The sequence below is a fragment of the Ptychodera flava genome, unplaced genomic scaffold (assembly GCF_041260155.1).
Source record: "Ptychodera flava strain L36383 unplaced genomic scaffold, AS_Pfla_20210202 Scaffold_31__1_contigs__length_3010019_pilon, whole genome shotgun sequence".
Lineage (NCBI taxonomy): Eukaryota > Metazoa > Hemichordata > Enteropneusta > Ptychoderidae > Ptychodera > Ptychodera flava.
In genome coordinates, this window is record NW_027248353.1 from 2,369,584 (window position 1) to 2,487,091 (window position 117,508).

General features: G+C 39.0%; 4 protein-coding genes across 4 annotated transcripts; 3 read left to right on the plus strand and 1 right to left on the minus strand.

Annotated features, from left to right (window-relative positions):
• Positions 1-7,144: 7,144 nt before the first annotated feature.
• On the minus strand, positions 7,145-15,839 carry LOC139127360 (dimethylaniline monooxygenase [N-oxide-forming] 2-like). Its single transcript, XM_070693276.1, has 8 exons — positions 15,719-15,839; positions 14,229-14,262; positions 13,296-13,624; positions 12,692-12,747; positions 11,323-11,499; positions 10,182-10,401; positions 9,467-9,702; positions 7,145-7,468 (listed from the first exon to the last, which is right to left on the minus strand). Exons 1-8 carry the CDS (start codon positions 15,837-15,839, stop codon positions 7,235-7,237), a joined length of 1,407 nt encoding a protein of 468 aa, XP_070549377.1. The 3' UTR covers positions 7,145-7,234.
• A 33,831-nt stretch (positions 15,840-49,670) lies between these two features.
• On the plus strand, positions 49,671-58,543 carry LOC139127361 (uncharacterized). Its single transcript, XM_070693277.1, has 5 exons — positions 49,671-50,041; positions 53,856-54,134; positions 54,595-54,726; positions 55,142-55,275; positions 58,319-58,543. Exons 1-5 carry the CDS (start codon positions 49,912-49,914, stop codon positions 58,541-58,543), a joined length of 900 nt encoding a protein of 299 aa, XP_070549378.1. The 5' UTR covers positions 49,671-49,911.
• Positions 58,544-59,434: 891 nt separating this feature from the next.
• On the plus strand, positions 59,435-65,043 carry LOC139127365 (uncharacterized). The gene is made up of 6 exons (XM_070693280.1): positions 59,435-61,009; positions 61,602-61,727; positions 62,135-62,293; positions 62,560-62,844; positions 63,336-63,470; positions 64,136-65,043. The coding sequence occupies exons 1-6, from the start codon at positions 59,503-59,505 to the stop codon at positions 64,165-64,167; spliced, it is 2,244 nt and encodes a 747-aa protein (XP_070549381.1). The 5' UTR covers positions 59,435-59,502; the 3' UTR covers positions 64,168-65,043.
• A 6,255-nt stretch (positions 65,044-71,298) lies between these two features.
• LOC139127412 (neuronal acetylcholine receptor subunit alpha-3-like) lies at positions 71,299-111,833 on the plus strand. Its single transcript, XM_070693330.1, has 6 exons — positions 71,299-72,226; positions 99,691-99,830; positions 104,710-104,754; positions 106,757-106,866; positions 107,250-108,288; positions 109,634-111,833. The coding sequence occupies exons 1-6, from the start codon at positions 72,139-72,141 to the stop codon at positions 109,919-109,921; spliced, it is 1,710 nt and encodes a 569-aa protein (XP_070549431.1). The 5' UTR covers positions 71,299-72,138; the 3' UTR covers positions 109,922-111,833.
• The last annotated feature ends 5,675 nt before the right edge of the window (positions 111,834-117,508 follow it).

A 117,508-nucleotide genomic window follows, 5' to 3' on the forward strand; every position in this document is an offset into this window, starting at 1 on the left:
AAAGTTGAGTTGCTTTTACGCGCAGCCAACACATGCCGGTGCGGTGACAGACAGTTCACTATGAATGCCTAGCTCTGCATGGCAGGGCTGTGTGTTACCGGCGTTAAACGGCCTCCCACCACAGCCCTGCAGACTGATATAGAAAAAAAACCGCTGGTGCAGTGGTGGCTCCTCAGAAATACGGCGGGCAGTTTCTCCGCCGAAAATTTTGCATTCATCTTCGTTTTCGAGCACATCCACCTCGCCTAGGTACACGATGTGCCCAGCCGGGCTTGTAAACTTACGCAAATCCTACTTTTCTCTCTTTATGCGAGGGAAGCGTTGGTAGCCGCCGCCATTGTTAATCTCATTCAACCCATGAGCACTCGGGCGAAAACCACGCCGCCCTGGAAGAAAACCAGCGTGACAGTATAGCGCCACGTACGGCGAGTATTTAGAGAAAAATAAAAAGCAAAAAGCAACAAAAAACAAAGCGAAAGAACGCTAGAATTATCAATAGCTGAACGCAATTTGATATTTGTGCAATGCAAAATAAAAATAAATAAATAAACAAACAAGAAATGCCCGTAAAACCCGTCCGACCTGAGCGATGACGTCATAAGCGTGTCGCAATTTATTCTGGGTAAAGAAGGTAAAATTTGTATATAGCATCTTCTATGGTAGTAATACGAGAGAAAGAAAGAAAGAAAGAAAGAAAGAAAGAAAGAAAGAAAGAAAGAAAGAAAGAAAGAAAAGAAAGAAAGAAAGAAAGAAAAAAGGGAAAGTGAGCAAAAACTAAAAGTTCCAGAGCTGGTCTCTGGAACTAATAAGCAATATGTGTGCTGTGTTACATCCACGCTCTCCATAAGCCAAAGTACAGTTTCAAACAAACAATTATTAATTCGTTCTACGGCAGGAAGTTCCCGCGAAACTTTACTCGTCGTGACTACATAGAACTCTCGCAAATTCACTAAATGTCGACTTGTAAATACTACTATGAAAAACACGATTGGAAGTAATTTGATAGGATATTGTAGTAATATATTTATTTATCAGCACATCGAAGCTTATCTACTTTCGTTTTCACCTTTTTTGGTTATGTTTGCAATGCACTTGATGTTATGGGTAATTTATAACATTGCAACTTCAATGCAAATAGGGCACATAAAACTTGTTATAAATTAAATGATCCTACTCTCCCAAAGTCGTTCCAATTGTGTCCAAAGTGAATTGTTATCGCCCCTTGCAAATACAAAGACAAATACCGAATCATTATTCTCTTTTATGACGTATTGATTACTATAGCAATACGTGAATTAATGAAATTGAAAGTATTTAATATCGTTTAGTCAATGCCAATGCATATACCGTTTATTACAATATAGGAAAGTCATATCAATCCAACCAGCATGATCACTTCATTCAAAGAGCATGTATACAGGGGATGTCCGATATGGTTTCAGTGTGCAAATTTCAATACATGATAAACTCACACAGAAATTCTTCATTGAAATTTAAATAACAAAGAGCTGGCGAATAGCTTTACAATCGACAGGATTTAAAGGTGAATAGCTTTATGTCATATGACTTCATTTATAAGACATAAGAATTACAGGATTCAAATAAACGAGAACAATACACAATTCTTCAATGACTTAGCTATGAGGTATTTTACTAGAACTGAAAAAAATATCTAGAATAATTACGCTCTCCTTATAGGTAATTAATCACAATACAAATATTTCATTGAATAAAGATAGAGAAGTCAATTACAAAAAAAAGCACAAACACGGTAAAACGTTTAGCGCATCAACGGGGACCGTCGGGGTTTAGGGCATTTCACACTGTATTGTGAGAGGGATATAGTCTATTTATTCATAAAAAATATAGAAAAAGATGAAACTCGATATGCCCCATGTGTGAAGATAAGGAGTAAAATTTGAAATGTTAAAGGGAAGCGGTCGTCGGAACTGCGCATGTGCGACTTTCTTATTTAAAAACAATGTACTTCATGCACTTTATATAGATGCATCATGTCAACATAGCTGCAAAATAAAAAATTAACGCTGTACATTATGACAACCATGTCTTAACTTCAATTTCATCAATCGACAACGTACGTAGGATACAATGTTTGCATCGGTCGTAAGGGCCTCAAGGGACCTTTGAACGCAGTCCCGATGACTGCCTCCCTTTAATGTTACTTGAAGACGTAATATATAAAATATATATATCAAAGAAATTGATATCGCCCGTAAGTGTGCATGGTACTATCATGCAATTGCTATTTGTTACAAAATAATTAAAGGAACATATAGTGCAAAACGTCAATTCTGTTACGTCGCCACATTAAATTAATTCAAATTCAGCCATAGGGCTATACTTGAGGTAGTATGCGCCTCGAACGTGAGGACTTTAACTTTTGCTCAAATTTTCCTCAAGGAATCTTCCAACCGTTTGATTTCAAAATCAAGAATAAAATCGGGGGTCACCGTGCAAATGTTTGTACGAGAGAAACCTAGATTTATCGATATTTGGAATTCAAATGTCGCCATATCTGTGTTAATTGTATGGAAAAAAATGACAATTTCAAAATATTAAAACTGTAAAAGCTTTTCTTAGTCAGACGTAATTTACGCATTTTAGCAAGAACACCTTATATTTATTAGCTCCATAATTTGTCCTGTAATGCAAAATTGTCATAATAAAAGTCAGCAATCGTCAGCAACGCTTTTGATACTTCCAAGGTAATGAACGACAAGTACTAAATACACACTTTTATTCTGTGTAGTGTAATAAACTGTTCTTAAGGTGAAGTACTACGAATTACGTCAAAATTAAGTTGTGGTGTCATTTTCTTGAAACTTTGCACAAATATTCTTGGAAGTTGTGCAAGTGCAAAAATGAAATAAAAAATGGGGGTCACCACGCTTGTTTCCATGGAAACGGACGTTAAAATGGCGTCGTTAGAAATGAATAAAAATGATATAATTCACTTAAACTAAAGAAAGCAATCATAAAACGCTTAGCAAATGAGTTAATTTTAATAAATACCAAGACTTAAGATCCATATCTATCGAATGTATAGTTTTCATGATGTTTGTGAAGAAATTTTAACATAAATATCGATTACAAAATGACGATATCGAAATTATATCACTACATAATTTTCGAACTTTCTTCCTGTCGCTTTGAATGGTGTCATTTTGACCAAACTTGGCGAATAAACTCCTGACATAATACCATTTAGTTTACACTTTTAATAAAAGGGTGTCACCACGCTACTTTTTACAATATCTCCAGGTGAATGGATAATTTACGCCATATAAATGGGAGAGAAATGTTAATTTTTCGCTCATATTGAATAAAAACCAGCTTCCTAGGGGGTCAAAATATGACAAGGTTATAGGTCACATGTATTTCTAAGACACTGGGTCAAAAAATTAGGTAAAAGCGCAATTTCAACAATGACAGGTGATGTTAAATACATGCGCTACGAAATAACCCATTTGCGGCAGGCTGGAGTTAAATCTGCGCAGAAACGTTCTAAAGCGTGTGCGCGTCCGAATTCGTTGCCCTTTACCTTAAGATACCGGACAAAGAGATAGATACATTGTACATATAGAAAGATAATGTTTCAACAATAGCACGTTCAAGTGAATAAGATAGTTAGGGACGATTCAGAATTTACTTCCAGGGGGGTGGAGGATTTTCAGGGGGGCCACCCATTTTTCCCAAGAAAATTTAGGGGGGGCAGACAAAAATACCACAATCTTTTAGGGGGGGCCAAGGAAAAAAAACATCAATTCAATATTTGCCTAGAATTTCTGATCTCTACAAAAGAGAACCATAGACGCTACCTGGGTGACAGATAAACTCAACATGTTTAGTTAAACTCCTTTAGCTGCCATATTCGGTAATATTCACAGTGGTTGTTCTATGCATCTAAAGCAGTATCTTGTTCTCCTCCCTGAAGCGTTATGAAATGTCCAGTATTTAGCATGTCAATACAAACCATACAGTGAACAGTCAGGGTTGTTTTTGTTGAAAAGAGATCTCAGATCAAGTCCAGACTAGAATTCATTTATCAACAATAACAATGTTCATTTATGTTCACACTGGTATGTTGCTAAATACAGCATTGGGTGTTCTATGTAGTGATAGAATAACAAACAAATGCTGATACACAGAGATAAACGTTGAACAAATGCTAAAAATTACAGCAAATGTCTTGTTAAGGTTGGGTTTACCTTGTAGCTTGTAAAGCAGTTGAAAGTTGCATGATAAAGAAGTGTTAATTTATGCAAATGTATGCAAATCACCCGATTTCTTGGCTTCTTTTGCCTCCCAATTTCAAAATTTCCAAAGAATTTAACTCCACTCCGGCTGGGTCAAATTTTCTGAAATTTCACATTATGTTTTTTAAATGCTATATAACACAACAACTATCAATTGGTTTTGTTTGGCAATAAAGCTCTTACATTTTTAATAAGAGGCATTTTAATTTTGCTGATCATGATTTTAATCAATTATTAGAGTGTCAGTCTTTAAACCCCTACAATTTTAAAATGAGGATGGATAATGCCAAATAAAATAGTTGCTTTTTTCTACATGAATACTCTCCTTTCAAGTGAAATATTACATTTCAGAAAATACTGTCTAGATTTTGACTTAAATAAATTTTTATCATTAATACAAAAATTGAGGTTTTTTACCCCAAATATACACCCACTTCATCCTTTGAGTAAACTACTGCTACTGCTACTCTTCTTTTCTGCTCCTTTTTTCTATGTTTCATTCTCATCAATTTTACCCTTTCTAATTTTTTTAAATGTTCTACATAACTTTTTACAGTGCTTACATCTACTCTAAACTTTTTGAAATAAATTTATGGCCGTTTCATCTTCAAGGTGCTTTTCAGCGAATAGTTTTTTAATGTTGAAATAAAAATATTATGTATTACTGTCAAAATATATGGTGAAAAATTTACAAAAGGGTTGATTTTCCAATAATCCTGTATGTGCATCCAGAAGATCATGTGGCACTGCGCCAATGCTATGGTGTCGGATTGTTGAAATATTGTGTACACAAGAAATTTGCTGTAGTCCAAGAAGTGATCTCAGTGTGTATGAGGCTAGGAGAAATGTGGATAGGCTTACACATTGTGTATTGATGCTAATACTTATGTGTCCCATTCATTCTGATATGTATAATCAAAGATTTCACCGTGGCGGCTGGCAGAAAAGGCAAAAAAAACCAAATTAACATTTATTGTTTCGTGTCATCTGAAAACATGCGCATCATGACTATTTTAAAATTAAAGTTTGTTAAAAAAATTTGAAATATGCATGCTCTGTCAATTTTGAAAAATACTGCTGACAAAATGTGAATTTTGACTTGCACAGGGTTGTCTGCATTTTAATATGAACATTGGATTGTGAATGGAATGAGCAGAATAAAATGTGAATTCATGTTTTGGATAAGGTGTTTTGTCCAATTCGGATAGTTTTCAATCGGATTCGAACCCACAACATACGGCATCAGTCGCCTAGCTGAGAGGCCACAGACAGAACCACTCGGCTAAATCTCCACTCCCAAAAAAGAGTGGTTCACTAGCCGGCTAAGTTGTTACATTTTTCTGACTGAGACCGCTCAACGCGTTGAAGAGTTCGTGAAGCACTCACGCACGCATGCTCACCATCACACATCGCACATACACGCTTTATCGAAGCGAAGAAACTAATTTCATCGCTTTAACTGGGCGAACGATAACCTCGGGGACAATTCTGTCCACCAGCAGTGTTACCAACCCAGGGTAGAAAAATCGGATAGTTTTCAATCGGATTCGAACCCACAACATACGGCATCAGTCGCCTAGCTGAGAGGCCACAGACAGAACCACTCGGCTAAATCTCCACTCCCAAAAAAGAGTGGTTCAATAGCCGGCTAAGTTGTTACATTTTTCTGACTGAGACCGCTCAACACGTTGTAGAGTTCGTGAAGCACTCACGCATGCATGCTCACCATCACACATCTCACATACACGCTTTATCGAAGCGAAGAAACGAATTTCATCGCTTTAACTGGGCGAACGATAACCTCAGGGAACAATTCTGTCCACCAGCAGTGTTACCAACCCAGGGTAGAAAATTCGGATAGTTTTCAATCGGATTCGAACCCACAACATACGGCATCAGTCGCCTAGCTGAGAGGCCACAGACAGAACCACTCGGCTAAATCTCCACTCCCAAAAAAGAGTGGTTCAATAGCCGGCTAAGTTGTTACATTTTTCTGACTGAGACCGCTCAACACGTTGTAGAGTTCGTGAAGCACTCACGCACGCATGCTCACCATCACACATCGCACATACACGCTTTATCGAAGCAAAGAAACGAATTTCATCGCTTTAACTGGGCGAACGATTACCTCGGGGACAATTCTGTCCACCAGCAGTGTTACCAACCCAGGGTAGAAAATGTCCTAAAATATTCCTCAGCATTTTTGCTTTCAGTGGCAGCTACTTGGTTTTATGATAACCAAATTAGAAAAAAAAAAGAGAAAATTAAAAACAAGTTGGCTTTCACCAATTTTAATTCCTAATGTTTAAGACTTTCACCGTGAGTCTGCAAATATTCAGCATCATCAAATGAAAATGTATGCTGAACGTGTGCATGTACATGTACATCTCACTTTCCAGAAATATCTGGATATCTGCAAATGATGTACCATTAAACTTCAAGATATATATCACTTTGCCAATTATCTGCTCCCTGATTTTCTGTTCACCATTTCTAACTGACATCTTTGCTTGTCTTTGTGTGCATCATATGTATCAGTGAGACATAACGAAAAAAGTATTCATATTTAGTAATTAACTTTTCTTTAGAAATTTACAACCAGATATGTTTATTGCTACCCTTTCCAAAAGTGTGCCACTTGCAGTCCCTGCAAATCATTCTTTTTATAGTCACATAACCCTGAAATGATTTGTTATATCATCGATTAATGTCCACTAGGCCCTACAGTTCCTGCAACTTGTTAGACTGGATATGTCTATAATGTACCGTATAAGCATGCATGTATATATAAGGGGGGCCATGGAAAAAAACAGGAAAGATGGGGGGGGCCATAGATTTTTTCTATAATTTACTAGTGGGGGCCATGGAAAAAAATCACCGAGAAAATAGAAAATCCTCCACCCTCCCCCTGGAAGTAAATTCTGAATCGTCCCTTAACGTGCATAAAATTATATATTTTATTCAATAGAAGGATACCCCTTCAAGCAAAATGAGGTGTTCTCAACGGCATTCAATATTCTCTCCCTGGCACCAGGCCATGCACCTGGTCCCTGCAATCGATACCAGTATGGAACCATAGGACCATACTCGTACGCCATGGCCAGTTTTGGATCCGACAGGAGAAGACGCCAGAATGAAGGTTTCACACCGAGCACCTCGGCTATGTCATCAACAGTTGGTGGGCCTGGAATCTGTATTGGAGAAAAAATTTAGAATACATTATTGCCTTAACAATGTATTACTTTCCCACAGTACGGTCCAGCTTGAAGTAAGTGTTAAATTGATTTGCATTGGGACAGTTTTTCGGACTCGAGTATTTTAACAATACCTTTATTCTCATATACTGCTTACATCGACTTGCTTTGAACCCCACTGGAATATAAGGTCTTAGAGGGCAAGGCAGGCAGGGCCGTCTTGAATTGTGTTCGGTCGAAGTAATTATGTGTGTTCGCTCGAATTAATTATGTGTTTGAGCGAATTAATTATATGTGTTCGCTCGAATTAATTATATGTGTTTGCTCGAATTAATTATGTGTTTGCTCGAATTATTTTCGGCCGATCCCACTGTCCTTTGCGCACGCTTTCTTAAATCAATATGGCGGCTTCCGACCGGAGTGGTATTATTCAGGTGCTCGAACCGTGATCTGTGAATAAACTGATCACACAAACTTTTGTAGTGTCTTGATTACTGTCAAATGTCTCTAATTACAAATATAGCATTCGGCAGTTTCACCTCTATCTATATATATGTGGTATTATTCAGGTGCTCGAACCGTGATCTGTGAATAAACTGATCACACAAACTTTTGTAGTGTCTTGATTACTGTCAAATGTCCCTAATTACAAATATAGCATTCGGCAGTTTCACCTCTATCTATCTATATATATATATATATATATATATATATATATATATATATATATATATATATATATATATATATATATATATATATATATATATATACAGATAGACACAGGCGATTAAACTGTGGCTACGGGAAGCCGGCCCAACGGTATACCGGAGGAGAAAACAGGCCGGCTTCGCGTCATTGATGTGAAAAAAAACACAAAAACATTTAGCTGTGCTCCCTAAAGAGTGTCAACACAAAAGCTTCCTACTAGTATCTTGCGAATAAATTTTTTATCGACTGCCGAGTAAACATAATTGGGAGGTCGGGCTGCAGGCCAGCTGTGCATACCACAAGGCAGTATGGGAAAGGGCGAACAAAATGTAACAACCAACAAAAGTCTGTTAATAGTTTCGAATGGTATCAGCACCGAGTACGCTGCGTACACCATGCCCTGGATGTACGCATTCATAACTATATCATAGGTAAAGTTATGGACTCCATACTTATACCATTCTGTCGTGATCATACATGGTGCGACGTCGACAGGGGAGATGGCTGATAGTCCGTGATCGATGAATGCTGTTCCGCTAAAAACCCAAATTTATTTGTTCATTGTATTTCTTGGCGCTTGGCTTATTTATTCGGTATTGATTTATTTCAATTGGTCCATGCAAAGCCGCGATGACGGACTTCTTTCTCGAACCCGACTGCTTAAGGCCTGCTCTAATATGCCCCCATACACTCATTAAGGGAAATTATCATCAACCCATGCATTCTAGTCATGCTCTCAATATTCGTAGCTACTGACACACCGTCTTATACAGACAACTGGAAGCAATTATGACGGAGAATTGTCGCTATACTTCTCGCTTACAACATCCATCATCTGGTCCATGGGGACTCAGTGGCGGGCTCAATCTCTCACCAGCTCTGCCGAAAACTGCACGCGCACTGAAATGACAGGCACTCTTTGCACCTCTCTGTCAACATCCATTCACCGGCCTATCACTCACAATATTCTGCATTACCTGGCTTTGAGATAAACTTCCTGCTGTGAATAATCACAGCAACACTGTTATGGCTCACGATCACCACTGCACTGAACACTTCAGGACAGGAACAGTCGGGCGGAAGACTATGCTGTACCCTGTGTGTGGTATGTATCGGTCTGTGCCCGGTGGTAAAACAGACAAGGGCTTTTCTTTTCGACAGGCCAAACCAAAGAATATTCTTACTCTAAAGTACCCTCTACCAACCACAATGCATTGTGGGTAATAAAATGACGTCAATATACCGACAAAGAAAGGAATATCCTTTTGAACTAATAACACTTACATACAAAGACTTGTTTTTCTCATGTTTTATCTTCTGATCGATGTCTCTCTTCATGGTAGCTTTTTCTGGCAGTACAATATTCCCAGCAAAGACTCGGCTTGCTAGCCGAGCCTGTATTTCCCCTAATGGCCAATGAGGTCCGTATGGACTGCATATACTGATCAAGGCCAACCTCTCAGGATGCTCTAGGCGCACAGGGAAGAGGTACTTGTACATCTGAGCTTTGCCTGTTTCGTCTATTAAAGAAGAAAAATTGAGACATTTGCAACCGTTCTATGTTTTCTGGTTATCCATGTTCTGCAATCGAATGAAATTCGAATCAGTTCTACGAAAAACAATGGAAACAAAGAAAAGGGAACGGAGAAAAAAGTAAGGGACAAATATTGGAAATGTCTTATGAATAATATTAGCCAGTTCCTGACAATATATGAAACGTTAACAATGATTACTCCAATTTTCGTCACCGTGATTGTTGAGTTGCCAGCCACAGTTCCTGTGCAAATCATCATCGGTCCTCTCTCGCTCTCTCTCTCTCTCTCTCTCTCTCTCTCTCTCTCTCTCTCTCTCTCTCTCTCTCTCACAGTATACTGAAGTTCCGGTTGGCCGTTCCATTGCCTAATGTCCAAACAAAATATTACAAACAAACAATATCAACTGAGGTAAAACTCTTAGAACCAAGTACCAATCGAGTATACTCATGACTTACAGTACTTACCATAAAGCCACGAATCATTTACAATCGGAACGCCGAATCCATAACCTGTGGTAAAGATGACAGCATCTATATCCTCCAGAGTTGTGCCGTCTTGAAAGATGACGTCATTTTTCTGAAACCCTTTGATGTCAACCATTGGTTTGATTTGACCTTGGACCAGCCTGTCTTGTATGTCGTCACAGATCATAACAGCTTTGAAAATTGAGTATATATCCTTGCCCTATGTATAGAAAATATGTATGTATAAAGGGCTTTGTAGACATTGGGAAGTCTTGTGTTTTAATGCAAAACCCTTGATTTTCATGCCAGAAAAGACTGTTATCTTAAGACATGCAAGTACTCTGGGTCCACTCTGATTACTATATTCATACTAGACTAGTACATTCTCTGCTCACTTTGTTGGGTTTCTAACATTGCATAGACCACCTCTTTATAGGAAATGACACTTTCAATTGGTATAATTGGAAAAGTCTTTCATTTCATATTTAAAAGACCACTGGACGTTTTTAGATCTCACAGATACAGAGAAGAAAAGGGAAGTCCATTCATTAGGTGCAGTGCCACCTATGACAAGTATATCTTTGTAACTGTTGGATATATAACTATTCGAGTGACACGCATGTTGGTAACATGGCGGCAAGTATGCCGTTTTTCAAAATTACAAACTTGTTCAAAATACCGCTACACGACTATTAATTGTAACACCTGAGTAGTGACTGAAACATTATATAGAAAATTCAAAATAACTGATTTATACAAGGAAACATTTGCATATTTTTCTGTTTAAGAGACTGTATTTATGATTTTTTAACCTTTGATCATGCAATCAGCAAATTCAGTTTTGAGCATATCAAAGTTTTCGTATCGACAAACATCATCGCTCTATCGACATTAAAGAGGGATCGATTAACGTATGACATAATACATGTAGAAAAACTGAACAGATAATAAAGAGAAAACTATTGTGATACCAAACAGTAAAAGTTTGGTTTACCTTCGATTAAGTACTTTAAGTATACTATTTTGAACTTAAGAATACTAAAAGAACAATATGTCCTTTCTTTCTATTCACGTGGGTGTAATGCTTCGCGAGGTATCGTTGGTGCAGTTGAAACATATTTCGATGGCGACTACGTATTACCTGTAGACCAAATTTCTGATGATCTCTCATTCTTGTCTTACACACTTTCTCAATTTCTTCTTTCAGCTTTGACTGCGATTTAAACAATGTCCGACGAAATAGGGCGATGTCAAAGGGGAGACCATCCTGGCACATACGGGGGATAATCCACACGCCATGACGCATGCTAATATATACCTGTTGATCAAAATGAAAACAGAGGATGGGGTAAGCCGACGCTTTTGAAACTTCTCCATAAACCCAATATATTCACGCACATTACAAGCGACGTGATTGGAATATAGTACAAATCCCTTGACATCTGAAAATGGGAAAGGTCTACTTGCTGGCTGATCGTCTACGTTATTAATCATAAAGATGAGCCCTTGTATTATTGCCCTGCTGACAACTAACCACCCTGTTATATTCTACAATTATTCTACAAAAAGAGACCAAATTTAACTCCCCGTCTTAGGAAACACGCTTCAAGAATTTCTTCTGAGATTTTGATCATCCCAAAATGTACATAAATAGGCTCACCCGTTATAATCACACAGATACAAACTTAATCTCAATGTGGCATGGCAGAGATGGTACGGTTTTACTGTATTGTGATATTTCTATGATTTTAATATGTATTGACGAACTGGATTGATATGTAAGCAACCTACTGTCTTCAAGGTAGAATTCGGGGATATATTTGCAGGGTGCATGCAGGCGATATATTCGGTGTATTTCTTGCAGTAGCTCATTTTGATTGTTATTGAGCAAATGAAAACAAAGCATCTTTTTGTTCGTCAGGAAATATTTGGTAATTTGTTTCTGTGCCAGTTTTGCATGTTACCCCCCATTTTCATTCTCACACTTGAAATGAACATTTAGAGTCCTCTTAGGGGAATTTTGAGAGAACAGGGTTTTTTTCGATTTTGAGGCCTGCATCACCTTAAAAAGTGCTGGCAAGGGTTTATACCTCACCCTATGTGTTTTCCTCGTCTTTTTTGCCCTGAAAATAGTCCGTCTTCTTCTCTACTATGACAATATTTATGTTTTAACCCGTGCACCAATCTCTGTCAGCATTTCATATGAAAGTACGTCACCCGTAGAATCAGTCACATTTTCGTTCATATTCGCGTCCTTGACTAATGGTATCGCATAAAAAACAAAATGAAATACGACATAAGGGATTGGGCTTAGTGCTTTTTTTCTCTTGTTCCCATCTTCTGCTTTTGGAGCTTTTCTTGTGATGCACTATGCCTTCCATCGCACTATCAGAGACAATCACACACAGTGTCATATTCACTGGCAAACATTTCTCCTCACCGACCCAACAATGCTTAGTTATTTCTGCAAACACAGAAAACGAAGGCGCAATAATCATCTCAAGAATTACCTCGGCCCCACTTCTAGCCAGTTCAGACGAAATGTCACCGGCAGACTGGGATCCGCCTTCAAAAAATAAAATGAAGAAGGAAATTTTAGTTATACAGTCATACTCAAAATGATCGTCATTGAGAGTGTATATGTATGATTATTGTTCGTAGAAGACAAAATTAGTGATTTGCTAAATAAACAAAACAGATATTTCTATATTTTGGCCACCGTTTTGGCAAGTGATATGTTTTAATATGAACAATCACATGTCGGTGGGTGGATGAATGGATGGAAGGAGGGATGTGTAAATCGATGTGTTTGATAGATGGATGGATGGATGGATGGATGGATGGATGGATGGGTGGGTGGGTGGGTGAGTGGGTGGATTGGTGGGTTTTGGATTATTAGGTGGGTGGGTGGTTAGATCATGGATGAAATGATGGACGGACGCATGGGCAGATGGATTGATTGATTGATTGATTGATTGATTGATTGATTGATTGATTGATTGATTGATTGATTGATTGATTGATTGATTGATTGATTGATTGATTGATTGATTGATTGATTGATTGATTGATTGATTGATTGATTGATTGATTGGAATTAAAAACCTGACTCACCAACGACTATAACCTTCTTTCCCTTGAATATACTGGCCTCGCGATACTCGTTGGCGTGGATTTTGGTACCAGAGAAGTTTTCCAACCCAGGGTACGAAGGAAGAATTGCCTTGTTGTAAACGCTGGTGCAAATCATGACATAATCAAACTTTTCAGTGGAAAGCTTGTCATCCTTGTCCTTGATCTGTAACTTCCAATACTTGCCATCGTTGTTGCGCTGTACGTCGATTACGTCTGTGTTGAACCGAATGTGCTTCTCGAGATCGAAATGTGTTGCATAGTTCTGGATATGGCGAAGACCAATCCGTGACCCATAAATGGCGGATATTCTTTGGGAAAGGGGAAATCTGAGAATGACAACATCTCTTTGCTGTTGTTGGATACAACAGAGTCATACATGGCACTTCCCTGCCCAGGACGTAATGTAGGCTCATAATTCCACACACCGCCTGATAGAAATAAACAAAAGACGATTCTCAGATCTTGTGTTCTGCATTATCCCTTTGATTGCTGCAATTTTCCCACCAAAAGTTTAATGCAACAGTTTACCAATTTGTATGAATCTGTCTGCACATTTTTGATAATTTTTGAGCAGGTAGACATCACGTTTCCTTGAGTACAGTTTTTTTCTCAAAACTTTGGCAAAAATCTGAAAACATTGACTGGGATATATTTTGTAAAGGTGACAAACATTGACTTTGGCGCTCAAAGGGTTAATAGAAATACATGAGAACTAACACGTTACAGAATTCGAGATTACCTCAATGAATTCTAATTTCTGAAAGAGTACATCTGTGGTCAATCTCGGATAAATTATTTACAATTTACAATGCGTCTCGTTGTAGACATTCATGCTGCGTACGACGATTGGCCGGGGCGCTGTTCCCTCATCGTATCTACAGTAGCCTAATTTTAGGTGCGTCGGACACTCACCTTCGTCTCATGTCTGATGCAAATGACGCCCATGCTGATATGACACATGAAAAGGCAATATTGGGGATTGCAGCATACTGGTATGATATACCGCAGTACCTGATATTTCCTTTTGTCACTTGTGCTGCGTCAGACACTAAACTTCATTTCGTTTCTGACACAGCACAAATGACACTCACGCTTATATGACGAACGAAAAGGCAATATTAGGTAGGTATTACATTATATCATACCAGTATATTTATGGCACAAATACCGCGATCTGCGTGGTCAAGAGACATGATAATAACCATGCAACATTCGCGATATAGCACGGGTTGGACTGACACGAGCTCCCTGTTAGACATAAATTCCCTTTTTGACCCTTCTCACTCCAGAATTTCGATTTAATGTTACAATATAATATCGATAAACCACACCAGCAAATGGTTATCGCTCGTGCACAGATGTCGTGAACTGGTTAAAATCTCGTGGTATACAGTCGCTGGGAATGGTTTGCTGCTCAAATAACCTATATAATACGTTTTTCAAAAACGTTCATAACGGCAAAGTTTTCTTACAATTTTATACTAGATGATCAAGGATTACATTTTGACGTCATATTCAAAATACTTTTCTATGTCACCTTTATTGCAAGTAAGAAGCAAGGTTTCAAAAAGAGGGACAGGAACATCGCTTCACATTAGGCCAATTTGTCTTAAAAGTACTAAGGGGAGTCAATCTCACCATTATTGGTAACGGGGTGCAAGCAGTTGCTTGAACATTGGAAAACCGCTCCATTTATATCAAAATCTTTTTTCCCAAAACTAGGTTTTATTAAACAATTTGTAAATTATGAAAAGCTCATGCATGAAATTTCAAGAAATTCCTCGTGATTTCAAAACTTGTCCATACGCGTTCTGTTATCTCAGTGTAATCTTACACGGCAGCTAAGCGAATCGAAGTAGGTCAGAGCGACGAGACCTTGGCTTCATTTATCGTGAACCATAGTCATTCATTTCACCCCAGTTGACCGTTTTTATGCCTTTGTTATTTTGAACCGAAGTATATACGACTGTTTCGGACAAGTCCGTGACTACGTACACAGCAGTGCATGTGATTACAGAGGAAGGAAAGAGACAGACAGACAGACAGACAGACAGACAGACAGACAGACAGACAGACAGACAGAAAGACAGAACAGACAGACAGACAGACAGACAGACAGACAGACAGACAAACAGCCGAAGAAGAAAAGACAGGAAGGTTTGAAGTTTCAAATAAAACATAACAACTACCTTGCTGCTAACGGAATTCTCCAATTCTCCCTATGCTAAAAATAGGTTGTCAATGTTATCATGATTGTAGATCTTTTCTTTCACAGCATTCAAGAGAGAGAGAGAGAGAGAGAGAGAGAGAGAGAGAGAGAGAGAGAGAGCGTGTGTGTGACTTTTATACAAACACCCTCAGGTCTTTTGTCCATACTGAACACACAGTTGATGCTAACTTACCTAGTTTGCTGTGTCTCTCGAAACAAACTGGTTCAAGTCCATCTTCTTCAAGACAGCTTTTGATTGACATCAAACCCGCTACTCCAGCCCCAACGATTGCCACGCGGTTTTTCGCAGCCATGCCAAAATGTTTTTACTGACTTTAGCATATACCCCAGCTGTGCCAATGTACAACTTCAGTGGCGCACTCAAACCAAACTTAAGTCTGATTTACCATTTAGAGGAATACAGTGACGTCACATGGATCGCCCTGCCCACCATGATTATGAATATTACAGTACTTACATCAGAGATATGCAAATTGGTGAGATGATAAAACTCAATTCCCACCTTAATACGTTCGTTTATATTTTTAAGGTAGAACGCGCCTCGAGGAAAGATATTCGGATTTCACACTTCTCAGTATTTTTTCTGATTTTATGTATTTGTGGGCTCATTTTCACGCTCTTTAAGTTTTTTTTGATCTCAGTTTCGTAAACTTAATTCTTCCCCGTGGAGTTAGTACAGTTATTACAGCCAGTCTTTCAATTATTGATCTCTGTAAATGTTGCGCAAATTGTATCTTTATTACCAATTTTGCGTCGTGGCCCCTTATTTGTTTTCTTGATTTGCTAAAAGCACGGTCGAAAGTTTCGTCAGGGGGTGTTTGAAAAAAAAGCTTGTCTCTCAATCCATTTCATGTAGTGCCGAAGTATTTTCAATATAGGGTATTATTTAGCTCTGTACTCCTGCTTACTATTTGCTTGAATTCTAATACCCCCACGCCGTAAAAATAAGGGTCTCGGGAATACGTGCTACATTTTTAAAAAGGTGGGAACAAAATAAAACTGTTTTAAAATGGTGTTTTTAAAGAAATCAATGTATCAGTGTTTTATATCCATAAATATAAATGAAAAATATCGGAAGCATTCGTCACAGTGTGACGACGTATTACTGTACAATAATCTGTTATTTAAGGATAAAATTTTTTATTGACTTTTTGTGCTGTAAATAATTTTGATTGATTGATTGGATGAATAAGCCTGAAGTTTTGCGTTTTTAAGCCTGTAAAATTTGATAAAATATGTGGATCACTGTTATGATAGTCAATTGATCGATGTACCGGACTCACAGTAAAAGCTTGACACGACATTCTGTCACAACGCCCTGACACGCTACAACGACAAATAGCTACCTTATATAATAAAGTAATTTGCATGATTCGGTAGAGAGCGTTGACTAGGACACGCGGGTCACCCTTGAAAGCTTCAGACAAAACAGCCATGGTACAGACATACTAAATTTGCATATTTTTTTTGAGGAGATTTCGTCAAGGTGTTTTTGAAAACTGCATGCTGAAATAGTCAGAGCATATTATGCTGCAATCGACAAAAGTCAATTTATCATTGCAACGAAAAAGCTCCTAACAATTGTCGGCGATTGAGTAATTACGAACATGCACGAACGCGAGAAACAGAGATCAAGGACTGACACCAATACATGCACAATGTAGGTCGGGTCGCGACCTAAAATACTCTTGTCTCGTGCACTGTACACTGGATGATTAAAATATGCTTGAAAGTGTGACCTTAGTCTACAATGTGCAATGAAATAGCGACACAGTTCTTTCTGTGGAAACTTCACTTCAACGTGCCACACTTCAAGCAGGTAGAGGAGTGGTTTACAGAAATTTAGAGGTTTAAATATCATACAAAACTAGGTAGACGGAAAAAAGATCTAGTTAAGAACAGGAGGTACAACTCCAGAAGGACGTCAGGGTCATGTCTTTTGACTTCAAAAATCAGGGAAAATCAGGGAAAAGAGCAGATTATCATAAGCAATGGCCTTTACCTGATTCAAAATCAAATTTGGTGACTTGGGTGTGATTTTGCAAATGCCGAATCTGGATCATAATTCACAGGTAGATATAATTGTACTGCATGTTCTGTCATGAAACAGCCACAGCAGTACACACTGACCTTACCTCAGTGACGTTGTCCACTACTTAATAAACAGATTGAAGTATTTGTTTACCACTCCCTGTCTTGCGACAGTTTACAAACCTCTTATCATCAAAGTTCAATAAAAGAATACATCTCCTTAACCCAAGGAAGAAAAATCACGAGAGATATGTATCGGCTTCCTATAATAACATTGTGAGTCTGACTCAAGAAACTGTAATTTATTGTATAACCAAAATGGGAAGCTGTTTCTCTCTTTCGATCAGGCGGTATAAGGAACTATGAACCTAAGTTCCGTCTTTTCAGGTAGCGCCCTCTCAGATTCTCTTGTAACCAACACCAGCAAGGATTTATTGCCATTTTCAAAGTCCCTTTCCCCAAAGAACATCCACCATTTATCTGTCACAGATTGCCTACGTAAGCTACATTCAGACCAATGGCCAATTGCGACCTGGACGACCAAAGTCGCATATGTGAAGTTGTTCTCTAAGATATTATAAGGAAATAAGACAAAGGCCTATTCTTAAATGTTTTTCAGTGGTGGTTCTTTGACCGCGGTGAAGTTGCATCTGAACTCGCGAGAATTTGGGCGGAAGTAATTATTTAGGCTCGGATAGGCCAACTCGTAAACGATAATCAAGTTGTGCATATATATGCCAAAAGTTTATTTTGGGCCACCTTTCCCCAATTTCGGGCAAAAATGTGAAAAAAAACTTGTTTTCTAACAGAAATCATACTAACCATATTTGTAACAAAAGTTAACCCTATTTGTAACACTCACCAAATTTGTAACAAAAGCTTCTTGTCAAAAATACTTGGCCGTATTTGTTTAGATTTGTAAGAAATATGCATATTTGTATGTTTTTGGTGATTTTCTTGTTTTTTCCTTGTCGAAACACGTTTTCCTGAAACTGCTCGTCAGATTCAATTTCCTTGTGCAGGTTTCTAGAGATAAATGGCCTATTTGTAAATTTTGATGAAATACACATATTTGTATTTTTGGGAGCGATTTTCTTGTTTTTCCTTGTCGAAACTACGTTTTTTTTTCGGAAACTGCTGGTCACATTAACTTTCGTTGTACAGGCTCTAGGGATAATAGACATGCTAGTTAAGGATAATCAAAATGTGCAGATACATGCCAAAAGTTGATTTTGTGGGAATTTCACCAATTTTGGTCAAAAATGTCAAAAACTCTTGTTTTTTGTCAGAAATCATACTAACCCTATTTGTAACAAAAGTTAAACCTATTTGTGACACTAATCCAATTTGTAACAAAAGTAACCCTATTTGTAACAAAACCTGATTTTCAAAAACTCTTGGCCGTATTTGTTTAAATTTTGATGAAATATTCATGTTTGTATTGTTGGGAGCGATGTACTTTGCTTTCCTTGTCAAAACTAATTTTTCCGAAAACTGCTGGTCACATGAGCTGTGGTTGTGCATGTTCCTAGGGGGTAATAGGCATACTAGTAAGAGATAATTACGTTTTGCAGATATATGCCAAAAGTTGAATTTGGGGAAAATTTCACGAATTTCGGTCAAAATGTAAAAAAAAAATTCTGAGAGAAATTACTCTAACGCTATTTGTAACAAAAAATAAATTATCAAAAAAACTTGGCCGTCTTTGTTAAGATTTGTTAGAAGTATGCATATGTGTTTATTTTTCGGGGGGGGTTTCTTGTTTTTTCCTTGTCGAAACTCGTTTTTCTGAAACTGCTCGTCAGATTCACTTTCCTTGTGCAGGTTCCTAGGGATATTCATGTTGTGCAGAAACTTGCCAAAAGTTTATTTTAGGGTAACTTTCACCTATTTCGGTCAAAAATGTGAAAAAATGTTGTTTTCTGACAGAAGTCATCCTACCTTTTTTTGTAACAAAAGTTAATCCTATTCGTAACACTAATCCAATTTGTAACAAAAGTTATTATTATAACCATATTTGTAACAAAGCCTAATTTTCAAAAAAACTTGGCCGTATTTGTTAAATTTGATGAAATATACATATTTGTATTTTTGGATGCGATTTTCTTGGTTTTCCTTGTCGACATTTATTTTTTCGGAAACTGCTGGTCACATTAATTTTCGTTGTGCAGGTTCCTAGGGATAATAGGCATACTAGTAAAAGATAATTAGTTTCGACGAGGAAAAACAAGCATTTCGCTTGTTTGTTTCGCATACGTATGTTTCGCAAATGTGATCACGGCAAGGTCGTTGTTGTCTGCTGTAAATCGGAAACGGACTTTCGAACAAATTCTTGAGTAAACTACCAACATTTTTCTCGATGTAAAACATACTCCACTCGAGTTCAATTTGCCAAACTTGCGGCTGGGCCGTGGTTTGAAGTCCGGCAGATAAATATCCATATTGGCTATGCGAGCTTATACGTGGAATACATTCACTCAATGAGTGAATGCGAAAGTTGAGGAATTTCAAAAGCCTTGCACTGTCGAAGACAGTCATGTCTGAAACCGGACTGTACAGTTTGCTGTCAAAAGAATTATGATTCAGCCGCGTCAGTTTCTATGACATTCAAACAAAAACATACACGTCAACCAGTAATCCAATCTGATGATAGTATTGTTGGCAGCTGCAGGCTTTGAACCCCTGAAAAATGCGTGTTTTAAAAATAATAATATTTTGAAAAAAACCTACCGACCTTTCTAACCCAAGTTTGAAAACCATGTTATCGGAACAGCACAATTTATTTTGTTTAGCCTAATGTAGATAGAAATAACATAATCACACACGTTCACTCACAAAGAACCATAAGGCAACGTGTAGAGGATATTTTTCTTTTACATATTCCAAAATATAATTTTACGACATAAATTTGTCATAACAACAATACTAGCTGACAGTGTTTCCAAATTAAACTTTAAATCTCTGTTTAAGGTAGTGTGCGTCTCGTAAGTGAAAGCTTTAAACTTTTGCTCAATATTTCCTAAATAAAACTTTCAGCCATTCTCTTACGAAATCAAGAATGTAAATTGGGGTCACCGTGCATAGTTTAGAAATAGCGAAACAAATTTTCCAACTTTTTACGATATTTGAATTTCAAAATTCATGACATGGCCGCTATCACTGTGTTAACTTTATGGGGAAACTAAATTTTAGACTGAATTATCATGGGGAGAGCTGGTGTGATTTGGGTTAGTAACCATTTTTCATGCAACAGTTCAAGGGAGGATCATTTTGTTTTGTGTACGAATCGGCTGGTTTTACGATATTTGTGCACGGGGTATGGCACGAACTAACTACATTTTAAAACACTGCCTTTGAACGATTATGCATTAACATATAACTTTACTGTTTACTTTGTAATTTTGAATTACGAGTATTTATCTGCAGGGCAGTGCTATTTAGACTGTAATCATACTATCAAATTCATCCACTAATTTAATCTAATTATTCGACGATATATTTTATAAGGCTTGGGTAGATGTACCTCTGAACAGATATTTGAGCTCCCACACTTTTATGATTCTATTCTGATCTACCACCAGTCGAGGCTCATTTCTTCATACAGGAAAAGAGAGCATATATTGTATGCGACACATAAACTTGAAAGACAGTGGGTGTTAGGGAGGCAACTCATTTCACCAAAAATGTTTCATAGCCCTTTGTAAAAGTTAACAAAACAGATACATTCAATTCGACGTTCGTAAAGGAAATCATTATGTAGTTTATTTTATGATGGCAATTCGGAATTGATATAGACAGATGACATAGGGTTTGAATTGTATTCGAATATATTGTACGTTGTCCTATTCTGTTCTATTTCATGTAATAACTCTGTTATATAACTCGCATACATCAAGCGGTCGGAGTTATTTGTAAATGATTAATGTATTGTCATGCCATTAAAGATGATGACACGGTGTGTTGATAAGATCACATGTTATATAGAGATAACATAAAAACCAAACATAATACCTTTTCCGCAGATAGAGCCGCAGACTTCGAAAAGGTGATTTGAAATTATGTGCAACCGAAGCTGGACCTCCGTCGTAAAAATGAGTGATTTTAAACAAACACCTTTTACGTACAATGATATTCACCTATTCTTTCAAAGCAAACCCATTGTTCTTAACATACATGTGTATTGCTTCCTGATAATTGTTTGAATATGTAAATCTTGTGTCATTTGTTCGCTATCGATAGCGACTTATTTTTATACCAGGGATCGGTCGCTCTATTATTTCAAGAAGAGAATTTGTTCTCGCTCTCTATGGTACCACAGCCATGAATTCTCCAATGGAATTAACTTGGCTCTTCAAAGATGACAGTGGCAACCAATCAAGCGAACAAGAGGCCTCTTCAACATGTGGAAACGCTTGCCTGAAACGGTTTCGAAACCAGTTAGGAGTTACCCTTGCATTACTCTTCGGACCACTCTCCGCGGTGACATCTCTCCTTGCAGGACTTGCCCATGCAGTGCCACCTGTTCAGCAGGCATTTCTGACCAGCGTGACATTTCTAATTCCCATCATTGCCGCTGCCACTTATCAAAGACCACAAGTGATTTACAAGGAGGGCAAGGTAATGACCCTTCTCGCAGCAAACGGAGTATTTGCCACTGTCACTACGATTGCTCGGTTTCAGGCCTTAAAACACATTAATCTTGGCAGTTATACTGCAGTATCGAAAGCTTTTATGTTGCTAACTGCAACCATTGGAGGCGCTATACTTCTTGGAGAATCCTGCAGAGTTGTTGACATACTTGCTGTCTTGACAAATATTTCAGGTGTTGCTCTCATTACACGTCCGGCATTTCTGTTCGGAAGCGATATTCAGAATGAGATCCATGTCAACGAAACTTTGTCAATAACGACACCCGAGGACACATTGGTCGGATATATTTGGACAATAACAACTGGCGTTTCGATATCTTCTTGTATGTTGGCCGTTCGGGCTTTGGGTGAATCTGTGCCACTAACTGTCAAACAGCTCTATTCGGGCGTGATTGTACTAGTAGTTTGTCTCATAGTTATGTTTTGCACAGAGATACCAGTGTGGAAGATGTCTTCTAGAGATGCCTGGTTAACTGTTGGTATGTGCCTTTTCTCCACGCTGGTAACATATTCGCTAAATGGAAGCTCTCATTTGGAGCGTGTGGGTGTGGCATCTCTACTAAGTGTTCTAGACGTCGTATTTTCATTTATATTACAAGCACTGATAGTTGGAGTGAAGCCACATCGCTTTGACTTTATAGGAGCCGCCTTGATTATATTCGGTAGCGCTATTGTGTCTTTGAAAACAATTTGGGATAATCGTAGGACGGCCAATGATAGGACAAACGAATGACAAAAATACTTTTTGTGCCTAGCAGATGAAGTCAGAAAATAGGTGATGGTTTTCAACAGAGCCTCGACGTACATCTTTGGACATCTTATGTTATAGTTGTATTTTATTGGACCACAAGTCTGGAACTGACCTTTGGGACAAGCATCATATAGCCAGGGACTTCAGACGACAGTGATCTGATAACCTCGCACAGAGAAATTCTGAAGTAAACTCATGTGTATGCAATCTCATTAACACATTGTGACAAGGTTTTTGGACAAGTTATTCATGTGCAAATGTCTCTGTATCTTACATAAAAGTTTTAGACCTTTATTCTTCGCATACTTATACTTATACATACTTATTATATATATATATATATATATATATATATATATATATATATATATATATATATATATATATATATATATATATACATATATATACATATATACATACAAACACACACACATATATATATATATATATATATATATATATATATATATATATATATATATATAATATATATATATATATATATATATATATATATTCCTTTTCAAAAAATGTGTTTTAAACATGTTACCAAATGGGAGTGCCTCTTTAAGGTTCAGGTACCTTAGACCGTGATCCGGCCGCTCAGCTTATCTGTTCGGAGTAAAGATTATGGAATTAAAACTGGCTTAAAGTTTACATGTGCAGATTCTTTGATGATTCCATGTGCCTCTGACGAAGTGTCAAAAAGCGACCATATTACCTCTGACAAAAATGACGTGAATATCTATTAAGATACTTCTGCTTAAGCAACATTTGTTCGATATACTGATATACTGATACTGATATTTAGCAACCAAACGTTAAAGTGTGAGGCCTGCACAAACACTATAAACGGAACTTTCACATCAAATTGTTCGATGTACAGAATAAATTTGTGACATTGTATACATGGAGAGTGTCTACACAAATCTTTTTCACAAAGTGTTGGTATTTCAGTCGACGATCTTTTGTGAGAATAAGTTTTGTATTCTTATGAAAATATAAATAGATTAATTGGCATTGTTCGTTTTTTTCTAAATAACGGCTCACCGGAAATTCCAAGGCAACAATGCCAGTCAGTATTACTGAATGTCAAGTATTCAAAATTATGATTTATCAATTTCTTTCTTATCTTCATGAGAGATGACAAAAACAGTAAAACAGCGTGAAAGTGCAAGATGGGCATGGATTACATTTTCGTTTGAAATCACTCGTGTAATGTGGAGTTAGTTTCAAACGAAATATCTTTTTGTACAAGACAAATGAAGGATATATTGTTTGTTCAAGACAATAGAAGAACATTTTGGCACATGGTTCATATTTGCACATGACTCCCATTATTAAAATGTTACGGTTAATTTGCACGCCTGACAAATAATGAGATATTATATTTTTTACCGAGGAGTCAAAATTTGAGTAGGTAATTAATTTCCTACCACATGGTTATTCCTTTGAATACTTTCGGCAAAGTCTTATTTTGAATGTACTATATTGCCAACAAGGCCGTCCTTGTTTGACGTGGTTAGACGTCAAATTAATTTGTAGCCTTGGCTACCTAGTGATTGCAGTAATATTATTACTTGGCGTCAGTAAATCTATGATTCATGTTCATCTCAACGCTTCAAATATCTAGTTGAGAGCATCTTGGCGCTGTGGATGTAAATGTTTTTCATTGTTCCTTTAACTTCTTACTTCTCCAGACTCTGAATATCATAACTCTTTCAGGAATTCAATTTTGCTTTTTGGTGATTCTTGGGGATTCTGCTATAAAACCTATACATTACATTTTCACTGCATCGCTGATGATTTAAGGATAAGGATGTCCTTTTCCCATTTCTCTGCTACGCTAGGAGTAGATATGGATGTGTTGCCACATTATAATATTGCGCATGCAAAATGTATTTTCGTTTGACACATTCCTATTGTTCATTCGCTGTCCCCGCAACAAATGCATAAGTATTACTTGGCGAATAGGAGCTCTGAGACTTGTTCTTTGAAACCGAGACTACAGCGTCGGCAGACGACACACTTCGACGTGAATGGGATTTGTGTACTCAGTCGACGACAACATAACTACATGTATGACTTACGAATAACTCCCTTTACAAGTTAGTTGCTCCGTTTTCTTTCAAAAAGATGACTGAGAGAGCGTTCACCAATTGTAGACCTTGGCTTTGGTATTCTATTCCCGACTTACTGGAAATCTCGGCAACTTTGAGCAACTCTACAATTTGAAAGGATATTGAACAGTTGTAAGAAAATTTGAAACCTTTTACACTGTCAATGATTTTAACATAACTCTTTGGAGTGACTGTGATATAACTTTGGATTTAATCAGTTGAATTTCTTTAGCGCTTTAGAATATACATAAAAGGTGCTTTCAAAGTTGGTTAAAAGAGAGGACAAAAACGTTTGCACTACTGTGAATACAGGGACTATGGTTTGCACATATGAGTCAGCGGAAACTATTGTGCCGTTTTAGTCACATAATACAAATCACAATTATCTAGTACCACACAGCCTTGGTTGTAACAGATCATGAAATGCCAGCAAGTAGACAAGTCAGGGCGTTGCTCTGACGGGTGATCAAAGCTATTGTCAGCTTCCGCCATCTATTGTTTGAAAACCCAGTGTTCTTAATTCAGTGAAGGACATTGCTGCTTATTGTGTCAAATGTAAATCGTGTGGCGACTATTGTTCTCTCTCGTTGACGAATTTTCAAGTATAAGGAAACAGTCGCTCCATAATTTCAAGTGCAGCTCTCTCTCTCTCTCTCTCTCTCTCTCTCTCTCTCTCTCCTCTCTCTCTCTCTCTCTCTCTCTCTCTCTCTCTCTGCTGGTACCACTCTACACGGTGTTATTTCTTTATGCCACAATTCAAGTTGCACATTTTAAGTACAGCCGGTGCAGCAGACAGTTTTGTTGGTGGCGCTATTCTCATGTCCCATAGCTATTATTACCATCAAAGACCTTAAGTGATTTACAGGAACTGGAAGAAAATGTTACCTATCACTATAGTAGAACTATTGTAGGTATTGCTAAATGTAAAGCTTTGAAAATGATCAATATTGGCAATTTTACTGCATTGTCGAGTGGTTTTGTGCTTACAGCAACCACTATGACAGGAGGCGCTATACTTCTTGGAGAACCCTGCAAAGTTGTTGGCACGTTGTTGCCGTCTTGGCTAATTTCTCTGATGTTGTGCTGATTTGAGGTCTGTTTTCGATAGCAATATTGGAGGAGAAATCCAATGCAATAAAACTTTTTCGACTAATGATGCATTCGTAGTTTTGGTAACACTAGTTGGGGTACAAGTTTGGATAGTAAGGCTATCGGTAACTGGAGCTGCCGTTCCAAGTCTCCAATTCTCCTTATCGTACATCATTTCTTTATAAATTATATACTTTTTAATACGGTGTTACTAATCGTTTTTTGAAGGGGAGAAATTTTATCTCGCGTTATACAGCTCAAACAGGTGAAATTATGAACCGTGGACAATAGCGTACATCCAAGGACACTTATGTAACAACTGAAATTCTACAATACATCAAACTAGAACACTTACAAAGAAAACTAAAAATGAATACTGCTGAAAGAGTGATGCCTGCTGAAAATGGTCAAAATGAAATGAAGAAAGAGCTGTAAAATCTGCTTACACATCTAGAATTTTTGTGGCGTCTCTCTGTTCAAACCCTGAGGATACATAGTGTTGGTCGATGAGTTGAAATAACCACTTGGACTCTGTGAAATCTCTGGAGAATTTGTTATCTTTGTGTACTTTTTCAAGAATTACAACTTTCATATTTTTGACGGAGTGGTTAGATGAATTAAAATGTTGGCTCACGAACATTGCAGGGTTATTAGGGTCAGACTTATTAGATTTATCATACTCCTGTGTCCAGCCATTCTATATCTAATTTTATTTTTGGTTTGACCAACATATTTACACATGCATTTATCACAGTAGATACAGTATATAACATTCTCAGTGTTACAATTATAATTCACTTTTATTTGAAATATTTTTTTGATTATGGATATTAGTCATTTTGTCCGTTTTTACCATATGTGAACACATTATTTTACATTTACTATCTCCACATGGTCCTGAACCGTAATTTATATTATTGTCACTACGTTTCAATGTTAATTTATGTCTAACAATGAGTTGGCCAAAGTTTGCGCACACTCTTTGTGAAATAAGAGGTGGGTGGGGCACGACTTCACGCATTCTTTTGGAAATTTTTAATATATCTTGGTGTTTTTTGGCCATTTCTTTTATATTTGGGCGCAGAGGATGAAAGTCACTGACCCATGCTACTCTCTTTGTTGTCTTAGGTTTGTTACATTGAAGAAAATGTGTCCTAGGTTTATTACGAACATTCTCTATGATTTTTATTATATCCTGATTTAACCAATTTATCTTGTAACGCTTCTATTCGCTGATCAAACCATTTGTCTAGGGAACAAATGCGTCTCAATCTGATGGTACCACTGTAGATAATGCTGTTGTGTGTATATATATATATATATATATATATAATATATATATATATATATATATATATATATATATATATATATAATAAGCATCTTGAAGAAAGGAAATTTAGGAAATATAGTCTAGTATGAAACTAAAACTGTCGACGGATGCGTTAATTATAGTCTTTAGATTATATTTTTTATGCTAACTTTTCTTTCAATCAAAAGCTCATGATCAAACATTACCATTTTATGAACTACAATCAAGGATATGTACTTGTAGGACCGTCAAGAAATGAGCCTTGTTGATATTTACGACTTTACGAATCATTTTCTTCGAACATCTCATATGCAGTTTATAGCCTATACTCGGACAATATACTATACAGACCAAAGTCACTACAGCCAGACAAACAAAAATTCGAGCTAAAATGATATCGATCACATGGAGACATTAAGGTTAAGGTACCGGTCCGCTCATTTTATCTGTTCGGAATTAAAGATTATGGGATTGAAACTGGCTTAAGGTTTACGTGTGCAGATACGTGACGGAAATGTTTGGACTGCTATTGAAAGGAGAATTGTCTGGAGGACCTTTTGTGTGAATCAGATTCCCGCACGAACTGGAAGAGGCTACTCAAGGAATTCATAACCGTAGCAACAGGATCAACGTGGACTCTGACTCTGAACAATTCTGGACAGTGTCTGTCAATACAACACGTGTAAATGATATGAACTTGGATAGAGGCGTGTCTAGAGTTTCTGTTCTGTTTAAACACTATTGCCGGCTAATCATTGTAAACTTTTAGGAATCATTATTAGTGTGTAAGGAAATAAACCTGAACATAAACTGCAACGCATATTGTACGATACTCATTCTTTCCTTTTGTTTGTTAATTGGATAATACGAACCAGGGTCAAGGTAATGTCGGCTGGCTAATTAACTGACAAGCGAACTTCGAGTTACAATTATACAAATTCACTCACAAAGAACCGTAAGACAAAGCAGATGAACAGGATTATTTTGCTGTTGCTAATTCCAAAATATTCTACGACATTAATTTGTCATAAGAACAATTCTAGCCGACAGTGTTTCCATATTACACTTTAAATTTCTGTTTTAGGTAGTGTGCGTCTCGAAAGTGAAAGCTTAAAATTTTGCTCAAAATTTCCTAAATAAAATTTTGAGCCATTCTCTTACAAAATCAAGAATTATAAATCGGGGTCACCGTGCATAGTTTAGAAATAGCGATACACATTTTCCAACATTTTACAATATATGAAATTAAAATATCATGAAGTGGCCACTATCTCTGTGTTACCTTTACGGGGAACTAATTTTCGAAAAACTAAGAGCGTGAAAGTTTTTTCTTTCTCCATGAGCTTTAAAATGAGCCCCAACAAATTATGGATCAGAAAAGAATTGTAGAAATTTGACTCCGAACGTCTGTCCCTGAAGCGCGTTCGACTTCAAGGATGTACGATCGGAAAAAGTAAAAGTAATGTCATTTTTTTCAAATGGGCTTTTTTTGAATACCTACATATGAGAGTAGTCCAAAACTGGGGAAAAGATGGAGTCACCGCGCTTGTTTATTTTACAAAATGACATTAAAAATTCACGGTTTTTCACAAAATCACTGAAAAATCAATAAAAGAGGTCATCATTTCCATATTTATATCAGGATTGTATTTTTCACGTTTACACTGTAAAAGAACAAACAAATTATAAATTTCAGCTACTTTGAAGATTTTACTTACATTAAAATTGATTTAAAAAGTCACGATATTTATTTTTTAACCAACATTGCAACAAATATGCCCCAAATTTTAGGATTTGGAGAGGGTAGTTTATTAATTATTGATAGTTTCTACTAATGCCATTTTTTTCAAACTTTGCTAAATATAGCTCTGTTTGTGAATTTTTCAAAACCACATTTTGTTTAGTAGGTCACCGAGCTCGATTTTTCACAATTTTGTAAAATGTAACTAGGATTTATAGGTTCTGGCGATAAACGATGCTCTCCAGGATTCGTCGCACGAGGGCGCTGTTCAAATGCTGCTGACCTGCAGTGGCCTTGTCCACTGGGCCTGGTCATGATTCAAGCCTACCTCTAGACTTTTATGATTGGCCTTGACAGAATTAACATGGGTGAGGGCTGGTGTGATTTAGTTAGTAACCATTTTTCATGCAACAGTTTAAGGGAGGGTCATTTTGCTTTGTGTACGAATTGGTTGGTTTTTCGATTTTTTGTGCATGGGGTATGCCACGGACCAACTGGAGTTTAAAACACTGCCCTTGAACGATTATGCATAAACGTATAACTTGAGTGTTTATTGTGTAATAATGAGTTACGAGTATTTATCTGGAGGGCACTGCTATTTAGACTGTAATCATACTATCAAATTCATCCACTCTACAATAGAACAATAGATCAATATTCAGATGAGTTTTAAAGCATAGGACAATTTTAAATGACGCATTATCTAACTTTTACAGAATTATCAAATATCATGATAACTTAAACAACCCACTTATGCATTTTTGGTTTCACTAACTTAGTTTTTGCGTAGTCCTCACTGTCAAAATTCGATGATTAGTGGAAGAGAATAAGGATATATAGCAGTGATCAGCATATGTTAGACAACGAAAACAGATACAGCAACACTGTGCGTGTCTCCTCCACACTAAGAAACCCGTGAATGTTGTTTAAAGTTTCAATGACCATATACTCTACGAACTGTAATTGCCAACCGTGTTGCTTTGATCGCAACAATGAGTGATCTAGCATCAATTTGTAATTGAGTTTAATGTGCTATGACTATGAAGGTTTTTATGAGCTGAAATTGACTTTAATCTCATTATTCAATGATATATTTAATAGGGCTTGAGGAAGATGTACCTCGGGAACAGATATGTGGACTCCCATACTTTTATGATTCTATTCTGATCTACTACCAGTGGAGACTCATTTTAAAGCTCTAGGAGTAGGGAAACTTTCCGTCCTCTTACTTTTTCGAAAATCGAAAATTTTATTTCCCGTTTAGAGGTAAAACAGGGATTGCGGCCATTTGAATTTCATACATCAGTAAATATTAGGTACTTTGTTTCTTTAGCATCAAACTTTGCACGGTGACCTTTGATATTTATTCTTGATTTGTTAAGAGAATGATCGAAAGTTTCATTGAGGAAAGTTTGAGCAAAAGTTTAAGTCTTTTACTTTCGAGACGAAAACTACCCTAATGACGTGAAAGGTATGACAAAATATTAAGGAGCGTTTTGCAAGTTGTGATTGGAAGATTGGCCACATGACAGAATTCTTTCTTTCTATTTCAATGGGAACGTATTATCGATAAGTTATTAGTTTAATTATTCATGTTAGACCACTCTTCACTGTTTAGAGAGCTTCTGACCTCTCTGTCATTTTATAAACTAGCTGAAGATTTGTTTTGAACATTGCTCACAAACCAGACAATGATAAATCACCTTCTGTAGACGTACTTTGAATTATGTAACCTTCCAATTGAATTAATGTGAGCGTCATTGATACAAACCGTTTTCAGCGACTAATTTTGATGTAAATATAATTATTATGCGGAATTGCTTTCGAGTTTGGTCATGTTTCAGTAGATCATAGATCGTCTTTATAAACAATACTTGCAAAACAAGAATAATGGCCCGGCGCACATTTACGAGTTTGAATTCAGAGGTTAAGAAAAATTCTGTGTATCCCGACTAGTCTGCTTGACGTGACTGTACATGCACTGTACATGCACTGTACATGCACTATACATGCACTGTACATGCACTGTCGGACTTTAACTTCCTGTGGCAGTGACTGTTTCTGTAGATTTGTTGGTTTCGAAGAGGCGGTTTTGATTTGTTGAAATGATCGACGCAACAGACCATCGGCATTGAAGGCGTGAGTTTCTTCAAACAGGAAAAGAGAGCGTATATTGTATGCGGCACCTATAACTTGAAAGACGGTGGGTGGGGCAACTCATTCCTCCAAGACTTTTTCAGAGCCCTATGTAAAAGTTAACAAAACAGATACATTGAATTAGAGTTCGTAAAGACAATCATTAGGTAGACGGTGGTAATTCGGAACTGATATAGACAGGTGACATAAGGTTTGAATATATTTGAATATATTCTAAGTTGTCCTATTCTGTTCAATTTCATAGTAGAACTTTGTTATATAACTCGCATATTTTCATTGGTCGGAGTTATTTCCAAATGATTAGTGCATTATCATGCCTGAAAAGATGATGACCCGGTGTTTTTATAAGATCGCGAAGAGCTGTATTGCTAGTTGTGATGTATTCCTTTACATTCAATCTATACTTTTATGATAGCTTAAGTCACACGTAAAGCTCAAACTCATATAATGTAAAAGAGTGATGAGATCCACAACATCACAGCATGCGGAAATACGAAAAAGACAGGGACAAGAAGTAGCCAATTATTTGACTTTAGCGTCTGCCACTTTTCCTGCATAGAAGTAAACACCATGCACTTGCTACATAATTATGGTAATCTATTTTGAAGCTTTTTTGTGTTATGCATGAGGTCTCCACCACGATCTCGATAGTTTTGGACGTGCAAAAGTAGAATTATTGCGTACTTACTTTTTTCAGAGCTGTGACTACATAATTTCAAGTTCACATAAAATGATAATGAAGGAGATAATTTGTTTTGAAGGGGAATTTTACTTAGAAAGGTATTGTAACAAAGGGCCTTGTTGTGAAGCGAGCCTTGCTGTATTCAGGAGAAACCTACACTTTTTATGTTGGCCTCTCATTGCCATCTTTACAGTTGAAACATTTTGGGGTACCGCAATGGAACATGAGTGAACAGGTAAAAAATGTACATGTTATATAGACATGACATAAAAACCAAATATTACACCTTTTCCGAAGATAGAGCCAGCAGACTTCAAAAAGGTGATTTCCAATTATGTGCAACTGAAGCTGGACCTCCGTCGTAAAAATGAGTGATTTAACAAACACCTTTTACGTACAATGATATTCACCTATTCTTTCAAAGCAAACCCAGTGTTCTTAACTTACATGTGTATTGCTTTCTGATTATTATTTGAATATGTAAATCTTGTGACAATTGTTCGCTATCGACAGTGATTTATTTTTATACCAGGGATCGGTCGCTCTATTATTTCAAGTAGAGAATTTGTTCTCGCTCTCTATGGTACCACAGCCATGAATTCTCAAATGGAATTAACTTGGCTCTTCAAAGATGACAGTGGCAACCAATCAAGCGAACAAGAGGGCTCTTCAACATGTGGAAACGCTTGCCTGAAACGGTTTCGAAACCAGTTAGGAGTTACCCTTGCATTACTCTTTGGACCATTCTCCGCGGTGGCATCTCTCCTTGCAGGACTTGCCCATGCAGTGCCACCTGTTCAGCAGGCATTTCTGACCAGCGTGGCATTTGTTATTCCCGTCATTGCCACTGCCACTTATCAAAGACCACAAGTGTTTTATAAGGACGGTAAGATAATGATACTTCTCGCAGCAAACGGAGTATTTCAAACTGTCGCTACGATTGCTCGGTATCAGGCCTTAAAACACACCAATCTTGGCAGTTTTACTGCAGTATCGAAAGCATTTTCGATGCTAACTGCAACCATTGGAGGCGCTCTACTTCTTGGAGAATCCTGCAGAGTTGTTGACATACTTACTGTCTTGACAAATATTTCAGGTGTTGCTCTCATTACACGCCCGCCATTTTTGTTCGGAAGCGATATTCAGAATGAGATCCATGTCAACGAAACTTTGTCAATAACGACACCCGAGGACACATTGGTCGGATATATTTGGACAATAACAACTGGCGTTTCGATATCTTCTTGTATGTTGGTCATTCGGGCTTTGGGTGAATCTGTGCCACTAACTGTCAAACAGCTCTATTCGGGCGTGACTGTACCAGTAGTTTGTCTCATACTTACGTTTTGCACAGAGATACCAGTGTGGAAGATGTCTTCTAGAGATGCCTGGTTAACTGTTGGTTTGTGCCTTTTCTCCACGCTGTTTACATATTCGCTGAATGGAAGCTCTTATTTGGAGCGTGTGGGTGTGGCATCTCTACTAAGTGTACTAGACGTCGTATTTTCATTTATATTGCAAGCACTGATAGTTGGAGTGAAGCCACATCGCTTTGACTTTATAGGAGCCGCCTTAATTATATTCGGTAGCGCTATTGTGTCTTTGAAAACAATTTGGGATAATCGTAAGACAGCCAATGATAGGACAAACGAATGACAAAAATACTTTTTGTGCCTAGCAGATGAAGTGAGAAAATAGCTGTTAGTTTTCAGCAAAGCCTTGACGTACATCTTTGGACATCTTATGCTATCGTTGTATTTTATTGGACCACAAGTCTGGAACTGGTCTTTGGGACAAGCATCATATAGCCAGGGACTTCAGACGACAGTGATCTGATAACCTCGCAGAGAGAAATTCCAAAGTAAACTCATGTTTATGCAATCTCATAAACAAATTGTGACAGGGTTAGGCCTAGTTGTTCACGTGCAAATTTCTCTGTATCTTACATAAAAGTTTTAGACCTTTGACTAAATTAGTTGTCACCAACATTTCCAGTGATGGTCACAAATATTCTTCGCATACTTCTTGTTCAATGAAAGTACTTCTACTGCATTGCAACAACATACAATGAACAGAATGTGTACTTCATTTTAAATACCCAATCTTTTAAACTGACATTATCCACATGGGAAACACAAATGGTTAATACGTTCAAAATAAGATTACATGGCCACATGTCTTCTTTGTCAGGAGTCGAATTGACTGTATGTTCCATGTTCATATTGTTCTTTTTTAAGCTTCCAGGAAGACCACCATAGTAAGGATGGACAAGGGAGTGTTATTTGTAATGTTCAAACATATATATAAATATAAGAAGTTACAAAAGTAAGGAATTTTATCTCCTGCAAACGTTCATACAGCGCCGCCTGTGGCGGGGGTCAAGAGGTCATCGTGTGGGCTTGTACCATCCTCTTTTGCCCTGAGACGTCCTCCAGGCAAGACTGCCATTTCGGCAGCTGGACCTCATCTGAACTTTAACAACGGTAACGGTATTTATAACATTCCTTTGTCCACAAGAAACCATGCCCCTATCCATGTAGTACTTTTGGGGCATTCTTTCATACGCCGTCGAGGAAAATACACGCGCCGGAACTCACTCATTTTTTTCTGTTTGTTCGAAGCGTGTTTGTGAAGGGTACCAGCGGAGGTAACTTTCTCGGAGGACATCGTACGTGAGAGACGTTTCGCCAGATTTTGTTTTTTCGACATCGGTACAAACGATCTCTGCAGTGTGCATGGTTCACAAGAGGCTATTGCTGATAGGTTTAATTTATTCATGCAGAATTTCCATCGGCATTTCAACGTTCGGTTATTATCATTAGTTGTAAGCTAAGTTTTGCATCGTGCCCGGGGCCCGTGTACAGAAACATCCGGGACTTCAATGCACGTGTAGACGCCCTGTACAACAACTTGAGGGAGGCGTTGGCGGGAAATCCCTTTGTGTTTTCTGGTCACATGTCGGGTTATGGCGGTCATCGCTACAAGTATTCTACAGTGACGGGGTACACTTCATACGCCGTCTAGGGGAATATACGCGCAGAACTCGCTCAGTATTTTCTGTTTGTCCGGAGTGCGTGTCTTTGTGAGGGGTATCAGCGGAGGTACCTTACGTTCTCTGAGTATGTCGTACGTGAGAGACGTGTCGCCGGATATAGTATTTTTAGACATCGGTACAAACGATCTCTGCAGTGTGTATAGTTCACCCGAGGCTATTGCTCAGAGGATTAATTTTTTCGTGCAGAATCTCCATCGGCATTTCAGCGTTCGAGTTGTAATTTTAGCCAGGTTTTGCATCGTGCCCGGTGTCCGGAAAACATCCGGGACGCGCTGAACGAACAATTGAGGGAGTCTTTGGCGGGAAATCCCTTTGTGTTTTTCTGGTCACATGTCGGGTTATGGCGGTCATCGCTACCAGTATTCCACAGGGATGGGGTACACCTTAACGAGCTGGGCATTCGCCGGTACTATCGTAGTGTACGAGTTGCTCTACTTCGCGCTTGTCGTGCATTGGCATAGTACGTCGCCATGCCTTCGATCATTATATTTTTTTTGTAGTATAGCTGTGGTCGGAATGTAGACATCTGGAGTGGCATCAGACCAGGGCTTGGGAATCGTGTGTGAATCTTGTTACATACCACTCCCCACGCGGCTTGTTTTACTGCGGTGCTTACAGCCCATGACAGGTCCCCATGTCGGGTGTTGCTGTTTTTACAGCTTGTTTATTTTTCCACTTCGGTGGAATGTCAGCTGCTCTGGTAGCGCTGTTTTATTTTTCCACATTGTTGGATTCAGCTGTGTTTTCCCGTTCATTGTTGGGATCGGCTGGGCACGCAACTTTGACTTTTTGGCTGCGGAAGGGGTGTATGTATTTTATTTTCAGGGCAGCGTCCCTGAGCGGATTCTCCATGCCGTGGATCTTGCTGCCACTCAACCACAGTTTTTCTTTGCCTCATTACATGCAGTTGTGCATATGTCCAATTGAGGGAACGGGCAATTTCAGCTTTTTGCCTTAGTTTTGCAATAGCTTCACATGTGACCAGCTGTCAAAAGTTTTGAACTATGGGTATTATAACCCCTTAAGTGGAACTCAGACAATTTCCTTTTTCTGCCTAGTTTTCATTTTCTTAGCTCATAGGCATGGCTCGAGGCGAAAAGATAACCCAGAAGAAGGCAGCTGGCTCCAGTACCACATCACTCCATGTAGGTAACAATTACCTTATCCACAAAAGGGGCTAAAAGCATGGCTCATAGAAAAAGAACTGTACAAAAAGAAGGCAGCTAACCTCATTGCCACTCAGCATATTCAAATCCTGCATCTGACACTAGGGCTACAAGGCAACAAGCAACAACAACAACTTTACAAAATGGACATTTTTAGTGTTTTCAGTTATTCTTTAGGATATATACGTTTATCCTCTCTAGATCAATATGAAGCTGTATTATTGTACATAAGACTTCAAAGTTATAGTAATGGCTCATCTATCTTGCTATGTGTTGCACATATATTTACAAAGGCAAGCCTTCCAATAACCAATCAGAGGTTTCAGATGTTTGGAATCTACTTGCCAGTTGAAGACCCAGTTTTAGTACAGCAACTGTGCGCCGTGCGCGGTACAGAGTCAAATGTTGTAAGCCAGCTTCCCCTTTCAAGTAGAGTCAATTTAACGAGAAATCAGCTGTGTTTTCTGGTTTGCCAGTGTGACAATTTTTTAACCTTCCTTTATCAATATGAGTGCATTACTGCTACTTTAAAAACAGGCTCTCCAGCAATCATCCAGAGGTATGAAGTCTATTTGCCTAAATGGTCGTTGGGTACAATCAGTTAAGTTGTGAAACAAGTATATATATAGGTCATCAGTTTAAGGCCAAGTTTAGCATAGTAACTGTTCGCAGGGGCTGCAGTAAGTTGTGCCATTCTGGCTTATTATCTGATGTCCCGAAAAATGTTCAAGTGACAACGTATAAGGAGCAAGTATGCTTTATAGGGTGGGGAGGAAGCTGGTTAGAAATATGTTTATTAAGTTCAGGAAGTTTTTAGGTTCACACTATGCACTTCCTCCAGACTAGCAGATTCCATTTCACATTGCTAACAATTATTTTTGCTATCTTTGCATTCCACGCATTATGATTCCATATGATTGACTAGGCTTTTTCAGAGAGAATTTTTCCCTCCAAAAGGGTTTTTTAATCTCTGTTTTTTAGAGCAAGTCTCTCTTTGGTTTGTGTTTAGCCACAGTAGGAAAAACAGTTACTCAATTCGAGTTTTGTTCCTTGTTTCCCAAGGTAGTAATACAAAGAAGGGGGTCAACAAGACTCGTTTGTAGATGAAGTACAAAACGTAGTTTACAGACTTTACAATTGTTACGGGTTTACCTCTATTGCTGCAATAAAACAGAGGGTAGTAGCATAGCCAAGCACAGTATATAAGTAGGATGGCTAAGTTATTGCTAGTTAGACACTGGTGCTGTGCCAGTATAAATTTTGCATACATCTGTGAAACATGCATGAGTCACAGTCCAGTTGCCAGTTTCTCAACACGGCACGGGTCAACGTAGCAATCAAGACAAGTCACTGTTCGCAGGGGCTGCAGTGACGTGGACTTTCTTCTTGTGGGGCCGACACAAGGTGTGTCTTGTGGCGTGTTTGGGCCCCACAAGATTGGGGCAAGATTAAATGAGTTACCTATGTAGGGGAATTCTTTGTTAGACTGTTAATTGGTCACCCATTTTGTGGCCCACTTTATGTATTTCACAGTTAGCAGCATGTTAATCATTGTAAGGAAATTTGTTTGTGTGTCAGTTTATTGGTCACCAATTTTGTGGCCTAAGTGATGTATCTCATCTTTGCAACTTTAATTTTATCACAAGTGTAAGTAGGTTAGTTATTGTAAGGTCACATGTTTTGTATTATGTTTGCGTGTCATCAATTAGTGGCCTGTTTGATGTATTTTACAGTTACAGTTTCTCATTAAATGGTCACCCATTGGTGGCCCATTTCTCCCACAAAGACATGAGTTGGGTATTCCTTAATTTTGCTGGTGTTGTAGCTGGCCGGGCACAGCATCACTACCAGTGATTTGGGGCCTTGTCCAGCATTGACAGCGTTTGCGGGGATAAATATATATATATATATATAATATATATATATATATATATATATATATATATATATATATATATATATATATATATATATATATATATATATATATATATACACAACTGAGTTGATCAGGATAATCTAAAATATTACATTTCCACTACAAATTTGTTTCGTATAGGCTGCAGAGCCGCCTACACTCATCGGGTGGCTGTGATCGACTGAAACTTTAGGCGGGAAACGATTTCTTTTGTTTTGTTTTTGTTGGCACCTGTTTGTTGCAAAAGGTTGAATAATTAGTGACTGCACAAGAGAAATTTTCTCCTGTGTCTGCAGGTCGATACTAATTCGTTTCTATTGTTGAGGGAGCACATTTCTGGATATCTGAGGAGTATGAATTTCTCGTGGAGGCACAGATTGCATTTTTTTGTGACGTTGGAGTATGGATTGCATTGCTTTATTATTTTCCAGTCAATCCTGTATTCTGTCTTTGCATCTTTCAGTGACCAGATGTGCTTGCTCAGTTCGGTGCTGTTTCTGTATTTTGTGTTGCGGAATGATAGCATGTGGTTATTATATCTTGTTTTGAATGGAGTCTCCGTCAGGCCGATGTATGTTGCGTGTGTATTGTTGTCTTCTCTGGTGACCGTTGCTTGGTAAACCACGCCCTCGGTGAGGCATTTTCCTGGCAATGGGCATTTGCTCTTTTGTCTGCAGTTGCATTCTTTATTGACGATGGTAGCGGTTGTGTTCTTGTTTTCCATTTCCTTGGCAAGTACTGATTTATTGTGTGAAGTGATAATACTTTGCATGTTCGGCATACAGCTGTAGCTTAGTTTGAGTGTATTCCTGTTGAATATCTTCCTGAGTGGATGATCGTGGCGGAAACGTTTGTCGATTAAGTGTAGAAATTTGCGCCCGATGTTGGTGTTGACGCTATTGTCAAACGGTGGGTTGAACCATATGATGTTTCGTGTTCTTGTGCGTTTTTCCTGTTGTTGTACGGGTTTGAAAGTGAGTTGGTGGTCGTAGCCGCTCTTTTTGAGTGCATCTTGGTATGGTGTGATGGCCGAATCGAATGTTTGTTTGTCTGATGATATGCTGGTCAATCGTTTGTTGATGGATTCTGGTATGTTGCGGATGATGGAGGGTGGGTGGTTGCTTCTGTGGTTGACGTATAGCGGGATGTTGTTTGGTTTGGTGAAAGGCTTGAAAGTTTCAGTGCATAGGTCGAAGGTCACGTCCAGGTAGTTGACAGATTTCTTGTTGGTTTCTATGGTGATTCTGAAGCCGTGGTCTTTGAAAACTGCGCATATTTGTTTCTTTATGTTCTCCATTTTCCTGGGTGGTTCGTTAAGTGCAGCCAGGCCGTCGTCTCTGTAGAGGCCTGCCTTGTCTCCGCATATTGGTTTAAGCAGTGACAGCAAGTAGGCCCCTACAAGCTCGCAAGTTTCTGCGCCGTCGAAACTGCCCATTGTCACATCAAATAGTGTGTCTGTTGTCTTCTTACACCAGGTTGTGTTGTCATTGAAAAGTAGTGATTTCTTTGCTTGCAAGATGATGTTTCTCTCTTCGGCAGTGATCGTGTTGTAATTTGATGCAAAGACCAATGCTTTTTTCAGTAAATCCTCTGTTATTGATGGGTAAAAGTCAACTATGTCAAAACAGATGAATGTGTGCTTGGATTTGTTGGGGATCGCCTTGTACCAGTTGATGACAGATTGCGTGTTTTTCCATTGGTTTAACCCGCTTTTCTTTGCTATATTTGTGTTCACCCGTTCGAGGATTTTTTTGCTGATGATGCCGATTTCTGATTTTGATGGGTTTATCAGTCTGCATACTGGGTTGTTGCTGAAATTTGGTTTGTGGTCTTTCAGTGTTATGAAAGCGTCTTTTTCTGCGATGGCATCAATCCTGTCGTCTAGCTCAAGGCTTTCTGCAATCTTTTTTTCCTCTTTCACTATCTTAGGTTTTGTATTTTTCGGGGCTTTCTTGTATGATTTTGTTATGTTGTTCTGTAAAAGTTGGTTGTACTGGGCTGGTTCCATGCGGTAAAAGTTTGTTGTTTTGTCAGCTGCTATAAGGAGTTTGTTGTCATTTCTGATATTCTTGACATCTTGCGATAGTCTCCTTTGAAATTCACAATTGTTGGATTTTCTAAATTCGATGTTTTGGACGAGCTCTAGCATTCCGTCTTCAAATTCTTTTAGCTCGCTGATGGGTTTGTGGTTTTGAAACCGAAGGTTTCTTTGTCTGGTTTACAAGATGGATTTAGGAAGTGGAAAGCTTTCCATCGTACTCGCCTGAGGAATGATTCTGTTTTCTCGATGAAACGTTTCAAGTAGCCTTTCTGGTTTGCAGTCGGGATGTTCTTCGTAGAGTCCACAGGTTCCATGTTGATCTAGAGAGTGCTCAACGAATGCCGGAGCGAAGTATATACTTGTTTAGTTCAAGATCAGCTGGAGTAGAGTGCTCAATACTAGAGTAGAGCTAAATACACAACTGAGTTGATCAGGATAATCTAAAATATTACATTTCCACTACAAATTTGTTTCGTATAGGCTGCAGAGCCGCCTACACTCATCGGGTGGCTGTGATCGACTGAAACTTTAGGCGGGAAACGATTTCTTTTGTTTTGTTTTTGTTGGCACCTGTTTGTTGCAAAAGGTTGAATAATTAGTGACTGCACAAGAGAAATTTTCTCCTGTGTCTGCAGGTCGATACTAATTCGTTTCTATTGTTGAGGGAGCACATTTCTGGATATCTGAGGAGTATGAATTTCTCGTGGAGGCACAGATTGCATTTTTTTGTGACGTTGGAGTATGGATTGCATTGCTTTATTATTTTCCAGTCAATCCTGTATTCTGTCTTTGCATCTTTCAGTGACCAGATGTGCTTGCTCAGTTCGGTGCTGTTTCTGTATTTTGTGTTGCGGAATGATAGCATGTGGTTATTATATCTTGTTTTGAATGGAGTCTCCGTCAGGCCGATGTATGTTGCGTGTGTATTGTTGTCTTCTCTGGTGACCGTTGCTTGGTAAACCACGCCCTCGGTGAGGCATTTTCCTGGCAATGGGCATTTGCTCTTTTGTCTGCAGTTGCATTCTTTATTGGCGATGGTAGCGGTTGTGTTCTTGTTTTCCATTTCCTTGGCAAGTACTGATTTGTTGTGTGAAGTGATAATACTTTGCATGTTCGGCATACAGCTGTAGCTTAGTTTGAGTGTATTCCTGTTGAATATCTTCCTGAGTGTATGATCGTGGCGGAAACATTTGTCGATTAAGTGTAGAAATTTGCGCCCGATGTTGGTGTTGACGCTATTGTCAAACGGTGGGTTGAACCATATGATGTTTTGTGTTCTTGTGCGTTTTTCCTGTTGTTGTACGGGTTTGAAAGTATATATATATATATATATATATATATATATATATATATATATATATATATATATATATATATATATATATATATATATATATATATATATATCAGATTCTTGTACCTTAAAGAACGATTAAGGGAACTGAGTTAAGTATGTAACGGGTCTTGGGATTATTTGTATTGTACGTTACCTTTTGTTTCAATCAAAATCAAAAGCACATGATCAGAACATTACCATTTTATGAAGTACAGACAAGGATGTGTACCTGTAGGACCGTCAAGAACAGAGCCTTGTTGATATTTACGACTCAGTGAATATTTTTTTTCTTTGATCATCGTATATGCACTTAATAGCCTATACTAGACAATATAGTATACAGACCAAAGTCACGGCAGCCAGACAAACAAACAAACAAAAATTCGAGCTGGAACAATATCGATCACACGGCGACATCAAGGTTAAGGTACCTTAGACCGTGGTCCGCTCAGCTTATCTGTTCGGAAGTAAAGATTATGGGATTGAAACTGGCTTAAGGTTTACGTGTGCAGATACTTCGATGATTCTAGGTGCCTCTGACGAAGAGTCAAAAAGCGACCATATTACCTCTGACACAAATGACGTCAAAATCTAGTATGATGATACTGCTGCTGAACAACATTTAAACTGATATTTAGCAATCAAACGTTCAAGTGTGATTCCTGCAGCAACACTCTAAGCAGAACTTTAACATCAAATTGTTCGATATACAGAATAAACGTGTGACATTTTATATGTCAAGTGTCTACACAAATTTTTTTAGTAAGGTTTGTTATTTCAGTCGACGATCTTTTGTGAGAAGTTTCGTATTCTTATGAAAATATAAATAGCTTAATTGGCATTGATCGTTTTCTTTCTGACTTATAACAGCTCACCAGAAATTCCAAGGCAACAATGAAAGCCAGCATTACCGAAAAACAAATTCTCAAAATTATGATAGTCGAATTTCTTTCAGATCTTCCTGAAAGAAGACAAAATCAATAAAACAGCGTGAAAGTGCAAGATGGTCTTAGATTGCATTTTCGTTGAAATCGCTCGTGTAATGTAGAGTTAGTTTGGAACGAAATGTCTCCTCTGTTCAAGACAAATGAAGAATAGATTGTTTGTTCAAGACAATTGAAACACATATTTGCATATGTTTCAAGTTGGCACATGACTCCCCTATTAGAATATTACGTTTAATTTGCACGTCTGTCAAATAATAAGATATGATATTCGATACTGATGAGGGGTAAAAAGTTGCATAGATAATTGATTTTCAACCACTTTGAAAGAAATGGCTATTTCTTGGAACACTTCCGGTAAAGTTTTACTTAAATGAACTATACAATTTATAAAACGTGGCAAGGCCGTCCTTGGTTGACGTGGTTGGACGTCAAATTGTTCTGTAACCTTGGCTACCGAGTAATTGCAGTAAAAATACCCGCCGTCAGTAAATCTACGATTCATGTACATCTCGACGCGTCAAATATCTATTTGAGAGAATCTTGACACTGTTTAGGTAAATATTTTCCATTGTTTTTTAAGTTCTTACTTCCCCAGACTCCGACTATCATAATTCTTTCAGGAATTTGATTTTTCTTTTTTAATTATTCTTGGGGATTCTGCTATAAAACCTATACATTACTTTTTTTACGACATCGCTAATGATTTTAGGATAAGGATATGCTTTTCCCATATCCCTGCTACGCTAGGATTGTGATATGGATGTGTTGCCACATTGATATGTTGCGCATGCGAAATGTATTTTCATTTGATGACGCAAGCCCATTTGTCATTCGCTGTCCCCGCAACAAATGCGCAAGTATTATTTGGCGAATAGGAGCTCTGAAACTTGTACTTTGAAACCGGAACTACAGCGGCGGCAGACGACACACTTTGACGTGAATGGAATTTGTGTACTCAGGCGATGACAAATATACGAAACAGCTATATTTGATAGTAAACTTAAGAATAACTACTTTTACAAGTTATTTTCTCCGTGTTCTTTCAAAAAGGTGATTGAGACAGCGTTCATCAATTGTAGACCTTGGCTTTGGTATTCTATTCCCGACTTATTGGAAAGTCTTGGCAACTTTGAGCAACTCTACAATTTGAAGGGATTTTAAAAAGTTGTAAGAAAATTTGAAACCTTAATTTTACGCTGTCAGTGATTTTAACATAACTTTGTTGAGTGACCGTGATATAACTGTGGATTTAATCAGTTGAATCTCTTTAGCGCTTTTGAATATGCAGAAAAGGTGCTTTCAAATTGATTAAAAGAGAGGACAAAAACGTTTGCACCACTGTGGATAGAGGGACTGTGGTTTGCACATATGAATCAGCGGAAACTATTGTGCCTTCTTTTGTCACAAAATACAAATCACAATTATTTAGTACCACACAGCCTTGGTTGTAACAGATCATGAAATGCCGGCAAGTCAGGGCGTTGTTCTGACGGGTGATCAAAGATATTGTCAGCTTCCGCCATCTATTGTTTGAAAACCCCGTGTCCTTAATTAAATGAAGGACATTGCTGCTTATTGTGTCAATATGTAAATCGTGTGGCGACTATTGTTCTCTCTCATTGACGAATTTTCAATTATAAGGAACCGGCCGTTCCATAATTTCAAGTGCAGCTCTCTCTCTCTCTCTCTCTCTCTCTCTCTCTCTCTCTCTCTCTCTCTCTCTCTCTCTCTCTCTCTCTCTCTCTCTCTGCTGGTACCACTGTACACGGTGTTATTTCTTTATGTCACAATTCAAGTTGCACATTTTAAGTACAGCCGGTGCAGCAGACAGTTTTGTTGGTGGCGCTATTCTCATGTCCCATAGCTATTATTACCATCAAAGACCTTAAGTGATTTACAGGAACTGGAAGAAAATGTTACTTATCACTATGGTAGAACTACTTGTAACTATTGTAAGTATTGCTAAATGAAAATGATCAATATTGGCAATTTTACTGCATTGTCGAGTGGTTTTGTGCTTACAGCAACCACTATGACAGGAGGCGCTATACTTCTTGGAGAACCCTGCAGAGTTGTTGGCACGTTGTTGCCGCCTTGGCTAATTTCTCAGATGTTGTGCTGATTTGAGGTCTGTTTTCGATAGCAATATTGGAGGAGAAATCCAATGCAATAAAACTTTTTCGACTAATGATGCATTCGTAGTTTTGGTAACACTAGTTGGGGTACAAGTTTAGATAGTAAGGCTATCGGTAACTGAAGCTGCCGTTCCAAGTCTCGAATTCTCCCTATCGTACATTCTTTATAAATTTATATACTTTTTTAATTCGGTGTTACTATTCGTTTTTTTCAAGGGGAGAAATTTTATCTCGCGGACTCGCCTTGGCCTGCTGAGAGGTACCTGGAGATTTTCAGTGTATTGACAACACGAGACGTTCAGAGTTCGTTGGTACTACATAGACTTTATTTCTCTGTAGACAAGCTTGACAGTTGCCATCGCCCGGGATACGCGGGATACGCTTCTGAGTTCCTCTCTATCTCAAGCAACTATCTTCAAACAACTACCCTCGAGCGACTATATTCGATGTATTGTTTTAGAACGGGATTTTAAACGTTTTCTTTAAGGCATGGCGTTGATCATACGATAGACATGAATTCAAGATAAAATGATACAAGCAATCATAAACATCATTCAAATGTTACTGTGACACGTTTCTATCCCATCACTTGAAATTAGCATGTTCCTTCATAAAGTACTGACTAGTTTCATCATTCAAACATATGTACTTTTTGTCGCAAATATGGTTTGTATGCATATCGACTTATTATTGACATCTTTTTGTTTTAGTTAATCATTTTACTGGTGTGGGTGACCGCTAGGTTCATTAACCTTTGTCTGAGATAAAATATCTCCTTTACAACAGATTTATATACAAATTTATTCACACTTTTATCGCACAAATGCGATGTAAATCCTAAGCAAGCAATGAAATATATATATATATACGTACGTATATATTCGTCTGATGATCGCTACAGGGAGCACATGTAGCATGAAACTCTGAGTAACGCCTAAGTCCTGTATTCTACTTGTTATCATTTTGTACCATATATATATATATATATATATATATATATATATATATATATATATATATATATATATATATATATTACATAACTACAAAATTCTCATCATTACACAATGGTCATCACATGACAATTTTCATCAGTCTTGCATTATATCTTAGGATTAAGCAAGATAACACCATGGAATGTCCCGTTATTGCTTGTACTCATTTAAGTTTTTACCAATAACTAATTGAAAGCTTCAGGCTATTTCCTGTCTCCTTCTCGTACGATCTTGACCCAAACTTCACACGCCTTTAGATAGTTTTTATGAAGAGAGAGGGTTTTTCACTACCACACCAGAAGAACACATTGGTCGGATATCTTTGGACTTTTACAAATGGCGTTTCCTTATCTCTTATGCTATATATATGTTGAATCACGGTTGGTAACCGTGCTTGATTATTTTGGCTTTGGCTGAATATGTGGATGGGCGGGGTACAGTAACCGTGATCTGTGATATGCATTGTAAAACTGTCGGCTGACTTTGAGTGTGTTTTTGAGGTTGCATCTGATTGGTCGATTGTCGCTCTTCACAGCAAACCAGGGAGTTTATATGTTTTATTCAAGTACAACGGAAAGATTCTACCAACCAATTAGATGGAAGCTTCAAAATCGCTGCAAGTCGGCCCTAAACTGTTCTATTCAGGTTTGATCGTATCTGCAAGTAGTGTCGGAATCAAGCGTACGCCTTGCGCTGGGAAACCAGCATGGACGAAATGCCTTGTACACTGTAGGTCTATTCTTTTTCGTCACGCTCAGAACATTTTCACAAAATGACATCGCTCATTTCGGACGAGTGGGTGTGTGATCTCTACTATATATGCTAGACGTAGTTTATCATTTACATTTCAAGTATTTGTGGCTAGAGGAGCATCATCGACTTGATTTGATAGGAGCTCCACTAATTATATTCAGTTGCGCTATTATATCAATCAAAGCAATTTGGGATAATCGTAAGAGAGACAATGAGAAGGCAAAATGAATGACGATAAAACTGCGTTGATGTATAGCGGATAAAGTATAGGGTGTTCGAGCAATATTCGTCTACGAGTTATTAGTAATAAATATCATTTGTTTCATTAAAGAAGCCTGATCGATGTCATGTGTGTGCCTGTTACTTTTCCTTCACTCTCTCTCTCTGTATAGTATTTCAAAGAAAACGATAACCTACCCCCTCCCTCCAATAGCCTTTACTAGTATATTCTGCCGATCACCGACTTGGGGGGTTTTGTTAATAGCTCATATCACAATTTCCCGCAAGTTTTATCATGACCAGTGTCCATTGAATTCTCTGTATCCGAGGAAAGATCCTTTCACTGAATTGTGGCAAAATACATCTGAAAAGAATTTCCGGAATGCGCAAAGAGTTTCACTTTTTTGGAGATATCACGCCACTCTCAAACATTCGTCATTGCACACAGAAATTTGGGAAACAACATTGGCCGAAAACATTCAGTGTTCTTTTGGAAGGTAATGTGTTGCCTGTTTTAGAACTCTGATACGATTACGCTCTATGCCTACGGCTTTTTAGTTCTTCATGCCAGGTTGCATTGAGACGGCCGTGTAAGGCTAGGGCATCGTGTTATTATTTACTAAAACGTCTCAGCTAATGGCCCCCTATAATTGTGAAATCCCGCCTAAAAATAAGACCAATATGTGTGTATGTTCTGTCTGTCTTCCAGGGAAGAGGGCGCTGTTTCAAATGACATCTTTCCTCCGACGCGAAAACTTCATCTCGTAAAAAATAGAATCACAGCCATCACATGAAAAAGGTTTGCAAACAGGATGACTTCTGATTTGATATAAAAATGTCGCCACCAAAACAAACATTATTTATCGAAATTCTCCACCACCACCGACTGCAGAATGATCGTACGCCTCTCCACCTTATCCATTAGTACGTCAATTGCAATCGTCTGTTTTTAATAGCTTATCGTTTGCCTGACAAGGTTGCAATGTTGCGCGCAAATTCAAAACGCTTTGACAAATTTAAACTGTCTAATATGAATATTTATGATACTAATTGGTTATAGTGGAACTTGCTGGGAAACTAACTACGTACTGCGTATCGGCAGCTGTGGCAACTGCAACAAATAAGAATTCCAAAGAGTTTAAGAAAAAAAGGAAGACATATTGGGGCTCATACATACATTAGTTATTCCATCATTCTACGTTCAAATTTACTCTTTATCATTGCCAGACAAACGTGTCTCATGTTAAAATTACCAGGGCATTGACCGACTGTTGGTACAGATCAGTGCATTTCATTGTCAACATTGTAACGCCACCACTTGGTGGCGTGCTTTCGTCCCGTCAGTTGGTCCTTAGGCCTTTCAGAAAGCTCAAGGATCAATGGTTAAGTGTAAGTAAATTTTTGAATAACAAACATTTCTTGTGGCAAACTGCAGGAATGAAATTTGTGAGTGTTTATTCCACTAAAAAATACCAGCAACTGTCACACTTTTACCAATGTGAACGTGTCACAGTGATAAAAACTGAATCAGATTGAACCACATGTTTCTAAAAGATGGTGGGATGATCTCCATGTATTCTCATGGAAATGCATGTTATAATTCCAACTTGTGAGCTCCTCATCGCTTTGGATGGTACGACCCATCATCTCTATATGCGAAACCGACGCTCAATACTAGCTCAATCGTATATCACCACTGGGGAGGCACAAAACTTGTGTTCCCTGCATCCCCCATGCTACAGAGAGAGACAGAGAGACATAGACATAGACAGAAACAGGGAGAGAAGGGGAGGGGGTCAAAAAAAGAGAAAAAATGACAAACTGAGACAAAGACCGGCAGGCAGACAGGCAGACAAACAGAGAAAAACGGATAGACACAGAGAGACTGATCGAGAGAGGCAGAGAGACACAGGTAGACAAGACTGACATACAATTAACTCATCTACTTTGTACTTTATGTCAATAAGTTTCCACAACTATACCCTTTTCGTTTCTATCTTTCTCCACATCGGCCAATTGTAATATTGAAGTAAGGATGAGTTCAGTGCGACAACAATGAGAATATGGCATCGTCTGCGAACGCTGGTGCTGGGACATTCTGAATTAGTCCACGTTGGATAGACACTATATGATCAGTAACAGTTTTGAACTGATCACCAAAGCTGATGCTTTCCGGTCAAGGTCCAAAACTTACAACGAGTTCATCTCACCGAACCATGTCGAGAGATAAACACGGGCAACAGTGGGAAATAATAAACCCATTTAAGTCACCTACTTCTAACTGTATTACAAATGGAAGGATATGTACGACAGGAACCCTCAAACACAAACAAGTCATAGGGACTTGTCTAACATCAGCGACTGAATGCAACGGCACCAGAGTTAGTCAATGCCCCAGGGTTCAAAGGAGCTTGTCAAAGGGGTCACACAGTATAAAAAATGAATTATGTTAGACCTATTCATAAACTCAAAGTCGGAGGGACGTAACAGGTTATTTTGTCACCACACAGTGCAGCACGTAGCATGTCGAAATTTTGCACCATCAAGATACATATGATAACGCAATAATTAGACAATACATAATACATGGTTGAAAGGTAAACAGTAAAACTGAGATCGCATCATTTTCGAACGCAATATTCAGGGAATGGAATCGTTATTTCTGAACCGACATGAGAGTTGCGATCATTCGTTTCTGTTGTGATTAGCTCTTTACACATTTACAAAATATTAAGTAACATTTCGCCGAAAATTCTGTTCGTCTGCAGATTTTGTCGGAAAGTTACAACTAGTGAGTAATCCCACAGCATTGACGATCAAGCAGGTAATTTATTTTTGGATGTTGCTACTTCAACATGTTCTAAAATAAAGGAATGCCTAACACTTCGCCCTCTGTGATAGTTTATGCCTAACATGTTAAAATGTCCAGCCTGTACGTACTTCGCTATAATGGCGTTTTATTGCCGTATATCCTGTACGTTGTGATACACAGTCATGTGATCGCTAGTACTACGTTGGCGACGTGCCATGCGTACACTTTAGTCACTGCACTGTTTACATTGATGTTTTGTTAGTCTTAGCGAAGTTGTCTGGAGGACGCGTCTGAATGTAGGCCAGTGTGTGATCTGGAAATGAAGCGCGCATAGTATTAACTATCGCGACTACTCGCAGTTACTGTATAATTACGTGGTTTAACAATACCGTCCATGCATTAGGCGTGACGGCCTCTGATGACCGACGTTGACGCGACCGGTCAAAAATTAAAATGGCGACCAGTGGTGGTGACGATATTTACGTTGAGAGTCCCGGAGAGGCTCAGGGGATTGAGGAAGGAAACTCCGGACAAAGTCAAGGTGAAACCCAGGTACGGGGTGACACTGAATCCGGTGCAACAGGTAAGGCGCGTTTAAAATGTGACAAAATTAACCTCCGAAATTAGCAAGTAATGTTGGGCCACGAAATTTTGAATGGACTCGCGGCAACACCCGGTGACGTCATGCCTCCACTGCGTTATGCGTTCGATAACCAAATGACTCGATTTATTTCATTCCGAAGCCTTATAAAATATCTCTGTGTTGTTGTTTTATCATGTCGTTTGTACAGGGTCAGTTCTCCACGTAACTGAACGTAACAAACAATAAACTAACTTACTTCCTCATAGACTCGCTGGCCGCCATTATTACATACGGCGGCTATACTGCAGCCCGGAGATCCCCCCTCCTGATTCAGCACTATTTGAATCAGCCGAACATTCGTCATTCTTGAACAAGCAACGACCGATTTGCTTTTCATTGCAATTGCCCGACTTTAGGAAATTCTGTTGAGAGATTCTCTATCGCAAATTTTAAACAATGTTTAAAATGCTGAACTATTTTGTTTCACTAGTAAACAAATGCTATGTGTTCCCGGCGTTGATAGAATTCTATGCTTAGGGCACAATAAATTAATCAAGACATTATTCGCAAATCGAATTTTATAATTTACTCATCTAGAGCTTGCTTCAAAGTGGTCTGTTTAACAGTGACTACTGTCTCCGTGACAGAAAATATACCTTCAGGACTAAAACTTTGAATTGGGTCGCCATTTTCGTTTCTCAAGGTCACACGTAAGCTGTATGTCTAACGTACTGACGTATCGACCATGGTTTTACATCAGGAGGATCATGTACGTGATACATACAATGTACATAATATTAAAGGTATATACTCTTTTTTGCAAATGACGTGCCGATCAAAGTACGCACATCGCCGGACTTTGTAATCGAATAGCTGCTTATATGATATAGTGTTTATATATCAGGTGCACACGTAGGTACACTGCAGAGTGACCTTTGGTGGCGCTGTCCATTTAGCTCTCTGTCCGGAATTTGGCCCCAATAGTAAAGAGTTCATTGATAAGAACGTGTACTTTTTATCCTACTCGATGGACAAGGTTTCACCGTCACAAATAAATCTTTGAAATCACTCTAAACGCGACATATACAACAACGCGTCAAACACAGCATATTTGCATGTAGGAATCTATTGACCCGTCTGCAGCTGAGGAAAGCCCCGTGCTAAATATACATTGTTATGGCAATCAATCAAAGTCACTCATGTGACCTAGTGGAAATACCCAGCTTTTAAATAGATACGTTACCAGTTTGGTGTCTGGCTATCTTTATTTCTGTCTGTCTTTTGTTCCCTGGCGTGCTAGACCTAAACACTTTGTCGTGTTCGGTCTTCTCAGTCTCAGTGCCATTAAGCCCGAAACACCTTAGGAAGACGCCCTCCCTACTCGACTTAATTTGACTACAACAGTAACTTTAAAGCGGCAGTTCCCAGTCCCTGATTCTCGCATTATTGCTTGTTGACAGTGGTTTATTGTGCGGTGTTAGTCTTTGTACTTCTTTGAAAGCTGTGTTCCTGTCAATGAATTTGTTTATAGATGAATTAGATTACAAACCAGCCCCTTAAAGCTCGGTTTTCTGATTCGACCACTGAAAAGATGATGAAATTTATAACATTAGCTTTACAATTAAAGAAACAGCAGCATGTTTAGGCTCAGCACCACATCTTGTACATTTTGAAATTAAAGACAATACAAAATACTGCACAGTACGATAAAAGGGTTGATTCCAATTTTGAACCCATAACGTTTCCCTGTTTGCCTAGTAATATACCATGAGCTCTGAAGTTTACAGGCACATGAGCTGCAACTTTTGACATTATTTTCATGATTTTATATTTAGATTAAAATCAGTTCATAGAAATGTTCTTACTCAGAGATGTTTACTCAAGTATAATTATCCACTGAGTGGGACTGCGTGGGGAGGTTTCAGTAAGACAAATAATAAACGGGTGCCACACCCAAATATGGCCACCTCCATAAAACTACATGATAAACAGCGTAAATAGTGCATGTACAAATTTGAATCTTTACAAACAAGGGATTCACTCGACTTATACAAAAAATTATCTTTTTTCTCATAACGTGGCACTATTTTGAAAATGGCGGGAAATTTAAAGTGAACAAAAGTGTGCAGATTGCATGAATATCTGAGGAAATTGAAGGTAGCTTCATGTTCGACAAATTTCGCAGAGTTGCAGTTCATTGGCCCTTTTTACGGTGTACACGTTGCACAATACCCCCCCCCCCCCGCCCCGAGATAAGGTAGAGCTAAGCCTTGTATGTCAAGTGAAGTGTTTCGAGAAAGGCACAGGGCCAATCATCACAAAAGCTAGTGAGATAGATTCACAGAAAGAGGATCAGTTAGATCATTTGAGAAATTCTATTGTAGATACGGGGACATGATATCAATATATGTCAAATATGTTTCTAAAATGATACGTGAAAACATCCCTAACTTTAACATCGGTGGTGTTTGCCGAGTTACACTGCATTTTAGATTTTTAGTCAATCATGACGGTCGTGTGTGGCTGCATACTATACCCTTAACGAATTTACACACCCGGATTCGCCAATAACCGGCGGTTCATGATGTCATGAGCCTATTGTTATTGTCATTTTCTATTTGTTTCTTGACTATGTAAACCATTCATCTGGGTTCATACTAGTTACATTGTATTGGACCCTTTGATGCGCCTCGGGTACAGGTTTTCGGCTCCGAGTCTCATACTTTTACAATGCTTTTCTGATCTACCACTTGTAGGAGCTCATTTTAAAGCTCCTGGCGTAAAAAAACACATTTCACCGTCTCAGTTTTTCGAAATTCGATAATTTATTTTTCTCCGTAGATTAACACTTTTTTGGATATCAAATATCGGTAAATCTTGGGTACTTTGTTTCTCTGATGCCAAAATTTACATGATAACGCCTGATTTTTATTCTTGATTTTGAAAGAGAATGGTTGCAAGATTCCTTGAGGAAATTTTGAGCAAAAGTTTAAGTCTTTCACTTTCGAGGCGCATACTATTTGAATATCATCTTGCAAACACGTTGCATTGAGTACAATATACATTATTATAGTTAATGGTGGACTTCTACGTCTGATAAATTCAGGCATCAACACTAACATTACCAGTATACATTTAGATATGAATTTCGTGAATAGAACAAGATGAGTGTTTTTCAAAGGCACCACAAATTACTCCAGCACAATTATTACAGCTAATGGATCATCAATATACTGAATAATGACGAGTTGAAATAAAACATGAGGGGGAAAAGAGAGCGACACGTTACCGTAGAACAAGGCTGTTAAAACCGCGGTGAATGTTGGGCACACGTGTTATTCATTTCGATAAATACAATGACAACCACCCTGTTTTAACAACGGCAATGAGCATTTTCATCATTCTAATGGCAATACTCGGTAACAATGTACCAGTAGACGTAAACCATCTATCACCTCCGAAACGCACCACCTTTACATGAACTTGAACGCAGTCCACAAAAAACTAAAACGTTGTATCACTGACCAAAGCATGAGACTTTAACAGATGAAGCGTTGTCTGTTCTACTGTTCCTTGTTGATTTCAGTGTGCCTGCACTGTATTTGTTTTAGAAGTGTACGAGACGAAAAGAATGGAAATCTACTTCCTGTGTTTAGGCCTGCTGTAGAAATTTCGTAGTATGTTTTGACAAATACAAAGTAGGCTATATACGATACTCATGCGACATATGTAAAATCATTATCATTGAGTTGACATTTTTACAGAGCGAAAATATTCGTCGCTTGATTCAAATGAACCTTTAATTTCTTCACAGATTGTGGATTTGTTGTGGACTCCGTACTCGAAAAAATCGTACGAGCGATGAAAAACGTTGAACGAAGTTCAATTAAAAGATTCGCTACGAGATTGAGCTTATCAGATGACAATCTAGCCGACGTCGGGTGTGATGACGAAGACATTCCCCTCATAGACGTGAAACGAGCTCTTTGCGAAAAATGGTTGGAGACGCACGGCGCAAACGCCAGTATTCAATGGTTCGTCAACGCTCTGAAGCATATCGGCCTCTACGTAGACGCTCACAATTTACAATACGGTAAAGCGCCCCTTCTGTAATTTATCGCACTGTTTGTGCGAAAATAGCTTGTAGAAATTGGAACGGCCATGAAATTAAACGTACATTTAATAGCATCTGGTACAGCAATACTTAGATCAACTGATTCGCAAAACAATGTTTTTTGTGCACATTATAGTATTACATCAGAAGGCTGACGTCGACACTTCAACGAATATAATTCATTCCCAGGAAGAAATTGCTCTCTAAAATCGTCAACGTGTTTGCATGTCTGCCAATAACCTTTTCTGAAGTTTTGTCAATTAATGGTGGCATGTTAACACAACTTCGTAAACTTTGACCAAATAAAAGCCGAGACCGTGTATAAGGTGTGATTCGAAGTGACTCTTGGATAACTCGAACTCTGACACTATGTCGTCTTCCTCAACCTGTACATTCCAAATAGACATTCAACAAAATCATGCAATTTGTCCTCTTACAGAAAATATCGATGTACGAGAGCAAGGTAATGGTACCAGTGTTGTTGCGATGGCAACGTCACCACCATTCAGAACAGGCACGTTTGATGGTTCCACAATAAATAGAGCCGGTGCAAGTCGAGGTAACCAGACAGGTAACTCAGGCACTTTCAAAGATTTGTACATGTTTTACCGTCTGACGTTTCAGCACTTTGTTGGATGTATCATCTGTGTATGTAAAATTGTGTGTGCGTGCTTCCATGCGTGAAATCATACATACATACATACATACATACATACATACATACATACATACATACATACATACATACATACATACATACATACATACATACATATTTTATGGTAATAAAATTAGTATCGCCTTGTGTCGACTATGCGAAATATGTACTCTATTCAGGGATACACTTTTGCGTACGTCTCCTTTTAACCCTGCTTGCTTTACGGCACTTGCAGTCATTATTCATAGTCAACTGTTGTCATGCCAATGTGTTGGTCTCATATTGTTCAAGTAATTGTCTTTTGTATCTGTTTTCATTGTCTTATAAGGGTGTCCTGTGTCTCTGAGGCAACCATGCGACCTTTTTACCGGTAAGACTCACATTGAATGCTGCAGTAACATCGAGAAGCTTTACAACACTCGTCGCGGGCAAGGAAGCGAATCTCACAGGGTTTTAGTTGAGGTAGGAATGTGTGCTACTGCGACGAAGTTCAACACTATGTACTGTTTAAAGGTTAATGAAATCGATTATGACTATTGCTGTTTTTGATAATGGCAATTTGCACTGCGAGGGAAATATCAACAACTGTCGTTTAAGCACAGTATTCTTTTAAATAATTGTTTCTGAGTCAATATTCGCGCAGCCTCGTTACGTACGTAATAAATACTGTACCTTAATCACCCATGCCATCGTAATTTGAATTTTAATGAAGTCACGCATTTTTTGCTCCGCTGTAAGCGTCGCGGAGCTTATAAAATAGTTTGATTTTCAGTCGTCGTCCGTCGTCGTCCGTCGTCCATCAACAATTGCCTTCTCCTCTGAAACCGCAAATCCAATTGCTTTGAAATTTTATATGCAGTTCACTTTGGGTAACGTCACTTAAGTTTGTTCAAATCATGGTGAAATTTGCATATTTGTATTTTTGGGGCAATTTTTTGCTGTCTTTGGTAAAAAAAATTTCTTCTCTGAAAGCGCTTGTCCGATTGCTTTGAAATTTGATTTGCAGTTTACTCAGGGTGACTTCAGTTAGATTTGTTGAAATCGTGGTGAAATTTGCATATTTGTATTTTGAGGCAATTTTGTCGTTTTCGGTAAAATTTTTTGTTTAATTTCTTCTTCAAAGTAGCAGTCAGATAGCTTTGATATTTGGTACATAAGTCCCTAGGGATGATCTATTTCAGATTTGTTCAAATTGTGCAGAAATATGGAAATTTGCAATTAAAGGCAATTTTTGCCGATTTTGGTCAAAAACTGTCTTTCTCAAAAAGTACTTGTTTGATAGCTTTGAAATTTGGTATACAGGTAAACTAAGTAATATATATTGAATTTCTGATGAAATCTGTAATTTTGTATTTTTGGGGCAATTTTTGCCATTTTTGGTCAAAAAATGTGTATTTCCAAACTACTCATCTGATAGCTGTGAAATTTGGTATACAGGTTTCTACGGATGATCTTAATGATATTTATTGACATAATGATGAAATCTGCAATTTTGTATTTTGGGGCAATTTTTTCCATTTGTGGTCAAAAAATGTCTTTCTTAAAAAGTACAGGTGAACTTGATGTGATATTTTGAAATTATGATAAAATCTGTAATTTTGTATTTTTGGGGCAATTTTTGCCATTTTTGGTCCAAAAATTTGTTTCTCAAAAACTGCAAGTCGATAGCTTTGATATTTGGTATACAGGTTCCAAGGGATTATTTTAATGTATGATATATTGAAATTATGGTGAAATCTGCAATTTTTATTTTGGGGGGCAATTTTTGCCATTTTTGGTCAGAAAATTTTATTCTCAAAAAACTACTCGTCAGATAGCTTTGGTTGACAGGTTCTAAAGGGATGATCCAATGTGATATATTCAAATTATGATGAAATCTTCAATTTCGTCTATTTTAGCCACTTTTTGGCACTGAAATGAGCTATCAAAGATTTCCACCTTCTTCATCAACATGTGTCAAAAATAGTTATTCTCTACACAGCGGAGCTATATCCGCCGTTAGGTCGCTTTTATGTTAATATTGACGATGCCACATACTCCCGTTCGTCAAATTACCAATTTCTACGACACGTTAGGGCAGGATTGCTCACTTTCCACAGATACATAAAGCAAGGTTTTAGGGCAACAAATATTTCACTTAATCAACGACTCAATATGGCATGATTATCATCCTGGAACAATGCTCATTGGTGCATTTTACATAAAAAAGATATATGTTTAGGACTTCAGCATTGACTTTACACCGAAAATTAACCTTTTAAATAGACAAAATGAGCTTTACGGCGCTAATAATTTTGAACAAACAAGGATTAAGTCAAAACATTAATACTATGATGGAAAATTCAATATTTTGTAGGCTTTATTAGTTGTTTCGTTGTTCAGGGGTACCTAAAAAGTGTAGCTTTTGAATGAAAACGATGGCTTTGACAGGATAGCTTGGGTAGGGAAACGATAGTTGGTGGAATGGAATCCGTACGTTTGGTCATCTAAAACGATAGCTTTGAACATATTTTGATGTTGAGGGCATAAAACAAGATGGCTGACAGTAAAGCAGTGGTAGCTACGGTAAGTATTTTACCCGTTTTCGACAAAAAGTCAGCAAGGTGTGTTGTGTAAGATGCTGCGTTCAGTGAGGTTCAGGTTCGATTACACTTCTGTAAAGTTTCTGCCCCCATTTTACAAAACTTGCAGAGAAATCTCCGTTCCCGTTTTCAAACGGAACAAACTATTTGGACGTCCTATTCTAATACATGTAAATGGATTGTGTATGTGATAGTGTATGAAAAAGTGCTCGTGCATACATGGAAGGTAGAGAAGATAACTATTCATCTTATCTGAAGCTAACTTTGAAATCTTGGTAAGTCTTAACTCTGGAAAACAGACATTGCCAACACTAACGACTACGTCCTTATACTATCCTGACTATCATATACATTCTCTTCCCTGTACATGTATTAGAATAGGACGTCCTGATAGCCTGTTCACTTCGAAAACGGGAACGGTGATTCTCTACAAGTTTTGTAAAATAGGCGCAGAAACTTTACAGAAGTGTAATCGAGCCTGAACCTCACTGAACGCGGCATCTAGAATTTGGGGATTTCGTTGAGAAACGGGTAAAATACTTACCGCCGCTACCACTGCTTTTGCTGTCAGCCATCTTGTTTTACGCCATTAACATCAAAATATGTTCAAAGCTATCGTTTTAGATGACCAAACTTACGGATTCCATTCCATCAACTATTGTTTCCCTACCCAAGCTATCCTGCACGGTGTCAAAGCTATCAGTTTCATTCAAAAGCTACACTTTCTTAGTTGTCCCTGTTGTTATTAGTACACAACTCGCTGATGTTTCCTGCCCCAGGAACTTATCACTCGATTTTGACTGAGAGTCTTGAGAGCTTGAAGCCCATTTTGTATGGTTGTTTGTAATTTAGGAAACAATTTTGATACGAATGGTGCTTTTAATTACCTTTCCATTAGATTTTGATAATTACCTTTCTTATAGATTTTGATCGGATTAGGAGGTTGCGGTAAAAGTGAGATCTTGTGTCAGTATGTGTGGAATAACTGGTCCAAGTACAAGGGAGGTGTCTTCATTCTGAACGGACAATCCAGCAACTACATCGATTTTGGACTGAAGAGACTGTTAAACGTAAGTGAAAAATACGAAAATCCAAATACTCTCTTTCATAACAAAGGATATTCTTCTGATAAAGGCTGCAGCATGTAATTATATTTAATGTAGGCATACACTGCAATGCGTGTGGTTAGCAATGGTAAAATCGCTCCTATGAACTCTGTGATTTTATGAAACACGACTTTTAGCATGTTAGATTCTCCTATGAGCCACAGGTTGCATCGCTTATCCATCTTCCTGCCAAGTCCATATTTCACAATCAGGTCAAGATGGTTAAAAGTAATGAAACAACAACATATTCCATATGGTGTATTTTAACATAATACTGTACATTTGAAGGCTGTTCAAAACATAAATACTGTAAACTCGATTTTTTGGACTAAAGATGCTATAACATACCAAGCCAAGTGGGTGAAAACACGTCATTTTTTAGCTCAATACCGCTTTTTACTGACTTGGCTGATGGGGAAGTGATACTGTCTGGCAGGAAAGGGTTAAATTCGTGGGGAACGCGTACAAGTCACTTTAATAAAAAGAATTCACCATCGATCGAGGTGCGCCATAAGTATTTCATGTCGCTTTTATAAAACGATTGCAACTTGAAGTGGTACTTGCGAGTATTCCGCTATTCGTCAGAGATATCGCGTGCTTGAGATGGGGCACGCTTTGAGAGACGAATTGTCTGACATAAGCGCATCTTACTCACTGATTCGGAAGTTTTCTATGCAAATTTGCTATTTTACAAAGAAAACTGACTTCTTTCTTTAGAAAGGCAGGCATTGCATAATCCGATACGAAGAAAACGTGGTGATGGCCATTGTCAGTGTGCAGATGCATATTGTTTTGAAGACGAAATGACCTGTAAAGATATTTGTCTTCAGAAACTTGAAAATGACAATGACAGGGGAGAAGAAAAAAAAACATGTCAGAATTATTGGAATATTCAATCAGTAGTTTGACCTACTTTACCGTGTCAGTGGTTCAGGATGGTCCTACTTAAACTATTTTTGTAAATCTCAAATGTCCATGGACCTGGTAATGTATTACCTTGAATGAAAATGATCTTGGACCAGTTTAATGTCATATTCCAGAATGCTAAGTCAAATGAAGAGCTCCTAGAAGACGAGACCACTCCACGTAACATAAGACGCCTGGCTTTAGAATGGCTTAATCGGTGTCAGGATTGGTTGTTAGTCATCGACAATGTACTTGAACCTGAACTGATCAAGACGTACTTCCCTGATCAGCCGCAGTTGCACGATGGCCACATCCTGATTACGACGAGGGTAACTCAAGGCTGGGACACCTGGTACAATGCAATAAAGACACACGTCCAGCATATGACGCCAGAAGATTCGGCCATCTACCTGCTGCGTCAAAAACATTCACAGCCCGACCAGCCCATCTCATCCGCCGATGCCGAACAGATGCTCAGTGATCTGAAGGAAAACAACTTATCTGAGTACGAGGCGTTGATGTGGTTAGGGGACGATGGTGCCTTGCAAGGGTTGCCTCTTGCTCTATTCCAGGCAAGTAGGTATATTTCGACTTGCAAAGTGACATTCAAGAAGTACAAGGACTTGTACTTCAAGTGCAGAATGGATGTCTTCAAGAACATCAACACAGATCCGTTGGAAGCCTGGTTGGTATCATGCAAAATTGACAGGAAGTTCGGGCCGGCACTACGAGAAATTGTTCACTCGAACACTATTTTGGTCAAAACGTTAAAAGACCAAGAGCTGAAGGAAGTCGGTATGAAACCAGATGAAATCACAAACTTCAACCAGGCTCGCCAAGAAACGGCAATTGAGCGCTTCGCCCAAATGGTAGATCCCAGCAAAGATGATATAATGACAACGTGGAAGATGAACTACGATCAAGTCTACCAACATAAAATTGCAAGAGAATTCATACAACTGTGTTCCTGTTTGTCATCTCGCGTCCAAGTAGCACTTTTGGTCGACGGAGTTCAGTATCTCAACCCAAGTAGCCTCAAGGACTATATACTGTCAAGGCGCAGAGGTAGCACAGGGTGTTGTCAGACGGTGATCCACGAGAGGGTCCTCGAGCTCTTCCAGCATCTGCAGCAGTATTCCTTCGCGACCATGATAATCGGGCAAACAGATGATCGTCGAGCCAAAGTAGATCTGAACCGACTTGGCGCGTTCATCGTCCCAAACCTCCTCAAGGAGGTCGTCTTCCTGAAGCTCATCAGTAGGGACGAGAAGATTCGAAGCCTCAACCACGCCATGAACATCTTGGAGAAGCTCTTCCCAAAGATAGAAGACGTCCAGGCAGATAGGCTCGACATCCTTTACAGCGAAGCAGTACGGGATTACCACTCGATCATCGCTTTCCACACCCTCGCCCTGGCTCATCAGATGGAGTCGCTGGAACAGGATGACATCACACACCTTAACAACACCAACCGTCTTTTCAGTAGCGTTGGTACCTACTTGCGACGCCTGGGGCGTTTCCGTGATGCCAAGACTCTCTACAAACTGATGGTGAAGTTCAGCAAATGGCGCAGGCCACCGAGGGAATGCGATCTTGGCGAAGGTTTGTCTATACTGTTATTAAAATCACATTTTACATTTTCCTTTTCGTATAGGACACAATTATTTACATTCTAGCTATAGCTCACACGAATAAATATATTAAGAATAATATTAATATGTTGAAACGTAACTTACTTCGTCTATTGAACTGAAATGCTGGTGAAACTATATATGACTATAGTAGTAGTAGTAGTAGTAGTAGTAGTAGTAGTAGTAGTAGTAGTAGTACTAGTAGTAGTAGTAGTAGTAGTAGTTGTTGTTGTTGTTGTTGTTGTTGTTGTTGTTGTTGTTGCGGCTGTATGACGATGACTATAATGATGGTGGCGATGGTGGTGGTGGTGGCGATGATGATGATGATGATCATCATCATCATCATCATGATCGTCATGATGATGATGCTGATGATGATGATGATGGTGGTGGTGGTGGTGGTTGTGGTGGTGGTGGTGGAGAGGGATGATGGTTGTATCGGTTGCTGTATTTGTTTATGTGGCGATAATGGTGAAGGTGATGGTGATTATATTCTGGAAATGTAATTTTTTCTCTCTGTCCTTTCTGCTTGAGAAAACGCATATACTCCATCATGATTTCAGAGCTCCGCTGCCTTGGGAAAGTCCACTATAACATGAAGCAGTTCAAGAAGGCTAAGATCTATTTTGAAGAAAGCAGAAAGGTTTTCAAAAAGATGAATGGAGAAGATGACATAACAGTGGCGTTCGGTACGTTGCTACGCATCATCAATCATCACTCTTCTTGCATTCAACCGAGACCTGAATCAGTAACACGATTGGAAATTATTTGGGGGAATAGGATCTTTTAATTGTTCAAGTTTGTCAATAGTGCTAGATGGCCCTATAGCTGAAAGTTGCAATATTACAAATGACCAAAAGAAAAACAAATGGATTGGGAAAAAACAGTGGATGGGCTTAAATTTACTAATTAAACTTACATTACTGCAATATACTATTCTTCCAAATTAGTTACAATCGGTGTAGATGAAGACAACACTAGGAAGACATCTACTAGATGTGTCCGTTGACCTAGTGCCATGAACAAATATCAAAAATATGTTCCACTCATTTTGTGACTAATCGTTCATTTATCTTTGTTTTCGGTTCCATCCAAGCTATGCAAGGCCTTGGCAGGGTTTTGCAGAACGATCAAGACTACATGAAAACAGCGCAACATAGAGATGAAGTTGAACAACTCTTGAAGGCCACCCTAGAGAAAAAGATCGCATATTTTAACAAGTCCGGTGAAAACGACCACTACAGCATTGCCCATGGTAGGTCAACTACATTGCTAGTGTTATTCAACATGAATATGTTCCTTTAAATGTCAAATTAGCCTTGTAAGAAGCTAGAAAATTACAGTAACGAAGAAGGAGTTAATGAAAACAAGGAGAAGAAGGGGAATGACGTTACCGCTTATAGTGTTAATTTATGTTCAACTTGAAATTTTTTTCATGTATTATTATCTCTCTCTCTCTCTCTCTCTCTCTCTCTCTCTCTCTCTCTCTCTCTCTCTCTCTCTCTCTCTCCCCCCCCCCAGCAAAACACCAACTTGGGCGCTTTTACCAAGACACAGGCAACTGCACGAAAGCCCATGACCTCATGAAGGAGTCGTACGAGATGAGAAACAAGTACTGGCTGAGAAAGTATGGTACCATAGAAACAGTGGATGTTGCTGTGGGGATGACGAATTTTGCGAGAAATTACCTCGTAGGGAAAGGCAATGGGGAGTGTAGGAATCTTGATGAAGCAGAGAAATTACTGTTGGATGCAGAGAAGATCAAACAACAGCGAATGCCTGATTCGAACGAATCGTATCAACTAGGTGAGTTTGGGTTTGAGCAAAGGGGACAATTTATATTCTTACACCGATATCGTAATATCCGACAGGTGATGTGAATTAAGTCCAGTAAGGGAAGAAGTGAAGAATTCCTGAGTTCAAGGGAATTATTGTGAAACATCCCTATTTCGAATCCTGTGTCTCCAGAGCTCAGGAGACATTAAGAGAGAATGTCCGCGACAAGAGTTGACGTTTTTGAGCTCTTAATATTACTCTTTCTCGGTGTAGCCTATGCTTTAGTGTCCTCAAACACGCTATGAAAACGAAGCATAATTTAATCAATTATCATCAACAATAGTTAATACTCTGTCGTTCATGTTTAAACGAGGCGAAAAAACTCACTTAGGGGCCATATCGTGTTTCGTATATAGTGACGGCCCCTCAAAGTACCATACTTTGTAAATGCAAAATATACAACACTTTTCCCTGTATCTGTCGCCATATCTGCTACTCTTTCGCTTTATTATCATCGACAGCACTTTATTACCTTGCCACTCTGTACCGTGAAAGGGGTATGCTAGAAAAGGCGGAAGATTACCGTGGCAAGATCATCCTTGATGAATATCAAAAATTGTTCACAGACATGAAAGGAAAAAAGAAGTATGCAGAAGGTAATTGTCAAATTGCTGTCTGTCTGTCTGTCTGTCTGTCTGTCTGTCTGTCTGTCTGTCTGTATGTATGTATGTATGTATGTATGTATGTATGTATGTATGTATGTATGTATGTATGTATGTATGTATGTATGTATGTATGTATGTATGTATGTATGTATGAATGTATGTATATATGTATGTATGTATGTATGTGTACCTACATATGTGTGAATGACAAGTTTCATCATTTGCTTAAAGGGACATAAGCTGTAACTTGTGGCAAGTTTTTCAGTATTCTGCTTCTGTATATCAACTACCATGTCTGACCCTAATCCGTTTGTCATGCTGAAATTTTGAGTATTCTTTTTGTCGACACAGCTTGTATGTGTGTAGTGATTATTGTTTATTGTTTACAAATGAATTCTTGTCCGGACTTGAATACAATTTTCAACAATAACAAAGTAGATTATACTCATATAGGTTGTGTTGATATGCTAAATACTTGGCATTAAATTAGAGTATAGGGATTCAATGGAGACAGTGTAGGGAAACCACAAAACAAACGTTCTGAAAAAATAGCCAAAAGATACAGCTTATGGAGCTTTAAGCATTACTTTATAATCTGCGTGTGTTTTCCTTAAAGTTACTTATTAATTTATGTTACTTCTGTTGGTTTGTTTCAGTATATCCACCAGAGAAAACAATTTGGATGTAATGTTGGAAGGTATCTCATACTAAGGATAAGTGTCACCGAATCTGTTTGGTATCATTTATAAAGAGCTTGATTTTTCAATTTGACTATTCTTCATAACTTGTAAAGTATAGAAATATACGCAATGCTCAGGGGTTTAGCTACTTTACGGTTGTGGCTTATCAAATACTATGATTGACTGCATCGTTGTGAGTTTCATTTTACCATGAGGACCTTAAATCAGTGTGAAACCATTCGCATTAAATTCTTTCACCACCATGACAGCTTATATTGTCTAATCTACCAATACCAGAAAGCAAGAGACAAAAAACGACAGCACGAAAGTGTATGTTGATGTCAAACACCGTGTACAATTTAAATCCATGCGTTCCTCATTGTTTTGACAAGGGAGACCAGAGCACTAGTCGGTTTGAGAGTTACAATGCTAATGAATAATTACCGATTGTGGTTACTGAAGAATAACATCAAACAGACTCTTTGAAGGATTAATCGACTGCAATATTCGTTTACTCTGGAATCCTCTGAGAAAATTGTAAGGACAAAATGAATGTTTATTTTTATAATTGATTAAAAGTATGTGATCAGTAGACTGTGCTAAACTGGTTTTGAAATAATCGATCACTTCAATGTTATTACTGTTCTCAAGTTTCATAATGTGCTTCCCTTCACTTCATTTTCTTGGTTTTGTACTTTTGTAACCAAGATTTATTATGAATTTACCAAGAGTTTTCTCTAATATTTAATTGCAATAAGCACATAGGTAGCATGGCACAGAAATCTCATTAAGAAACAAGACAATATCAAGGAATATCGCTGAAAAGTATAGACTAAGTGTAGTTTCGTTTAAATTGTAACACTGATGCTAATTATTCAACCTTTCAGAAAAACAAATGGATTTTCAAAGTCTTTATGTTTTATTTATCTTTTTTCAAAAGCCTACAACTTGCCTATTGTCACTATGCAACATTAAGATAACAGAACTCGTCTACTCTCTACATGCAAGGGATATTGTCCATCTTTGTAAATGGATTAATAACGGCAATTAAGGTAGAACGCACTCGGGGACAGACATTCGGACTCTTAAACTTTTACAATTCACTTCTGATGTACCACATGTGGGGGTTCATTTTAAAGCTCTTGGTGAAAGAAAACTTTTCACCGGCTTAGTTTTTTGAAATTCGAAAATTTTTATTTTTCACCATAGGGTTAACACAGAGATGGCGGCCATTTTGAATTTCTAATATCGGTAAATCTTGGGTTATTTGTTTCTCTAGTACCAAAATTTGCACGGTGACCCCCTATTTTTATTCTTGATTTTGAAAGAGAATGATTGAAAGATTCCTTGAGGAAAGTTAGAGCAAAAGTTTAAGTCTTTCACTTTCGAGGTGCATATTACCTTAAGCAAGGGTCGTCTGAAATATTTTACTATCGAGTAGATTTGAGTTATGAAAAATGAGTCGTGTAAAATGGTGTTAATTTTATAATTTAGTGCAAAATGGTTTGAATGTTTTTTCGTAGAAAATGCATTCTAGAGATTTGTAAATCTGCAGATTTTTTGAGTTCAGTTGCGTATTTGGGGAAATTCTTCACAAATCTACTCCTGTAGGATTGACAACTATGTAACCCTTTTCAATACAATACTTCTTGTAGATTAATAAGAAACCTTATGTAGACGCTGTCAAATACCTGTTTGCAAAGATTTGTATTACAAAAAGACGGCACATAGATGTAACATGGCAGTGACTTGGCCTGACATCACGCTCGCATCAATACCGGTGTGGCACGACAGCAACAGTTCTGTGCATAGAGACTTGTGTTAGGGTCTGAAATCTTGATTTACAGTTTCCTTTAAGTATGTGTTCTGTCAACTTGCAGACCCGGCAAGTCATTTCTGAGATCCTAAAAATTCTGATATCTGAAATCCTTCGAACATGCTCTATCTGAATGGCCATGCTAATAAACCGTTCGCCATAGTGTTTGGCAAAGTAAGTCTTCACAGATCTGATTCAGGCCTGTTAAGTGCAATTCTAAAATCTTGGCTAAATTACAAATGTTGTGTCTGGAATTATTGAGGACATTCCCTGTCACCGGCACTGATCTGGCTTATTCGGCGGCATTCAGTTTGAGCATTTTCGTTGCAATTAACTTAATTCTGGCAGAGTGTTTTTCTGTATATAGGAGTATGACATGTGGGAGGGGGGGGAACTATCGCCATTGAGTGCCTTACAAGGTTCAGGCCGCATCACATATGCATGTCGAAACTGCTTGGTTAAAATTCGTTTACTATTTATCTCAGAGATATTCTTATGTCCTTTCCTTCACGGGTCTATATTTTAATTATATGTAGTACACACCAAATGTTTTATGCAATGATTCAGTGACTATGTGCATTACGAATACGTATGTGGCATTGGCTACAATTATCTTTAAACTATTACTGATAATGGCAATCTGATTTATATAAATACCATATATTTATATATATATATATATATATATATATATATATATATATATATATAATATATATATATATATATATATATATTTATCCTTCCTTCTGTGCAATGTAACATTGTAGTCTTTGTTTTTACGCTCTGCTTTTGGCTTCCTGGCATCGAGCACTGTAATATCCAACGAAGATATATATATATATATATATATATATATATATATATATATATGTGTGTGTTGTGTGTGTGTGTGTGTGTGTGTGTGTGTGTGTGTGTGTGTGTGTAATTTCCCACGAGGACATCTGTATACTTCGATATATATATATATTTATATTTATATATATAATATAAATATATATATATCCTTCATTCTGTGCAATGTAACAGATATTCCGCAATGAGAGTTGTTATGACCTTTATCTTTATTATTAGTGTCAGCTTTCTAATATCATTTTAGCTTATTTTTGATATTAGTAGATAACAATATCGTAAGTTGATAGGTGTGCGTGGTATATCGTTTGCAGTTGGGTAAAATTGATGATTTTTACTATGGCCAAGATATAGTGTACTTTTTGCCGGTATTATGTAAGTTCAATCATATACACGTCCTTGATATCGTGGCATTTTGTTCTTTTTCAATATTTCAATTCTATATTTTCGACGAATCTTTTTCACGGGGAAAGAGTCCCCAGTCATCCAGTCTTGGTTAAGCACGCCTCACTTTTGCTCGGGCATTGTCGTTTAAGTTTAATCAAAAAATAGATCTATTTAAAAATAATGTTTGTAAAGTATACGTTCTTCCGTCAGCGGCAGGTGTATCGGAAGATTAATGGTGTGGGTTTTTTTTTATTGATCAAAACTTTGATCGTGATGACTCAGCAAAATCTAAATGAGCGAAAACCAATTTCGATTTCACCAGAAGTTGTCGATCATTAAAACAGGCGCACTGGAAACGGTATTCCTTATTCTTAATTTCAATCCCTCCCTCCAAATGAAAACCCTTTAGGCCTATGAGACATTGGTTTCATGAAAACTGTGATGTTTATTCTGTATGGAAATGGTCAACCTGTCTTGAACGCACACGCTGTGAAAAATCTACACATGAATACAGATAATCAACCTTTACGTTCACACTTTTCTGACGTTCCATGTAGTCTGTATTCTTCCGTCAGAATCGAAATTATTTTTTTTTTTTGGGGGGGGGGGTGTTACGTTGTTACCAACGCCCCTTTTGTCTCGTGTCCCGTGTCTGTATTGTCATTTTTTTTCTTTTATAGTTTCACAGTCAGATTTTATTTTTTACAGCAGGACTCTTATTGCGATTTTTCTCTTGCAAAAGTAATTTGGTATTACCACCCCGCCCCGCACTACACTGAGGAAATACCTTTCAAATGCGTCAACGTTTTTGATTGACGGTCCCTGGTTAGTGTTAAAAACAGTTTGTTGTTCTTTTCATTTACCTTGAACGTGAAGAGACAAATAAGGCTATTATAATAACTCCCACCAACAGGCGAGGGACAGAATGACTTTGTGATTTCGCAAAGGTATACAAAACTCAGGAAAAGTAAACATTTGTTGATAGAGATAGAATTTTCAATTGAGTGGCTGATTGTTAGTCCATGAAAGATACAACTCTGAACAGCGGCTTTCGGCTGCAGTGCCCTCAAGTGGCGTAGTTGCCTAAGAAGGCAAAGGTTTGTTCGATATTAAAATGAATTCCCGGAGAGTTTGTAAACTGACACATATATCTTGTTATGCTTGATTGAAAAATAAAAGTATGTCCAAAAAGATAACATCTTACAGACGTGTCAGTATGTTCGTATTGAAAAGTTGCTTTTCTCTGGATGTACAACACTGCACAGTTGAAGAAAGTTGATAGCACTAATAAATGAAGATCTAGTATGAAACAGTGCGTGATGCATTTACACAGAGATAAAATTTGTAGTCTTCATAATCCAGCATTATTTATCATGAACATTAATAAATGCATCATATTAATTAAAGGGCAAGTAATGCTAACTTTTGATTACTTTTTCACTAACTTTGTTTTCAATGTGAACCATAATTTCTTGCTCCATTCCCCAAAGTTTGTTGATATACACAGTATTCAGCTGGTCAACTCAGTCCGTACTTGTGCAAACTGCGTTGATGTAATTGTTGACAGGTTACTTCTGGTCCGGACTGAAATTCAAATGTAAACAATAAGTGCATTTTATACGTATAGACGCTATGTTGACAATACTGAATAGTGGGTGTTTTAACATTCTATAGGGAGTAGAATACGAAGTTGCAATTGATTTACAAAACAAAAATTGGGGAAAAATTATCAAAAGTTAGCATTACTGGCCCTTAAACTCATTATAAAAGTTTATTATTATTAACGAAAGGTTAAACAATACATCTTTAACTGACAAACAATTGTACTTGCCCATTGAAAGATCAAAATTTTGTTGACTGGCTATTGTTGATAGCCGGCGTATCAAACTATCACACAAAAAGTGATTGGCAGAAATTTAGTCGGCGCCAGAACGATAGTGAACCAGGATTTTCATTTGGCGCACTTTATTCGGATAGTTATAAATTTATTCTATCCATCTGTGTTTGCTCTAACGCAAACATTAGGTAACTTCATAGCAAAATCCTTGACTAGAGTTTGGTGCAGTCATGATCTGACACGGTTTACTTGATCGGGCTGGTAACAAATTTTATATGACATTAAAAGTAAATGTGAGACCTTTAAGGAAAAGTTACAAAAAATGGTCGAGAGAAATCCATCGGACAGTCTTTATTACTTTATGTGTAAATAGTTTGATGGTGGGGCATTAAATTTGTTGTGTTCTCACAGCATTCAGCGTTAAGCAAAGGATCGTTCTCATTGTCGTTCACAGGCGTTGAGGGCGTTACTCCCAACTCCGTCGTTGTCAATGTCGCGATGCCTCATTTACATTCAACAGTAACATGATGCATGAGGTGACAGCGTTTGTGACATCTAATGCTCTTCAAAGCACGCCATAAATGTAAAAAATATTGAGCGGTGTCCGTTGCACCAAAGTCTTTGAAAATGAAAGTCTTGTCCTTTCTCGTCATTTCTGAAACGATACTCTCCTTTATAGACAAACATAGCAATCTTGAATCACCGTGCCACTGTTCAGATTTCAAAATCTAATCTTGTCGTATCAGTAATTTTATCTATGGCGCAGCTTTGTGAAGGCGTGTTGTCTGGAAGACAAGAATAGACCTTGTCGCACAGTCGGAGTGCATTTCCACTATTCGGTGGGCATTGTGTGCGGTACATTGCCGAGACACAGTGCATTGTGCCGTTACTCTATTATCATGGTGTTTACAGATACTTGATATAATAGCCGACAAAGTGACCGTGAATACAGCGTTCTTTTGCCGGCGCAACTGAGACACAGTATTTGTTGTGTAGGCCTACACTCGCAACGCTTTGAACAGTGCAGACGACATGCCAACGCTTGTTGCACCGTGACCAGAATAGAAATAGGCCTACATGTAAGCACTGCCCGAGACTATGGAGAGAGTGTGCTTTTACGAATGCTTTTATATGCCGCGCAAAAAAGCCTTTTGATGTGGTCGCTATATCTGTGTTCAATGCCCGACTACCTTTGTCAGACCACATGTATGTATGTATGTATGTATGTATGTATGTATGTATGTATGTATGTATGTATGTATGTATGTATGTATGTATGTATGTATGTATGTATGTATGTATGTATGTATGTAAGGACGAAGAGATCTATCTATCTATCCATGTATGTAGCTATCTACCTACCCGACTGTCTTTCTATATCTATCTATCTATCTATCTATCTATCTATCTATCTATCTATCTATCTATCTATCTATCTATCTATCTATCTAGCTAGCTAGCTAGCTAGCTAGCTAGCTAGCTAGCTATATATCTTTTGAAAAGCGTGTGCATGTGCTTATTTTTCTTTTCTGAGACATGCCATGTGTCCATGTGAAATATATCACTGCCGTCCGTTGGCAGGCCGCGACTAAATCCTATTAAAGAACATCCGATCAATTCAGAAAGCATTGACGATCATCAACAATTATTGTCGTATGTGTATCTCATTGTAGGTAGACACAGGCGACTGGTCAAAGATTAATCCAAATTTATAGGTAAAAGTTAATTACTCAGCTCCAGAAAAGTCACATTTGTCTGGTGGCTGTATTGACATGACTAATGTTGTGTTTTGCCTGATCTCAACGTAAAATGCTAGTCGAGACTGAGCGCTCAACGTTATACAGTTTGCCTCTTGGGAAAAACCTCGCGGTGCGGTGTCCCAGTTTATGACAACGTAAAAATTGTTTAAGCTGTCTATCTGTCGCCTGTCTATTTCGACGTTTATGTCGTTCTGTCAGACTGTCTACCCATTATTACTGCCAATTAGAAGACGACGACGACGAAGAAGAAGAAGAAGAAGAACTCGGGCAATACAAATAGGGCCGAAGCCCCGTAGGCTTGAACCCGGAACTTGAACACCTAATTTTTTGAATGGAAGTCAAGATATTCCCTAACAACGTGCGAAGCAAAGTGGTTGTTATAGAGCGCCCTCTAGGATGAAACCGGGAAATGTGTAAACCTTTCACTTGGAATCGCTGGTACTTTCTTATACGTACGTGAGAAGATGGTTATGTGATCGCGCTAACATTTACTTTGGCGCATAATTCCCCTGTGCATGGTCAACACATTATACCTATTGCGATCATTTTCTCTATAAATTTATTACTTTTAAGAAGTACAGAGGAGCGAAATGCAGCGATTGCTTCCATCATTGCTGTTCGCTCGATTAATGTTTGGAAACACTTTTAGCGATGCCAGGTCAGGGGTCAAATTTGATATATGTATGAATTTAATCGCTGAAATTGTAGCCTTTTAGCTGATATTAAATCCCCACTGGTTCATCGAACACGACTTGAATTCCTGTCGCTCCACTGTTTTGCAGGCGGCGGAGTGAATGGAGGAGGTTGACGGTGTCTGTTTTCGGTGTTGGAATGTTCTGCGACGGTCCTTTCCACCTACAACAGATTGCTTGTTCACGAGGCTTAGGAGCGTGACTCACACACACTGGCCGAACACCGAACTCCCGGAACGTCAGGATCGACGCTCGCAACTTTTTTTCCCGCCCTGTCCGTTGTCTCAGCACCGACTCGCCCCCACGCATGTCTCTGAACGGAAGAACAATCACCGGGGTCGTTTGATTTTATTTACATTTTAATTCACTCGGCTGTCATCTCGCGAACAACGGAGCTTGGGGAGATTATTGTCTCCTTGCTACCAACTGCGGTGTACAAACGCGTGCTATTGATCTGGCCCCGTCCACTCACAGTACATTTCAATAGCTCTGCACACTGACTCGCTGTGTTTTCGGCATTGTGTCGCTGTGCCATTGTGCTGCTCGGGACTTAGAAAAAAAAAACCGTTTCGCTCACCAATCGATAGCGGTAATCAAATTTGACGCATTCATGGTGTACTAGTCGTTGGAAAGCCATGGCTCCGCTGGGAAATTGGAAGGATCCGAACCAAGGAATGAAGCTGTTTGTACTTTACGCCTGTTACGTAGTACTAGCGTCTCGAGGTGAGTGCTTTTCATTTCTGTGTGTATACGTACACATCGCATAGGTATTGCGCCCTGCGTGTAGGGTTTGGAACAAAACGCTTGGGTCGGCAATGGCCAACTTGTTTGTTTTACGTCTTTCCTATTGTTATCCAGAAAGAATAAAACGACAATTGTTGTATGTCACCAACATTGGAATGCGTTTTCGTTAATAGAGAAGAGGTTTGTCGTGTGGTTGTTAATCCGAGACAAGGCCTAAGTTAGTCGAGTTTATTGAAACCATGTCACCGTTTCGTGAAAATCTGGCATCCCAGAAATATCAGTGGCCTACGATGCTGACATTTTATTGTTGCATCTGACCGTTATCAAGATAATCAAAACCTCAAGTCTTTTAAAAGGAAAGTCTTCAACGCCAGAGATCGACGCCTCTCATGATGATTGGCTGTTGTGTTTTAGCTCTGAGCATTTCCCCGCGACTTTAATTTTAAGATAATCAGACATTTTACCGCTAAATGAATTGATTAAAAGCTGACGCTAGGGTTTTATATGTGTCTACATGTGTTGTAAATCTGACAGCGCGACTGGCGACTTGGTCGTTATGTTAGATTTAAAACCCAGTGGACGTTACTCGTAGCACTGTACAAGTGAATATAACGCGTCCACGGCCCACTACAGTCCCATAATTCATCGGGCAGTTCTACTAATTGGCTCGAGTCCTCATTAAATCAAGATCTCAGCAGAAATTGGAACGGTAACCGCCGAAGTTTATCCCAGATGAGATATTTTATCCCTGTTTTACTCGTATTCAGATACTTAAACCGACGCCCCCCACCCTCCGTTCACTCATCTAAAATATAGCCTTTTCTGCACAATGATGTTTTCAGTGTCTACCCTGTCGAAGTATAAAAATGGCCATTTTGTCACATTTGTGAGAGGTTTAACATGCATAGGTGGTCCCCTCGAAAAAGTTTTTGTGTTGTTTAACTTTATAATTTCAACGGTTTAGACCATCTTATAGAGGCTAAGTTTTAAACATTAATTACGGACACACACACACACACACACACACACACACACACACACACACTATCACACTATATATATATATATATATATATATATATATATATATATATATATATTTATATATATCTCATATATATATTGCGCCATTGTCTCGCTTTATATATATATATATATATCATATATATATCTTTGCGCCATTGTCTGGCTTTTATATATATATATATATATATATATATATATATATATATATATATATATATATATATATATATATATATATATATCCTGCCCTGATATCGTGCCTGCATGTTTACAACTCAAGGCCTCAGTGTGATCTGTGCAAATGCTATTCAGAATGCGTGCAGCCTATAATTTCCAATCATAATCCCTCGTCGTCTCCTGGGATTTTCAATTAGCATGTGTTTGATCTCGTTTACTCTGACGAAACCCACGCAATTTTGGAGATGGATGGCCTTTGCGTGAAGTGACTTGTATATGGGACGGCCTTTGCGTGAAGTGACTTGTATATGGGACATGGAGGTGCCCCTCCAAGTATGGATCTACCCATCGCTTGTCAATCGGTGTCAGTGCACAATTTTAAGTAATTCACGACCAGCTTTGTATTGAAGATCTCGCCATTGTGCCGCGTATATGTTTGTAATCGGATTCGAGTTCGAGATGCCCCGTGGACCTGACATACTGGGCGGGATCGTTTGGGGGCATCATCAACGGCCTCCAGACTTGGTTCTTGGTAAAACGGACATTATCAAATCAATTTGTTAGTTTCGATAAATGTTTTCTGCACCCCAGCCTAATTTAGCTAAACGTTATCCACGGGGAATCGGTGCCAGAGACTTTGAGCGTGCCCGCTATTTCATTGTGCAATTTAACCATGGATTGCTTGTCCAATTGATGCAGTTACTATTCACTCGAAATGACAACAGTCATAATTGTGCGTAGAGAGAGTCTTTCCAATAAGACAATCTTTTCAAACGCAACGGCGCTGTTACATAATATATGTCGATTTCGCTAATACCGATCGGTGCACAGAGCAACAAGGGAATGGGATAATGGTGGGCCAATCGTCGGCGGAAAGTCGTCCACGTCAAGTTGTTTGCGCTGATGCCTAACCACACGCTGACAATTAAGGAAAGCCATCGACATATTTGAACACGGAATTAACAAGCTCTCGAACGGTGTACAAGTGTTCGCCCACAGTATTAATAAGCCGTAGGCGGGAAAGTTGAGGTTATTGCGAGATGATATGTTGCGTGTTGTTGTTCGGTGTAAACGTTAGCCGTATGTGACAGTGTTTTCATGTACAGTATTTAAAATATGCTGCGATGGAAAAACGTGTTTAGGTTGTTGTATTATAGGAGTGGGGACAGAGATTGTCCTCGCACAATAGGCGTACAGCATCGCATACTGCAAATTGACTAAATAAATTTTCAGTGCAATGGGGAAACAAATGGCGAGCACGCCGATACCGTAGACATTTGTACAATGAGCCCGTACAATGAATTATTTCACGAGCATGTCACAACCCCCATTCTTTTCGTTTGTTGCTGTGTGTGTATGTAGTTGTGTTGGTAAAGATGGCGAATGTTGAGTTGACAATAGCCAGTGGAGACAAGTGCAGCGTTTTAAGGCAATTACGTCATAATGCGTTTGTGACAAAGAAGTCCCTGGTCTCATTCAGTTTTGATCACGACTCATACGCTTCGCAAAAAAGAAAAGAAATTCTTGTGAAGAATTTTGTTGGCGTGGCATTGTTCCTCTTATTGAAGTCAGTACCACTCAGAAATACCGATACTTTGCAAGCATGTTTTGTGAAAAAAAAATTCGTTGTGAAGGGACAATGTTCAACTTTTGTTAATATTTTTCTTATTTATGCTGCAGAAACAAAAACAATTGTTATTGTTCTTCCAAAAATATATTCTTACACAAATTTTTAGTCCTGCAAGCAAATGCAGTGTATAATTTGCAATTTTGTTGATGACAAGGAAATCTAGTCTGCACTGAAATAGTGCTAGTGACGACAGCATAAGACGGTACACATTAAGAGTTGAACACTGGGTAATATTCGATGTGATTTTCAGTACCGGTAAAATAATCATATATCAGAGAGAGCGCAAAGACTGCAACACATTTCAGAAGGCACAGCTCATAGGGCGCTACAATAAACGTGCTTTTATATAAAACATGTTAATTTTAAGCCCGGAGTTATAACATTTTTGTAAAGACACGAGGAAATCTCTTTTATCAGTATACACTGTAATCAATGACGAAGTACTTCATGTTCTACATGTGGCCATGTAATGTAATTTCGTTGTACGTGAACAATTTTTTCCTGTCAAAACTCTCTGATATTACTTTAAGGTAGTATGGGCCTCGAAAGTGAAAGACTCAAACATTTTGCAATAAATTTCCTCTATGAAACTTTTAACAGTTCTCTTACCAAATCAAGAAAAAAAATCAGGGGTCACAGTGCAAACTTTTGTACTGGGGAAACAAATTACCTAATATCTATCGTATTAGTATTTAAAATTCAAAATGGCCGCCACCCCCGCCTGTGGTAACTTTAGTTGGGGAAAATAACATTTTCGATTTTCGAAAAATTAAGACGGCCAAATGAAATCTTTCTTATATAGAGAGGTTTAATATGAACCCCCAAAGTGGTAGACCAGAAAAGCATTGAAAAATTTGACAGTCCGAATATCTGTCCCCGAGGCACATTCTAACCTAAGTATGCCTTCTGTTGCGTGTTTTTTTTTTCACTGAGAAGTGCCCAAAGCAAGCGATGCAAAACCACACTCGATGTATTATGTGCATTACAACAGTCTGAAAATCTCGACTTCACTCTTCAACAAGATTATAGATTTTTTCTCTCGACTGTAAATGCGCCACGGGGCTTTTCGGCTGTCTATTCCGAACAAATACGCATTCGAACGATTACGTGTCACATTTTCGTGTCACCGTTTTGCTCAGCGTGTTCAACATTGCTGTATAGGGTTTGAGGTGCGTTGCAGCTGTATAAATACAAATGATAGTTTAACAACTTGATGTATTATAGAGTTGACAAAGGGAGAAATATGGATCATGAGCAAATGGCTGTCAGACACGCTTCTGTATTACTTCGTACGTGACTCGTCATTTGTCAGCGCTTTCTGTCATTATTCAAGCTAACAGAAATGTTTCCTTGTGGCCGTCAGTAAACACAAAATACCAGAGGTTTTGTCTATCAGATGTCAAAATGTACCGTACGTTACAGCCTTTTCCAGCGAAACTGAGTTTATGACATTGAGTTTTAGAAAATATCCTTCAGAACGTGTCGAAACTTAACCAGACATCGGAGGGAACCCTGTTCGCAGACGAAATGTGGAAGTTAAAGTGGGTTTTGGTGAGAATTAATGTTCGAGACGGCCTCGACTAATGATTTAACGTGCCAACTGCAATATCAACTGACACAAAGCTCCGTAATATACCAAGGTTTTCAGAATTTAACGGTCGGGTAGGCGCACTTTAGGAAGTGAGGGATCTGGTGCCCCAGGTGAATCTATACATGATTATTGCAGAAAACGTACAAGAAAGCAGGTTGAGTTGAGTCTGTAAGATGCACTACGAAGGAGCAGATCTCGGCGCTCTTTCTGCACAAAATGAGGTATGGTGCGGCTAATATGAGATAACGGTGAACTTGATCACTATATCCCGGTCTCTGGTCCGTGTACAGATTCTGTTGACAGCTGCCGCTTTGACCAAATACCTGCACGTTACATCGCGAGATGTTCTGTCAATTTGCTAGCGAGTTTTGGACACTATTGTGTGTATTTTACTGGGTGTTGTAAGGTTACAGTCGGTCACATATTTGACGTGTTTCTCTCGAGATCCTGGGCAACTCTTCATCCTGCGTTCCTATCATGCACTGTACATTAACCAGCCACGTACTGCTGTTTTCTGACAGAATCCCCATCCACTCCCAAACCCTCTCCCAGTAGATTCAGATCCCATGGAATTATTGATATGCAGATATGTCGAAGCATTGATTTAACCCTTTCACCCCCAGTTCCCTGTATACAGGTCCAACTTTACCATAGAAAACAATGTAGCCTATATGGGACAAACCATGTTGGTGAAAGGGTTAAGGTAGAACGCGCCTTGAGAACAGACATTTGGACTCTCAAATTTCTACATTCTTTCTAACCTACCACTCGTTGGGGCTCATTTCAAAGCTCATGGTGCAAGAAAACTTTCACAGTCTTAGTTTTTCGAAAATTTTATTTTTCTCCGTAGAGTTAACACAGGGATGGTGGCCCTTTTGAATATTAAATATCTGTACATCTTGAGTTACTTGTTTCCTTGGTACCAATGTTCTTGATTTTGAAAAGAGAATGAGTGAAAGAATTTCATTAGGGAAAAGTTTGAGCAAAAGGTTAAGTCATTTACTTTCGGGGCACGTACTGCCTTAAGAAACGATTCGTGACTCAAAACTCCCTGTAACAGCAGAAGACAAACACCTGCAGATCCCTATAACATTATACTTGTCTCTCCTACAAACATAGTTTGTAAGTCAGGAACTTTTTTTAAGCAGTATCTACAAGAAATGCTAATATTCACAAAGTCCGTGCCTGATTTAGCTCGCGTGCATCGATAGATTTGTGTCGGAACGGCATGTTTAAAGGAAGGAGCAGAAGGGGTTAAATTGAGCTCAGATAATTCCGCCGTGGCTCAAAGCTGCAAGTGTATCAAGGACCCACATTTGCTGTTGCCAAACACCCATCACGTTGTAGGCGTACGGTGGTCTCACGAGATCGAAGTGCGATATTTTACGTGCTCAAATTCTACACCATTAACTTTACATGTTTTGACAACCAAGTGAAAGTCTGTGGTGTAATATGTATGCTATCGCTGATACACCGCTGATTTTCAATTTAAAAAGTCGTAATTAATTTTTTACGACCAGGCATCCGGCTAATACATTTTATGGCAGGCACGTTCATATTCATGTTTTCCCAAAGCCTTTACCTAAACATATTTTTTTCATTTCAATCGGCATGGGGATTCATATACACTCAACACATTTTTCTACCCGAAAATTACGTAAATCGTCATCTCCTTCCAAAATATTGTGTTCCTGTCTTGGCGGGAAGGCGTGCAAGAGCATTACCCGATATGTAAACGGAATATTTATATCCCTGATTAAAATATATCATCTGTATGCTACGTGAGCATTCCTTAATACCGTGATACGGCTTAGTGGCATACGTGTTGTAAATGCTGTTTTCAAATTGGCCAAGCCTGCCATGAAATAAGTTTTAATGCCATCCATTCACAAGACCACTTCAATGACTCCTGGCGTTATCGTATTATTCAAGTGCATGGGCGAACAGGTCGTGTCGACCGAACGTGCGCGGCATGCTGATTTTTGTTCGCGCGCTTTGAACGGTGACCCACTTTCGGACAGCTGTAGAGTTCACGCTCGGCTGACGATGATTAAATTGAAAGGTGGAATATACTGTCACGCTGTCGGCGCGAACGGATGGAATTCGATCGTGTGGGATTCTCGGCGGAAGTACGGTGACATGGAGTTGGTTACCGATCTGACACGGAGCCGTTTCTCATGGTGACACCCGTCTGACGTTGCTGTCGTCTTGTGAGCTGTGCATGTCAGTTGTAATACCATTCAGGTCACCATGTTCCGTGGTAGCGTCTTTGATATGAGGCAACTGTGTACACCTCGATGGATGCATGATTTTAAAAATGAGAGAAGTCGCCCACCATTCGTCATCTCACTTTTTGTGTGCATATTTGAAAAAAGGGGGGAGATTGGTTAGAATCGGTATATACATTTGGGGGGAGACAAACCTTTTCGCGGGCATGGCGTTGACTTCCGGAGGTCTAAGCTTACACCTTTCCCCAGCTGCAAGTCATGTAATATTTTTGTCGTTGTTGTTTTTTTTCGAGAGTCTACTGTGAAGATTCTACCCCCTTTTTTATCATATACATGTATATCCAAGATCTCGTGATTGGCCCATTTACATACAAACTGAAGGCAATTGAGTGTCACGCAGAGAAAGCGATGACGATGACACGACGATTATGCACAATCAGATGGAATCTAATTTTTATCGCGTCCCAACTGCAGAATGATATCTCTGATTAGCTGTCTCTTAAATTGTCCCTCTGAAATTTTCAAAGTGAATGATTGAAAAAAAGCAAAGTTTACCGAATGGTACTGAGAGGCGGGAAATATGTGTATGAACAGCATATTGCCCGAAAAGTTAGTTTTAATTAATAGCATTCTATTGTATCTTTGTGAGTTAGTCGTCACTGTTGTACTTTTTGGCACTTTGCTAGGCGGTGAAATGTAGCACTAATTTGTTCCCGTGAGCTATCAAAGCAGATAAAACTATACTGAAAAACGCAATCATGCATGGGTCTCCGCCAAGTTCAACGGTTTACCAAGCCACGACTGGAGGCTCAGTGTTTGGGTTAGAGTTCGCGAGAACCCATACACAACTTAATCTTTCGGTCTTACTATATTCCAACCACAAATGCAAGGTGTCGTTTACGAGCTGGCCTTGGGAATGTAAAGCCTCCTGGGACGAGGCTGAGTCGAAATATTAAGAACAGCAGCGGCAAGGGTACAGCTGCACTGCACTGCTCTGCGTGACATTACGCGAAACGGAACGGACAGCATGCCAACTTTCATTTCCATATGTATAATATGCTCTAAAGTTTCAAGATTAATCTCCGGAAAAGGCTTAGGCAACCAGATTACTGTCGTCATTTATGAGGTCTGTACATGCAGGTAGTAATGCATAGTGATGATTCTAGTTAAAACGACTACCACTAAGACGTGTGCTGAATTGCCAATCGATTTGATGTTTGTGTGTGTGTGTATTATACATACTTTATATATATATATATATATATATATATATATATATATATATATATATATATATATATATATATATATATATATATATATATATATATATATACCACACAAAATGTATACAATGTGCCCTCCCGGTTATCACCATAATGGCTTTATGGCAACCTCTGAACTTGGGCACAGAGAGTACGGTTACACTTGTTGAGGATTGAAAATATGGACTCACCAGAGTGTGTATATATATATATATATATATATATATATTATATATTATATATATATATATATATATATATATATATATATATATATATATATACACACTTATCGATACAAAGTGTGTGTATTATACATACATTATATATATATATATATATATATATATATATATATATATATACTTATCAATACAAAGTTATAACATCTGTTACTGAAGTTTCATGCACCTCGCAATATATACATACATATATATATATATATATATATATATATATATATATATATATATATATATATATATATATGCGTGTCTATATCTACGAATATATCAGTTAATCTGTGCGCAATTCTGTCTAGCTTGCTGCTTGCATTTACCTTCCACCCTCACCTCTCTCCCCCCCCCACCCACCCCCCCCCCCCCCGTATTTCGATCGATGTCACACTCTGGAATTCTCGAACCATTAATTTTGCTTCCGTCGCTGTCTGTCTGTCATTGAGTCATTCATCTTTCTGAGTTTACGTCCACAGTCTCAAGGTCCCGGTGACAACACTTGTCATGAAACGACTGTAATTGTTGTAGATTTTTCTGATGAACTCGTTGCAATTGCGGGCTCATATGAGGTGACATTGTACCCTCAAACAAATTAAAGACATCCCCCTCAAAATTGAACTTTTCTGAGGGAGGGTGAATGATAGGAAAAAACAGGCCATAATGACATTCCGCATTGAAGTTATTCAACATGAGGAAGAAGTCATATAAAAGGGACTACCTGAGACAACCTACTCAATTTCTTAAGACCTTCCCTTTGTGTTGACGCACACTTGCCGCAGACCCTAAAAATGTCCAGTTATGTAACTTCGAAGACGATAGAGCAAACGACCAACGGAGAGTCCATTTTGTGAGAGTGAATTCACGGACTAATCTAGATTAGACTTGCAAACACGATGACTGCAAATAGATTTCCCGCCAATCTGATGGCAAAAAATTGTCGTTTGCGAAATTCCCTTCGTGAAAGACCGGTCTAACTTAGGAATCAATTATTCTTTGCCTTGCACATTGTACAAGTAGGACGCGAAATTACTCTCTGAATATCATACTTCGAAAAAGAAAATCCTGTCAGCAAATGTGCGGGACGCCCGACTGAGAGGAATTTTAAGAGCCACTACGTCGTCGCGGTGTACGATTCCAATGTTATGCCTTGCTATTCACTAGAATTTTAATCCGATTCAATCCATTCAACAAAGCGCTTGGTGTTCGTTTTTTCCTGCGAGACATTGGCGGCCGTCTTGTACGCACAATGGACACGACGAAGCTTTTTTTTTTAAATCGAATGCCCCTTCTTTATGTTTTGGGCTCCGTCTAAACTTCGGGACATTTTAAATCACGCCTGGAGAGAGAGAGAGAGAGAGAGAGAGAGAGAGAGAGAGAGAGAGAGAGAGAGAGAGAGAGAGAGAGAGAGAGAGAGAGAGAGAGCCAGACAGATTGATATTTATGGCAGAAAACTGTGTGCACACATATGTAAATATGATCAAGATGGAGAAGTTTTACGGACTAGACTGCGCATGTGTTTGTTGTGGTCGCTTTTCCTTTCCCCGTCTCCTCTTAACGACAGTCTTCCACTCTTGATCGCCAAACATCGCCGTCATACAATTTATTTACCGTCTCCATATCGACCGAGCACTGCCGAACACTTGATATTGGTCGATTATGCTTTAATGGCAGTCTCGATGTATTCGAAGTTGTTAAAATATGTTCCAAGCCGTTTTCAAATCGATTTTTTCCATTCTTGGTAAATATACTCAACGTACCCAACCAGCGTCGTTACGTTATATTACATTCGCAAATAATCAATTCTTTTCCGAATGCCAAAATGTAAGCTTAAAGGAATGCGAACACTGAATTTCAGCGACAATAAAAAGTGGCGACGTTTGAACATATATGTTGGACTAAAAATATCTGATCGATTCTTAAAAATCAAACAAACCGCTAAATGCCACTCAGTTCCAATGAAAGTACTCGGCATTCCACCGTGCTTGTTTACAAAGACATCGTAACCCTGAACGACAATGGCGCCGTGCCTATAACCGCCTTAGATTGTCCCACACTCCGCTCACCTGTTCGAACGGCTCAACCAGTGACGGCGGAAGCGTTTGAAAACGTTGCACTCTGTGCTCCGGTTCGTAATAACGGCTGCCGTTGATGTAACTGTAGCACGGACCTCATTAAGGCAGCTGTTGCCCCTCTTCATAAAATCAAATCCGCACAAAACGAAAATTCCTTCAGCAATCGAATGATAGAATGCGAATTATTTTGGCCCCATTCTAGTTGGCAGACAGATAAAACTTAAGGTTCCTGCGGACCATAGATGTTTTTCATAGTTCCTGTTTGCTACAATTTCTGTCCCAAATGGAGTCGAGTTCTTCTCACCAAGTTTTCAAGCAACAAAATCGAGGGTGTATAAATGAACCTAACACTTGCGCTGGTAATAGATACATAGCAACTTGCCCGGAATTTCAATGTCACGATTTTGATAATTATCCCTGGTACCGCACAAGTAGTCGTATTCAATCGTCAAATAGTATCCACAACTCTCTTGGATGCAACTGCTATCCCGCAACGTCACGTGTAACAGAAACCAAGAACGCTTGTGCGTTAGTCTTTGGATATTGCGAGACTTTGGACATACATACATACATACATACATACATACGTACGTACGTACATACATACATACATACATACATACATACATACATACATACATACATACATACATACATACATACATACATACATACATACATACGTACGTACGTACGTACGTACGTACGTACGTACGTACGTACGTACATACGTACATACATACATACATACATACATACATACATACATACATACATACATACATACATACATACATACGTACAAATGTAATTAAAATAAATTTTACTCAAAGTTCAAAATATCCGTTTGTTTGAAATTTTGACAGCTTTACACATAAAGCATATGCAAAGTTGCAGTAGCCACAGCAACTAAGCGTTTTAATTGTTATCACCTAAAACGCGATGTATCGTCAAATGAGCGAAAGTGTACCACCTTAAAGTACATGAAACCTGTGCCGAAGTGAATTCCAAGTTCAATACTAGTATCCTGATCGTCAAAATTGTTTCGTTCACTGGGGTCAGCGCCGAGAAGCTGAACCCTTAGAGTTTGACAAATTCGAATTCTTTTAGCGTAGAACAAGAAATCGTGCGAGGAAAGTGAGATATTATCGTAGATAGTTGATCTGATCTGTCTTCGCCAGTGTAGTGAATATGACACAGTTTTCAGGACGATGTCACGTCATTGTACGACATCTATGTAATAGCCTGACTTGTGAAGTTATTCACCGCTGCATCCTGCGGTGAGACAACGTATTTCTTTTGCTCCGCACTTCCATACGATATATATCAACAATACTCGACTGGAGCGTTGTATTGACAAGATAATCGTGGAAAGCGGCGGGGCGTCTTTCGAGAGAAGCCAGCCATTTTTGGAGTGTGCACCGCTATTACGGCTGTAAACTGGTCGTTGCACTTGAAATGGTGTTCTGGCGTGGGAATCTGTTGGTGTCTTTTTGCCAGTTTATTTCGAATATGAAACACACTGCCTTTGGTCATTGTGTGTGAGATGTGAAGACGAGTGGTTTACAATTTGGTGAAAACATCAGCACATATTCTGCTCTCGTTCCATAAATTTGTTCGCAGAGTCACGTCATTCCTCACTCTATTTAATTTAGTCGTTCGATATATAATATCAGGAACCGCCTTCACTGGAATCACATTCCGGTGCAACACAACATCCTGCCTTTTAGTTAAGCAAAAATCTACGCATGCCCAGGAACTCATGAGGCAAATTTTCAGCCCACAGCCTGTGACTGTACGGGTTTATTTTTGCCAAAGTTTTCCTTATTTGTATCAGCTGACGGTAGAATGGGCGGCACAATATTTTCACGGGCAATTAACCCGCCCTACATGTGTGTCCGTTTGTGGATCAGATGTAGATTCAACAGCCGATAAAGAAATTGTGGCCACACACAGAAATCAATAACGCAAATTCGGAGAAAAAGTAGTCCGCCAGACGGCTGCTGCTGGCGAGAACAAAAAGTCGTACAAAGGTTTTTTGTCAGTGTCATGTTTACTGAGCCTCGTATTAATATTAAATAAATACAGAGAGTGACAAGTTTCGGATTCTCGACATAAAGGGAAATGGGAAAAGATCATTTATGAACATCTGACTGCTTGAATAGCGTGGATTTTGAGAACCTTTGAAAATACAGAACGTAAACATTTGTGAAGGCAAGAATTTTCATAGTTATTGATCATCTGGAGGTAGCGCTGGCAGAAGAGGTAATATTTTTACTGTAGAGGAGATCAGAATAATAACGAACTAACGTGTAAAAACAACATCTTTGTAATCAGGGACTACTTTCAGTAAAACTTGCAATGAATATAATACCGGCCGTGTCAGGGTACACATTATCTGAAGTAAAGTTATAGTTTTCAGTATGCGAATATAAATAAATGGCGCGCTGGCAACCACTCCCGTTTGCAAGTTAATGGATGAAGCTATCAAGTAGCGAAATGATAAAGGACGTTCCACGGTAGGATTGAATTTCAATTATTAAATAGAGACTTGATGAATGGTCGTCAAGTTGTTCCAGGTCTCGCGGCGAACGCGCGTGTCTGGCGCCACGCGTGTGTACAATTCCCGCGTGGCAGGTTGCCGAGCTACACGATCTCCCTTTTTACAGGGTTCGCTTTTTCAAATGCACCTGTCCATCATTACATTGTAATATGATGACGTCATACAAAAAACAACATTTTCACAGCCACGCAACCGATCGATACCGCTTAGTGTCCGTCGCACAATTAGCGGCGATGTGGATCGCTCCTGATTTAGCGACATTATTTGTGCTTTCAATTTGCGCCGCGTCAACTGAGCTTTGTATTAGCGTTTCAACGATATCACGGAATCGGTGTCTGACGCATCTCGTGAGAAACCAATCCTCATGAATGACTCAAATTCGCAATAATTGGTTCCGGTGTTTCAATTAAATGTTTAATTTGCTGACATTTCTGAGTACTTCAGGGGCAACTCTGTCAATAGGGAATTTGATGCGATATGATTGTTCCACCGTTGGTTGTGCACTTTTCGACGACCTAACTTTGACCTACAAACGGCGTCCAGTAGGCTGTGATCATGTACATACTATGTACATACTATCTGAAGCGCGCTTTATTTCCACTCACGTTGTCCGTCTTTCGCTGTGCCAAAGCGATTTAGGTCGAAAATAACCTTCTCCATTAAAAAATCTGACAAATTTTAGTACAGAACGATATCCAAATGTGGCATTTAAAAATATTCCTGTTTGTCGCAGTATTCATAGAAAAAATACACAAGGGACTAATAATATTCACGGTGACGGCGGGAACCGATGCACCTGATGTGTCAATGAACGCCTGCTGTATCACGGTGTGATACGTTTTGATCAACAGCGGTGATTTTAGTGTGATGAAACCACAGTGCATGTGGAACCAGTGTTGAAACAAAAGACGTAAAAAATAAAACAATGTTCTGATAAAGTAAGGATTCCCTATTGGGTATAGGAGATGGGATCGACCCTTCAGAACTTGAAAAGGGTGCCATTGGTCAAATTTGGGGGAAATATGCAAAGAATTAGAAAAACTTGTCAGGTTTTTGCAACATTGGTAGTTTTTCTGACTATGTATTCGCATAACATCCAAAATAGAATTGTAATATATCGCATTTTTGAACACGTAGAAATGCAAAACGGCGGCATTTTGGCAGCTCCAGACCTAAAGTGTGATCACCATGATTGAGCTGTACGGTGGACACACCGTGACTGTTCTTTCATGTCTCGCGGGATGTGAGAATACTGACGACAACATTGTAACATTGTAACAGGGAACTGCGTTGTTGCGAATCATGATCCAACATAATATGCATGTAGGCCTAAGTACGTATAGTTTTTCAGATAGTATCGTTATGCCCTTGAATTAAAAAAAAAATAAACGGTAAAACTATAGTTTCCTTCACTCCACAATTCAAATGGCGGCAATTTCGTTTTTTGAGAGAAAGTATGAAGCGATCAAAATGGTAGATAAAAGTTCGAAGTCAACAAATCTGACATGCATTTCAAAACGACTAATACTGGGTCACAACGCGTTTCAGAACAACCGGGTGTTCACGTCATTGTGTACACGTATGTGTCCGAGTGTGCGCACACCCGTATGTGTGGCGTTTTGCACTTCTGCCTTGTAAAAGTTTGATCGTAAGGATTTTGTATCGCGAGAAATATTGCCGTCGTGAATTAATGAGATTTCATTCGGCTATCTGATACCGTGCTACTGCTGAAACAATGCACTAGCGTCTTCCATGATGGCGCGATACACGGACGCAACGAAACATTCAGTCTCGCCTCAATTACGTGTCATTTTTCACGTTCGGCAAACTTAGTGACGTTTACCAAGCGGTCGCGGATCATTTAAAAGTGTAGTTCTGTGTCGGCATCAAATCTCTATTTCGCCCATTAGCTAAAAATTATAAGACTAAGTTTGGTACAAAGAGAATCTTGCTGAGAAATCCCTCGGGGAGCGCCATTAGCGTCCCAGGAACTGGGAAATTAAAAGGGCACAATATACAAAAGTGCTTTTATTACAACACCGCCATCGTTTACCAAACCTCTCACATTAATTGCCCGCAGTATGTATTGATTTTTCGACTTTACTGAAATAAAAGGTACAAGTACCCGTTTACGTTAGCTGTTCCAAGTGGACCCTCGGCCCTCCCGGGACTAAGCAACGAAATGTCGGGATTTTCAGCGAAGTTGACGTCTGCGCCTTGGGACATAAAATGGTCGTTTCCACTCTGAGGATAGAATTAATTGCGTTACGATGATTGAAGCCATACCCCTGAGTGTGTTTTGTCACGTGGTACAATCCATTACGCACCGGTACTATGTTTATTCAGTTTCTGTACTTACAACGTTTTCGAACGAAACAAATCCTATCAGAAAGCACTTACTGTCATTGAAGGCGGAATTCCTTCAACACAGACTGATAGTTCATATATTTTACAGACATATTTGCGCAGCGATTGAAAGAACTAATTGCAAAAATAGACGATGTATATTTAATAAAAAATAATAAGATACCAATTTCAGTTATCTACATATATGTATTTCAAGTGAGATTGTTTTCTTTTGTACATGTACACACATATACAGCTATCATACATGCAGGCTGACATTCGTACGAACGCAAATAGATACATAGATACATAAATACAAATATATATAGATAGATACATACATACATACATACATACATACATACATACATACATACATACATACATACATACATACATACATACATACATACATACATACATACATACATACATACATACATACATACATACAACAAGCCGAATAAATCTGAATTGTAACATTCTGTTCTATTCGTCTGTACTATTTACGGTTTATGATGGATTTGTTCTCCCCGTTTGATTTCTCCGTATCGAACTCAGATGTGTCTTCAATGAGCTACTCATGCCGATAATTACTAATCCATTCATTGACCTTTACACAGAATTAGGGAAGAGAATGACAGTAAAGATGGGATAACTCTGTCGGTAACAGAATAGTTTTCATCTTAGAAATGTCAACATTTTGTCTCAGTGATGCTTTGATATTCCCAAATGCCTCAGTGCGGAAGTCTTCGATAAGAAATGAAAGACTAACTAAAGACTTCCATACTGGTTGGATGGTAACCTAAGTATTGGAACGAACCCATCGATCGTCAATCATAAAGGTACTCAAACTAAAGTCCGCCCAGGAAATAAGAAAGAAAGAAACAAAACCTGGTACGGTAAATGAGAGAACTGACTGTGAACACTGAAACATGTGAAATCAGCTGGCGTTTGTTAGCAGCTGTGAAATTCACAGACTGGAGATAACGCAGCCTTAAATAGACTGCATTCCTTTGTCTTTAGTTACCGTGAATGCGGTGAAATTGACACTGACCGTGATCAAGGAAGTAATTAACTTATGAAGTCTCGTTAAAAAGTTATTCGGGAGTTCAATGGACGAGGGCGTGTTTTGCAGGGCAATAGACCCCGTTATTTACCAAATGGAGGCCGTGATCGCGAGCTATTTATGGAACTTCCTGGAGAACCAAACTAGAACAGGATCGGTTTCGCGTTATCCGTGTCAACTTCCGTCGTATTAACGTTATTTACGTCACCCAGTAAACAATGGTATAAACAATCATATATTAGTGCTATAAGTGGATCAACAAATCATGGAGCTATATGCAGCGGGAGAAGTGAACCAGTACGATGGTACCACGGAAGATACAACAGCCGAAGACGAGCTGTAGCTCAAAAAGATGTAATTTATAAACAAGACTAATATATATATATATATATATATATATATAATATATATATAATATATATATATATATATATATTATAATATATATATATATATTCTGATGATTGCTTAGCGCATGAAACAGCCTGCAGAGTGACAACTACAAGCTCCTAGATTATCAGTATATATATATATATATATATAATATATATATATATATATATATTCTCATACTTTCGAAAGTGTATCGTGATTGTGTCTTGTTATGTTTTTGCATGGTACTTCATAAATATCATGGCTACCCATTCACGGGGACGGGAGGTTGTTTGTGTCATAAGATGGGATCGGATCTTTAGATAATCATGGATAAATATTATATACGACGCAATGAGGTCTATTCTTTCACTTTGTTTATCTTTCCGTGTTCCTCTTTCACAACAGCTGGCAATGTATGGAACGCGATAGCAATCAGCGTTATTGGTAGCGTATCATCACGTAAATGTCCCGAGCCGGCGATCAAGTAATTGATAAGCTTGGTCTCCAAAGAGGCGGAACCCGGCTCATAGCGATTAAGTTGTTCAGAAATCATAATGCTTTCATCGTAAGTCGTGTCTTGTATTAGTGTGGCGTGGTGTTCGGACATCCGCCGTTTATGGGCGATTAAGCTTAAACAAGGACGTTTCAAATGACCAACTTCCGTTGCCTTAGTAGTAATGGATCTAACATTCTGTTATGTTAAAATTTGTACATGAGATACAGGAATTGGCGCGCAACCTATATCTCCGTTTTGTTAATATCCCGCCAATCCGATTTCTCTGTGAACATCTCAACAGAACTGTTCCAACAATTGTCAACAAGTTCTCAACCTCATCGGCATAAACAAAAGTTCAACCGCGTACCAATTACTGTCGTCGTCGTTTTTATCTAAACAATCGTCGCTATCATCATCATCATCACCATCACCATCGTCATCATCGTCATCGTCGTCGTCGTCGTCGTCGTCGCCACCGCCGCGGTTATCATCAACAACATAAAAGCCCTCGCTTTTCATTTTAATACTACGGATAATAAGAGATGTGTTGTTATCGCATCCGGGGCGTTGTTTCAGTTATATTCTTCGCCATTCGTAAACAATATTTAATTGATGCGTTTTTGTTTTATGGTCGTGAGCATCGACTGTGTCGTTCCCACGGGACATGAGTAGCCGTGACGAAACTGGGAGCGTGGTCTCCGAATTTCAAACCGGCAGCACGTAAATAACAAGATTTGTCCTTTCGCATTAGCGGTTGAAATAACATGTATTTCGTAAGCTTATCGCAACCTAGCCCGGAAACTAATCCTTTCGTGAAAGGAGGCCGGCGTAATGCGAAAACTAAACTAATCTTTAAGTAGGAAAGCGCGATACCATTAAAATTGCCCCAACCATTTGCCGACAGCTCAACATGTCATTGCGTCATACAATGAACTGTCGTCTCCTGTGTTCATTTTTCAGCCGGAGACTTTGAAAGAGGGGTTACGACAACATGACGTCATATTCGTTAGTCACATGACGATGTCAGTTCTGATGACATCACCTGCACTGACATCTTTATAATTCATTTTATGCTATTTATTTATCGCAACTTTAACGGCCTTTCTACTTCATAAAAATAACGATATATTTTCTTTGCAGCGATACAAGCTGCTAATAAAATTGAATGTATATTTTACTGTTGATGTATGTCTTCGCTTCGCGGAGACCACGACCTTCTAATGCAGAAATTGTGTAAATTATTGCACTAATACAAAATGTAATTAGGAGCCAGGGATCAATCTCTTAGAGGTCAGTGACCTTTAGTCCTTAGACACAGTAATCAATTTCTGACGTCGGGGTCACGGAGGTCACTCGGAGAGAACACGGCCGTTATTCTCTGTTAAAAAATCACGTCGAGAGATTAATTTTAAAATTACGTCTTACGTGCATGAAATCTCACAATCGCTTGGCGCCATTATCCTTAAGATATATCCGCTTTATTGTGTGGTGTTTCTGCACTTCTGATTCCATTCATTGCACTTTTAAGAGGAAATTCATGGCTCTCTCTGTCTCTCTATCTCTGTCTCTCTGTCTCTGTCTCTGTCTCTATCTCTCTCTCTCTCTCTCTCTCTCTCTCTCTCTCTCTCTCTCTCCCCCTTTGCCTATCACCCGTCTTTGCTTGTATTTGTAAGTGCCACTTTAACCTCCGCTAATCTTGAGTTTCCAGTATCGTTCGCCGAATACCACGTGTATTATTTCCACTCACCAAAACCTCCTCTCTAAAACAAATCAAAACAGACACAAATGTAAAATGTATGTGGGCGCGTCGAATTTTCGCCGACTTTTATTGTTCCGCTTGAGGTGCGCCAAAATGTGAACAAAAACCTGAAAATCGGATAAGTAAGTGTATAGTACTTGTCAGTTATTGCAGGTGTTTTTTGTCATGACCATTACGTTTTCCAAAGAATTTCTTGAACATAAATTCATGTGCCTTGTACTCTAGACACTACGTTCGTTTCAGTCTTGCGCCCATTTCTCCGTTAACCCAGACTTCAGCGTCGTCGCTATAATGACTGGCAGTACATGTACGTAGTAATAATGACGTCTTACGCGAGCATAATGGCACGTAAATTTGATATCAGACAAGTCGTGGACCAGCGCTTCATTTTTTTGCTGAAGATATAATCGTTTAGACTCTACTCAAAAGTAGAGGCATAAACCCTCCATATTGCATAAAGATATGATATCCCCTTTGATCGGCGGAATCACGTATTTGACCTACGAATGATATGCAACAGTCGTATCCACTGAGTTTTTGAATGGGCTCCGATTTTCATTCAATCAGCGGTAAACACACAAGCCTGCTCACAAATTTTACGGTGCGTTATTTCACGATGCTGTCATTGATAAAGAAAGACGAGTTCTCTACGAGGAAAACGATAATAGTTTATGATCCGACACATGTCAACTTGAACTTATGCAAGCTGGCTTTTAAAATGACCAGTACTGATATCGATACTGCTCAGTTGACATCTGTAAATGCTTTACTGCCAAAACTGTCTTTCACAATCCACAGATTCGGGGCTGACTCGCAGCGTGTTTGCAAGATTATATCTGATTGGTCGATTGTCACTATTCACAGCCACTTAGGGAGTCTATTTGTATTGTTTTCATTATATTGGTAAGATTCAGCCACCCAATTGGATAACAGCTTCGAAATCGCTGCGAGTCGCCCCCAGATTCGACCACTTAGAGACATGTTTCCGCTACCAATTATTCCTTGATTGACGCAGCCTGACTGCTAACAGCTTATAAGTCGGTCTGAAAATTCGTCACACATTTGTACCCTATCATTATGTAAATATCCTCATCCAGGACAGGATGAGATAGCCAAGGCTGTGCTTGATTCATTACTTTTGATATGAAAACCATCTCACAATTTTTCCCGAGTTAAATGAGTTCACTCACACCATGTCAACTGCACCTTCTCAGTAAACACAAAGTCAATTTTTCAAAACAGTCAGAAAACAAAACCCTGGATTTTGCCCAGGTTGCAAACGTTCGGTCGCGCAGACGACAATTTGTTTCCGCGCGCCATTTTGGTTCTTTGAACAGACGTGCACTCTAGGTTTGTTGATAGTGTATATTTCATACATTCAAGATATGGATTCTCACATGTGAAGTCATTCAGAGTTTGACCCGTGGGTCGGCAAACGCTGCAAAGATGCTCTCCCCAAAGTCTCGGATTTCAGGAATATTCACTGGAACTTATTAAGAGATAGTTCACTCGTAAATTTGTCATTTTATTGGAACATTCTTGGCCCGAGGGGAGACTTGGGGCCAGCTTTTGAAAATACCAGAAAGCACAAGGGGTCCATTTTCAGCTAGGTAACACTGCTGTCATCAATGTCGAATATTTAATGCATCGAATTTTTCTGTACGGCGTTTGAAAAATGTCTTTGTTATAAGTGTAATTTTAATCGAAAAGGACACTTATTCATGCCGTAAGTGTATCGAAATTACTTTATATAAACTATTGATACAGAGAATATATTCGTCACTGACTGGTATGTTTAAATATTTTAATATTTGTTCTTAATCTCACTTTTGCAATCAACATGACTGTTTGCAAAATATTTGCAACTTGATGCATAGGGTTCAACACGGTGGTGGTTTTTTGTTGTTGACGTAGTGCCGAATAAAATTTAGTTATCAACAATGATAATTATCGGATACGAGACAAATAAACTGCAGGCTATCTTAACAACTTGAACACTCTTTTTGGAACGGTGTTTGCAGACAGACAAAAATCGAAAAATACACATCAAAAAGTATCGCAAATTTTGCCACAGACGGAATAATGAATCGGCAACTTAGACAAATGCAGTGACTAGATGATGCGATGACTATCAAGCATCACAAATCTTTGATTCACTTTCTCGATAAACATTATCGGATGAACCAACGACATGGAAATGGCCTGTTTATCAAATGTCGATTCGATTTTTGTCCCTTTTTGTAAATACCTTGCGAAAAATTCGCGGCGAAAAATTCGCGTTTCTCTTGAAGACGCCCTGCTCAAATTAAGTGTAGCCTCGTAATTCTTTTAATTTTGAGCATGCACTGATCATCTAACTTCATAAGATTTGCAGGATATACAGCTCAAGACGGAGCGACTACCTCAGTGGACCGTCTCGACCACGCCTCCTATGGTGTGACAGTTTAGTTTAGTTTCCAATTATCGCTGGACTGAAAGACAATGTGATTTTCTTTTCATAACATGAGTCACGGATATGGCATCCATTCGACGACACCAAGAAAAATAACACAAATATAGCTAATTTATTGGATAGCAAGTACATAGCACACATTTGACAGTTTTCATGCACGGAGACGAAGGGGCAAAACAATAAATGGAAGGGCGTCAGTGACATCTGTTAAAAGATAAGACAAGATATCTTTTAAGAACAGGCTAACTGCTGGGGATTTCGTGAAAGAATTTCACTGTACTTGTATGTATGTATGTATGTATGTATGTATGTATGTATGTATGTATGTATGTATGTATGTATGTATGTATGTATGTATGTATGTATGTATGTATGTATGTATGTATGTATGTATGTATGTATGTATGTATGTATGTATCACTCTAGCGATCTATCCATCTATCTACCTAATTTATAAAATCTTAATATTCATGAATGTATGCGGTGGGTACCAGGTGTTTTCCCGACATAGAAATCTCATTCCATCAATTTATAGAAAAACGGCCGTCTTCTTTTATCTAAGGAAGTCATTTCCCTTGACTCTATGTTGCAGGTGCATAAAGTTGTCTACAGAAAGGTGATATATTAAAATGTATATAAGAAAGATCCATTGAAGCATGAACAAGCTCGAATATTTATTATTATTGAACCGGAAGCGATCTTTTGTGACAGCGATGTGTTGCACGGCAGATCTCAGACACGTGTTACCAAAGACATTGATCTGTGCCCCCTATTGATATTGACATTTTTTCACGGGGACTGACAGCCACTCAATGTCCCCAACTTCAAGAGAACTCATTTGCCTCCGTGGGAGAATGGCACGTTTCGCAGATTTCCAGCAATTCTCGCTGGAATGTCGTTCTCGGCGTGAATGCGTGATTCAGCCTTGGAGCTGTCCAGTTATGTTTATCTAGGATGTTTACGCCGTCAGCGATATTATGAACCACGCAGGGCGATAAGTTCTGATGTTGTCGTAGAGGAAGACAAGAACAGGGATGGGGTGTTGATAGTGAATATGAGATAGGCTTGCAGACAGGCGAGAACGGGCAATATCGGTTTGCAGACAATTCACAGACTCTCATACAGACAGACAGACAGACAGACAGACAGACAGACAGACAGACAGACAGATAGAGAGAGAGAGAGAGAGAGAGAGAGAGAGAGAGAGAGAGAGAGAGAGAGAGAGAGAGAGAGAGAGAGAGTCCGGACAATATATAAAGTAACAGACAATTCAACATGACTGTATAATTCTCATGTAAGTAGAGATGCCAGACAGACAGACAGACAGACAGACAGATACGAGTAAATAGCGAAACAGTGATAGACACGGAACAGAAACACAGAAGGAAAAGCCGAATGAATTTTGTTTTAGCTTTGCTTCTAAAAAGTGTAGATGAAAAATTTGAAAACTACCGCGCGATCGAGTCGAGTTTAATATCTGTTCTGGCGGCAAAAATCAGGGAATTAATCGTCGACACAGTAATAGTCCGAGACAAGGCTTGAAAAGACAGTTAAGTAAGCTTAAGTTAAGGAGCTTTGCACAGAAGGCTTCGCATATGCAGACGCAGCCTTTTAGAGAGATGATGTCTAAGACTCACACAGCCTATGGTGTAGACTTATTGCCCAAGAGCGCTGGCTGAGTGCTGTGCTGAAGTCAATGGGTTTATGCATTGGCCCTAGAGTCTATGGTGTGAGTATTATGAATTCTGGTCACGCACTGTTTTCATATGAAGTTGCCTGCGACGTGCAAGAAACGCTAATTCCCCACGAAATCCTTTTACAGTCGGTTTTCCCATTTCCATCCCAGCACCCGTCCTATCTCAAATCACCTGTTCTGGTTAATTAAATCCCCGTGACCGCTAGATTTATCTGTTTGGCATGAAATTGGAAACAAAGTATTTAAAGACACCTAAGTTGTGTTATAAGAAACAGTCAAACGTCCGTGACGTAGGTGGGAACTTAACACAAGTTGATTGGCTGCCACTCTCAAAGGATAGAACTAATCCGATGACGGCATCAAGTTGGATTTGCGGATTTTTGAACTGATAGCGTTTTGCAGAGAAGCTGTGGTACGTGTATAATTTCTAGTCGCAAAACACGTAGTTGGTTTTCCCCTTGGTGGGATTTCCCCAACACCATTTATTAAAGCTTTTTCAAAGATTGTGAACAGAGAGAGAGAGAGAGAGAGAGAGAGAGAGAGAGAGAGAGAGAGAGAGAGAGAGAGATGGGCACGAACGACCCGATTACTAGACCGCCAATAGCTAATACCTATGGATTCGATTTATACGCAGCAGTATCTAATCATTCGACCGACTTCCCTTTTTATATCTATGTATCTATCGATCAATCTGTCTATAGCTATGTCTCTATCGAGCTACCTTCTTAACTATCTATCTATCTATCTATCTATCTATCTATCTATCTATCTATCTGTCTGTCTGTCTATCTGTCTGTCTCTCCATCCATCTATCTATCTATCTATCTATCTATCTATCTGTCTGTCTGTCTGTCTGTTTATTTGTCTGCTTGTCTGTCTGTCTGTCTGTCTGTCTGTCTGTCTGTCTGTCTGTCTGTCTGTCTATCTATCGGTTCGTCCACCTGTCTGGCATCCTTTCATTCACATGTCCAGGTATTACAACGAAAATCGAAGACCCATAATCCTTCACTGTCATGCTTTTGTCAAACACAATCCTATGAATAAATGTTGGTCGATCTTGAGTACACGGACTTACTTTTATTCGTACTTTCAGCGGTACCCTTCGACGGGTTTACATGATTAGACAATTGGTAATAATATTCAAAAATTCTACGGCAAGCAAAATGTTGCAGTAGCTGTTGTGAAGGAGACCGACATTATCCCTTTACGGTCAGTATACCTTCACGATCAAATAAATATGTACTACATCGGTGTTTGAATGTCTCTTCTACAGTGGGTGCCTTTACTCACTGAACCATTTTGAATTATCATTGAAGCGAGCGCTTGGCATAGATGGCATACGTTTTTGGGCCAATATATATGCTAGCCGAGAATATTTGTCATTTTCCAGATACCGCGTAATCGTGCGATTGTCAGTGACGGCGCCATGGCCGACTGGAATTTCGATCAAAGCTAGATGGAAAATGTAAAGGCAAGGTGCACATAGTTATGGGTTAATGAGCCATCAGTTATATTTGGCAGAATATATCACCTCGTCTCATCGCTTCTTGAATGGGTTTTGCTATGGTACACATTGGAAAGGTCAAAGTTCGCTTGAAATTACTTCCCAGACATATTTTCCAGACGATACTTGCGATTGAAATTTTTCCGCGCGCCAAAAAGGATGTTGGTTAGTTTTGTCAAGGTTTGTTGGATTCCCATCCATCTTGTATTCAGATAAACCACTTCTTCAAGATGTTCGCCTCCTTCCTGTACAGAGAATATCGAATCAGACATCGATGAGAGTATGTGTAGTACTTTAGACTGTATGCTTTCTGTTCAAGGGAAATGTATTATTATATTCATATGGCGACACGAAAGGTAGTTCCACCAAAAGGCGTCTTCTTAGTGAAGAAAATTGTACGACGCAAATAGCATTCCACAATAGACACTAATGCATTTCATGTGTATGGTGATCGTAACGCAACTTATAAGCATTATAGTATATGACACGGAGCATTGAGTTTTATTATTATGTACATTTATGCAAATTATAATTGCATGTGCCAGTTTCAGGGCAATTTTTCTCTAGCTGAGAGCTCGCGCGTGTTACAACCGTGCTATATCGCGAATATAGCACGGTTCTTTTCATGTCTCGACCAATCAGAACCGCAATCTGAACCGCACGCACGGTGACATCCAAGTTTTATTTTTCGCAGTGAGATTGTCCTTACCAGCCATAATGATTTAACGACCTTGGTACCAATTTCCCTAGAAGCATTTTTATTATTTCAATCACGGTTGAACGTGGTAATTACACTTGCCACGACCACTGATTTACTATCACCGCTTGCAGAATGAAATTGTTGTGGGCGCACCCCTCTTTACGTCCGTCAAGGTCCAGTGACGGTGATACGCATTGAGTGGTGTCACTCGCACAGTGACGTACAGTTCAGTCTGTCTCTTCGCGTTCATTCATCATTGAACATTATTGTGAAAAGATGATTTTCCTGCGAGCAGGCCCTTTACCTCGTCATTCACTTAACGTGACAGACTGCGTTATTCGATCGAGGCAAGGTTTTATTTTGTATTCCCGGCGCAAAATGCAACTCAGAAATTATCAGCGCCCAACAATTCAATCACATGTGGCTAAGTAGATAGCACTGATGTAATGTTTCAGGAATGAACCTGAGTGGCGAAACACCGCATTAACAATCAAGTCTTGTTCACGATTTGTAATCGAGTCTGACATAATCTATGGCACGGAGAAAAACGTCGACGGGGTCGATATAGTTCTTGTCTAATAAAGCGCCACCTTCATTGTCTTCACTCCTTGAAACACAAATCGCATGCACTTAAATTAATGACGCGTCGAGTGTTTTCCATCAAATATGGATTCAATTTTAGGGGCTTTATACAATAAGCCACACCAAGCGACGATATACCACGAGATTTTGACCAGTTCACGACATATATATGCACGAGCGACAGCGAGGGCATAATATGGTGTGAACTGGTCAAAACCGAGTGGTATACACATTGCTGAAGTGGTTTATTCCTATTATATCATAACAGTATATTGAAATTCTGGTGAGAAAAGTTAAAAAAGGAAATTCCCGAGCTGAGAGCTCGCGCGCCTTACAACCGTGCTATATCGCGAATATAGCACGTTTATTTTCACGTCTCGACCAATCAGATCGCAGTATTTGCGCCATCAATATACTGGTATAAGACGTAATACATGATATATTACACACTTCAGTTAGTGCTGCTGATCGGTGTCTAAGAGTACAATATCGTTGATCTTCTCTAGTTCAGCAAGTAAGATTGTCTACCACTATAAATTGTGTCCTTTTAAGTGTGTGTTTTATTGTCAGTGTTTTATGTCTCAACACACTTGTTGGTACCAATAATTGACATTTATCTTTACCATGGACACATGTATGCGCCGAGTCAGCTGTTAATTTACAGCGAGGTCATCAACTGCGCATCGGCACGTGTTGACCGTCGCAAAATCCTGAATAAACATGTCAAAAACTCTACAAAGAATTGGACATTGGACGCTTCAAGCTTGATCAATATTTACTTTATTCTAACAAATACTGGATATTTTCAGTCTTTTGATACATTCTGAATTCTCACGTGCACCATGAAAGCGTTAAGATGACAAAACAAACCGGCGATGTGGTAGTGTTGGAGATGCCATACAAGCCATATATTTTCCCATTCTACAAGCATCTGGCGATACCCTGAGACTAAATGCCTACCCCACCTAAACTATTCTATCGAAATCTTCTCCGCACGCAGCACACTCACGTTTAGCGGCCGTGTGGCTGTGATACCTAGACGAAGGGGACAGATGATGTTGTTGACATTGACCGTTAGCCTTGACAGATTTGAATCGCTGAAAAGATAAATTTGATGTGCTCGGTCGCCAGGAAGTCATTGTAAAGCGACGTGCCACATTTTGACGCCTTACAAAACGACCGATGTGTCGAAGTGGCATATCCTGACAGTCAGGGACGGATATGACAAATTGTAGAGTGATGACCAACAATGTCATATACAACCTTAGACGTTTTGTCAGCTAATTATAATAGTACAGTTTGCAAAGTCTGTTTCTCAAAAACCAAACAAATGCACACATCGGTTATATCAGAGTAGTTTTGTTGGCACTTATTTATCGTTGGATTTTGCAGTGTTTCATGCATACATACATACATACATACATACATACATACATACATACATACATACATACATACATACATACATACATACATACATACATACATACATACATACATACACACACACACACACACACATACATACATACATACATACATACATACATACATACATACATACATACATACATACATACATACATACATACATACATACATACATATTTGCGTGTATATGGTGGAGAATTTAGGTATGTTAAATAATTATGTTGTTGCTGTTTGTTCTGTTATAGGCTGTACGTCATCTGAGTCTGCGCAAGCTTTGTTTGATTACTTGCTGCTCAACTATGACACGAGAATTCGTCCAGTCGAGAAGACAAACGGTACTCTGATTGTGAATCTTGGTTTGTCCATATCACAGCTTATCGACATTGTAAGTATTTCTGAATTTGATTTGACCTTTGATTGGCCAATTGGCGTAGTCACGTGCTAGCAACACATGGTTTCAGTGTGGGTTAAAAAAGACGCGCGTTACGGTGCTTACAAAGTCAGTACACCAAACAAAAAACCCATAAAAACAAAACAAAAAAACAGTCTACGTGCAAACCAACCCATATACGTATGCGCAAATACACGTATTCGTACACGTGGTTTGTTTATACCGTGGTCCATTCAAATTCCGAGTATGACCTATTGGTTAACATTCTAGGGAAGCATTGTTTGAATACAATGGTTTCGCCAGGGTGATTGAGGGCCTGGATAGGTGCTGGTCATGTGACTGGAACGGACGGCATATCAACAGACGTAGTGAGTCTGAATGAAAGATGAAAACGCAAGCCTTTCTTTGGCAACTCCCACCATATTTGTCTTTCAAAGGCAGAAGTACCATTACTATAGGTACCCTATAACCTCAAAGGCGAGGGGAATATAACTACGAGGCAAGTCACCAGATCTCTGGTACTTTCAACCTGAAAACTGTACGAAAAGGCTGAGGGAAAAGACTGGTCTAAGAGAAACAAACTCGCGCAAATTATCAATTTAGGCTTTGTGCTGGAGAGTCCGAAAAATCTAGTCAGACACAATATTGCAGGAATGTCTCCTTTTCTGCTTACGTGAACAGACAAGTGCCACAAGGGCGTATCGGTGAGTGTGACGAAAATGTTAAAGATAACTCCTTTTGATTGATGGAGACTTTAAAGCCATCCTGATAATTGTGATAATTGCACGTTTGACAGCATGAATCTCTCAACGCTTTCGCTGTCAAATAGACTTTTAAAAAATCGTCATCGGCCGACAACGGATCGCAGTTAATGGATTTCGTATGACCTTTCAGCTGCACCCTCGTAGAAGTTAAAACGGGAGAGGTCATATTTCCATGACCTCGTCGCGAATTTATCTAACTCTATACATGATGACATCGGTATTAATCGATAAAATTCCCCACTTTAACGAAAGAACGAGATTAAGAAATACATTACTTTTGATTATAACAGTTTCACCACGCATGCAGCATTGTGGAGGCGGGGGGAGTGGCGTCATCTTTGCGACTTGAGGCTTTCTTGTCTTACAACATTCATTAACAAGTAGTCCGTAATATTATTTCGAAGGTTGTGTTGTTATGACCATCACTGTAACAAGGACAACATTGTATATCTAAATATTGTTCTCCAGATCCCTGTATTAAATACACTCTATAATATGAAATTCAGTAAATCCTGTAGATCGGATTCGAACTAACAGCGTACGGCACCAAGTCACCTAGCGAAGGCACCACAGTCAAAACCGTGTCTCCCACTTTGTTCCACTTCCAAATCAAAGGCATCCTTTTCAACTGACCAGTTCAGCCTGTACGGATGTATTGCTCAAAATAATTGGTGACGGCTCGACTAGATTGAAGTCCGGAATAGAATTCATTTGTCAAACAGTAACATTGTTTATTGTACACCATTGTATAACATTTTTTATTATACACAAAGCAATGTGTTTTGAAGGTTGTATGTCACTTCTATTGTAGTGAGAACACGAAAAAGATGTACTTTGCGCAAAGGAAATAAAACGTTTGATGATCATAGAAAACATTATCCCACGATAGAGATACTTTCTCTTAAATGCAAGTTCTGCCACATACTCGTTTAAATTTGTTATACCGAGACAATCAAGTTTAGAAATTTTGAACTAGACAACCTACACCATCACTGAGGAAAGTCCCTGGAAACTATAGCCTAACATGCTCAATCTCAAATACATCTTTTTGAAGGAAATCACACAAAAATAATGGTTGTAAAATTATCGGCCAGAATGGATTATTGTCTCCTTACGCCGCCTTCACTGGACACTGTATAAGCCGTAAAAGGCAATCGGAGACTTAGGTTTTAATACCTTATTTCCATTGAGTCATAATTTAACGAGTAATGTCGTCCAGTATTGATTCATAATGCATTAAATAAGATTAATCTTTATAAGCGTGCCATGTCACGTGTCAATCACTTCTTGATGGTGGCGCGGCAACTTTGCGATGATTGATGGCGAGGCGAGTTCCGGCAGCTACGTACATACATTCGTCGTACGCCCATTTGTACGCCGGTGAACGACGATAATTGGCACCTAATGACCAAACCTCGATGTAGTAGTATTCATTTATGCGGAGATTGTTAATGAGTGTTGTTGAATTATGTAAATGTAGCGATAGTGACTAATACCCACTTCAGAATATCATACATTATAAAATGCGCACCGGCACCCCGTTTCACCCGAGAGATTTATGTTTTTTTACACATATATATGTGCCTTTTGTTAGGTGTATCCGAAGTTCTCAAACTTTTTCCGCCCAGCAGCGTACACTGTAGCTGATTATCGTCTGAGAGGTTTACCTCTTTGTTCATGAATTTTATTGATGAAAATAAGTTTCAAAGAAATCACGGGTATACACCGTTGAGCTGATCGTATCAGTATACCATAACTAGCCTGGTATTACACCTAATTTGACGTACACGGTTGCTGTTTCCATTCCCGCCATGTTGGAAATTAATCCGCACATCAAATACCTCCGCATGTTATACGTACTCCCTGCAAAGTCGTGGAACGCAGGCAGCATAAGAAAATAGACTCTATCACACTAATGTGAAGATGTTTACACCTAAAACTATCAACAATAAATATTACCAATAATTGGAAGGTCAAACTTGAACCCTACAATAAATTAGCCCCCTGACAGAATATAGTCCGGAGGGGGCACTTACACCCGATTTGGGTACACTGAGGTGTACCTTGAATAGTTACAAATAAACCTAACACAGACTCTACAATTTCCATAAATAAGAGATCAAAAGTCTTAATTTTGGCCCAGATACTGTCGTTAAAAAACTCTGCATGATCTTCAACATGTCAAAATTGTGCTTCATACAAAACAAGCGTCTGACGTATTACTCGTCGATACAAAATCAAGCTTGAGGCAAAACAGGGTTCTAACATCTCCATTTCTAATATGTCAAACTTCAAGTCTACCTGGGGCATAAAGCGGGGGGGGCTCCAAACCGCAATACATAGGTGTATACCCTTCCTAAAGCAGTGCGCCCTCGATGGATAATATACCTCATATTTTTCGCGTGCAAACATTGTGCAAGGTCTGAAACAGGTTGACATTTCCCGGGATGTTAAACATTCGGAATCAACGCGGAGGGATTGTGTGATGTAATGTTTGGAACTATGAGTGATTAGCTCATTTATGAATAGCTTTAACTGCAGTAACAAATATCTCACGCCATCAAACAGAACGAACTTAATGTGATTAATTCATCGAATACCGCGGGATTTCAACAGCTGTAGGCGAAAAATAAATTGAATAATGTGGAAGGTGCTGTTCGAAATTGCCCACAATATTATTTTATAGTTTCGAAGCAAGTGTTAAAATATGCATTTGCATCAAAATTTATGGCAAAAGCGTTGAAAGGGTAACCGTGGCCGACTCATATTCCTGGCTCTTAAATATTTTACGTCAACATTGATGAATGTGGCCACCATTGTGATAAGTTGTCGTGAATAATCTTTGGATTATAAAACAAATCCACAGAAAACAACGCTGAGACATCACTATATATAAGCGCATAGCAGATCTCATCTTCGTGTTTTCTAAAGCAAAGAATGGTAGATCATTATCAATTTGTACATTATAATCTTAGTAATGTGAAGCTTGTCATCTTGGATAACATCTTGTAAAATCTCATTTCTCGAGAACACTTTACCTGAAACACCTCTTGATAAAGAGAGAGAGAGAGAGAGAGAGAGAGAGAGAGAGAGAGAGAGAGAGAGAGAGAGAGGGAGAGGGAGAGGGAGGGAGGGAGTCGACCGTGACAGTAGGGGTGCCGATGCCTTACTGGTACCGTCCTTCATGGCTAATCCATTAAGCATTAACTCTTTCAAGAGATCTCTTCTGTGACATGGATGAACAAATGGACTCTCTCAGAAGAGCGAGCAGTGTCATCCCGAGTCGCTGGTCATGAGCAAATAGACCCCCTCAAAAAAAAAATGAAAATAAAAATAAAAACAAACAAAAGAAATGAAGACATCGCGGAACCTATAAAAACATGTTTTTACATCACTGCGAAGAAGCCCCGAGATTGAGTTGAAATACATCCGCATTCATTGTTTGAGCAGTGTATTGTCCGTGAAATGAAAAAAACAACGCGACAAATACGCATGTAAAGTTAATGACACGTGCCATGTTTTATAGCCTAGTTTAATACGGACTTGAAACAGGGTCATTGTAAATAATCTATGGGTTACGTAGGCGTGGGATCACTGTGGCACAACGCCCTCTTGTAAAGTCTGACTTTTCAATGAAAGAACAGTCGCCTAAGGTCTGGTTTTGTAAAAAAAATGGACACTCAACAGTAATGGATTTTAAATCAAGCAAAGTCGATTATCTGAAACACTCGGCGATATTACGGTGATTTGATAATACACTAAACGTTAGCTTCATCGTAAATTGATTTATGTCGATGAACGGCGCCCTCAGCCGTCTTCCCACTTGCTATAATAGTTAGCTCGGGTATTTTGTTTGAAACTGCCAGACTATCGAAGAGTTACACGTTTCTTTGAATTCGAGTTTTAGGGAAATCTAACTACGTGTAAAATACAGGCTGTCATTGTTATCAGTGGGATTCTAGTCCGGATCAGAATTGACTTGTTACAAAATAAAGACAAATATCATAGACAAGTTCCTGTGATGGAGTTTGATAAAATCTCGTTATAATGAATATGTATTCTCAGTTTGTTTAATCATCTAATTGTTTCTATTGTACTTTCTATTCCAGGATGAAACGAATCAAGTCATGATAAGCAGTGTCTGGCTGAAGCAAGTAAGTCACAGTGCTATAAATAGTTGATTGATTGATTGATTGATTGATTGATTGATTGATTGATTGATTGATTGATTGATTGATTGATTGATTGATTGATTGATTGATTGATTGATTTCGAGTCAAGAGAAAACGAATGTTGCATGATTTTCGAAACTGAAACAGATAAAATGTAACCGTTTTCGCACTCAGTTCTTCTAGCTTTTGGTTAACAAATTCTTTTCTAGACTCCCTTGAAATTGTCTCGGTCAAGGTCTCTGCTCGCAAATAACACCCGCGAACTTGACCATGGCATGCTTGTCAGACAGCATTGACCTGGAGTGGCCCGAGGCAGCTGTGGCGAGTGGAGCAGATTTGTGTGCCGAAAACTTAATGTTTTTAATGTGTGCGATGTACTGAACCGAATATCTCGACCCGATAGTGCCAGTCATTGTCCGCTACACCATGTACATGACAGCGTAGTTTAAACTGGTTAAATGTTTTAACATGATTGCATCATCAGAAACTTGTGCAGAACATGTATTTTCCATGATATAGTTTGAAAATGACTACTCCGTGTTTTCGCTGTTATATTCGCCAGAGTAAGTCAATAATTTCTAACGATGCTCCTGCGATAAAAAATTATTTCGGGAGAAAATATGTTTGGCTGAAAGTGGCCATGTACTTCTGTAGTAACTGACAAAGAATCAAAACACAGCTTTAAAGCGATCATTTGAGGCTTCTGTGTAAAGTCATAAACCCAAAGAATGCTCTCTCGTTTCTGCCAATGTGGCAATATAATGTCCAACGTCATTTCATGACCCTGCGACTGTCATTCTGTCTTTTTTTACAGTCAATGGATGGTCTGGGCAAACATAACTGCATGTGTCGAGCGAAATTGTTGTTCTTTAAAATGTGCGGAAACAATTCCCAGCACATTTTTTTACGAACTCCTATCACAGCATTGCCCGAATTCCGGAGACCTTCAGCTGTTGCCCTCCCTGCATTAAATGCTGCGTTATAACCCTTTGATTGTCAGCGCGACTGTGCGGGGATAAATATTCCAAGATGGCAGAATAGTTTAAGGATTACATAGTTTGTTCAGGGAGTGTATGTGTGTGTGGCAGACCCCGGAGGAGACGTGACTTCGTTTTTCATTGCCTAAATCGATTTGCCTTCTGCGTGTCCGTGAACTGACGCGACCAGTTCAAGCGATTAGACACAGGAGGCGCCAAATAACGAAACTTGCCCGCCGAAATAATTACTTAGTCCGTAACTTTTCTATTTAATGCTTGACTTCCGTTTTCGGGTCAATGCACCTTGCATATATTTTGCTTTCAACCGTCGACACGTTGACACACTATCATGTTTGGCACACTATTATCACGTATTGTTCACATTATGGAAGATACAAACGTCGAATTGTAAATATTGTTTGCGGTGCAGCCTCTTATTAAAGGGTCAACCACTTTCTCTATTTTTTCATCGCCACAGAAGGCGCTGTCATATATCACAGGTTCGTGGAGTTGCCGTGTAGTATACATAGAGAGAAGGGGAGTTGCCGTGTAGTCTTCTCTCTATGTATACTATACGGCAACTCCACGCACCTGTGTCATATTGAGTCGTGTGATTGCGGTCGCAGATCACTTTGCATTTCGACATTATCTCTTTCATATGTAATCAGTAATGCTCTTTTGAATTTTGAAACGTTTACCAATTTGCATATTAGGATGCGTTGAACTTTAATAAGACTACTTACACTGTTTGTCCCCCCCCCACGATTTTGTTTTTATAACGATTATCAATTGCTATAATATCAGATATTGTGGCAGTGCAACAGACGGGCTCAGAAAAATAACGTAACGCCCACATTGTGACTATGGAGATGTCAGTTAACGACTATCTCGAACTTTGAACTTCATCGGTACCAAACTTTTAATAGTTTTTAGCAAGAACTATCAGTTGCCATGATCATATGAAGTTGTCTCGTATTCACAATTATTTTCATTGTTACATTCTGCAGTCATGGAACGACTATAGACTTCGTTGGAATCCAAAACAATTTGACGGCATTGAAATGTTGAATATACCGGTCGGGTCGCTATGGAAACCGGACATCACCCTTTACAACACGTAAGTTGACATCGTTACATGTAAGATGGACGGTCATTGGCCCAGCAACGTTACGTTAAAGAATTTATTGTGAATTAAAAAGGAGATGAAATTACGAAAAACATTGGAACGATGACAATTTTAGCTTCGAGGAAATTGCTATTGAATTGGAGCATTTTTGTTATGTATGGATAATCGTTCTTAGCTCACGCTATGGATTTCAATGTATGTATTATGTATGTATGTATGTATGTATGTATGTATGTATGTATGTATGTATGTGTACCATTGGTAGGTAGGTAAGGATTGGTGTCATTGCTGTACGTAACCGTTTCTATCATGGTTTTGCTACCAACCATACGTACGTCTGAGCTGACAAAATTTTCTTTCGTTACTTTTCACAGAGCTGACGGCGAGTACGATGTACTAGTCGCCAACAGCGCTGTGGTGTTGTACGATGGCACTGTCAAGTGGTCACCCCCGGCCGTTTACAACTCCGTCTGCCGAATAGAGAGCAAGGATTTTCCCTTCGACGAGCAGAAGTGCATCATGAAGTTCGGTTCGTGGACGTACAACGCAGACTTCTTGGATCTAGAACCCATGTATCACCAGGTAGACCAGGCTGATTACTGGGAGAACGGCGAGTGGGAGATCGTCGAGACCCCCGTCACACGGAACGTCATCCGCTACATTTGTTGCGACGACAGATACGTCGACATCACGTTCACTTTCGTCCTGCACCGCAACCCACTGTTTTACATAATCACGCTGGTAGTCCCGTGTCTTCTCATCTCGTTCTCCACGTTGCTGGTGTTCTACCTGCCGACCGACGCCCAGGAGAGAATCACGCTCAGTATTTCGATCCTTATCGCCGTCACTGTGTTTCTATTGCTCATACCGGCTCTCCTGCCGCCGACCTCCGACCACGTGCCGCTGGTCGGGCGATACATCTTGTTCACGTTTTTCATGAGCACTTTCTCAATTCTCGGGACCGTTCTCGTGATCCACGTGCACTACCGCACGGCAGACACTCACGTGATGCCCAACTGGATGCGCACTGTGTTCATCATCTACCTCCCGCGCATCATGAGACTCGAGCGTCCCTCCAGCAAGAAGGACTACGAGAACCACCTGAGAGAAAGGAGGCGACACCAGCTCAGAAAAGGCTACAGCCCCAGCAGTCAAATCTGGACCAATTATTCCAATGGTAAAATTTACCACACCAAAAAACTGAGCAAGCAGGCCGCCAGGTTCGTCATTGAGGCGGTGAGCCCCTCCCTCTTGGAGGAAATCGAAGGGAGGGAAAGGGGAGACGACGAAACGTCGAGTTACTGTTCGTCCGGAGGGATGGACCCCAGCGTCCTGACGCATGCGCAGTTACGTGTCATTGATTGTATTCATTTCATCGTCAGCAGTCTGAAAGAGGAAGACCAACAGGAGCAAGTAAGTCTGATATTGCATTCAAGCAGTTTACCCTTTCGAAGTTGAAAGTCTTAAACTTTTTTCTGAAAATTTCGCTCAGGAAACTTTAAACCATTTCCTTCCGAAACCAAGAATAAAATTCAGGGAGTCAAGTAAAAAATTGTGGTACTAGAGAAACAACTTATAGATAACCTAACTACCGACACTTGAAACTCAAAATGGCCACCATCTATCTCGATATTCACAAATATAAGCTGGAGAAAACTTATTTAGTCCATAAGTTTCGAAATTAGTTTCAAAAAGTGGTTGACCAAAACATATTACAAAGCTTGACAGTTCGAGTGTCTGTTCTCAGGGCACATTCTCCCGGAGAGTAGAAATCACTTCAGAGACAGCTTTTCAGACAACACTGAACATGATTGTGACTAATTCGGGATAATTTTATAGTGAAGTAATGTCGATTTAATCTACACATGTTATCGCATCTGCTTTTCTTTTTAAGTTACACACTTGTTTTTATGAGTAATTTGTAATATTGCAACATTCAGCTGTACGGCACCCAACACTTTTGAGAAATTTAAAGAATATGAAAATCCAATTATCCCAAAGTAGTTCCAACCGTGTTATTGTCTGATGTCAAATTTTGATATCAAATTCTTACAATACTTTTCTGGTCTACGGGTTGTACGGACTCTTTTGAAGCTGATAATGAACTTTTGTTAGTCTTGTTTTCCATGAATATATAAAATTCGTTTTTCCTTCGAAGAGTTATGATGTGGGATGTTGAAGGCATTTTGAATTTCAAATATCGGTAAATTGTTGATAATTTCTGTCTTCAATTCCAAAATTTGAGCTGTGAATTCTGATTTTTATTGATGTTTATGAAAGAGAATGTTTTAAATTTTCCTTTAGGAGAAATTAAGCAAAGCATTTACATGTTAAGTTTCGAGATGCATACGATCTAAATTACACGATAAGAAGCACAAATATCATGTTTGCTGTCAGATTATCTCAGATTTCTGAAAAAAAGGTTCGTTTTACTGATATACTATGGCTGCCGTACACATGCCATTGACCAGCTCTGCCTCTACAGGTTCTGGTTCTGTATTATTTGTGATACAAGATGAACATAACTGTTTAGAAGATGTCACCGATCCACAAATCACGCCGTCTAAGTTTTTAAACATTGTGCATGTAGAAATGGATTGAGTTGAAATTGTAAGTTTGACGTAGTTTGACGTATGCTAGTTAGTACACAAACGACTTAAACATCTCTCTCTCTCTCTCTCTCTCTCTCTCTCTCTCTCTCTCTCTCCTCTCTCTCTCTCTCTCTCTCGTTATCACCACTTTTTAAAAATCTTTGTAGGTTTCAGATGATTGGAAGTTCGTTGCCTTGGTGATGGATCGCTTACTGCTGGCGATTTTCTTCTTCGTGAACGTGGTAATGACGGCGGTCACCTTTACGGCCCTTCGGTGTTCTGGGAAGACGAGACGTCCCACGTCACGCCGATTATCGAGAGACCAGTTGTGTTGGACGCCGTCGACTACCGCGGCATGTTCTCGTAGACTCTGTGTCGCTAACTTTGAAGACAGAGTTAAAGGGGATTATGTGTGGACATTGGTGAAATGTGTGAGCTCAGCTCAATGCTTGTAGTAACATGTCGGTTGGGAAGGGAAGAGCCTAGCTGTTGATGCTTTCGACGTCCTGGCCGTACCGGCTTCCGGTAGACTGTTTTAAAAATAGAGACGATGACGAACTTATCCCCTTACAGTCTTAGCAGACAACAATTAGGTCACTTTTGACATTTTCGCCATTCAATATTCCAAACGAAATATTAACATGTCCCCTCAACTTCGATCTTCTTTTCTAAGAAAGAAAACATAAATCTTGAAAACCCCACACATTGACAGTTCCTGACTGAATTCCTTGCTCATAGAAAGATAAATTCATGTAGTTTACCCTTCAAAACACTAAGTTACCGACTCAGTCTTATAACAATGGTTACTGCGTAAAAACTTTCCAATTCAGTTACTGTATCCAGAATAGTCATGGACGGCCAAGCTTTCAAGACAGTGCTGTCAAGTCACGTGATTGCAAATATGGAAAAAAGAGCACATAGACGAGTTTGTACATTGATTTATTCCTGGAATTGAATAATGTCGTTCGAAATTGTCGTTCAATGAAAAGGCAATGTGGAGTACCGCCCAGAGCTTAAGGCGTTCTTTCGTAGATGTAGTAAAACTAGTTAAAAATCTGTACGAATACAGATTAGAACTGAATTCAATTTTCAAACCCCAAAGAGTACAATTTCAGTTCGACCTGTTTTGAGGTCTGAAACGAGAATCCTAAATGTGTAACCATAATACTAATGCGTTCATGTGTGCAAAAGAAAATTTGACTCTCATTTTCATCGACTGCGTGGTATAATTATGCTGATTGTTTGAAAACAAGCTTTGACAAACAGACGTCTGCATCGCGATTCAAATTTGAAAACCTTAACAATATGAAATTTTATGTTCACCGTTTTCACCCAACCAAATACAGAAATTTACTCGATTTTAATTTATCGATAATTAATTCTATGTGTATACATATTACGTCTAACTTCAAAGATGTTGATTTCATTTACCTCGACCAATATTCAAAAGCGTACCATAAGAAGTGGGAATCAATGTTTCACCCAGCATTGGGTGATCAAGTCCACTGGGAAAATGTAACATTGCTGTTTTATCAATTTTCACTCTTGATAAATTGGATATATCCTTTCACAACTGAAGAGACATTGTAGAAACACTTATATAGCTTCTGTATATCCATTGAGCGACGACGAGGTCGCTTCGCGTGTTAATCATACTCCTCAAAGTTATTGCGCTCACATTCGGTGTTCCAGAGTGAGAACTGTACTGTGAGATTAACGTCACAGCGTGGCTGAAACCACTCCTTTTTGGCATTTATTAAATCTGGGGAGAAAAGGCAATTAATAGTTTCAAGAAACTTCATCGTACAAAGACATCGCACACATAAACTGTCTTCATATATAAGTCGGAGATCGAACTTAATTAAGAATAATCTCCTCGGCAAAATCATGAGCGCTTGATATGTTAGAAGACATGCGCATTGCGAAAAAATGCTGTTCACTTTCTGACTGCTGGGAATGCGACGAGCCGAGCTAAAATTGTAAAACGTTAAACAAATGATATTTCCGATCTTGCTTTCCTCAAGAAGGACTCAATGAATGAATTGAAGTTTGACTTAAAACGATGTTGTGCCTGTATTTAATGTTTTTTTTCTGGCGGGCTTCATTTGATATTTGAATACGACTGCGTGTATGCGACAATAATGTGTAAAATATAATATCGTCATAATTGTGTGTAATATGTATAATATTTTTTTAAGTTATGCTTTGATCAGAACCGTCTTCCGCGACAGTTTGAATTGTAAAAATAATATTAGAAATCAATGTGTATTCTGTTTATTAGCCCTTATTTATTCTGGTCACTAATTTTAATTTGTGTATTTCTGTACTTATTTTGTATCTGTAAATAAATCTCACTTTAATAACTCATTTATTCTTCTACCAAGGAGTTTATTCGACGTTCGAATTATAAAACAAAAAAAGATTTTCTTTAGTGTCGTGGAGCGCAAAGACATCTGGGTAGAAATTCCAACGAAGCATGTGCAAAAGTGGATAAATTACGTACTTCATCACTGTGCTAAAGTTTTTCACTGCGCATATACATACTACAAGTTGGGAAATGACCGGTCCTGGTGATAGAGGGCGCTCCGCTGGAGTGCAGTTGGATTATTGTCGCCCTTCTCGGACAAACAAAACCAATGACCTGAACTTGAATCATGTGAACTGACAAGGCGCCCATGGGCAAGGGCGTTCAAAGAACGAGCCATGGGATCTTGTCTGAACGGGAAAAATATCAAAACAACTTGTATTAGATGGAAAGCTCAGCCATGATGGAAGTGACTTAAAACATGTGAAATTAAAAAAGTAATTGTGGTCGGCTAATTTTTGGAAGATATTTGGCACTTATGACGCGCTGGCACCGATTGGTCGTGCCACTGTTCATAAATTGTTCTCGATGGTCACAACGCGCTACAGGGTAGTCGAGATACTAGAGATCTGGACCAACTAGTCGCAGTACTTTCAGCCCTACTGCGCAGACTCCACAACCGTTCTCCGAGAGCACTAGTAATATTTGCGCTCACGAAAGTCAAATAATTTTGCGTGAAATACAAGGATATTCATGACAGGCTATTTCTGACGATCGAGATGTAATTGTACTCACGGACTTGAACCAAGTCTATTCATTGGGAGACACGGGCTAAAACTAATATCGGTATAGCTGGGGCGCCAGTGTAGTTCGCGTCACCTGAAAATGTTCTGGCGAATGGTAGACAAGGCTTTCCCAATCATCCACGCTGTCCTTTGTGAGTTCACATTGACGTAAGCAGTGGATAAATCGATGAAGCATCTTTTTCTCTGCAGAGCACAATATTTCATCGATGGCATATCGCAAGACATGATATATAGCTACCGTTGGACATCACATCAGTATTTTTTCATTATTCTTAATATCGTAGAGAATTTTTTTTGCGGCAAATGATTTTCTTTTCAGAGAGCACCGATTTAATATTGATAGCGACGCAAGATTTTGTACGTCAAGGGATTTAGGGTTGCACTGTCCAACTTTTCTCAAGTCGTACGACCGCGTCGTAGAGTCTGACGAAATTTATTAACCAAATAAGCTCATCCAGACGCAAACATATTCTGTTTCTCCTCAAGAACGGTAGCTCTTCGTACTCTGCGCTGAATTGGGGCAGAGGGAGCTTGAAACTACAAAGCACAAACTCTACAATTTTTCAATCAGTTAGATAAGTGTACATTTTTGACAGAAGTCTGCCTATGTCACAATTCTCTACTTTCTGATACTCTGTGATGGTCGAATCGCGAAAGAATTAAAAATCGCAGGTGGGGGGGATGGGGTGGGGTTCAAAAGTCTACGTAAGGCGAAATAAAGAGAGTGGACGGTCGAAAGCCAGAATGTGTAAACCCCTTCCGAAGGGAGTATCAAAACGAGCTCTCTCCCCCCCCCCCCCCCCCGTTTTGTCCCAACAATTGGAAGGTTTCCGCCCGCCATTGCATCTGATTCAACAACATTCGATGGCAGGGGATTAGCTCGAAGACTAAACGGAATCTTCATCTCCGTCGATTTTTCAGAGCAAGTTGGATGGGGACCTTGCGAAATAAATCTCGAGAGACTGTCAGTACTTGTTTGGAGATGAATGCAGCAATGCTGTCTCGTGTTCTGTGAACGGGGCGGCAATGTGTGTAAATTGGGCGACGGGGTTTACTAGGTCACGGTGCGTGTACGTATTCACCCTAACTGTAAAGGGTCTTTGAGTCGTTTTGCAAAACACGTCTCCGCATAAATAACGCTTGGAACGTAATCATCGAATCCTGTATACGTAGCAACAGTCATTTTTGAGCCCTCTACTGTAACCCAGGGTTTGACAAATTGCGCCCCCACCGTTCGGGAGTGACACTATCTCTTAACTTTCTGATGATCTGAACAATTGTCGCCCTCGCTGGATAGAACTAATTTCTAACTTAACGTACTTGAACCATAAATAAAATTGCACATGTTTGAATTTCAAGACATGTTTGTCTAAACAGTCAGAATAAATTGTCTGTTATCCACTCTGAAAAAAGATCGTTTACCACATTACGTCGCCCTTCGCTAAAATTGCTTTTACTATCCTCGGCCTGCCGGTCAGGGGCAGTACGTGGTTTTCAGCTCACACGAAAAATTACGGGGACATCTATCAAGAAAACCGGAGACAGTGTTAGGATGAATGCTTTTCCTAAGGGGTGACCATTTGATATCCTGGAAGGTGGGGGGGGGGGGGGGGGGGGGATCTGGAAGATTGATGAGGTAGCATTACTTTATTTTACCTGATCCATTGTACATTGGTTTTTTTTAACATTCTCCCACCTTTTGTCAAACCTTCTCGGGCTATTTTTAGTGACATTTGTTGGGAATCTTTTTTTATCAGAAATCTTCCAGGACCCCCCTCAATAAAGATATCAAATGGTCCATCACTATGGAGCCTGCAGGATAATCATGTGGGTTAGTTTCTCTGTATAGTTATAGTTCTAAATTATAAGATGGGTGGGGTCCAACACCGTTTTTGACATATTGCTGGTCTGGACAAGAATTAATTTATCAATGATAATATTGCATGTTGTACAAAATGCAAGGTCTTATATTTGATATTTCAACTTGTCATACGACAAGAAGGGGGAAATCTCTTTGTTTTACTGAACAAATCGTATCACACGGTCCACAGTTCCGAGTGGAGTGATACGTACCGGCCGCCGCGTACTATGCATATAAGAAGGGGAAGTTGGGAAACGGAATGGCCGTTTTACGCACCCCTCGCCGAGTTTGGAGGCCGATTTCCCTCACAATAAGCCTCAACTATATACTAAACCAGCATCGATGGCCTCCAATACATCTTAGAATTCATACCTACAAGCCTCTTTGCGTCAAAACGACCCTCTGTCCGTTTTTGGGTGCGATTTCCGTGTTTTTTGACGTGATCGAACACTTTCATTCTACAGCTGTGGGCGGGGTCAGACCAGCCGCGCTGTGATTGGCTAATTTTTTTCGGATCGACCCCATGATGATCTCTCTTGTTTAGATCGCTCACTGCCCGGTGGTTTCAATCGGGTTCGAACTCACAACGTATGGTATCTTGTCACCTAGCGGAGACATTAAAATTAGGCTATAGAAAGGGATTGCTGATAGGCATATTCGAGAAGACTGTTACACCGTTACTCAAAAGCTACAACCACTGCGGAGCGAAACTATGCCCGAGTGTCTCATATTCTGTGAAGCATATTTTTACCTCAGAGCACTTTTTGGCCGGTTGCTAGTGACGACAGCGAACACATGTATCAATTTATTTTCGATAGAATATCGATCGAAATCTGCTGGCGTATCGGCTCATGCGTTCAGGTCACGTCATGAATATGTCCACAATAACCCGTATATATGACTTACATACCATAGTACCAACGTATCCGTTGGTTTCTTGAACTTAAATTGAATCGTCGACACTCTTTACAGTTTTTGTGATGTGTTTATCTTTCAGCACATTTTGGTGCACATTGGCCAAGTTTTGCGCCATTTTTGGCTGGGAAGGTCATGCGAGTGAGCAACACAACATAGTATCAATTTCCAATAAACAATATCGATCGATAACGTTCACCGCTCGATGACAGTGGACACTTTGCGACTGTTCGCCTCCGTTCTGTTTTATTTTTTCAAATTTACTGGAATTTTTATCGTTGATATTCGCCCAAATTTGGTCTATATTACAACAAAATGACAGATATTTAGGCTGTACAACTTATGAGACGCATACTGGTTAAAATGCGTCAATTTAAGACCCTTGTTCTGCATATGTACACGCCGTAAGATCGCCAAATTATGGACGGCAACAGTCCGTATATTTCAGTGATCGGAATAAAAAAATGCAAATAAAACATTTTCATGGAGAAATTCATCATTATTCATTCAATTTCATCATTATTCGTTCAAAATTGAGGAATTTGCACCGGCGAGAAGTGTGCAGTCTGTTCGGTGTATATACGTCATTGTTTTCTATGGGAAATCAAGCCTATTTGCCGCGTTGTAAAATGAAAAATATATCTGAAAAAAAACCCAAAAAACATTAATCTAATTTTTCATTTCGCTTTAATTCTTAAAGTGTTTGAGATAACACAGCTGATGAAACTTTCGTTTTATTTTTTGAGTTTCCCTCTTATTTTATGAAATGACAAGTTAACGATCGTTTGGCTGTTGACTGTGTTTTTCACCTATTGTGTATATGAATAATTAATTATCGCATAGCTATTTTCAGATGCCAAAATGTCATAATTGAAAGGTCAACATATAAGGAATTGAATCTGCAACGCTTTCATCAATATTAAACTGTGCAGGGAGAAAATTTGGCGAAATTTTAAACATAGAGTTGAAGGCGGATTTGACTGTCTGTGATGTGCCCGTTATGATGTGTGGTGAAGACACTGAATCATGTACGGTGCTCACTGCGCGCGCGAATGTACTGTGATGTCGAGTTCTGAGACGTGAAGGTACATGATTTCACCAACTGTTTTTTACTTGAGACTTCCAACTGTGTGGTTAAGTTGCCGCTCATCTGTGTTGATGTATCAACTTCGTTCGGTGTCTCTCGGCTGTCTGTTTTGTATAAGCATTCTAGTGAGTCTGCAGTGTTTTGTTGGTGTTTTTTTTTCTACACAGGATGTGTGTGTTTCGCAGTGGGACAAGCGTTGTGACAGGGAGGACGGCGCGCTTGGAATTATTAAAAATCCTGAAATCGGCTCTATATACAAGACAGTGAAACAAAAATTACACATTACTATACATTAAACGCAAACCACCAATCTATGGACGCGGATGATGTGTACGTGTGGAATTGCTTTCCCTTTTACTATATTTATACAGGGTCATAGCACTATCGATTCGCCGGTGTCTCGCCATTTATTCCAAACAAAATAACTACAATGATCCTGTTATTCACCATATCGTAATATAAAACAACTTTGGTAGAGCAGATGTGAAGTAGCCTTCATTTCCTATATGAGTTCGAACCCGATTGAAACCACCGGGCCGTATTTATGCCTCAAACGAGCGATCAAAACAAGAGAGGTCATCATGGGTCGATCGGAAAAAAAATAGCCAATCACAGCGCGGCTGGTCTGACCCCGCCCACAGCTGTAGAATGAAAGTGTGCGATCACGTCAAAAAACACGGAAATCGCACCCAAAAACGGACAGAAGGTCGTTTTTGACGCAAAGAGGCTTGTAAGTATGAATTCTAAGATGTATTGGAGGCCATCGATGCTGGTTTTGTATATAGTTGAGGCTTATTGTGAGGGAAATCGGCCTCCAAACTCGGCGAGGGGTGCGTAAAACGGCCATTCCGTTTCCCAACTTCCCTTCTTATATGCATAGTACGCGGCGGCCGGTACGTATCACTCCACTCGTAACTGTGACACGGTCAGCTACAGTTCCCTTCAATAGGTGTTACTAGCCCTTGTTCAGATTGATGGCGTCACCAAATATGGAAATGTGTAATATTAGCTTCTGCTTACAGTGATTTGCACAAATTTCCTGGCCATGTTCAGAAGCTATGACGAGTA

Coding starts and splice junctions, on each gene's coding strand:
- LOC139127360 (XM_070693276.1), bottom strand. CDS start 15,839: ATGGCTGCGAAAAACCGCGTGGCAATCGTTGGGGCTGGAGTAGCGGGT. Junction 14,263..15,718: donor CGAGAGACACAGCAAACTAG/GTAAGTTAGCAT, acceptor GTGTCATATCAG/CATGGGCGTCATTTGCATCA. Junction 10,402..11,322: donor ATCAGAAATTTGGTCTACAG/GTAATACGTAGT, acceptor TTCTATACATAG/GGCAAGGATATATACTCAAT.
- LOC139127361 (XM_070693277.1), top strand. CDS start 49,912: ATGGCGACCAGTGGTGGTGACGATATTTACGTTGAGAGTCCCGGAGAG. Junction 54,135..54,594: donor CGCTCACAATTTACAATACG/GTAAAGCGCCCC, acceptor GTCCTCTTACAG/AAAATATCGATGTACGAGAG. Junction 54,727..55,141: donor AAGTCGAGGTAACCAGACAG/GTAACTCAGGCA, acceptor TTGTCTTATAAG/GGTGTCCTGTGTCTCTGAGG.
- LOC139127365 (XM_070693280.1), top strand. CDS start 59,503: ATGAAAATGATCTTGGACCAGTTTAATGTCATATTCCAGAATGCTAAG. Junction 62,294..62,559: donor CCACTACAGCATTGCCCATG/GTAGGTCAACTA, acceptor CCCCCCCCCCAG/CAAAACACCAACTTGGGCGC. Junction 63,471..64,135: donor AAAAAAGAAGTATGCAGAAG/GTAATTGTCAAA, acceptor GGTTTGTTTCAG/TATATCCACCAGAGAAAACA.
- LOC139127412 (XM_070693330.1), top strand. CDS start 72,139: ATGGCTCCGCTGGGAAATTGGAAGGATCCGAACCAAGGAATGAAGCTG. Junction 104,755..106,756: donor GCAGTGTCTGGCTGAAGCAA/GTAAGTCACAGT, acceptor TACATTCTGCAG/TCATGGAACGACTATAGACT. Junction 106,867..107,249: donor GACATCACCCTTTACAACAC/GTAAGTTGACAT, acceptor TACTTTTCACAG/AGCTGACGGCGAGTACGATG.